The sequence below is a fragment of the Taudactylus pleione genome, unplaced genomic scaffold (genome assembly GCF_031769625.1).
Source record: "Taudactylus pleione unplaced genomic scaffold, aTauple2 ptg000256l, whole genome shotgun sequence".
In the NCBI taxonomy this organism is placed as follows: domain Eukaryota; kingdom Metazoa; phylum Chordata; class Amphibia; order Anura; family Myobatrachidae; genus Taudactylus; species Taudactylus pleione.
This window is the reverse complement of record NW_028284658.1, coordinates 3,275,895-3,420,073: the sequence shown is the minus strand read 5'-3', so window position 1 is coordinate 3,420,073 and position 144,179 is coordinate 3,275,895. Positions and strand designations below refer to the sequence as shown.

The following is a 144,179-nucleotide window of genomic DNA, read 5'->3' as shown; positions in this document are numbered from 1 at the left end:
TGGATTACATTACAATGCATGGTACAGAACTCTCAGTTATCAGCTGAATCTGCTGACATAGGAGAATAAATTCATCATGCTATGAAAAAACTAAATTTTTGGAGCTTGACAGAGGGACCCTTTAACATCTTCAGATGGTGCTAAATCTGAGACCCTGCTCCTTCCTTATGGGAATTAGTCCCGGGTTGCGAAGAGGGACCTTTTCGGAACTTTCTTCCCTTGTTGGGTTCCTTCCACCGGACGCTGGGTTCTTTGTGCCACGTTCATGCATGGGCACTAGCACTGCAGAGTCAAACTCGGCAGTGCTAAGTTTCAGATTGCAGGGACAGCTGAGCTTCGGATCAGCTATCTCAGCTGCGGAACAATGTTGAATTGCTCTGGTGATTTTGTAACCACTGCTGCTACTCTCAGCAAGTTGGATACTTCATTATCGGGGGCCACCGGCCTCTGATAATGAATAGGCTCCATAGAATGAAGGCAGGGTGTGATTTATCACCTCAATTGGATGGGACTGGTTTAAACAGCTTGGAATACATTATGTTTGCATGGTACAGAACTTTCAGTCATTAGCTGAATCTGCTGACATGACATCTCACACTGTAATGTAAGCTTATTTAAGATAAATGTTATATGAAAATAATGTTAGCTTATGGTCCTTGCAAAGCTGCATCAGATTTTTCCGGGGTGTTCGCACCTTTTTTGGAGTCAGAGTGGCAAATTTGGTTACTATATGCATATGTGATGGAACTGCCACTTGATATCAAAATATTGGGGCGAAGTCGCATCTCAGGCGTCTAGGGACTTGGGGCCTGATTAAGACCCGCCCGCGAGCGCACAGCACTCACAAACGGGTCGATGGTCCCTGACTGCGCATGCGCCGCCTCCGGTGTGCGCATGCGCGAGACCCATACTGCGACGGCAGCTCCGTCGCAACGGGTCTCGCTACAAGATGGGATGCTGTTGATGTTGATTGACAGCACGCCCCATTTTGTAGGCGGGGAGGGGGGGTGGCTGCACAAACGCAGGCTTTCCCTGGTGTTTGTGGGCGGCCCTACTGACATCACTCGTGATGTCAGTAGTGGACTTCCTGCTCTATTAGTGCACGATGTCCACTCGGGCTTGCGAGTGCTGAGACCCTACCACAAGGTCTCCTCGCAAGCCCGATTGTCGCGATAATCGCGACCATCGCCAGGCCGCTCACAAAAGCTGTGGGTGGTCACCCACAGCTTAGCGAGCAGCCTGGAGGCCAAAAAAAAAAATCCCCGCCCTGATTCAGAGCGAGCGCTCGCAAACAGCGAGCGGCTCTGAATCAGGCCTTTGGTGTTTCCCACCCTAAGGACCCTTTAAATATGCTTCTATGTAAACTCTCTAGATCTCTCTCTAAACCCCAGAACAAACATTGTGACCACATTTATAATGCAGCTAAACTTTTGATTGCCACGAATTGGAAGCAGAGGAGTAGAGTGCTACGGCGCCCCACCCCCCCCCCCTAAAGTTTTCCAGGGAGGAGGCGGGTCCATACAGGATTAAAGTAAAGAGAAGTAAAAATAGATATTAGGGGCAGCCCCCTGTAGTGGTGCCCATATGCAGTGCCCCCTTTAGTGGTGCCCATATGCAATGCCCTCTGTTTTTCTACCCATATGAAGTGCCCCCTGTAGTGGTGTCCATATGCAGTGCCCCCTGTAGTTGAGACCTTATGCAATGCCCCCTCTAGTGGTGCCCATATGCAGTGCCTCTTTTGCCCCTGGAGAGGTCCCCCTTATGCAGGTCCCCAGTAGTGTCCCCAGTAGTGATCCCCCCTATGCAGTGCCCCTTATACAGTACGCCCAATAGTGGTCCCCCCTGTGCAGTGCCCCTTGTGTCCCAGTAGTAAGCTCCTTATATAGTGCCCCCAGTAGTGGTACCCCCTATGCAGTGGCCCCAGTAGTGGTGCTCCCTATGCAGTGCCCCTTATATAGTGCCCCCAGTAGTAATCCCCCCATGCAGTGCCCCCAATAGTGGTAACTCTTATGCAGTGCCCCCAGTGGTAGCCCCCCCCTATGCAGTGCCCCTAGCAGTAGTCCCCTCCCCTTGTAGTGCCCTTAATAGTAGCTTATTTTAACATACATGATATATGAAAATAATATTGAGAGAACAAGAGAGAGATACAATGCAAACAGGTTGTGGTTTCTCATCTCAGTGGCATATCTCGTGAGTGGCATACATCATATACAAACTTTGTGATATATGTAGCTACTGTAGGAATACAAGTCATTGCGTGGTATAGAACTGTCCGTTATCAGCTGATTCTGTTAATATTACAATGTAAGGTAAGCTTGTAACCTAACTTTAAATGAAAATAGTGTTAGATGGATAAAGATAGATAGATGATAGACAGACAGACAGACAGACAGACAGACAGATAGATAGATAGATAGATAGATAGATAGATAGATAGATAGATAGATAGATAGATAGATAGATAGATAGATAGAATGCAGGCAGGTTGTGATTTATCACCTTTGTAGGATTATCATGTGACTGGCCTTTGTGATGTCACCAAGCTTGGAATACATTATATTGTATGGAATAGAACTAGGTTATAAGCTGAAGCTGTTGACGTGACATCTCATAGAGGGAGGATGTATAAAACCTTGGAGAGAGATAAACTGGAGAGAGATTAAGGGGAGAGATATAGAGGGGGAGATTTATCATAGCTTGGAGAGAGATAAGGTGGAGAGAGATTAAGGGGAGAGAGATAGAGAGGGAGATTTATCATAGCTTGGAGAGAGATAAAATCGAAAGAGATACGCAGGACCTTCTATGCCTCTTTAATTAAGCCACAGTAGTAAAGTGACTAGAATTCTGGCGCTAATCCCGCCAAAAAAAGATTCACTGTATGTCACATATAAGAAAATTAAATAGAGAAAATGCAATAAAAAAAATTAATAGAATAGAGACTTCCCTTAACTTGATGGTCTCTTTCTTGACTCGATGGGAAGTGTCAATTTATAGGTAATAGTTTCCCATATATGAAAAATATAAAGCGTGAAAACGCAACATAGTGTAATAAAATACAATTTAATAATCGAACAAAATCCACATTATATTAAACAATCACAATCTGATAAAATTCCTGTTATGTAAAAACACCATAACACAGGTAATCCAATGTCACTTTACTACTGTGCATTCTATGCCTCTGCCTGATTGATAGGCAGAGGCATTTAAGGGGCAGTGCGGGGGCAAGGGACAGCAGGGGGCGGCTCGTATTCCCAGAAACGGGGGCATGTCTGCCCTGTTTTCTGGGGGTGGCAAACCCAAGGACTGTGTTGACCAATGCAGTGTCCTGGGCTCGCAAGCCGGCCAGCCTGAGTAAGCTGAGGCTTACTCAGCTAGTTGGCGGCCCAGCGCCATCCACCATCGCGACCATCGACCACCGATGGTCGTGATGGTGATCCCAGCCTGCGACCTCCGTTGCAATGCTGGAATCGCAAATGCAGTAGGGGGTGTCATACACCTCCTGCCGCATTTGCTTAATAGCAAGGACGAAATCTCAAAGCTGCCTTCTTTGTAATTATGATCCTTGAAGAATCAGCCCCTTGGAGAGAGATAAAGTGGAGGGCGCCCTAACCACAGGTTTATAACACATTTTTGCTCGCATCCTCTGAGGATGCAAGCAGAAAGTCCGGTGCCCGCGGCTATCACATTCAGACGAGCAACAATTGAATTGCTCTGTCAGGAGCCTTAGAAAAAAAATAGCTGCCAGCTGAACAATTAACTCACACTGGAGAGAGATAAAGTTGAGAGAGAGTTAAATTACCAACCAATCAGCTCCTAACTGTCATTTTTCAAACATAGCCCGTAAACTGAGTTAGGAGCTGATTGGTTGATACTTTATCTCTCTCCACTTTGTCTCCCTCCAAGACTTAGAGAATAGACCCCTAAGTATCAACCAAACAGGTCCTAACTGTCACTTTTCAGGCTGTATTTGAAAAATGACAGGAGCTGGTTGGTTGTTATTTTATCTCTCCCCACTTTATCTCTCTTCAAGGTTTGGTGCATTTCCCCCATAGTAAGGTAAGCTTATTTTAATATAAATGTTGCATGGAAATAATGTTATATGGATAAAGATATATTGATGGTAGACCAACCGATAGATAAATAGATTGATAGCTATCAGTGGTGAAATGGAAGCAAGCTGTGATTTATCACCACAGTTGGCTTATCATGTCACTGGTTAACATCATAAAATGCTTTTGAATGTCATACAGCTTTGGTATCAAAGTCACTGATTGGTACAGAACAGCCAGTTAACATCTGTATCTGCTCATATGGCTTCTTACAGTTTAAGGTATACATATTTGACCTAAAGGTTATTGTAATAATGTTAGAGGATATAGATAAAAAGATACATACAGTAGATACAAATATGTCATCCTAAGCCAAAAGTGTTTTAGCAAAATGTATTAAATTAAATTAAATTGTGCTTATCTGTCATCCTTGGGTTCAATTATGTAGGTAGATCATGTTACAGAACTCTCAGTTATCAGCTGAGTCTGCTAAAAGTACTACTCACAGTTTAAGGTAAACTTATATTAACCCAAATGTTATGCAAATGTTAGATGGACAGATATATATATATAAATGTATAGAAATTTACAGTAGATCAAGATGATAGAAAGATATCAGTGGTAAACTGGTGGCAGGTTGTGTTTTGTCACCTCAGCAGGCTTATCATGTGACTGGTTTACATCATAAACAGCCTTTATGATGTCACACAGCTTTGAATGCAAGACATTGCATGTTACAGAACCCTTAGTTATCAGCTGAGTCTGCTAAAATTACTGCTCACGGTTTAAGGTAAACTTGTTTAAATATATGCTCAAAAAGAGAAAACAAGGAGGTGCACCATAGTGTAGTAATTTAAAAGTATAATGTTTTATTCAAAGGAATAAAAAAACTCACATAGGTGTACAGTATGTGATATTGTATAAAATATCACAACAAACGCTCAGTAACACAAACTGTTCCACAGCAACCGCCGGAGCCCCAGGCGTCCTTTCATGTTTCCAAGTTTCGTTCTGGACTATGACGTCATCACGTCCGCATCTGAGTTAGCTCCACCTAAATGCGTTTCATCACAGGTGGACTTCCTCAGTGAATACATCTCACAGTATGGAGAGAGAGAGAGAAGAGAGTGAGAGAAAAGAGAGAGAGCGAGAGAGAATAGAGAGAGAGAGAGATGGTTTAACCATCTGTTTGCAAATATATGCAGGGGCGCCGAGAGGGGGGGGAGCGGGTACAATTTACCCAGGCCCAGGCTTCCAGAGGAGCCCGGCGGGGGCCCAGGTCCTGCGCCGCCCCTCCCTCCCTCCTCACTATCTCGCAGCAGCCCAGCACACTTCGGAGCCCTATCACTGTATTTTCGCAAAAAATACTGTGACAAAGTGCCCGCGCATGCGCCGACCGGCCGCAGCTGCTACCCCCGTGCACTAAGCCCCGCCCCCCATGCCCCCCCTTCCCTTAATTACACTTACCTGCATGATCCGGGCCTCCGGTGATGTTCTCCATGCCTCCCGTCAGATGATCTCCCATACTGCACTGGGACCCAATCACCTGATGACCGGGCAGCAGTGCACTATGGGAGACCAGATGACCGGAGGGGAGACATCGCCGGAGGCCCGATCACCGGTCCCTGGAGTCAGGTAAATAAAAAAAATTTTACCAATTTTTTTTTCTTTTTATTACAGTAATCAGCTTGCGGTCTGTTTAGACCACACAGCTCATTACTGGGACCGGCTCCCGGCTCTGCTCTCCCCGTTAGAGCAGAGTAGGAGGCCGGTAATCGGGGGAGACCCTGGATAACGCCACCTCCAGGTGGCGTTATTATCACAGGGCTTTCCCCGATATTTTTTTCACATTTATTTTTAGTAACTCTGGTCGGATCACATTTCCCATTCCAATTATGGGAAATGAGATCTGATTACTAAAAATAAGTGATACTTAGGAGTTGGAGTAGAATTTTACGAATTCTACTCCAATTGCCCTGTAATAACTATAGGTGATACTAAAATAATGTGAAAAGGGTGTGAAAACACCCTTTTTCACTTTATTTTAGTCAAAATAATGTTAATAAATAGAGTCCATAGAGAGATAGGTAGATAATAGTTCCATAATAGATATGACACATATAGATAGATAGATAGATAGATAGATAGATAGATAGATAGATAGATAGATAGATAGATAGATAGATAGATAGATAGATAGATAGATAGAAATGTATATAAACAGAAATGTAGATATATATATATGTATATATAGTGGCAGTATCACCAAAGATGGCGACAGTGAGCCATGGATTCTGTGCAGGGCTGGAGGGATCCACCCACACAGGGAAGAAAAGACAGGTGTAATTGCTGCCCAGTGGATTAAGTCCGGCGATTACTGTGGCAGACCAGTCAGCCAGTCCAGGTGGGACTGCAATCGGAAGACCAGTCTGTGCTGGGAAGCCATTGGTGGCTATGAGCCAGTGTTTAGACCTACAGGAGGTAGGGAGAACCCTAAACCTCTAAAAGACTGTGTTGAGAATGCAACTGTGAGGCTGTGGTAGCCAGCCAGCTAAAGACCAGGCTGGAGACTGTGTGAGGACAGCTGATAATTGAGAAGCCAGAGGCCAAGCCAGGCCAGGGTAACTATCCCAGTGCTACTCTGCAGGAAGAGAGAGACTTTGGACTTTATTTGTAGACTAGCTGCCCAAGGTTAGTCAGGGGTGAAGAAGTGAGTCAGTGCCCGGAATGAGGGCTAGGCTTTGTTATTTTCTTTCTATGCTGACAGTAAAGCACTTCTCTTTTATTTATAACCTGAAAAGCTGTGTGTGGACCCTGATTCAAGCACCTAACATTGCACCACTGACACGCTACCAAGCTAATTGTGCCACAACTTCACTATATATATATATATATATATATATATATATATATATACACACACATATACAGGTCTATTCATTATCCCGTAATTTCTACAAAAGTAGGTGAAAATTAACATTGTCACATTCCACCATGGTGATCCATTATAAGGCTAGCGCAGGAGATATCATGGATATTTCCTGATTCCTTTCAGTCCCAATCTGGCCCACTGTCCCCATACAATAATATGATACCATAAATTCATCAAGCTCTGAAAATACTACATTTTCAGAGATTGACGGTGGGATCCTTTGGCATCTTCAAAAGGTGCTGACCAGACCAACTCCAAGTCCTGGGTTTGCGAAAAGGGGTCCTTTTGGATCCCTCTGCCCTTGTTCAGTTCCTTTTGCCAGACGCCAGGTTCTTTGTGCGCATGTGCACTAGTACTGCCGAGTCCGACTAGGCCGTGTTAAGTTTCACTGCTACTAAAAGTAGTGGTGACAATTATAGCAGGGACAGCTGATCATCGGATCAGCTATCACCACACTGGGCAACGTTGAATTGCTCCGGTGATTTTGTATCCAGCACTGCTGCTCATTCATAGGCTTATCATGCTTATCATAGCTTTACATTATAAACAGACATTGTGATGTCACTCAGCTTGTTATACAAAACATTGCATGGTATACAGTTATCAACTGAATCTGCTGTAATGACATCTCGCAGTGTAAAGTAAACTTATTTTTAATTTAATGTTATATGAAAATATTGTTAGATGAAGACAGATAAATAGACAGAATTCATGCCGGTTATGATTTATCACCTCAGCAGGCTTATAATGTGACTGGCTTACAACATAAACAGCCTTTGTGATGTCACTCAGCTTGGTATACAATTCAGTAAATTGTATATAATTGTCAGTTAACAGCTGTATCTGCTCATGACCTCTCACAGTGTTTATTTATGATGCATGCAGTAGATGGATAAATAGATAGAATGCATGCAGGTTGTGATTTATCACCTCCGTAGGCTTATCATGTGACTGGTTTACATCAAACAGCTTTTGTGGCATCACTCAGCTTGGTATACAATTCACTGCTTGTCTTCTGTCACCTGCTTCTCCATACATTTTTTTATTTCTTAAGTACATTTTCTAGGTTCCAGTGCCTTATTCATGGCTCACTTCCTTTGGTCTAGGTCAGGGGACAGTGAGTGCCAGAGCATTTGCTGCAAGCTCCCTAAACCCACATCAACTGTTCCACTGGACATCAGCCTGGAGCAACTTGACCACAGAGGGACTGAGTGCAACTAAAGTATATATGACACATTTTCACATCAGTCTCTCCTGTCTGTGCCAGCCTCTCTCCCTTTGGGCTCTATTGTCTTTACCAGTATCTCCTCTTTGTCTGTGACAGCCTCTCTCATTATCTGTGCCAGCCATCCTTCCCATGACTGAGCCAGCCTGTCTGCCTCTGTCAAAGCCACCCATCTGCAGAGAAAGGTCAAATATACCAGTGTTACTGCCATCGATAATACCCAGCAGAAGAAATGCCTAGTAATATGTCAGTAGTTATAATGGCCAGTAATATCAAGGAAGTCAAGTAATATGTATGCCTACTAGCATAGCCATCAGGAGATCAGTTGGGGCCCAGCTATAGGGATTTTGCCATGCAAGTGGGATTGTGGCCACACCCCTTTACAAATACTCTGGTTCTTTTTACATACTGCAAGGGTCATGGGCATAAGATACACAATGGTTACCAATAGTGGCCAATAATGTGACCATTAGTTGAGAGTAAAGATAGTAGGCCTAGCAATAGTATTAATAGTCAGAAGCCAAAGTACTCACCTTTCTGCCAATGTCTTCTCTTGCCCTGGCCTCTTGGAACAGATATCCAATTACACTGTTGCCCCAGCCTCACCCATATGCCTTTCCCATCAAGTATGATAGTCACCACTCACACCTACTCCAACCTTCCAGGAAATAATTTTGACAAGTTGAATGAAGGAAAGAAGTATAATAAATTGAAAAGTGTTAAATTAAACAATAAAAACAATGCCAGTACTCTAGCTGCAGAAGTCTGGGACTGGCCTCAAATATTTGGCAGCTAATGTATGCAAGTAAGTTTAGAAATTGAACACACTTAATTATGACCATGAGTAAATGTGTAAATGAGGTAAAACATAGGGAAGAAAACAGGGATCTTTCACATCAGCTGTACATATTTTAAATACACACATGACAGACAATATGATGTCACATACAAAATATATACATATGTCACAGCCGCATCTAAATGCACATATGTTGCAGCGCATACAGAGCTCTTATTCAGTCCAGGCTCAGTTATATCACACACATGCCGAGCACATGTTTACTGAAAGGTAACATTCATTTGTGATGGGAGGGGGAGAGCGATCCTTCAGGAAAAGGGTGAAATAGAGAAAAGGGGAAAGAGAGGAAGTGGAGAAAAGAGAATTGGAGAAGGAGGAGAGTGAAAGAAAACGAGCTGGGAACAGATAAAAAGAGAAGAAAAGGATGTTCCATATGGAATTATAGAATAGTATGTTAATAATAATATAACAACAATATTGAGAACTACAAAGGAGACAAAAAAAAACTGAGACCTCAGTGGGAGCCAAAGCCAGCTGGGGACACTTATCAGACTGAACAATTATGTCAGAAAAAAATGAAAAATGTGTAAAAAAAAAAAATGACACTCTTTCAAATCTGAAACCAGTTTATCAACCATATATTTTTCTGGACTTGTGATTGTCCTAAACCATGACTAAAGAAGAATGCCTTGGTGTGGTCATGCCCCCATTATTTGGCTATCCTTACCCATTGCTCTCTACGGCCCTGCCCTTGGGCCGCATTGGCCTATCATATAATGAAACGTGTGAGGATATTAAGTAGTAGAGAGTCAAGAGCACTATAATATAATATAATAATCTGATCTCAAGCAAGCACCTAGATCCTAATTATAATTCAAAGCAGTGCTTATTTTTTATGGTACTTACTTACTCTGAACTGGCAATTTTTTTGTGTTGCATAAATATTAATTCTTATAACTAGTTCCAGAACAGTAAGAAATCTGTAAAATAATTCAGAAATGAATAAAATAAGACTTGTCAAAAGTATGAAAATTACTATAAGGGGTACTATTAATCACGGCACTGCCACGATTATTATGTATCCATCTCGCCAGGAATATTTACATTTTTGATGAAAATATCCCTGCTATGTACCAAGGGGAACTCGCAGGGACAGCGGTTGCGGTAACTGATGTCCCTGCGCGGTATATCCCTGGCATTTAGGAGAAGTCTTTCACAGAAGTGAAAGACTTCTCCAGGGGAAGGTGACACTGCACATATGCACAGTGTCAGCTTCCGGGGCCAGCCAGGGGAGAAATCGAAAGCACCTGGAGCCTCCATAGGCTTACAGTAGTTTACACCATCTGAAGATGGTGTAAACTTCCGGGGCTAAACTCTGAAAAGCTTTGCTTTTTGCAGTTTAGTACATAGGAGTCAGATTGTAGTCCCCATTGACAATAATGGGGACTGTGGGCTCGATTCAGACACACTCGCTAGATGCGTTCGCACGCTAGAGGCGTATGCAAATTTCGGCAAGGCAATCGATCGCACGGCAAGGCATTAGCACGCCCACTATATCTTGGCGAGCGATCGCTCTGTGTATGCAGACACCCACCAGCCTGTCTTAAGACGCCCACTTGCGCACATCATCTCCAGGAAGTGTATGCAACCATTGGTACATCGAGTACCATCGGAAGCGCTCGCAGTGCTTGTGGCTGACCATACCCTGCCGCAAGCACTGCAAGTGATTCAGTGTGAAATACAACCAAGTGACATGTACTGTGACGCTGCCTCTTAATTATGCACGCCTCTGAAATGGCTTTGAGACGCTCAGGCACGCCTGCGTTCACACCTCCACTCTCCCATTTCTAGTGGCCAGCCCCTGTCGCCACCCACAAACGGCTTCTCCTGTTACTCATTCAGCGGGGCTGTCTCCCGATCACTCGCACTGGTTCGGGCACGCACATTGCGATGCGTACGCATGGGCAGAATACAATCGTCTGGCTGCGTGCGAACACTTCCTAGCGAGTGGGTCTGAATCATGCCCTGTGATCCATACTTGCCTACAGTCCTGTAAGGCTCCCAATTTTTCGGGTAGCCCCACGCACTCCGGGAAGTGTAGGCAGATCTCTCGCATCCTGCCCACTTCCTAGTGAAGCGGAAAGGAAGGGGAAATTTAATGGGGAATTTGCGGGTCCTCGAGGAGCTGACGGGGCTAAAGGGTGGGATTTCCCAGGAAAGAGACAGGGCCTAAATATGTCAACTGTCTGGACCTGCCCCCCGAACCGGTCTGCAGCAGCAGCTCTCTGGGCTGCTCCCAGAAAGGATTTATAGGAAGTCGGTAAGTATGTTGCGATCTGACGTACTAATTAGCACTTTGCTGGAGATTTCTGTGAACTTTCCTGCATTGTGCTATTAGTACATAGCAACAATAAAATGATGCAGAAACTGCAGTTTCTGCATCATTTTATGTAAAAATCAGCTTGATACATAGGCCCCTAAAGCTTTTATCAACTTGTAACTTCAGGAGAGTACTGCTACTTTTTTTCTTGAGCACGGGTACATCTTTCATACAAAACAAAGCTGTGATTCAAAGAATGTAAATGTTTAAAATAAATGCAAGAGTGTATAAATAAGTAAAGTGTTTTCTTAAAGAATGTAGAAAACAGAAGCAACATCTAAAGTGCTAGCAGGAGAGACCTTCTATGCCCTCTTGTGTTCATTCTGTAAGTAGCAGCAAATTAAAAAAGTCTATAAAGCTGCAATAGCAACTTTAACATGTTATTGACAGCCCTCTCTCTAAGCAAAGGCCTATAAGCTGTTATATATAACCTATTTATTTGGGCTCTGTCAGTTCTGTAGCAAATGAATGCTGTTCACCATTTTAAAATGGTGAAAGTGGAGACGGAGAGTGTTAGTGAGAGGATGGATCACAGGAGCTCATTCAGACCCGCTCGCTAGATGCGTTCGCCCGCACCCTGTATATGCATATCAAGCGCACTCCCAGCAAGGCAGGCGATCGTGCGGCAAGGCATCAGCACGCCCACTATGTCTTGGCGTGCAATCACTTTGATTATGCAGACACCCACCAGCGTGTTATAAGACTCCCACTTGAGCACGTCATCTCCTGGAAATACATGAAAACATTGGTACATCGAGCACCATCGGATGCGATCGCAGACATCATACTTGACTACTCTCCTGGCCGGGAGGCTCCGGAAAATCAAGTGGCGCTCCTGGCCGCCACCCCCCAGCACCACCCACACACTTCCATCACTTCCCTGGCAAAGGTTAGCGATGCGGATAGGGCTGATGACGTGATTCACGCTGAATCGCATCATCGTAGCCCCGTCACCTTTTTTACAATACTGATAGTCTCTGCATTGTAAAGCAGGGGTAGGGCCTGAAATGCGCAATCACACCACCACGTCCCTACACCGCCCACCGATGCTGCCGTCACACCCTCTGCTGCTCTGACCTGCCCAGAAAATCTGCAGCTATGTTTTACATCATTGTATGCTTTGCATCTGCATCAATAAAAACAAATTTGAAAGAAAAAATGTGGAATTAATTTCCTAACAATTTTACATGCTTCTGCAATACCTGCTTGAACATGGACCCACATATTAGGGAATAAGATACCCACCTACCACATACATAGGTGCTTTTCCACATCCCGTTTTGGGGCTGCCCCAGTACAATCAGTATGTGCCAAGTTTGCGGGATTGCGGCTTGCTGGGCATACAAGTGGTGGAAACAAGCAATAATAATAATAATATAAAAAAGTCTGGCCAACTAACCATTTAGGATCACCCTTTTCATTAAATCAAGCTTTTCAATTCTCCTCCTAAAATACTGCTTGTTCCAGCCTTCATTTGTAAGCATATTTCATTTCCTTTTCTTACATATACACAGATCTATACATTTCTGTGAATGGAAGAACTTAGGAACATACCAGGGAAAGGCTGGCAAATGAGACAGGGGAACATTAGCCCACAAGGTCGTTCTTCTCCCTTTGACATAGGTCTTCCACACCATGAAGCTGACTCTGCGATGGATGCAGCAGCGCCCATGTGTGTGTCTTTTGCCCCAGTCGCGTCTGCGACTTTATGCTAAATACTAGTAGAAGCCCTTTCCTGGTGTACATCTTTGCATCTGAATGTGCAAGGACTGAGACACCCTCTTTGTGTGTCTTTAGACGCTACAATCCCACTTGGTGCATTTTTAGAAGCAAACATCAGATATACCATTGTAATTTTCACCAGCCCCAATGCTAGGTGCAGCATCTCTCTCAGATTATGGCCTCCAATTAGGCCTCTAAGTTATCAACCAGTTGTGTGACACTCCCATAAGACAGTACATCTCCATGCGTATGAATAGCCACCTCTCAGTTAACACCCAGGAATGCCTAATACATTTCCAATACATTTAAGGGATTGTGTGTCTCAATTGGTGCTGCAACTCTACACTGTAGGACGCATATGCATTCTCTGCACATTTTGGGCCTGATTCAGAGTTGTACACATTACAGATGTCGGACATAGTGGAGCGATTTCTTGCAACTGCGCATGTGTCTAAGTCACATTGCGCATGCGTATTGATTATGGGCCTGATTCAGAGCCGGACACTATTTGCAGTCGTTCGTTCTGAAAAAAGGGGTGGCTATTCAAATGAACTGTTCGCTCTTTGCGGTCTGTTCACGCCTCTATGTCTGAACGAGCGAACAAAACTTGCGGTCGTTTTTTTGGAAACTACGCCCCCTGACCACTCGCATCCTACGTCATGTCCGCTATGTATTAGATTAATCGAGTACATCGACCAGCGTATGAACTGCTCGCTATTCATGTGGTTGGTTTTTCCTACCGCAATCTTGCGAGCAGTTCTGACTATAAAATAACCTAGTGATGTGGTCAATGACGCTGCTGTATTAATTATGCACACCCATTAAATGCCCATTTTGACCTTTAAGCACGCCTGCGTTCGGATCTCCACTCCCCGTTTTCAAGCACCTTACCCTGTTACCACCCACATACGCCTCCTCCTGTCACTCAAAATAGCAGGCATTCGCTATTTAGCGAACAAAAGATTTTCGGCCGCACTGAATGGTTCGCGCATGCGTATTACGATCCGTACGAATGCGCAGTTGGGCAAACATCGCTCGGAACGAACGAGCGGCCGCTTACGAGCGGCTCTGAATCAGGCCCTATGTCTGTATAAAGGGGCAGTTGCAATTTCAGCCACACACATGGAAAAGTGTAATGAAAATGTAGTAGGCATTTTTTTGGGCAGTAACAGGGAGGAGTCTTAGCGCAGGCACAGATAACTCTCCTACTAGCTTCTCCAGGCCCAGAATAATTATGTGTATTGTATGTTCTCTGAATGCATTTGTTTTACTCAATAAAAAGATATAATAAAAAACACATAACTTTCTGAAATGCTTCCTCTGTGTACATCTTCATTTTACCATTTAATACAAGAGATAGAATCAGTCAGTTATTAAATGTTGAATGTAAGATAAGTTAAAAAAAAAACAGCAACTACTGAATAACGATATTTAAATTTTCATATATTAACCATTAAGTTATACAAATTTTCTACCCCACTCTCACTACATAAAGCCATACCTGCCAACTCTCCCTGATTGTCAGGGAGACTCCCTGAAATAGTAGCAATCTCCCTGACTCCCTGAAGAGACCAACAATATCCCTAATTGCACCTAACTCCCATTATGGAGCTGTTATATAAAAGAAAATATACATTCAAATGGGATCATTAGTATCGTTTCCCTGCATTGGCTATAAGGCACAATGATCCCTATGGCTACATGCGCTTTCTGAAAAGCATCAGTGTTTTCATCAACAAGTAGATCTTACCAGGGCCAGCTCGAGGCATGTTTGACCAGTGCAGTTGAATAGGGGCGCCACCCCATAGAGGGTGCACCCCTCCCAACCATTCCCGATTTCAGCGGGACAGTCCAGTTTATCAGGCACTGCCCGCTGTTCCACCCACGGGGCAAAGTGTCCCGCGGGTGGACAGGTGGTTTAGCACATCCACTGCCATGGCGGTGCCGGCCCCGGGGAAGAGGAATGGATGCCGGCGGCATCCATTCACTGCAAGAAGAGGTTTAGGGGAAGCCCAGCTACTGACGTAGTGCTGGGTTGTCCCCAACCTGACGTTAACAGGAGGTGTGCCATACGGGCATGCACCCAAATAATGTCATTTTAAGGGGGTGTGGCCTATGTTAATTAGACCACACCCCCATTTTCAGTTGCGTGCAGCTAAGGGGTTACAGGTCCCAGTCCCGCACAGGACCCTGGAGCCAGCCCTGGATCTTACTAACTGCTTAGGGGGTGATTTACATTTGGTGGTAAATGAATTTTATGACACGCCTCTCAGATGTAGCTGTACACGCCCACTTTACCACCGCGCTCATGGGTGCTGCTTTCACAATCTCCCTGAAATGCTTTTTCAAAAGTAGGCAAGTACGCATAAAGCAGAAGCACCTTCCACATCTTTAGAATAGTGAAATATGACACAGTTCAAAAAGATGAGCAAAATGCATTCTGAATAAAGGTGCATCTTTCCTGGCCCACTGAGCTGGCTGCAAATGCGAGATGTGGCAGCTGTGGAGGCCTAGCATATGCACTTCCTTTGCTCCTGCAGACAACAAAAGCAAATGCGCTAGAGCTACGATAAGAAATGTGACTTAATAGCATACTTGCCTACCCTCCCGATACGGCCGGGAGCCTCCCGAAAATCAGGTGCCGCTCCCGGCCCCCCAGAAAGGCAGGCAAGCCTTCTAGCCCCCGGCGACCCATCTCTTTAAACCCCGGCAGCGGGGGGGGCGTGACATGATTCACGCTGAATCGCGTCATTGTGAAGAGGGGACGGGGCCACGATGACGCAATCGCGCTGTCACGACACGTAATATGCCAGGCCACGCCCCCTATTACCGCAACACGCCCCCCATGTGGAAGCCTGCTTAATAGTAAACAATTATGAAAATCAGTACACAATTCATAATAAATACAGTACATGACCAGAAAGTGTAATTAATAACTAATTAAGTCACAGGGAGAATAGAAAGTGAAATTAAAAAGAGAAGCAAATACAAATGTATCTTTTTTTTTTTTTAAATTACAACATTAAGGGCCTCATTTATCAACGAGTTTTATCACTCAAAACGTGTGATAAAACTTGTTGCATATGATAATGGTGCTCCAGCCAATCAGCTCCCAACTGTCATCTGTTTGAAAAATGACAGTTGGAAGCTGATTGGCTGGAGCACCATTTATCATACGGAATGAGTTTTATCACTCATATTGAGTGATAAAACTCGTTGATAAATGAGGCCCTAAGTCACTTATCAGTCGCCTTCCCCTTTAAAAGATAACTTGGAAATATGCTTTATTAATACAGCTCGATCTCTAATAACACTGTAACCATGTGCATAGACCACAGCAGCAATATTAATATAATATATTTATAAATGGAAGGGACGCATTCAGCCAATCAGATGCTGCCATTGGTCATCAAATCATCAGTTCGTATTTTGCCACGTGTCAAGCACTTGTAAATGATCCACCTCCAAAATAATGTATAGGCCTAATTCAGAATGGCAACACCATAATGTTGACAGGTGTTGAATGTCAACAACCGATATGTTAACATTCAAAAAAGGTCTACAAGGTTAAAATGATGACGTGCATAATGTCAACATTTGACAGTATAAAATAATAGATAACCTCCTCTCTTAGGTCATGCTTTAAGTGCACATATACAAAACTGTAAAATATAAAACCAGCAGGTGCCACTCATTACAGTGAAAGGTGCTAGGTCTGGGTAAAGGTATACTTGCACCTATCTGATCATTGTAGCCTCCTGAGAAAGATAAAAGTGCATCCTAATAAAGTTCCTCTACTATGGGAAGGCAACAAATTGCCGTATGAGTACAATCCAGTTACCAAAATTTTGTTTGGGTGCCAGGTAAACATGCCAAATAGCTATAAGTGATCATTCCACAATATATTTGTGGATCTATATTATTCTAATATTATTCCCTTTGAAACTATTTTTCAGAGCCTCATTGTGATCACTCAGACTTGGAAAAAAATTAAACTTTCGTGTGTTCTGTTTATTATTGCTGTTCCATGATGCATAATCTCCAGGTTCTGTGTCACGACCAGGGCTGACAGGCTGCCGAGATCGCAGTACTTACCGCTCCGGGCGCTTTGGCATGGCGTTTCCAGCGGGGTTGCAGGTTCCTGGAGAGCAGCGCTGGGTACTGTGAGCCTCCGCAGACCAAGGGATTCCATCCGGAGGCAGGTGAGAGGGGTTGAGACCAGCAGCGCTTCCGCGCGGTGACCACTAGGCGCGGCCATCTTGGATTTGGGTCACATGTTGATTTGGGCCAATCAGGTTCAGTCTGGGCTGGGAAGGCTAGCAGCCAATCCTGCACTACCTGAGGGTACTAAGGGGCTGTCAAGAGGCTCCTTAGTTGCCAGTGCAACGTCTATCACAGCGTATGCTGTGAGCTAGTTCTCTGTGCTCCCTTGCTCGTTTAAAGTGCCATTGCTCCAGTGTGTTTCTGCAGTGTCACCTTTCAGCCTTGGTGCGGTTCTGCTCCTGTTACTACCTGTCTCTTGACACCGACTACCTGCTAGTTACCCAGCCTACCCCGGGTCTCCGAGTGCCGCCAGTGTCTCCCAGCTTTGTCTCACCCCTTCGTGTAACCACTCCTTCATGAGTCATTCTCCCCTAAGGCCAGCTGCTTTCAAGTACCAGCAAACGAACCCTCACTCGTCATCCGACTACACCGTTCACCTGATTTGGATGTAATTACCCTCAAATTAAATCTGAAAGTCTGCAGTTAAAGCACATCTTGTTTGTTTCATTTCAAAGCCATTGTGTTGGTGAATAGAGGCCAAAATATGAAAATTCTGTCAATGTCCCAATATTTATGCACCTGACTGTATCTAAAGAATATCCAGTGCCTCAGTTCTCGTCTGGCTCGGTGGGCAATATTCTTTTCCCGTTTCAATTTTACTTTGACTTTTCGTCCAGGCTCACTGAATCAAAAAGCAGATGCTCTCTCTCGTTCTCTCTCCTCCAATGCATCTTCCGAAGGTCATAAGGAGACTCCAGTTCTAGACTCCAGAGTATTTGCTGTCACTCGCATTCAACCCCCTCTGGAGAAGACCTTTGTGACCTCAGACATGCGCAAACAGCTTTTGAAGTGGGCTCATACCTCTCGTTTCGCCGGACACCCGGGCATACGCAAGACTTTGGAATTCCTGCAACGATCATATTGGTGGCCTGCTATGAAATCGGAAATTGAAGCTTTTATTTCCTTCTGTCCACAGTGCGCTCAGCATAAAACATCCAGACAAGCTCCTGCCGGCAACACTACTACCCCTGTCGATACCAACTCATCCTTGGACACACTTATCCATGGACTTTGTAACGGATCTGCCAGTTTCTAACGGGTTTACCACCATCTGGGTTGTGGTGGATCGTTTCTCCAAAATGGTTCATTACGTTCCCCTCAAGAAGTTACCATCTGCTCCAGAGTTGGCCCAGTTGTTCGTTGACAACATCTTCCGTCTCCATGGACTTCCAACCGAGATTGTCTCTGATAGAGGGGTACAGTTTGTAGCAAGATTTTGGAGAGCTCTGTATTCTATCTTCCAAATTAAACTAAAATTTTCAACAGCTTACCACCCTCAGTCTAATTGATCTACAGAGAGGGTCAACCAGGACCTTGAGACCTTTCTACGAATCCACATGTCTTCATTACAAGACAACTGGGCGGACACTCTGCCCTGGGCTGAATTTGCCCATAACAGCTCTTATCATTCATCTACGGGGCAAACCCCATTTTTTGTAGTTTTTGGTCTTCATCCCAGAGTACCAGAGTTCCAAGAATTGCCAGTCTTCGATGTACCAGCAGTGACCTCCACACTACAGAAATTCTCTCAGATTTGTACTCAGGTTCATTCCTCCTTACGAAAAGCCTCTGTTCGATTTAAACTAGCAGCTGACAAGAAAAGGAGAGCAGTGCCCAACCTAAAAACGGGCGATTTAGTATGGCTGTCTACTCATAATCTTCACCTTAAAGTCCCGTCCATGAAGTTTGCTCCCTGCTTCATCGGTCCATTTCCCATCATTCAAGCGATCAATCTAGTGGCCTACAAATTGAAACTTCCGTCCTATCTCAAAATACCAAATTCCTTCCATATCTCCCTGCTGAAACCTCTCATCCTGAATTGCTTTCGCAAAATCCTACCACGCTCTCCCAAAGTCCTAACTGAGAGGGGTGTAGAGTTTGAGATCAAACAAGTCCTGGACTCTTGTTTTCGTTATGGTCAGCTTCAATATTTACTGGATTGGAAAGGTTATGGTCCTGAAGAGCGTTGTTGGGTGAAAGCTGAGGATGTCCATGCTCCTCGCCTAGTGCTTAAGTTTCATTCTGAATATCCTAGTAAACCCAAGAAGTGTCCAGAGGCCACCCCTAAAGGAGGGGGTACTGTCACAACCAGGGCTGACAGGCTGCCAAGATCGCGGTACTTACCGCTCCGGGCACTTTGGCATGGCGTATCCAGCAGGGGTGCAGGTTCCTGGAGAGCAGCGCTGGGTACTGTGAGCCTCCGCAGACCAAGGGCTTCCATCTGGAGGCAGGTGAGAGGGGTTGAGACCAGCAGCGTTTCCGTGCGGTGACCACTGGGCGTGGCCATCTTGGATTTGGGTCACATGTTGATTTGGGCCAATCAGGTTCAGTCTGGGCTGGGGAGGCTAGCAGCCAATCCTGCACTACCTGAGGGTACTAAGAGGCTGTCAAGAGGCTCCTTATTTGCCAGTGCAACGTCTATCACAGCGTATTCAAGCCTTTCTGTTGCTTTTTTTGTCGTGTGCTGGAGGGGAACTTTTTTTTTCTGTAGTCCATTTTAGGTAATTCAGATTGAAAAAGCTTTTCTTTGATTGATTAATTAGTCTCTGAATTCTTGTTAAGTGGTTGCCTTTGACAGTCCATTGTCATTCACAACAAATCAAGTGTCATCACAAAATTGTGATTTGATCTGCCAACTCCTTTAGAGGTCAGCCTCAACCTGGGACTTTTTAATACTTAAGCTGGGCATAGACGTCCAGATAAAATGCCTGTCAGACCGACAGACATTTTATCTGGCAGCCTGCCAGCCCGCAGATGTCCGCGACATACCCTGTGAGATATCTCACAGTGTATTAGCCCTGACATCTGCGCTCCACCCCCAGGGGAGGAGACATTTCCCTGTTCCTTCCATGGGAAGGAACACAGGAAATGACTGTCGGCTGCGGCTGGACACTGCCCGATGCGACCGACAGTTTAACTTATAAATATCGCATAGGACGGGCATGCTGGACAATCTGGCATGCCTGACCAAGTGATATTTAACCCTCGGTCGTCCGCACACACGCTACAATTATCAGGCGATCCGCGGATATCGGGCGGATCGCCCCGATAATTGTAGCGTGTATTGCCAGCATTAGAAACATGACAGCAGCAGCACGAGTTGTTTCTCAAGGCACCCTAATAGTCAAGGTTTTATGGCTATCCAAGCTGGGTGTAAAAGATCCATCTGAAACAGGCATCCAAGTTCTGCTTATACGTTACGATCAAGCACGGAAGTCATCTTACATCTACAACACTTCCACAAAATGGACCCGATTTGTGCGAATGCATGGTTGTGGGCCTGATTCAGCTTGGATCGCTATTGTGATCGGCGGATCGCAGCTCCGATTACGCACGCAGTTCAACTGTGATAGTATGCTAATCCATTGCGATCGCTATGCCCTTGCAGCATAACATAAGGACACCCACTTTACTTACCACACATCCGTAATGTTTAGCAAGCCTGCAAAACTATTGGTACAATCGAGTACCATCGCAGCCTCACGCACACTCGCAGAAGCCCTGACTCAGAAATTGCTCACTTCCATGCACGCTATCAGGCCTCAGGCTGCGTAGGCCATCGCAGTGGATAATATATGCACGCCCCTGCAATGCCGTTGAAACGCACTGGCACGCCTGCGTTCACCACCCACAAAGGGCACTTCTGGTCAGTCTCTCTGCGATGGGACTGCGTAGCCGCTGCGATCTCGGGCCGGATCGCAATAGCTAGTTCATGCACTGCGATGCATATGCATGCGCATAACGCAGCAATTGGCCGATTGTGTGCATATTAGCAACTGCGATCAGGCCCATGGACGGACAAATAAATCTATAAGCACAAGAAATCTCCGTCCGAGTGCGTATTCCTGATCTATCATATGCACAATTGCCGACCTCTTACTTTGGCGCATGCGCAGTATGCTGAAGTCTGTGAGATAATAATTAAGTAGGTAGTGTTCTCCATTATCCATAACATAGACTAACCTAGAGCGGCTATGAAAAATGATATTTCAGTTGTGGTTAGTCATACCTCAAATTATTGTCTGTACATATGTACTCCATATACTCCACTCAACTGTAGCAAAATATCAGAATCTTTTTCCAGTGAATTATTAAACAGAATCAAGCAAAATGCAGGAAGTGGAAAGGGCTGAAAATAGAATGAATGGAGCTAGTTGCCAAAAGAGAACATATGTAAAAAATAAAAAGGTTACCTAAGAAATGTGTGTCTCGGTTCAGATAGGAAGTGAGAAACACATCACAGAGTAAAGTTGCATACACAAACAACGATTTTTTGAACGATTATCGTTAAACAATATAGTTTTCCGATAATCGTTTGAAAAAATCGTTCACTCTCTGAGTCAAACGATGAACGATAATCGTTCATGTGCGTTCACGTTTGTAGTTTGTAGTTCAGTCAGACTTGTCAACTCAACGATTTTCATTAAGGGAATATGCTAAAATCATTTGTAGTTCAAACAAAATCGTTCATTACACTTTAAAAAATCTGACAGATAATCTGACATAAAATCGTTCATAAAATCGTTCATAAAATCGTTGGTAACAGAATCGTTGTGTGTGTATGCAGCTTATATATTAGCCAAGTAGTGTGTGCAATCTCTGAGTTCACAATGAACAGTTATTATTATTATTATTATCCTTTATTTATATGGCGCCACAAGTGTTCCGCAGCGCCTTACATAGTACATAGAACTAATAAGTGAACAAGAAACAAGTAACTTACAGTACATTACAGTGCAGGACAGGGACACAACTTATATACATTGCTGAAATAGTGATTAAAGCACTCACAATAAGCTGCCGGGAGTTGGCGGTCCCGTGTTAGGTGCCCTAATGGGGAGTAGAGAGTAGAAGAAAATGTAAAGAGAAGCACATGAGGGAAGAGGTCCCTGCTCATGAGAGCTTACATTCTAGTTAAAATATACTGAAAGAAAAATGTAAATTAACGGTTTCATTGTATAGGTGGTACAAGTGACAAAAGTGTATCCCTTGGGATCTTGCTGACGGTTTCACCTTTAGCAGCGAAATGAGGTTTATCACAATAAGGGCAGTCAAGTTGAATTAATTACCCAGAATGGCTTAAAGAATTTGGGGCCCACTGTCAAGACTGATTGCTCAACTTAAAGCAAGTTCTGAGCAACATGAAACGGAGTTTGGCTGCGTTTAAATTTACAAGACAGAGACTCACTACAGTGAATTTCTAAACACATGGACAAAATTATTACCTCATTTGTACAGAATTATAGAGTCAATCCCATAATTGAAGCAAATATTTTTTAAGTATGTGCCTATGATTCCCTGTACAGTAACTGTTAGTGATGACTAGTGGGTCTAAGGGCTTTGGAGGCAATAGACCTGGGACTGATATCCTTCTCTATTAAAACCACTGTGTCCAGGGCTCGGTGTAAAGCACCTCTAAAATGGGGGCCGCTGAAATCGGGATGCTGTCCCGCTGAAATCGGGATGTTGGGATGGGGTACGCCCTCTATGGGGTGGCGCCCCTATTCGATCACACTGGTCGAACAACCCAAGAGCCGGCCCTGATTGTGTCCATAAATACTTGACAAGAGAAAACAGAGGTCGAGTGAGTTGTTTGCAGCACTGTACACTGAAGTGGCAACAATCATTGTATAGTAGTATGTAAAGGTAATGGTAGGTAGCATCACCGTACTGTGATGTCTTGGAACTGCCCAGACCTGCATCGGTTGTAATCTGACAATTTGTGAGTCAGTTTGTACACTGGCTAGGCTGCTTATAGCAAGACAACGTTAAGTTATTGGAGTCCGAACGGGGCAAGATAGAGGGTGCCAGACAGATTAAACATTCCATTTCCAAAGCTCTACTGACATTCAACATTCTTCAATCTACATTACCACCCACCGTGGACAGCGCAGTGGCCGACCACAGGTGCTTATTGACCGAGACTAGCGGTTTCTGGCCAGAAGAAATACGTAAGTCACGCATGTGACTGGACGGACATTAAACCTCCAAGCCTGTACATCCGCACTCAGCATGGACACGCAAGGGTTAAGCTGTGTGGGGGAGGGATTTTTGTCCTAGTGGTGTGTTTTACAGGATTGGCTGGAGCCAATATGATGGGTGGGCTTGCTTTGATTTGGAGTTTAGTCTTTATGGTTCAGGTCTCTTTGTTCCTGTTGATTCGACCTCCCACCCTCCCAGTGGTTTTTCTTCTATAGGGGTTTTTAGTTTTCGGGTGTCAGCTTGTTTTTTTGGTGGCCAGTTCAGAACAGCTGTTATTTGCTGTTGTTTTTTATGGTTGTTTTTTACTGGAGGCAGGTACAATTACGGTGGAGCTTAGGTGTGGGTGTCAGTTCATTCAAGGGTTACCACTAGGCCTGTTGGGCCCTTTGTCTTCGCCGTGGTTGGTCTGCTCTCAGTTGGGTAAGGATGATGTGGGCATATGGCAAAAACAATGCTGGTATTGTCCCCGCAGTCGTTCAAGCATGGATGGAGGCAGAAGGCCGCATCCCTGCTTGAGTGGGCAGTTGGCCCAAAAGTTAGCATTAGCTAGGCCGTTCTTTACCCCGCCACCATACTTTAGTTAGATGAGTTTACATAAATAAATAAATAATAGGTGAAATCCCTTCAATTAAAAGCTGACCCATTTTCACCGCAATTTCAGTTGTCCGTGTTTTTATTTCTTTAGATAAGTGGTGTGAATGAGTGTGGATGTATCGGCCGATAGAGAGTTTATTGTTAGTGGTAACAGCATACCCTCCAACTATACTGTTTTAAACGGTACAGTAGCGTTTTTTAATGGTCTGTACCGGCAAACAGAGGTTGTACCATTTTGTGCCGGGTGGGTCCAATCACCAGATTTCTTAAGCAGCGCTGCTGGGACACAGGACTCCAGCAGCGCTGCTGAGTGACAGCCGGCTCTTCTCCGTCCTCTGTGCTTTTCTAAAGTCTGCCCTGACCGTCGCCAGCGCCGGTATACAGAACTTGCAGTATAACACTTATACTGCAAGTTCTAAACCAGCCAGCGCCAGCTGCCTCCAACCCCTGTGGACACACCCCTTTATCTGTGATCACGCCCCTTTATCTGTGGCCATGCCCCATGTACCAGGTTCTTACTGTAAAATGTTGGAGGGTATGGGTAACAGACAAGCGACACAGGCTGCAATCACATCCACATTCTGTGCAGGAGGTACCAAATGCATATCCAGCAGGTCAGTGCAGCATTCTTTATCTTCCATGGGATATGGGAGCAGAAGACCCACCAGAGTGCTCCTGTTAACACTACGACACCGAACACAGTGCCTCACCTGGGCTTGTGACGTCACTAATTAGACCCTGGAGGACTGGCAACATGTGGCATGGTTCGTAGAGTCACGGTTCCAGTTGTTTTGGGCTAATTGTAGGGTTCGGTGTGGCACAGACCCCATGAGGCCATGGACTGCAGTTGTCAACAAGGCACCATACAGCCTGGTGGTGGTTCCATAAAAGTGTGGAGTGTGTTCACGTGGCATGGGTTGGGTCTGCTGGTCCACCTGAACATGTAATTGACTGGTAGTTGCTACATTGCATTGCTTGATGATCATTTGCAACCCTTCATGGACTTCATGTACCCCCCCATAACAATGGAATATTCCAGCAGGATAATGCACCATGTCATCGGGTGCAAGCCGTCCAGAATTGGTTCAAGGAGTATTCTAGAGAGTTCTAACAAATAGTGTTACCACCGCGTTCGCATGACATGAACCTAATTGAGCATTTATGGGACGTGGTGACGAGGTCCATTCGCACCCAAGATCCTGCACCTACAAATATCAGGGAGCTGTGGGGAGCTATCCAGATGGCATGGGTCAGCATCTCTCCAGAAGTCTTCTGTCCACTTGTGGAATCGATGTCAAGTTGAGTTGCTGCACTTCGCCAGGGGGGTCCTACACGATACTAGGCATCTATCCCATGACTTTTGGCACTTCAGTGTATATTCCATACAGGCGTAGAATTTTTATGTGTTACAACAAAACAAAAGTAGAATACAAACTCATTGAAAACAATAGCCCTTAAATCTGGTTGTCATCGCTAACTGTTAAATTGTGCAGTCTTATGTCGGCTGCTTTATCAGGCCACCACGTGGGATATGTTTAATATCCTGACAGTGGGGATTCCAGCGGTCACAACGCTAGAATCCCAACAATTATTGCAATACAGTCGCCAGCATCCCGACCTCCGGAATCCCAAAGGTAAGTAGCTGGGTTGAGGGGAAGGTTAGTGTTAGGCACTAGGGGGGAGGTTAGGTTTAGGCACCGGTGAGGGGGTGTGAGGGTAGAGTTAGGTTAGGAAATACGATTTTTACTCACCGTAAAATCTCTTCCTTGGAGTCCATCTTGGGGATGCCATTATTTCTGGGTTATGCATAGTGAGCTGTGGAGTCAGGCACTAACTAATTAAGACTGGCTCCCACCCCCTATATAACCCCACTCCTTCCACTAGAACCTCAGTCTATGTTTAACAAAGCCAGAGAAAGGCCTACGGAAGAACTGAGAAACCAGAAACCAACAGGTCACTAATATGAAACCAAACAAGGTAGGGATCCCGGCATCCCCCAGATGGACTCCAAGGAAGAGAATTTACGGTGAGTAAAAAGCGTATTTCCTTTTTCATCTATCTGGGGGATGCCATTACTTCTGGGATATACCAAAACAAGCCAATTAAGTGGGGGGAGCATCAGAACCAACCGCTCAAATACATTCTCGTCCAACACTAGCGCCCCTTGCTCCAAATGTATGGAAGCGGTAACATTTTGTAAATGTATGTACGGATGACCAGGTGGCTGCTTTGTACAGCTGCTCAACCGAGGCACCATGCCGCACAGCCCAAGAAGCCTCAACAGCACGAGTCGAGTGGGCCGAATTGAAGCCAGAAGCTTCATATTTTAAGACAAATATGCCTGCCGAATGACAGAAGCGACCCATCTAGCAATGGATCCTTTAGAGGCTGGCCATCCTCTTTTTGGTGCATCAACCAACACCAGCAAAAAATCTGTACACATCAAAGACACAGTACGCTCCAAGTAAATGCGTAACGCACATGCCACATCCAATAGTGCTAAGGAAGAAGCTTCACTAGTCACTGAATCCTGGCCAAAGGCTGGAAGGACTATATTCTGGTTAATTTGGAAAGCCGATACCACCTTCTGAAGAAAGGAAGGTTTAATGCGTAGCTAACTCAGATACCCTTCAGGCCGTGGCAATGGCCAAAAGGAAAACAACCTTCAAACTGAGATATTGCAATTCTACAGATTCCAAAGGCTCAATCTACCTTTTGAAGTGCATCCAAAACTAAATTTAAGTCCCAAGGAGGAACCAACGGGACATAAAGTGGCTGAATGCGAAGAACCCCCTGCAAGAAGGTCTGAACTTCAGGAATGGAGGCCAATTTCCTCTGAAACAGGATCAATAGGGCCAAAATTTGTCCCTTAAGAGAGAACAATCTAAGACCCTTAACAAAACCCTCTTGCAGAAAAAAAACAAGAAACTAGTGACTCAGTACCTTTCAGGTTTGAACTTGTGTTGTTCACACCGAGAAATATATATCTTCCATATCCAATGATAACTCTGGGAAGTGACTGGTTTGCGAGTCTGTATCATGGTCTTCACAACAGATTCTGAAAACCCTTTTGTCCTCAAGATATTGGATTCAAGAACCATGCCATCAAAGCCAAGCAAGGCAAATCGGTGTGACAACATGGACCCTGCAGTAAAAGATCTGGACACAGGGGCAGACGATATGGAACATCTGCCAGCATGTTCCGAAGAAATGTGTACCAATGACGGCGTGGCAAGTCTGGAGCCACCAGAATGACCGGCCGTGCCGCTGACTGAATCCGCTGAATTATCTTTGGTAGCAGAATAGGAAAGATGGATCCCAACTGGAACACCCAAGGTGCTGTCATGGCATCCACCAGAGATGCCTGAGGAACTTGGGACCAAGATCTGTACCTTGGAAGTTTATTTTTTGAGATGAGAAGCCATTAGATCTATGTCTGGAGATCCCCATCTGGAAACTATTTCCGCAAACACCTCCTGGTGTTTTTTCCCATTCCCCTAGATGCACACTGTGGCGACTTAAGAAGTATTCCTCCCCTTTGTCCAACCCTGGAATGAAAATTGCCGAAATAGCTGGAACCCAATTATCTGCCCAATGAAGGATGTGAGAAATCTCCCTCATTGCTTGTCAGCTGCGTGTGCCACCCTGCTTGTTTATATAAGCAACTGCCGTGGTATTCTCTGATTAGATTCACACTGGTAAGCTACTTAGATGGAATTGAGCCTGAACCAATGCAATCGCCCTTAATTCTAGTATATTGATGGAAAGAGAAACTTCCTCGACAGACCAAATACCCTGTAGGTGCCTGTCCAGAACCACCGCCCCCCAGCCTGTTAGGCATCAGTGGTGACAATGGCTCAATTTATTACTGACAATTGGAAAACTCTGTTCAGATTTGCATCCTGTAGCCATCATAGAAGTGACTGACGGGTCTGCAGAGATTACTGAACATCTGCCAGTTTAATTGAGGGTCTGGCTTCACCCATCGATGAAGCAATTGGTTTTGCAGTGGTCGGGCATGAAATCTGTCGAAATGAACGGCTTTAAATGAAGCCACCATTTTTCCCAGTAGCTGCATAGCCCTGAGGACGGAGAGCCTGATTCAGAGACAGACGTTCTGAACAAGCGCTCGCTCTCAATCAGGGCGTTTTTTTTTTTTGTTCGGCCTGCTGGCCGCTCGCATAGCTGTGGGTGATTTTGGTTTTGGTGTTGTTACGGGAATGTAAGGACTTTTTTCTCCCATGACCTGAGAAATAAGTTTAATAAATTCTGGACCAAACAGATAACCTCTTTCAAAAGCCAATGCCTTTAAAGCATGCTTGGACTCTATGTCTGCCTTCCATGTTTCAAGCCATAGAGAATGTCTGGTGGAAATGGCTAAAGCAGAAATATGAAACTGTACCTGAATAGTATCTATTAAAGCATCACCTATATAGGTCAGAGCTTCCAAAATCTGATCAGCAAAAGAACTAGTTTCAGACATATCCCGATTGAAATACATCCAGCAATCTTGTTCATCCAGGAATTGATAGCATTTATCACCCAGGCGGTGGCCAGAACCGCAGCAAGACTCCTGATAAAGTGAATATAGATTTAAGTGCAGCCTCATTCTTTCTATCCATGGTTTTTAGTAGGGGTGTGCACCGGCCACTTTTCGTGTTTTGTGTTTTGGTTTTGGATCTGGATCTTTCTTCGTGTTTTGGATCTGGATTGGTTTTGCCAAAACCACCCTTCTGTGTTTTGGGTTCTGGGTTTTGTGTTTTGGATCTGTATTTTTTTTTTAAAAAAGCATAAAAACAGCTAAAATCACAGAATTTGTGGGTTTTTCTGCTCCTATGCTATTATTAACCTCAATAACCTTCATTTCCACTCATTTCCAGTCTATTCTGAACACCTCACACCTCACAATATTGTTTTTATGGCCAAAAGGTTGCACCGAGGTAGCTGGATGACTATGCTAAGTGACACGAGTGGGCGGCACAAACACGTGGCCCATCTAGGAGTGACACTGCAGTGGCAGACAGGATGGCAGTTTGAAAAACTAGGCCCCAAACAGTACATACTGCAAAGAAAAAAAAGAGGTGCAAGATGGAATTGTCCTTGGGCCCTCCCACCCACCCTTATGTTTTATAAATAGGACATGCACACTTAACAAACCAATCATTTCAGCGCCAGGGTCTGCCACATGACTGTGGCTGAAATGATTGGTTCGTTTGGGCCCCCACAAAACAAGCTGGCAATTAATGTGTCCCTGCACAAACTGGTTCTACGGAGGCAAGATGTCGTCCTCATCCTCCTCATCCACCGATTCCTTGGATAAAACAGGAAAAAGGGATTTAGGTGTCCCTGGACTGCTTACGGTCTTAGCCAAAGTTTCTGAACTTGGCAGTAACTTTTTATGAACGTGCTGCAGGTGCCGTATAAGGGAGGATGTTACTAGGTGGTTAACGTCCCTACTTATTTCACCTTTACATATGGTACATATGGCAAGACAGTTGTTGTCTGGATTTGCATAGAAATATTGCCAGACCAAAGTGGTGGAATGTTTGGTCTTCTGCCCAGGCATGACCGTGATGGGCTTTTTCATCCCACAGACAGCAACTGTCTCCCCCGGAGCCTGATTTAAACAAACCACATCACCATCAGAATCCTCCTCGCCATCTTCCTCCTCAGTGCCAGCTACACCAGTATCCTCATCCTGTTGTACTTCAACAGTGACATCTTCAATTTGCATATCAGCAAGTGGACTGTGGGTGCTCCTTTCAGCACTTGCAGGGGGCGTGCAAATGGTGGAAAGAGCCACCTCTTCCCGTCCAGTGCTGGGAAGGTCAGGCATCGCAACCGCCACCACACTTGGACTCTCCTTGGGGATTTGTGATATCTTCTTAGAACGCACAGTTCTTCGCTGTGCTTTTGCCAGCTTAACTCATTTGATTTTTTTAGTGGGAGGAGGGCTTCCATCGTTATGTGAAGCTGAACCACTAGTCATGAACATAGGGAAAGACCTTAGCCGTTTCTTGCCACCCCGTTTCGTAAATGGCATATTGGCAAGTTTACGTTTCTCTTCAGATCAGTGGTCGAAGTGGGGCGGTATACGGCGGTATGACATACCACCACTTCCCAACCCACACTTCATTTTAGCCGCAGAAAAGAATGCACCAGCGCTGGGATGCAGTATGGCAGCCCAGCGCTGGAACAGCGGCGGAAATGTGTAGAGATGTGTCCCACAGGGGACACATTTAGATTGGCGGCAGCGGACACGCTGGCATGTAGCCAGGACAAAGCATCCGGTCCTGGCTACAGTCAGCACACGCTGGCCGCCAGCCAATCGCAAGGCTCGCGGCTGCAAGCCAATCACGGGGCTCGCAGCCGCCAGCCAATCACAGGGCTCGCGGCAGCCAGCCAATCACAGGGCTCGTGGCTGCCAGCCAATGAGAAGCTGCCAAGTGGCAGCTTCTCATTGGCTCGCACAACTGCACCAGCAGTGCTCCTGAGTCCTGGCAGATCCGTTACAGCAGCCCACTGAGCGCAGGACAGAGGTAAGTAGTGAGAGGGAATAGAGAGAGGGGAGGATGTGAGAGGGAATAGAGAGAGGGGCAGACAGAGGGAGGCAGGCAGTTAGTATTGTAGGGGGTGACAGAGAGGGAATTAGTGAGAAGGGCAGGGTGTGAGAGAGGGGAGCAGGCAGGGAGAGTGGGAGGGGGGAATTTTACAATGGGGTGTTATGGAAGCAGGGGCCCAAAGAGAGGGGGGGAAGAGATTAATTCGCCATACCCCCACCTCTAAATTCCCACTTCGAGCACTGCTTCAGATGATTTAAATGTTTTTTTCAAGGTCATTTTCCTGAACTTTGTCATTTGGGATTGTATGTGCCCTCTACTATGACATTGGGCATCGGCCTTGGCAGACGATGTTGATGGCATGTTATCGTCTATGTCATGACTAGTGGCAGCAGCTTCAGCACTAGGAGGAAGTGGTTCTTGATCTTTCCCTATTTTAATTTTATCGGAGAAAGTTTGGTCCTCCATTTATGTTATATTGATATATACGTGCGGCTAAGGCGCACACAAACACAGAAAATAATTTTTTATTTTTGTTGGAAACTAGTGCACTTTGTGGAATACACCACCCTTTAAGAAATGAGCCAGCTGGCCCTTTACTTATTGGACACAGGCGCACGCTTGGCGCTGCTCCTTTGCTGATGCACGTGCAGCTACAGCCCACACAATTCACAAACACAGAAAATATTTTTTTATTTTGTTTGGAGTGCCCTTTGGGGGTTACAGCACCCTTTAACGGTCAAGCCAGCCGGCCCTTTACCTATGACACAGGCATATGCTTGGCACTACTTTGTTGATGCACGTACGGCTACTGCGCACACAATTCACAAACACAGAAAATATATATTTTTTTTGTTTGGAGTGTACTTTGGGGTTACAGCACCCTTTAACGGACAAGCCAGCCGGCCTTTTACTTATGGGACACAGGCGCACGCTTGGCGCTGCTCCTTTGTTGATGCACGTGCAGCCACAGTGCACACAATTCACAAACACAGAAAATATTTTTTTATTTTGTTTGGAGTGTACTTTGGGGGTTACAGCACCCTTTAATGGTCAAGCCAGCCGGCCCTTTACCTATGACACAGGCGCACGCTTGGCACTACTTTGTTGATGCACGTACAGCTACTGCGCACACAATTCACAAACACAAAAAAATATATTTTTTTATTTTGTTTGGAGTGCCCTTTGGGGGTTACAGCACCCTTTAGCGGTCAAGCCAGCCGGCCCTTTACCTATGGGACACAGGCGCACGCTTGGCGCTGCTCCTTTGTTGATGCACGTGCAGCCACAGTGCATACAATTCACAAACACAGAAAAAATATAATTTTTTTTTGCACTTGGGGGGAGCACCCCTGATGGACAGAGCACCCCCTGGACAACACTACAGCACCCCTTTAGGACTGGGACACTGCACAGGACTTTGGAGCCAGCCCCTATGGACTTTGAAGGAGTGGACACAGCCCCTATGGACAATAGCAGCACAGCGCAGCACAGCACAACACTACACTGCACTACACTACACAGCCCAGCCAGCCCTAACTCCTACCCTCCCTCTTCACTGTCCACAGCCGAGTGAGAAAATGGCGCCGACGTGGGTACCTTATATAGGATCCAAAACCCGTGAGACCCGGAAGGCGGGATTATGACATTTTGCCTCGATTTCAGATCCGAGTCAGGCGGGAAAAGTCGAGCCTGACTCGGATCGGCCTCGGATCGGGGGGGCTCGGGGGGGTTCGGATTTCAGAAATCCAAACCCGCTCACCCCTAGTTTTTAGGAGTTACAGACTGTGTTGTGGGAATTGTTGTGGTATTCCTGAAAAACCTAGCAGTAGGAGCATCCACCATGGGTGGAATTTCCCAAAGCTTGGGATCCTCTTCTGAAAAAGGATAAAGATACTTACATTTTTTCGGAATGTGAAATTTGGAATCAGGTTTTAACCAGGCTTCTTTTAATATTCCTTCAAAATGTGAAAATTCTGGGAAAACGGATACATGTTTCTTCTTACGTTTAAAATAAGAAACTGAACTACAGTAGTTACTGGAATAACTGCTTCCTGTAGATGTAAAGTCTCCCTGACTGCATCTATCAACATAGAAACTCCTGAATCAGAATGAGAATCAACCTCCCAGTTTGAGGTGTCTTCCCAGTCATAATCCAATTCCCCATCTTCCTGGAAAGAGGTAGCTGAAGCCTCTTCTCCAGGAAAATCCACTGACGAATGGTCTGAACGTATCTTAGAGGCTGTGGCCCCTGCTGACGTTACCATTTTATTTCGGGACATTGCCATCTGAGCGAAACATCGTCAAATATCCTGGGCCCATCTGGGCTCTAGCGTGGGATCAGGAAAAGTAGGAGCTTGAGCAAAAGGTAACATATAATTTGTCTTAAAGTGATGTAATTCACCTATGGCCTCAGCTATAGATCTGGCCCAAGAATGCATCACTGACTGTTCAGCCAAACATCCCGGTAATGAATCCCCGTTTTTTGGATCTGGCTTCTCCATACTAAGAGAGAACCAATACAGAAATTCCTTTGGAAAAAGTGTAGCACTGTTTGAATAGAAAAAAATCAACAGGTTTTTTTTTGTTAGAATAACAACCCTGTTTCTGAAATGACAGCAAAAGTGAAGAGGCTAATAAGAGTCTAAGGGGTAAATTTACTAAAATTCGTGTTGGTCCGAGATTGCAATCTCAGGTGAAAATATCACTTTTTTGCTTATCGGGAATTTACTATTATTAAACTTGGGTGATTTTTCATCTTTTGAGGCTGAAATCGGGTGTGTTATTTCCGCAAATTCGGCCATTTTTATCACTAGAAATGAATACACTATCGGCTCAAATCGTAAGTACTTTTCATTCACTTCAGCCTAAGACCCGTATTCAATTAGAGGTGAAAACTTGGAAAAGTTTCGCCTGTCCGATTTTCCGTCTTCTTCATCTGTTTCAGAGGCGAAAACTTTCCGTGCGTGCCCCTGCCTTTCGCCCTATTCAATTCCTAATCAGGCAAAAACGGAAAGCGGCGAATGTGGAACAGGCGGAAAGTACTGTTAGAGTTGGGGAAATCAGGTCCTGTTTCAGAGCCGGACGCTACAGCTACAGCGAGCGGCCGTGATGATGGTCGCGATGGTCAGATTTAAAATGTGCAGAGAAATTTAGATTTGGGAGGAGTGTTTCCAAACTGACATCTAAATTGTAGAGTAATAATAAATCTGTGCAGTATTTGTGGGCTACATGCAAAAGCAGCCAGTATTTTACAGTATTTGTAAAAAAAGTTTGTATTTACACCCCTTGCATTGCAATATGGTTTGTTCAGGTTCACAGTTGAGAGAGATATCTCACTCTGGGCTTGATTCAGAGCCGGACGCTCTTTGAGAGCATTCGCTCTGAATCAGGGCGTCCCTATTTTTTTTTAAAGACGGCCTCCTGGCCGCTCACTAAGCTGTGGTTGACCACCCACAGCTTTAGCGAGTGGCCAGGTGATGGTCACGATGGCCACGACCATCGGGGCTTGCGACGAGACCCTTGTGGTAGGGTCTCGTTCCCACAAGCCCCAGTGAGCTTTCGGCTCTTATAGAGCCGGAAGCTCACCCACTGACATTACTCGTTATGTCAGTGGGGCCGCCCCCAAACGGCAGGCGTTCGTTTGGGAACACCTCCGTTTGGCCAGCCTGCCCGCCTCCAAAACGGGGCAAGCTGTCAATCACAATCGACAGCTGCCCCGCTTTAGTGCGAGACCCGTAGCGACAGAGCGCCCGTCGCTGGCCGGGTCTCATGCATGCCAGTGCTGGCTCCGGCGTGCGCAGTGGGGGGCCGTCGACCTGCTTGCAAGCGCTGTGCGTTCGCGAGTGGGTCTGAATCAGGCCCTCTATTCCCAAGTCTGAATCAGGCCCTAATAGCCCTAATAAAAGTGTTTGGGGTACTTAAGTAGTTTAAGTTGCTTCTTATTAGAGTCTTTGTAAAAGTGGTGAAGAATGGCATAAAGCAGTATATTTTGGTGAAAATAAGTAGTCCTGTCAAATTTGGGGTACTTGAAAATGGGTGCTAGCATATTTGAATATCTCTATAGTGAACTTTTACAAAAATTCAAAAATGCACCTGCTACATTCACCTGCAATCCCAAAAATACCTGACCCATCCTTGCAGACCCCCAAGAAGTCTATTTTGCTAGTTTTTCTGCTTGTGCCCCCAATTTTTACTTTTTTGTCCCCAAAACGAAAGTACTTTTTTGGGGTGTTGAGGCAATTTTTTTGCTTATTTTTCCTTTGAGGGGCTGTCTCAAGGGTTCTGAGTAATTTCCCCACGTTTGTACCCCAAAATAAAGATTTTGCACTTTTTTTCATCTGCTATCCATAGGAGATACTTTTCCGCCTATTACACTGCATTGACTTTCCGCTTAGGCGAAATCGTCCTGGAATTGAATATGGAGATACTTTGAAAACAGGTGGAAAGTCCGAATCCGCGGAAACTTATCTCCAAACTGCACTTTTCGCCTCTAATTGAATCCAGCACTATATCGGGAATTTACCATTATTCGTTTTGCTGTATTCGGCCGTTTCTGCAGTCAAATTGCTGACTAAATAGAAGTTACAAATGCACCACCTCCTGAGCTGTGAGATTCCATCAAACATACACAAATCAGTGTGATTTGTGTATATTTAATAATGAAAAGTGTGTTTTAAGGGTTAATTGTTAAAAAAAATTACGTGGGGTCCCCCCCTAAAAGACATAACCAGCCCCGGACTGGTCAGCCAGTCCTGATTCCGAAAATTGCAGGGAACAAAACGTGAAGGGTTCCACTCTAATTTAGGAACCAGCACCTGGCTGCAGGGTCAGTCCTGGTTTTAAATATAGGGGGGGAATGCATAGGTGTCCCCCTATATTTAAAACCAGCACCAGACTCAAACTGACCTCGGTGTAATGCCACAGCCAGGAGACCCTATCACCGCATCTCCATAGCCAAAGCATTTACACCCCAAGCCGGTCAGGCCAAGCTGCGGATCTCAAGGGAGGTGGGGACCCCCCCAAGAAGGGGTCCCCCCTCTCCCGAAACTCCAGGCTTGGGCTGAAGCCCAATAATGTGTTAAATAGTTCCAAACTGTTGTATTTTACAGTGGAATTACAGGTGCCAGCATGCCTGCCCTTTGGCACTGGTGGAACTACAAGTGCCAGCAGGCGGCCGGCACCCGTACCCCCACTGTAAAATAAATAGTTAAAAAAAGATAGAACACAGGCACCGCTGGTTCCTAAATTAAGGGGGAACTATTGTGGGGGGACCCCAGGTCAATTTTTTTGTAACAATTAACCCATAACATTAAAAAAAGAACAAGCAGCCTGCACATAATTCTCTGATATGTGCAGGCTACTTGTTCGGGAGAGAAAGTCAGGCAGGGAACTTGGGTGTTCAACACGGACAGGATCGATCAAATACACCAGTAGTTCTCAAACTCGGTCCTCAGGACCCCACACAGGTCACGTATTCCAGGTCACCCAGCTGGTGCACAGGTGTAGTCATTACTCACTAAAACATTTTAAAAGATCCACAGATGGAGCAAATTATTTCACTTTTGATTCTGTGAGGAGACATGGAAAACATGCACTGTTTGAGGTCCTGAGGACCGAGTTTGTGAAATACACCATCAAACAACTCGATCCTGTTAAAACTGGGAGCTTGGTAAATTCCCGATTTTTTAAGTGAAAAAAACGAGCGATTTTGATCAATCCTATCAGAGTTTAAAAACAAGACAAATCGGAACCAAAACGAATCTTAGTAAATTTACCCCTAAATCACCTATCTGTGTAAATGCAAAAAAAAAACACCTGGACTCCTTGAAGTCTTTTGTACAACCATGTATGTTACTGCCTCGATTCCTGACAAACAGTGCAGTAAAGGTGCTTTATATACATAACAATGTTGTAAGAACAACATACAGTATATGTCACAACTTGATTAGAAGTTAGACACGGGGTGGAGTCAGGTGATGACCGTAGAACAGTTGTTTGGTATTGAATAGAAGCCGGCCTTAGAGCGGTGTTATTCATGCATAAAAAATGATGATGGAAGACACTCTGATTGTAGAAGACGGTAGAATACGAGGAGTTTGTCAGACTCAATGACTGCTACACTGGAGGGGATACTAGAACTCCGGGGATGGCAGGATCACCAGCAGGGTAGTGCTCTCAGTAGACAGGAATCTGAGGAGGTATAAGCAGGAACTGAACTGAGCGAATAGCTGACTAGAGATGGAACAAAACAAAGGGAGCACAGAGAACTAGCTCACATCTTGCGCTGTGAATGACGTTGCCCTGGCAACTAAAGGACTTCTAGACAGCCCTTACGTACCATAGGATAATGCAGGATTGGTTGCTAGAACTCCCAGGGAAATACTGTTACCGGTTTGGCTCAACTGGTCACATGTCTGAAAGCAAGATGGCAGCACCCAGTAGTCTGCAGCATGGCCGGTCTCAATCCTCAGCAAGCAGTCCTGCTGCCTACTCCCAGGAACTCACCTGCACCAGCTCCAGAAGCCAGCACCCCGCCGAAGGGACCCTGCCAGAGTGCCCGGACAGGTAAGTTCCACGATCTCCGATGCTGCACAGACCTGGTCGTGAAAATATATAACCAGGTTATTGCCCAAAAGTAATAATCACAGTTTAACTGCTTATCTGATAATAGACAGCCATCCCCCTATAATTTGCAGTGAGTCTCAGCCAAGCTGAACTCCAGCAGCACCCAACACAGTCCAAATATTGTTTGGGCATGGCTCTGAAGCCCCATGAGCCTGCAGCCACTGAAATACCTGGAGGGTGTGTGGCCAGTCTCGCCGTCGGCGTCCTTCATTCAGGACACCTGTCATCCTAGGCGTTTACCTAGCTGCCCGCGTTTCAGTTCAGAGAACCACAGAGCTCTGATGTTACCGTGGCTCATAGTGATGATGTAATAGACAGCGCGCCTATACGTGCTGCATTGCCACGTCCTGGGGGCGTTCTACAAGCTTACCTCCCACAAAAGCCGGCAGCAATTTCCACTCTGTAATCTTATCCGGCGGTCCCCCAGGAGGAATCGTAGGGGTCATCTAGCGATGTTTGAAAGTGGCGTGTGCTACGGAAACCCGGGGAGGTGGAGGTACATGCACCAACACCTACAGCTGCTGTCACGTGAGGAATAACATGCCTACCCGCTCTGCTTAAAAACGGCATGCCGGAAAGCAGACAATACAGCAACAAGGTATTTTACATATAAAATGTATCAAGCTTACCCTTTTTGCCAGCGGCCCCCTGGGACTGTGTATGTCACGAACAGGGTTTCGCGGCGTGGAGGTTTGGGTCCTTACCGGTTCGGGAGCTGTAGCGCGGTCCATCTGGCGGGGGAACTGGCGTGTGAAGACTGGCATTGCGTGTACGCAGAGGTCTGCCAGCGTTGGGCCATCCTGGCAAGGGTAAGTCTAGTGGAGTCTCTGCGTCACGGCTGTCTGGGTGCCACCATGTTGTCTTTGGCCATGTGACATAGCAGGCCAATTGTCTGCCCTCTCTGGCCTATCATGTTCTGGTACTGGGTACTTAACGGTGTTTGGAGCGCCCTGTAGTTGCCAGTGCAACGTGTTCACAGAGTCAGCTGTGAGAGAGTTCTCTGCACTCCTGAACCTTAAGCTGGCCACACATCTAAAGATTATCTGTGACACCAGCCAACTAGTTGATTGGTTGGAATGAAAATCTGGTAAGGTATGAAAGCAAAAAACAATCAGCAATGTGCTCCCAAACGTCAGAAAATGGACAAAAACTGTTGTTTGAACAAATTGTTTAGATCAAACATTTAACAAACTTGTCTGACGGCCATTTTCATGTTTTCTGGCATTTAGGAGCAAATTGCTGATCATCATTTACTCCCATACGGTACCAGATTTTCATTCCAATCAATCAACTAGTTGGCTGGTTGGACAGATAATCTTTAGATGTGTGGCCAGCACTTGTGCTCCAGTGCTTGCCCTAGCTCCTTGTCAGCCTCCGGCTCCCTGCATAGCCTGCACTCCTCTGCCTTGCCTTGCACTACGCTGGTATCAGCCTGCACCTTCCACCAGACCCACTCCTGCCTGAACCTGGCTCCTCAGTTAACCCATTCCTGCGCAACATCATCACAGCATTACCGGACTCTCCTATCAGCCACCATCACAGCATTACCGGACTCTCCTATCAGCCACCATCACAGCATTACTGGATTCTCCTTTCAGCCATCATCACAGCATTACCGGATTGTCCTTTCAGCCATCATCACAGCATTTCCGGATATCCCTCTCAGCCACTATTCAGCAAACCAGGATATCCACTTCACTCTTACAGTCTATCTGGATTCACTTCATTCATCTGTCAGTGATCTGGACATTCGTTTATTCCCACTCACTACAGTTCCCTCCTGCCACATATATTAGTTTGTTTATTACTGTACTTTAGTTTATCTTATTGTTCATGTCTACCAACATTCACATTAAACAACCACCTTTCAGTTTAAACATGTTCCGGTGTCTACTCCTGTTACCACCCCGGGTCCACAACAAACACAGCCTCTAACACTTGGACCAACACAAATCTTAGTAAATTTACCCCCTAGAGTGAACACTAGACCGCTGAGATAATAACCAAGTAGGTAATCTCCAGTGCCGCTCTTTAAGCAGTGGGCTCCGTGTGAAGTTAGTCTCCATAATGCCGAATAGTTGTATATAAAGGAATATTGAAAAAGTTAACCAAATTAATTCTCCAACCATGGAGTAGTAAATAAGACTTGATAATACGTAGTCAGTAAAAGTATAGGAAGCTTTGTTCCAGGTAAGTTCACCTTGTGTCCAGGTGGTGTGGTTCTCCAGTATCAGGTGGTTTATTTCCCAAGCAGTTCAGCAGCAGCGGCAGTGCCAGCAGCAATGTCTTGTGATGGCAGATGGTAAAGAGATTGTGGTGGCTGTTCGGACGTATGTAAACTGCAACTGGTATCAATGTGTTTCAGTGCTATAATAAACACATTTGTTGGAAGCTTAAGTTGCCAATACACTGTATAGTGTGCACAAGCAAAACAATAATAAAAGTCCAAACTACTTTACAACCAGCCACTTTATTATTATAACATTTCTAATTTTCTCCTAAAATACTGCTGGACTTACTGTAGCCTGGCTTATGCCTTAAATTAAAAAGATTGAGAAGACATTGGGACTGTCTTTATTAAAAATTACACATGCCATTATTGTGCTACAATTTTTCTTTTACAATACACCTAGAACTGCACTTTCTGCACAAAGGTGCAACTAGAAGGTAAAAAATGCATCTCATTGTTATTATAAGGATGAGGTTCGGTTCTGGCACTTGTGACCTACCAGAGAATTCAGATCCTTTTGCGGGGAAGCAACAGTATGTGCGCTTATCCCCTTAAATGCGCCTATTCATCCTTGCCATGTCATTTAAAAAAATCCTATCTCAGAGTGAAATCTAATTTTTCCAATAAAGTACACAACAAGGTACAAATTTGCACTTGAAGGGTCCACCCCTCCCTCCCCCTTATGTTCCCAATTCCTCCAACAGAATAGACCGCAGCCCTGGCAGCAGGGCCGCCGTCAGGGGGGGACTGCCGGACCTCGAGTCCCGGGCCCGGAGAGAGAGGGGGCCACGGGTGCAGTAAGTAGAATTGTTACAATGCCGGCGGATGATAATGGTGACTGCCGCATACCGGCAGCCAATCAGGAGTGTCCGCTCCTAATTGGCTGCCGGTCCGCGAGCTGTAATTGGCTCGCTGCAACGCCATATTTGAAATGCTACCAGTACAGCACGGTGCTGCTGCACTACTGCCAGTGCCGCAGCCAGGGTCCCCCTTTCTGCTCTCTCCATATTTCCTAGTCCAGCCAGCCTTGCCTGCCATGTCCCCCTCCCAGTCCAGCCAGCCTTCCCTAGCTTTGTATGTGGGTCTGGCGTTTTCAGTGTATTTTATGACTTTAGGTGGATCTGACCTTTTCGTATGTTCTGTGGTTCTGGCTTTTATTTATATATATATATATATATATTCAAATTGGTGTCCCACCCCCTGATGTAGCTCCACCCACTTCTATTCCCCCCAGGTTGGGGGGGGGCCCTGCCTGTTTTATCAGTACCGGGCCCCACAATTTCTGATGGCAGCCCTGCCTGGCAGTCCCCCTTGTGCACGACAGAGGCTCATCCGCGAAAGGGGTGTAGCATACCAAAAAAGGGGCATGGCTTCGTCTCACGCCCCCGTCTAACAGTATCCCCGGCTGAGCAGAGCGCCGGAAAACGGAGCTGCTCGGCTGGGGTTTGACACCTGTTTGGCCCATCTGGCATTTGCCAGGTGCCAGATGGGCAGTCCGGCCCTGGCATTAACAAGCGGTAAAGTTAAATAATTAAGTGTATATTCCACTTAACCTTGACATGTTATTTTGCAGTTTATCATAAAATACGCCATGGGGTCTTCCTCTGGGCAATGCAACCCACAAGGGATGAAACGCATTGGCGCTACACCTATTCACACTAACCAAGAGGAGATCTGGAGACCACCACAGACATCTCACACCTTGGTGGCACCAGACGGGCCGCGAACACGTGACTGACCCGGAAGCAACAGGAGGTGATATGCGAGACTACAAGCCGGTAAGGGGTGAGAGCGGAGCACTGTAGAGACCTGAGGAGGTAAGTCTCAATTTGGAGGAGGGTAATGGCGCCTGGTTCACCAAGCCACAACAGTTTTATCCCCCCCATAGACATCAGCGGTCCTTCCGGTGCGGAGTGCCTGTTTCTGTTGGTTTAGTCCAGGCGTTCTCAGGTGCACCGCCACACCTAGAACACTGTGACCACCCCCAGTAACTCCAGTACCGTACTCCTTACCCCTAGAATCATATCCCGGGCAACAACATCTGTGCACACCATTACTTAACTACAAATCATGAAATTGCGGGACGCTGCATTATCACTACACTGAGCTATCCTGGACATAACCCCCCCCCATGACTTTCTATTGTGGTCTCCATGCCCCCTCAACTTTACACCGACCAATCAGGTCTATTCCTTACAAGACCTAAATTCGGCAACAAGTTATTTCAGTTTTATCTTCCCCACTTTTTTTTTCTCTTTAACATTGTGGAGGATCTACCTTCCCCCCCTCCCCCCACACCTCATCCAGGTGTTCACCACCACTGTTACTGTTTTAGCTGTCTTTGCTACTTAGTATGGACATTGGCCCTGATTCAGACCCGGACGCAAGTGGCCGTTCGCTCATACGGCGTACGAGCGGGAAAATGTAAATTAAAGCGCTTGCTCGTATTTTCGTTCACAGCTAATCTTCCGCCCCATAGTCACCCAACGCCTCCTCTAGCTAGCGAACGTTCAAAATAGCGACCGTCCATCTCCTCTTTGGTTGCAGGGAACGCTCGCACAAGTCAAAACCGGAAGTGGGCCTGTCATTTATCGTTTGCCTGCAATTTCATTATGCCCACATACTTGAATCGATTAATAGCAATCAGTATATTCATTAGCTTAATTGGTATTCACATCATTGCAATCCGTTTTTTTTAACAATGTCAATAAACTTTATTATTGTTCGTGTGTGTCATTCCTTCCGCAGAATACGTACGTTTGTACCAAGAGGATGGTTTTTCAAATTTTAAAGTTTGTTTGAATGCTACTATTCTTTTGCGTTAGTTTATATTAGGGGTGTGCACCGGCCACTTTTCGTGTTTTGTGTTGTGGTTTTGGATCTGGATCTTTCTTCGTGTTTTGGATCTGGATTGGTTTTGCCAAAACCACCCTTCCGTGTTTTGGGTTCTGGGTTTTGTGTTTTGGATCTGTATTTTTTTTTTAAAAAGCATAAAAACAGCTTAAATCACAGAATTGGTGGTTTTTTCTGCTCCTATGCAATTATTAACCTCAATAACCTTCTTTTCCACTCATTTCCAGTCTATTCTGAACACCTCACACCTCACAATATTGTTTTCATGGCCAAAAGATTGCACCGAGGTAGCTGGATAACTATGCTAAGCGACACGAGTGGGCGGCACAAACACGTGGCCCATCTAGGAGTGACACTGCAGTGGCAGACAGGATGGCAGTTTGAAAAACTAGGCCCCAAACAGTACATACTGCAAAGAAAAAAAAGAGGTGCAAGATGGAATTGTCCTTGGGCCCTCCCACCCACCCTTATGTTGTATAAATAGGACATGCACACTTTAACAAACCAATCATTTCAGCGCCAGGGTCTGCCACATGACTGTGGCTGAAATGATTGGTTCGTTTGGGCCCCCACAAAACAAGCTGGCGATTAATGTGTCCCTGCACAAACTGGCTCTACGGAGACAAGATGTCGTCCTCATCCTCCTCATCCACCGATTCCTTGGATAAAACAGGAAAAAGGGATTTAGGTGTCCCTGGACTGCTTACGGTCTTAGCCAAAGTTTCTGAACTTGACAGTAACTTTTTATGAACGCGCTGCAGGTGCCGTATAAGGGAGGATGTTCCTAGGTGGTTAACGTCCCTACCCCTACTTATTTCACCTTTACATATGGTACATATGGCAAGACAGTTGTCCGGATTTGGATAGAAATATTGCCAGACCAAAGAGGTGGAATGTTTGGTCTTCGGCCCAGGCATGACCGTGGAGCCCCCCCGGAGCCTGATTTAAACAAACCACTTCACCATCAGAATCCTCCTCGCCAACTTCCTCCTCAGTGCCAGCTACACCAGTATCCTCATCCTGTTGTACTTCAACAGTGACATCTTCAATTTGCATATCAGCAAGTGGACTGTGGATGCTCCTTTCAGCACTTGCAGGGTGCGTGCAAATGCTGGAAAGAGTCACCTCTTCCTATCCAGTGCTGGGAAGGTCAGGCATCGCAACCGCCACCACACTTGGACTCTTCTTGGGGATTTGTGATATCTTCTTAGAACGCACAGTTCTTTGCTGTGCTTTTGCCAGCTTAACTCGTTTGATTTTTTTAGCGGAAGGAGGGCTTCCATCGTCATGTGAAGCTGAACCACTAGTCATGAACATAGGGAAAGACCTTAGCCGTTCCTTGCCACTCCGTGTCGTAAATGGCATATTGGCAAGTTTACGTTTCTCTTCAGATGATTTAAATGTTTTTTTCAAGGTCATTTTCCTGAACTTTGTCATTTGGAATTGTATGTGGCCTCTACTATGACATTGGGCATCGGCCTTGGCAGACGACGTTGATGGCATGTTATCGTCTATGTCATGACTAGTGGTAGCAGCTTCAGCACTAGGAGGAAGTAGTTCTTGATCTTTCCCTATTTTATTTTTATCGGAGAAAGTTTGGTCCTCCATTTATGTTATATTGATATATACGTGCGGCTAAGGCGCACACAAACACAGAAAATAATTTTTTATTTTTGTTGGAGACTAGTGCACTTTGTGGGTTACACCACCCTTTAAGAAACGAGCCAGCCGGCCCTTTACTTATGGGACACAGGCGCACGCTTGCCGCTGCTCCTTTGTTGATGCACGTGCAGCTACAGCCCACACAATTCACAAACACAGAAAAAAATTTTTTATTTTGTTTGGAGTGCCCTTTGGGGGTTACAGCACCCTTTAGCGGTCAATCCAGCTGGCCCTTTATTTATGGGACACAGGCGCACGCTTGGCACTACTTTGTTGATGCACGTGCGGCTACTGTGCACACAATTCACAAACACAGAAAATATTTTTTTATTTTGTTTGGAGTGTACTTTGGGGGTTACAGCACTCTTTAACGGACAAGCCAGCCCTTCCTTTATGACACAGGCGCACGCTTGGCACTACTTTGTTGATGCACGTGCGGCTACTGCGCACACAATTCACAAACACAGAAAATATTATTTTTTTTTTTGCACTTGGGGGGAGCACCCCTGATGGACAGAGCACCCCCTGGACAACACTACAGCACCCCTTTAGGACTGGGACTCTGCACAGGACTTTGGAGTGGACACAGCCCCTATGGACAACTGACTGCACAACACAGTCCAGCCAGCCCCTATGGACTTCGGAGGAGTGGACACAGCCCCTATGGACAACAGCAGCACAGCACAACACAGCCAGCCCCTATGGACTTTAGAGGAGTGGACACAGCCCCTATGGACAACAGCAGCACAGCACAACACAGCAAGCCCCTATGGACTTTGGAGGAGTGGACACAGCCCCTATGGACAACAGCAGCGCAGCACAGCACAGCACTACACTACACAGCCCAGCCAGCCCTAACTCCCACCCTCCCTCTTCACTGTCCACAGCCGAGTGAGAAAATGGCGCCGACGCGGGTACCTTATATAGGATCCAAAACCTGCGAGACCCGGAAGGCGGGATGATGACGTTTTGCCTCGATTTCAGATCCGAGTCAGGCGGGAAAAGTCGAGCCTGACTCGGATCTGCCTCGGATCGGGGGGACTCGAGGGGCTTCGGATTTCAGAAATCCGAACCCGCTCACCCCTAATTTATATGCTGATTTTTCATCTTTATTAATATTATTTAAATTAGCTTACGCATGTCACTGCATCAAGCCTATCAGAATTCACATTATATTTGTGAGGGTGTAGGTCACATGACTCATACAATAACCAATACAATGCGTTTTGTTATTTTTCAAAGTACATTAGCCAATCAAATTTTTTTCTGGGACCTTTATTAAAACTGTTTTTTTTGGAAAAACTCATTGCCATCATGAGAGCCGCAGCATTTACACGCAGAGAACTCCTGGTCCTCACAGATGTGGTCCTCACAGATGTGATGGACCGGAGAATCACTGATCATCCGTCCCCCATCACAAACCTCCGCAAGAGGCACGCCTATGCGGAGGTGCGGCGGCGGCTGCGTAATTTGGGCTTCCGCCGCAATATCGGCCAGCTTGAAAGGCGGTGGTCGGATCTCCACCGCAGGTCCCCACGCCTTTTGGGCAATTTGCGTCAGCAAATTAGCGAAAGTAAGTGTTTTTTTTAACATTTTAAATGTAAGCATACCTGCGTGTGCATGTTTTCCTTCTAGCCCTGTTTGTTTATTTAGGACATACCTGCGTGTGCATGTTTTCCTTCTAGCCCTGTTTGTTTATTTAGGACATACCTGCGTGTGCATGTTTTCCGTCTAGCCCTGTTTGTTTATTTAGGACATACCAGCGTGTGCATGTTTTCCGTCTAGCCCTGTTTGTTTATTTAGGACATACCTGCGTGTGCATGTTTTCCTTGTAGCCCTGTTTGTTTATTTAGGACATACCTGCGTATGCATGTTTTCCGTCTAGGCCTGTTTGTTTATTTAGGACATACCTGCGTGTGCATGTTTTCCTGTTTTGTTTTTTTTCAAATTAAAATTTGGGGTGTGTAAATTGTTAACAAAACCAAAAGAAAAATAAAACCGTAAACTTTTTATCCATCATTTAGGGGCTGAGCGCAGACTACGACGTCTAATACGACAACGTCGTCGGCCTCGTCCCCTATCCCCCACTCCCACCCAATCCTCCTCTCTCCAACCTTCCCCAAATTCCCCCTCCACCCCAGACCGGCCAGTCCGTGAGGCCCCTCCCTCTCCTAATATTCCCATCCCTCTAAATTCACCCTCCCCTCCACCACCCCCTCTTTTCATGACCCTCCCCTCCACCCCACCTCTCTTTTCTTCACCCTCCCCTCCATCCACCCCTCTCTTTTCCTCCCCCTCCACACCTAGTCAAATATCCCCTCCTCCATCGGACCAGCACTGGACCACCTCAGAGGAGGACAATGTCGGGGCTCCAGGACCAGGCCTCAATATGACCGGTATGTTTCCCTTATAAACTATGGTTGCTTTGGCATTTTTTTGTTTTTGGGTGATGTTGTCCTTTTGCCTGTGCATTTCCAATTTGTTAATTATTTATAATGTTTTGGATATATATCTTTGCAAATCAATGTCTAGGATGTTTTCGCCTTACACATATCACACATGTCCAAACACTCATACTTGTGTCTTTCTAGTTTACGGTACCAACAAATGTAGTGTTTTTGCGTACTTCGCCCTTTTTTTGGTTGTCTTTTTATGTGTAATTTTTATAGTTTGTATTTATACAATCTTTGCGTTTGCCATTACTTTGTTTTTTTTTATAATTTTATATCTTTTTTTAAAGTATAGAATGAATTTTAAGTTGTTTGGTAACATATAAATTAAGGTGTCAGTTTAGTAATCCACACTTTTTTTTTAACCCACAGAGGACCAGAGGTGGCTGCAAGCAATGCAGGAAGGCTTGCACACGGTGAGGGGCCATGTCGTAGGGATGCTTGTGGTCCTGGATCACATGTTTGCGGTCCTGCGGCACTAATTTTTATGTTTTTTCCCCCCTAAAAATGTTGTTAAAAATATTAAATATTTTGATTTATTAAAGTCTCATTCCTTGTCTGTAAATATTAGATTGTTTAACCTTACATAAGTCAACTATTGGAGCATGTTTTTTTAAGTAATGTAAATTTGATTGTAGAAAGCTCAAGTAAGTATGCAAGCTGGCACATTAAACACCTAACAATACCAATAGGTTTGTAGAATTACCAGCATTTTTTTTTTTTTTTGGTGGGTAGATTAGAAAGCATACTGATTCACCATAATACCTTTGGTGTTTGTTTTTAGCCACAAAGCATGGTAAAATACTTTACAATTTAATACATTACAGGATTAGCCAGTAAGAAAGTTTGCCTTTTTTGGACCAGGTTACACTTGCTTGTAATTTACCAAGCAAAAGTCTTTTTAACGTAAACCAAAAATGTAATCCACACAAATAATAAACACAAAGTGAATTGTGACAATCAATTCACGCAGTGAAAACACACTCCAAAAAACAACCAACACCAAAAAAAAAAAAACAACAACAATCAAGAACTGTTTGAAGAAGTAGCAGGCCAACATGAATCCACAAATGAGGCGAAGAAATAATTGTTCCAGAAGTTATATCCAATGTGGCCACATGAAGACAATTTTTGGGATCAGGTAGTAGGCATCTTTTTTTCGGGTAATTTTATGGAATAAAAGACACAAAAAAAAAAATTAAATTGGCCATTAAAATCTTACATGTCTACATTGTGTCAATTAACTACATTTTTAACAATAATTACCTAAAATATCTGGCCACCACATCATCGCGTATGGCCCCCCCACATACTGACCTCCGACCAACCTCGGGGGGGGCCATCCTCAGGCAAGGCATCCTCTGGCTGCATTGGGACACCACTCCTTATGGCGATGTTGTGAAATATCCCACACAGGACCATAAACTAAAATAAACTAATTTAGGAAAAACACGCAAATTTAAAATACATTTGTAAGCTAATTGATTGTATAACACAGAAATTAGCAGCTGAGTAGTTCACCTGCGTACGTTTTTTTGCTAAAAAAAAAAGGCTATTTGCTAAACACCTTTCAAGCATTTTTGCAATTCAAAACTGATTGTTTTTGTCTCCTCAATTGATAAATCGGAATACTATCGATGAGCCACGGAAAGGACGAAGAGACCATTGCGGTAGAGTATACCAGACCACAAGCTGAGCGAGCAGTTTGAATGGGAAGTGGATCAGACAGTGACGTATCACTTTTTCCGTTCACATTGGACATTCGCATCAGATAATTTATGTACGCCCAAAAAATGCCTCGCCACACCTGCGTTTTCCCATCTCCACCCCCGTCACCGCCCCAAAACGGACAGTTCTGTCAATCACATTTGACATGTCACTTCCTGTTCGCTATTCGGCGAACGACTGAAAAATGATCGTAATCAGCCGTACACACATGCGCAGTTACACCGACGCATGCGTGGTTTGACAACATTGGATGACTACGAGCGTACAGCCGCTTACGAGCGTCTCTGAATGAGGGCCATTGTTTTAGTTGCATCATTGACATTGATCAGAGCTACGTTTTGTTACTGTATACCATTTTTCTGTGCATGTTTACTTTCAGTTTCAAATAGTAAAGATTAGTTTAAACCTTTAGATACCTTGTTTTTTTTATTATTTCCATTTGCACACCAGAACAAAAGGGTTTTTTTGAGCGCATCTATACCATCATTATTTAATTCACATCTGTAATAGGACTGCTATTTATATGTAGGGCTTGCAAAAAACAAAAGTGAAGAGCATTTTGAGAACAACAAATATCTGCACACAAATGAATAGTAGAAAGTTACTGATTATTATATAACCCCGTAAGATAGCGTGATATGGGGTATTCTCACAGACGGGGGTGCAGCCTTAACAACCAGAATTAAACTTGAAATGTAGAAGAGAGTGGTTGTATATTAGGTGCACAAGAGCTCTTGTGCGCCTAATATATACAACCACTCTCTTTTCTTCTACATTTCAAAAAACTAAAGTGACCAGAAGTACATATAAATGTACTGGAAGTGTTAAAATGGGTAATCAAACATATAACGACTATGTTGACTCGAGGGCTCATGGCTTTAGCAACACCCAGTGACCATGGTTGTTGTACTACACCAACTGCAGTTTGTTACTTTGGGCCTGATTCAGAGGTGGATGCTAATGCATGTGTGGCTGCATTTTCTTTCTTATGCGCAGTTAATATGCAAATGTTAGTCTCAGACTTCCCCTTCACAACTGCAAGTGCAGTAGATTGCAGCCACATTCACTGACATGTCCTTGACACTGCCATAACACGCCCATGAGACAGCCTTTTTTGTGTTTACCTCTGGCCTCCTTCTAGGAACGCCCACATCTGTCCGCTACCATCTCAAATGAGAGCAATCACATGCGCAAGAGGAATATCTGCATACACTCAGTGGTGCGCAAGTGACGTAGCATTTTCCATGAATAAAAAACATTTATACAGTAACATTTTGTATCGACTTTGAAACGAAAATTATGTCCAACTCCTTCCCTCCCTCAAAGCGCAGAGAGGAGGGGTAGCAGGTACTAATTACCCGGGCTTGTTAGAGTACAGTCCCCCCTGTGCCGCCGCTGGTGCCCGCTACACAGCGATGAGAAGGAGGGGATGTGAGGGCGGGGGGCATGAGCACTGAGGAGGAATTTTCTCCTCATAGGTGCCGGTTGCTGTGGACGCGGCTATGTGATCTGCAGGCAGCAGCGTACTTCCTGCATCTGCAGGCGGCTGGGTGCCTCCTGCATATGACATAGCCCCGCCCACAACAGATGACACTTATAGGGAGAGATTTCCTCCTGAATGCACATGCAGCTGTTGAGGTGGACGGTCGTCCCTCTATGCTTCCGTCGGTACCCCGTGTGCGGTTGCCGGCGTCCCCCTGTAGAGAGCTTTGCAAGGCTGCACATACTCATTTTTTTTAAAGAGGGGCCGTGGCTATGCTCCATCTCAGTACCCGGGCCCGAGGCTGCTCTCTACGGCCCTGCTTTTCTTTCCCCCTCCACGATTCCCTTCCCATCACCACCCACCCTACATAATCGAATTAAAACTTTCAATTCTTTTTGTGATCGCTTATATTTGCTACCTCTGAAGTATACATATTACGCAAAAAATGTATGAGCTTTGGCCCTCATTCAGAGCCGTACGCTCTGAGCAGAGCGCACGCTCTGAATGAGGGCCACCCTCCATAAAAATGGAGCGTCCTCCTGGACGCTCGTATAGCTGTGGGTCACCACCCACAGCCTATACGAGCGTGCAGTTTGATGGCCGCGATGGTCGTGACCATCGCGACCGTCGAAACTGCGAGCCGGAGCCTGCGGTTGAGGTTTTCAACCGCAAGCCCCGGAGTGATTTTGGCTCTATCAGAGCCAAAATCACTCCCACTGACATCACTAGTGATGTTAGTGGGCCGGCTTCTGACGGGAGGTGTTCCCGTGGGAACGCCCCCGTCAGGGAGGCACGCCCACCAAAGGGGGCGTGCTGTCAATCAACATCGACAGCACGCCCCCTTTGATCAGACACAACGAGCGAAGGAAAGTCCTTCGCTCGTCGCGTCTGGCGCATGCGCACGACGGAGCTCCCGCCGTCGTGCGCATGCGCAGAGCACAACATCGACCCACTTGCGAGCGGACAGCCGCTTGCGAGTGGGTCTGAATCAGGCCCTTTGATATTAACATTTTTTACAATAATTTCAAATAGTTTTTAAAGGTCTAAAATTATTTAAACAAAAATAAAATGCTTGTGTTGTACTGTGTGCAAATATGTTATGCAGAAAATCTGATGCTTTGTTAATAAAATTGTTAGAAAAGTTTAAATACATGTTATTAACCACATTCATTCATAGAAAAAAAGTACACTTTCAAACAAAGGTTTTTTTTTTGTTTTTTTTTACAAATATTAGCCAGTTACTGTAAGTGGTTAATCACATCAGAATGGCTGGGCATCATCCTCTGTCTGCTTCTCAGTCACAGACGTGCTGGATAGAGCTGCAAGAGCATACTGACTGGATGATAGCACTGGTCATCCACCAATCAGAGTGCAGGAGGAGGTGGGGGCCCTGCACAATTGCCCCTCTATTTCCATCACCTACTGTACTTATCCCAAAGTGCATTTTTAGGTGCATTCCCACTTTATAGTGTTAATGCGCACATCCACTAGCCGATTTCTATTAGCGATTGAATGATAACGATATCGTTCAAATCGCTCATGAATCGGGCACATTAATGTCGGAAACGACCAGCGATGAGCGCTCTCGCTGGTCGTTTCCGACATCAATTATCGGCCAACATGACGTTATCGTCAGGTTGAGCATGTTAGGGGATGATTGATGTGCCTACACTGAACGACTGCTCGTTCAGTGTAGGCACAGCACAGACTTGAGAAACAACAGCATGATTACAATGTCGTAATCGTGCAGTCATTATTGGTCTGCTAGTGGATGTGCACCCAGAGGAAACAGCCTTGGCAAATGCATTCTGGTGGTAATTGGTGGATAAGCCTTAAAAGGGGCAAGGTGGGATTGTAGAACACCACATTAAAGTCTAAGCTACAACCACATTAATACCCCCTAATTTATTAATTTAAACCAATTAATTTTTCTTCTGTAATACTGCACAGTTTAGCCTCATTGATGACTAAGGGGGGTATTCAATTAGGCTGCGAAAAGCCGTTATCGGCAATAATTTATCATCGATTACATCATTTTCGCCTGTTTCACTTATCCCCATATTCGATTTCAAAGACTTTTCGCAGGTGCGAAAAGTCTTTGTTAAAAAACGGGGATAAGTTTTCACCATGTTATACATGGCGAAAATAAAGTGCAGAATTGGGGTTTAGGGGTGCAGGCTTAAAAAAAAAATAGACTGCAGCCTTTGTAATGTCCTCTTAAAGTATTATAAAAAAAAAATTAAAAAGTTTCCTAGGACACCCCAAAAAAGGTACTTTAATTTTTTTGGGGAAAGCAAAAATTTGGGAGACAAACTTCTAAACTAGCAAAATCGATCCTGGGGGGGTCCCATGTACGCAGCAGGTGTTTTTTAGACTGCAGCTGGAAGCGGCAGGTGCATTTTTAAAAATCATTTTAGGGACTTAAAAATATGCTTGCACCCATTTTCATGTACCCCATTTTTGATGGCCATAGTTATTTAAAAAAAAAAAAATGCCATTCTCCACCCCTTCTTCACAGGCGCAATTATGGACCTGCCCTGGCTATTTAAAAACCAGACTTACCTTCCGCAGGCCAAAACGTGGGTACCCATAGTGATCTCCCATGTCAGGACATGTTTAGGGGGGTCTCAGGATGATTTCCCGAAAATTGGCAGGACTTTTCGATACTTACCTTTCTGCCAGGTCCCGTTTTCGCCGGATCCTAATTGAATACTGGGATAAAGCGGGCACGCGCCCGATACTTTATCCCAGAAAAACTGGCGATGATGCCGAGGTCGGACTTTTCACCTCAAATTCACCTCAATATGGCCCTAAGGGGGGTATTCAATTAGGCTGCGAAAAGCCGTTATGACACCATTTTCGCCTGTTTCACTTATCCCCATATTCGATTTCAAAGACTTTTCGCAGATGCGAAAAGTCTTTGTTACAAAAAACAGGGATAAGTTTTCACCATGTACATGGCAAAAAAAAAGTGCAGAATTGGGGTTTAGGGGTGCAGGCTTTAAAAAAATAGCCTGCAGCCCTGGGAGTGTCCCCTAAAAGTAATATGTGTTAAAAAAAAAAAAAATTCCTTAGGACACCCCAAAAAATGTACTTTCATTTTGGGGCAAAAAAATAAAATATTGGGTAACAAAGGCCCTGATTCAGAGCCGGACGCTCTGACCAGAGCGCTCGCTCTGAATCAGGGCCCTCCTCCATTAATATGGAGCGTCCTCCTGGACGCTCGTATAGCTGTGGGTCACCACCCACAGCATATACGAGCGTGCAAAAAGATGGTCGCGATGGTCTTGACCATCGCGACCATCGGAATTGCGAGGGAAACCCTGCGGTCGGGTTTCCCAGCCGCAAGGACAGGAGTGATTTTGGCTATATCAGAGCCAAAATCACTCCCACTGACATCACTAGTGTACTGTGTAGCGTACTGCCGCTCACGAGTGGGTCTGAATGACCCCCAAAGTTTTAAACTCGCAAAATTAATTAAGGGGGGGGTTCCCATGTATGCGGCAGGTGTTTTCTAGAATTCGGGTGGTAGCGGCAGGTGCATTTTTGAAGAATTTTTTTTTATTATTTTAGGGACTTAAAAATATGCTTGCACCTATTATTATTATTATCCTTTATTTATATGGCGCCACAAGTGTTCCGCAGCGCCTTACATAGTACATAGAACTAATAGGTGAACAAGAAACAAGTAACATACAGTACATTACAGTACAGGACAAGGACACAACTTAAATACATTGCTGAAATAGTGATTAAAGCACTCACAATAAGCTGCCGGGAATTGGCGGTCCCGTGTTAGGTGCCCTAATGGGGAGTAGAGAGTAGAAGAAAATGTAAAGAGAAGCACATGAGGGAAGAGGTCCCTGCTCGTGAGAGCTTACATTCTATGTTCATGTACCTAATTTTGATGGTCATAGTTATTTAAAAAAAAAAAAAGATAAATGCTCTTCTTCACCCCTTCTTCACAGGAGCATTTATGCACCTGCCGCGGCTATTTAAAAACCAGACTTACCTTCCGCAGGCCAAAACGTGGGTACCCATAGTGATCCCCCATGTCAGGACATGTTTAGGGGGGTCCCAGGATGATTTCCCGAAAATTGGCAGGACTTTTCGATACTTACCTCTTCGCCGGATCCTAATTGAATACTGGGATAAAGCGGGCACGCGCCCGATACTTTATCCCTGAAAAAACGACGATGATGGCGAAAAGTCCGACATCGGACTTTTTGCCTCAAATTGAATATGGCCCCATGGGTCTGATTCAGAGATGGACGCTAATGCCACCGCAGCTGTGAATCTGTTTGCAATGGCTGTGCGGAAATGCGCCGCAGCTGCCGGGATCTGTATTGAGATGCTTGACTGGCGGATTCACAAATCCAAGCAACTATGTACAAAGTAGCACCGGACACAGAGCAGTCGATAATTTGCCTTCTGAGCAACCCTATGGTCGTGCAAAATGGCTGTGGGAACTGAGGGCCTCATTCAGAGATGGACGATATTGCACATCCGCAAAGGAAGCAGCTGTCCTGTACCATCCAAATCAAATGCAATAGGAGGTGTCTGTAGGAAATAGACTCCTCCTTGCTGCATCTGCAATCCGAGTGCAGCATCCATAGAAGCTGCCTCGGATCACCATAGCAACCATAGGTCGTGGTGGTTGCTCCTTTGGCCAGGCTGCGTAAGCTGAGAATTACTCATCCTGGCCAGTTCCTGGCAACTTGGGAGGCCAGAAGATCTGCGCCCACTGATGCAGTCCCTAGCCTCGTAACTACCGGAAAACGGGAATGACACCTCCCCTGTTTCCGGGAACGCTGGCCAGCCACACCCTTGCTCCACTTCCCAAACACTGCAGCATGTCAATCATGCTGTGACTTGGGGGATATGCGAGCGAGTTCGCGTTTTGCACATGCACAGGATGTGTCCCACACATGCACAGACCCCAAAATATCGGAAATGTACACAAACCATCGGGCTTGCATACAACTCTGAATCAGGCCCTGAGACACCAGTGCCATTTTTTACCGCGTCACAGTAGCATGCTGAGACACGCCCCAAAGACAGTCGCAATATGTTCTGTATTTGAATTACAACCATCCCATTGCCCCTAACATGTGGCATTTTATTATGCATACAAATGTGCTGTCCCACAAAAATGCAAATGGTTGGTATAAAATGTGACCCATATAATGATAGCGACATTAATAGCAATTAATATCCCGGCAAGGGATGAAATGCCGGGCATCTAGATGTAGATACCTGACATTTCCCCGACGCCGGGAGACTGGCGCCCGGCATCCCGATCGAACGGATGGCGGGCGCTGCGAGCGGACAGCCGCGGGGGGGGAGGGTTGGGGTTACGGCTCCCGGGGGGGGGCTTATGGTTAGGCACCCCCCCGGGAGGGTTAGGCTAGGGGGAGGGAGGGTTAGGCAGCCCCGGGGAGAACTTAGGGTTAGGCACCCCCCCGGGAGACTTAGGTTTAGGCAGCGGGGAAGGGGGTTTAGGCACTTAGAGGGGGGATTAGGGTTAGGCACTTGGGGGGGAGGTTAGGGGGTTAGGTTAGAGAATACTTACCTATCCACGATCGGGATTTCCAGCGCTGTCGGGCTTCCGCTGCCGGGAATTCTGCTGTTGACGGCCAGGCGCTGCCGGGAATCGGACCACCGGTCATGCGGCCGGCGGTATTTCATACCGATTCCCAATACCTGTTATGTTATGGCAAAATGCTAATGAGAAGGTAAATATTTTTTAAAATAAAACATAATGAAATAATATGTAAGGCCTTTGAAGGTTTCTGTAAATTCATAAATTCCAACAGTTATTTTAAGTATGCAGCAAAAGTCCCAGAAGCTGGCAGTTAGCTTTCCTCTCACTGACTAGATGTCAGTCTATCATATAATACAGTGGTTCCCAAACTCCGCCATTACAGTCCACATTTTAAGGATGGATAAGCACAGGTGTCTAAAGGCGCACATCCACTACCCGATTAAAATGAGCGATTGAACGATAACGGCATCGTTCATTAATCGGCCATAAAAATTTTGAAAACGACCAGCGATGCGTGCTCCCGCTGGTCGTTTTTGACATCTATCATCGCCTGAACATGCGGTCTATCTGCTGATAACAAGATTGCCCATATTCAGGGATGAAGGAGGGTACCTACACTGAACGACTGATCGTTCAGTGTAAGCACGGCGCAGACTGTGAAACGACTGCACGATTACAATGTCGTAATCATGCAGTCGTTTCACAGTCTGCTAGTGGATACACACCTTAAGGCTGCGTACACACCTATAGATATATCTAACCGGTGGGAGGGAAAATCTGGTCCGTTTTCCAGTGTTTGGGAGCAAATTTCTATTGTTATTTGCTCCCATTCATTACCAGGTTTTTCTTCCCACCAGATTGGACAGATATATCTATAGGTGTGTACCCAACCTTAATTAGTACCTCAGTCAATTTGATATAACTTTCTGGATTCCAGCATGGATATCCTTAAAATTTGGGCTGTAATGGCAGAGTTTATGAACCTCTATTATGTAGGCAGCAGCAGCAGCAGCAATAGTACAGGCTCATTCATCTCACACACACAGGTGGTGACGTCGTCACTCCAGGTTAGCTCCGCCTTACGCTGTGACTGGCAGCAGCCTCCGCCAATGGTTCACAGACACATGCGCGTCTCTCTCCGCCCTGCTTTGGATGGGACCATTCCTTGAGCTGTACAGGGGTAACTGTGCCTCATTTGCCCAGAATACAACCCATACCATGGCAACTAGGCGCTGAAGTCCATATGAGTGACTGAGAGCTGCTGATAGGTTGAGGCTGCTCCGGGTGAGGAGCCTGGCGGTGCTGTTACGTCGCCCCAGTTCACCGTATGTGCCTCGGTCCCCCCCCATCCTGCCCTTTCCACCTGCCTGGATGTCGACGCCGGAAATAGTGTCGGGTCTGTGTGGCCGGTGATGTTGTCAGGGGCGGGAGTGTGCAACATGGCAGCGGGTGAGTATCCCTACCCGGCCAGAAGACATACACCTGCAGTGCTACGGGGCCTTTGTGGTGTCTAAAATGTCTGATGGGGCCCGGATCCTGCGGGGACTCTCCTCCTCCCGCGCGGCTGGCAGAGTCTTGCATTATCTGGGGATGCTGGTAGGGAGCTCCCCCCATTGTACGGGGGAGCTGGCAGTGTAGCCCCCTCATGTTAAGTGGTGTGCTGGCAGGTAGTGTAACCCCATCTCATTATGGCCTACATCTGTCCTTTTCCTAATGGTGTTGCCATGTCCCTATCTCTCTGTATGGAGGCTGTTCGGTCCCCTCTCAAACCTCATGGGGGCACTATCATTTGAATTTTCAGGGCACATCAGTAGATTACATATGCTGGTTTTTGGTGTAATAAATATTGCTTTGTACATTATGCACAACCACAGAGGACAGTGCTTAATTCTAAATTGAGCAGCACAGTAGTTAGCATTGCTGCTTCACAGTACTGGAGTTTTGTCTGTTTTTTGATTGGGGCCTATCTGTGAGTTTGTATGGTTTCCCCTGTGTTTGAGTACGTTGTGTTCAACAGTGCAAAAACGTACTGGCATGTTAGTTATTGTCAAAATTAAGTGGTCTATACACTGTGATAAATCAGCCGATCCGACGGATTGGTACGATTTGGCTGCTATATCGCACCGTGTATGGGCATGATGTCGGACCATGTCGCACCGTGTATGGGCATGATGTCGGACCGTATCGCACCGTGTATGGGCATGATGTCGGACCGTATCGCACCGTGTATGGGCATGATGTCGGACCGTATCGCACCGTGTATGGGCATGATGTCGGACCGTGTCGCACCGTGTATGGGCATGATGTCGGACCGTGTCGCACCGTGTATGGGCATGATGTCGGACCGTGTCGCACCGTGTATGGGCATGATGTCGGACCGTGTCGCACCGTGTATGGGCATGATGTCGGACCGTGTCGCACCGTGTATGGGCATGATGTCGGACCGTGTCGCACCGTGTATGGGCATGATGTCGGACCGTGTCGCACCGTGTATGGGCATGATGTCGGACCGTGTATGGGCATGATGTCGGACCGTGTCGCACCGTGTATGGGCATGATGTCGGACCGTGTCGCACCGTGTATGGGCATGATGTCGGACCGTGTCGCACCGTGTATGGGCATGATGTCGGACCGTGTCGCACCGTGTATGGGCATGATGTCGGACCGTGTATGGGCATGATGTCGGACCATGTCGCACCGTGTATGGGCATGATGTCGGACCGTGTATGGGCATGATGTCGGACCGTGTCGCACCGTGTATGGGCATGATGTCGGACCGTGTATGGGCATGATGTCGGACCGTGTCGCACCGTGTATGGGCATGATGTCGGACCATGTCGCACCGTGTATGGGCATGATGTCGGACAGTGTCGCACCGTGTATGGGCATGATGTCGGACCGTGTATGGGCATGATGTCGGACCGTGTCGCACCGTGTATGGGCATGATGTCGGACCGTGTATGGGCATGATGTCGGACCGTGTCGCCCCGTGTATGGGCATGATGTCGGACCGTGTCGCCCCGTGTATGGGCATGATGTCGGACCGTGTCGCCCCGTGTATGGGCATGATGTCGGACCGTGTCGCCCCGTGTATGGGCATGATGTCGGACCGTGTCGCCCCGTGTATGGGCATGATGTCGGACCGTGTCGCCCCGTGTATGGGCATGATGTCGGACCGTGTCGCCCCGTGTATGGGCATGATGTCGGACCGTGTCGCCCCGTGTATGGGCATGATGTCGGACCGTGTCGCCCCGTGTATGGGCATGATGTCGGACCGTGTCGCACCGTGTATGGGCATGATGTCGGACCGTGTATGGGCATGATGTTGGACCGTATCGCACCGTGTATGGGCATGATGTCGGACCGTATCGCACCGTGTATGGGCATGATGTCGGACCGAGCGCGCACCCGTGGGGTCGTACATCGCACCCCCAGATCTTACTGCAGGTTCAGTCGATCAGGGGATGCAATGTGCGATCCAGTGCAGCGCTATGCAGGTGGGGGAGCCTGCATATCGGGCGGTCGGCCACCCGATCGCACCTTGTGTGATGACCGCCCGATATGTTGGATGTCTGATCCCTCGTCGTGTCGCATGGTGCCTGTCGCACCGTGTATGGGCATGATGTCGGACCGTGTATGGGCATGATGTCGGACCGTGTCGGACAGTGTATGGGCATGATGTCGGACCGTGTATGGGCATGATGTCGGACCGTGTCGCACCGTGTATGGGCATGATGTCGGACCGTGTCGCACCGTGTATGGGCATGATGTCGGACCGTGTCGCACCGTGTATGGGCATGATGTCGGACCGTGTCGCACCGTGTATGGGCATGATGTCGGACCGTGTCGCACCGTGTATGGGCATGATGTCGGACCGTGTCGCACCGTGTATGGGCATGATGTCGGACCGTGTCGCACCGTGTATGGGCATGATGTCGGACCGTGTCGCACCGTGTATGGGCATGATGTCGGACCGTGTCGCACCGTGTATGGGCATGATGTCGGACCGTGTATGGGCATGATGTTGGACCGTATCGCACCGTGTATGGGCATGATGTCGGACCATATCGCACCGTGTATGGGCATGATGTCGGACCGAGCGCGCACCCGTGGGGTCGTACATCGCACCCCCAGATCTTACTGCAGGTTCAGTCGATCAGGGGATGCAATGTGCGATCCAGTGCAGCGCTATGCAGGTGGGGGAGCCTGCATATCGGGCGGTCGGCCACCCGATCGCACCTTGTGTGATGACTGCCCGATATGTTGGATGTCTGATCCCTCGTCGTGTCGCATGGTGCCTGTCGCACTGTGTATTGGCCGCTATAGTGTTTCTGCTAGGCTGTTGTAGCGTGGCGCAGCGGCCTTCCTTATTTGAATTCTGTGAAATACCCTGCCCTTATGGTGACACTCCGCTGAAACAGCCATCCCCACCCTTGTGCTACTGTGTCCTGTGTTGAAGGGGGGGAGGAGTTCCAGTGAAACAATCACCAGCAAGTGAATAGATTAGTGAGTTTCAACCTTTTTCAACTCGCGGCACACCAAACAAGGGGAGAGATGTATGAAGCGGCATCAGCGCACTGATACCGCTTCTCCCCCATGTATGATTGGGTGGCTAGGTTGTAAATGACACAGGCGCTTTGTGCCCCTGTCATTGTCGGCGCTGCTATGTATGAACGTTCAGTTCACATGACCATTCCACCCGCTGCAGCTGTCGCTATCGACAGTTACAGCTTGGCGATTCCTTATCCCCACAGCAGGGACAGCGCTGTCCCTGCTCTGCTGTGGGGGCTGCCGGCTGCACGCGCGGGATCTTGAGATACTTGCGAGATCCCGCGCATGCTCAGTGGAGCTGACAGGGCCTGAGACACAGCGCATCTGTACTAGGCTGATGCGCTGTGTACTCGGGCAGGGATCGCCGGAGGGGGCAGTTATCACTCCCCCCGCTCCAGCCGATGATATGTTAATACATCTCATCGTTAGTGCTTCCTGCTTCGCCTTGATAAAGAGGAAAAGCAGGAAGCATTATAGCGGCACGATAAAGCATGTGCCTCAAGAATTTAGACACCATTAGTCCCTCACAGTAAGAAAACACACATTGGCTCCCATGGGAAAAACTTACAAATTGGTCCTCCACAGGAAACCGAACAGACATTGCCTCCCACAGAAAAAAAATATAACACAAAATGGTCCCCACAGAAAGAAATTGCTCCCCACAGAAAAAAAAAAAAATAACCAGCTGAGAAGGCTCACTGTTGTCCCTGTCCTGTCCGTCATCAGCTGGGGTAGCTCAGTCACACTCTGTGACTGAGCACACAGTACAGAGCTGGGAGCAGCGTGCAGTCGGGCGTCTCCAGAGGTCACGGCCTGAGCCTCCCTGAAGAGCCCAACACTGCCTGGGCCAGCAGTACAAGTAAAGTCTGACTGCACTGACCTCGCGGCACACTTGACAACCGCTCACGGCACACTAGTCTGCCACGGCACAGTGGTTGAGAACCACTGGTATTGATGCTCGATTCACACTGTGGGGAGAGCTTGGGTGCAGACCGGCATTTCTGTGAGTCTCAAGAACATGCCCCCTTTTCTAGTGACCACACCCCTTTCTACTTCAGGGTCCATAGGGTATCCACAGGTTACCTTGGGGGTATAGGTGTGACGTCAGTCATCCGGCACCATAGAGTTAAGCTTTCAGCCTCCCAGGATGCACTAGGGTCCCCCTCCTATACCCCGCCCCCGAGCCAAGGCACCTCAGTTTAGTTTGGTGCCCGGCCGGAGTCGGGTGCACCTGTTGGAGTGGGGGCTAGAAGAGCCCCTGAAGCTTTTCTGCATGCAGCTGTGGCTGCACATCTGGATGTACAGCATGGACAGTCAGTCCTGATGTCCATGCTGTCTTCCCTACACCCCCGCCGGTACCGATCCGGGGATGCTGGTGAGCATCTGGGGTCACAGCGGTGACCCCAGATGTTCCAGACCATGGCCGGATTCAAGGGGGACAGCAAGGTAAGCAGCGGAGTCCCGCGGTGGGTCCCCGCTGTTACATGGTCCAGAGTCCCCAGGCAGGGGGCTCCCTGGGGACTGGCTGCAGCGTGGAGCCAGGTATGTAACCTGCGCTTCCACTACCCCCCTGGGGCAGCAGAGCGGTAGCGCTGCGGCGTCCCGGGGGTAAAATGCATGCCGGGGGAGCGCGCCTTTCCTGTCTCACAGCCGGCACCTCCCCCGCTGCACACAGCCCTCTCTGCACACTGCCGACTGGTCCTGTGGCAGCGCTCCTCCCCCAGGCCAGCCTCCTCTCTGCTCCTCGGTGGGTTAACTCCCTGACTAGTTCTGTACAGCACTTGTCGGATGTGTTGCAAGGGGAGTCTGTGATGCGGCCACAAAAACGGCCGGTGACGTCTCTGTCGGCTCCTTATGAGGATGAAGAGGGGACGTCTGATGGGGAGATACTGGATCCTTACGATCAGGAACCTCTCCATACTAAGGACGCTGACGCTAGGTCCAAGGTATATATTCCTGGACTTATTCGGGCAGTCCGCACAGCCTTGGTGATTGAGGACGAAGTTCCCCCAGTGGCTAAATCCAAGTATGCCTTTTTTAAGGATGTGAAGGGTGACGCCACAGTCTTTCCTCTTTCGGGTCAGTTAGTAGACCATTTAGAGGAGGCGTGGAAACAGCCTGGCAAACGATACCAGCCGCAGAGGCGCCTGGCGGTGGCTTATCCGTTCGCGGATAATTATTTTGCTAAGTGGGAATCCCCTCCACAGGTGGATTCTCACGTGACCCGTCTTGTCCGTAGTGCCACATTGCCGACGCCATCCATGTCCTCCCTTAAGGATGCTACGGACCGCAAGGTGGAGATCTGCCTGGCTTATTCCCTTGCGGGGGGGGGGCAGCACGGCCGGCTATGGCCATTTGCTGGGTTGCCAGAGCGATGGAGCGCTGGGCGGATTCATTCGAGCCGTCTTTTGATTCTGACTGTCCGGCCGATCAGGCGGAGTTGATTGGTAATCTCCGTGATTCGGCCACTTATATCAACGAGGCGGCCTTAGACATTAGTACCCTGGTGTCTCGAATTTCTTCAGCAGCGGTGGCTGCTCGTCGCACCTTGTGGTTGCGATCCTGGAAGGCGGACGCTGATTCCAAAAAGGGTTTGGAGGCGTTGCCATTTAACGGAGAAGTTCTCTTCGGTCCGGATCTGGACAAGATTGTGGCCACGCTGGCGGCAGCCAAATCGGCATGTCTCCCGTCGGCCGCTGCTCCTTCTGGTTCTGGACCATCGTCCTTTCGGTCTTATAGGGCCCAGGGCAGGCCCAAACCACAGTCTTTTCCTCGACAGGCTGATCCTAAGAAATCGGCCAAGCCCCGGAAGCAGGCATGGAGTACCAGACGTCCGGCCCCTAAGCCAGATGACAAGCCTGCGGCCTGACGGTCCGGGCCTCCCTTTGGGGGATCCCAAAGTGGGAGGCCGCCTGCTGCAGTTCGCCCGGTGTTGGTCGGTTACCACGACAGACACTTGGGTTCTCGAGGTGGTCTCCCACGGGTACGCCCTCTCTTTCCGGCACAGACCCCCGGCTCGATTCTTCACCACGGGTCTACCATCAGACCGGAACAAGGCCACGGAGCTGCGGAATGTCTTGCACACTATGCTCCAGGCTGGAGTGATAGTGCCTGTTCCATTCTCCCAGAGGGGCCAGGGTTTCTATTCACATCTTTTTTTTGGTGCAGAAACCCAATGGGTCGTATTGTCCGATTCTAAACCTCAAAGCTCTCAACAAGTCTTTGCGGGTGCCGAAGTTTCGGATGGAGACCCTACGGAACATCATTATGGCGCTGGAACCTGGGGACTGCATGGTGTCATTGGACATACAGGACGCTTACCTGCATGTCCCTATTCTTTCGCGCCATCAACAGTTCCTCAGGTTTGCAATCCGCAGCGACCACTTCCAGTTTCGGGCGTTACCTTTTGGCCTGGCGACAGCACCGCGTGTGTTCACCAAGGTGATGGCGGTCATGGCGGCTTCTCTGCGGCTGCAGGGAGTCCGCATGTTGCCGTACTTGGACGACCTTTTATTAGTGGCAGGATCTCCAGAGCTCCTTCTACGCCACTTGGACCTGACCATTGCGCTACTGCAACGGCATGGCTGGTTAATAAACTGGCAGAAGTCCACTCTAATCCCGTCTCGGCGGATTCTGCACCTCGGAGCCTTATTGGACTCTGGACAGCAAAGGATCTTCGTGACGGAGGAAAAGATCTCTGCTTTACAGTCGAGGGTGCGCAGTTGTCTGCACAGCCGCCGGGTGTCTCTACACTCAGCGATGAGGTTACTGGGCTCCATGGTGTCGGTGTTCGACATGGTGGAATATGCCCAGTTTCACTCCAAACCTCTGCAGCACCTGATCCTTCCAAGTGGAACGGGCTGCCTCAGTATCTGAAGTCCCAGACGATTGTGCTCACCCCGGAGGTTCGCCTGTCCCTTGCCTGGTGGTTACAGATGACCCATCTCAGCAAGGGACGTCCGTTCTGGGTTCCAATTTGGGTCCTGTTGACAACGGACGCCAGTCTTCGGGGCTGGGGAGCAGTTTCGGGTCCACACTTGTTCCAGGGCAGGTGGACGCCGACCGAAGCGGAGCTTACAATAAATATCTTGGAACTCCGTGCGGTCTTCAATGCTTTAGGAAGTCGGACGCCTTGTTTGTCCTCTATGGCTTCCGTAAAAAGGGTTGGCCTGCTTCAAAGCAAACTTTGGCAGCCTGGATCCGTGTGGCAATTTCTGAAGCTTATCTTCATGAAGGCCTGCCGGTTCCTCCTTCTGTGAAGGCTCATTCCACTATGTCTGTGGGTCCTTCGTGGGCAGCTCGACGTGGTGCCTCTGCAGTCCAGATCTGCAAGGCTGCTACGTGGTACTCTGTCCATACCTTCGTGAGGTATTACAGGTTTGACACCTTCGCCTCTCAGGATGCTTCCTTCGGGCGGCGGATTCTCCTTTCAGCACAGGGGCGTCCCCACCCTTAAAGGATACTGCTTTGGGACATCCCCAAGGTATCCTGTGGATACCCTATGGACCCTGAAGTAGAAAATATGAGATATGGTAAGAACTTACCTTTGTTATCTCTATTTCTACGAAGTCCATAGGGTTCCACAGGACTCCCGCCCTGTCGCACCTGTGCTGCAGATGGGCTTTGCTCTGGTCACCGGTTTTTCCGTCTCTATCTGGTGAGAATGTGATTCTTGTGTGTGTCCAGATCTTTTTTCTCTCTCTTCCTTCTCCTCCTCCGGCCTATGGCTTGGTAACTAACTGAGGTGCCTTGGCTCGGGGGCGGGGTATAGGAGGGGGACCCTAGTGCATCCTGGGAGGCTGAAAGTTTAACTCTATGGTGCCCGATGACTGACATCACACCTATACCCCCAAGGTATCCTGTGGAACCCTATGGACTTCGTAGAAATAGAGATAACAAAGGTAAGTTCTTACCATATCTCATATTTTTTCCGGGTTGACATGTGCCAAAGTGCCCTTCAGCGACAGCCACCATGTTCGCCCTAGGAGGAATACTAATTAACTATAGCTTATGTGTTTGCTATTTTAGACTGTAAGCTCCAACGGGACAGGACTGATGTGAAACATATTGAGGGGATTTCAATTACTGTGTGGCTTCAGTTCCTGATGAAAGTGGCTAGAGCTATTCAGTTAGCGTTCCACGATTAGCCCTGAGACAGCACATAATGTGGATTTCTGTTCTCACTATCCACAGATGTGATCTAAAATTTGCATTTAAAGCTGCCTTGAGCTTATTGCCGGGCTGCTAATTGCATAGCTCCGGCCACTTTACTCAGGTGCTGAAGCCACGCAGTAATGCCAGCAGCTGATTGAATTTCCACATTTTTGTTTGTATCTCATCTTGATCAATATTCAGTAACACTCACTCTTTCTCTACAGTACCACTGTTCCTCTTGGCGCTTGTGCTCCTGGCAAGTGTCAATGCCTTGACCCCCAGCCATTATCTTAGCCGGGCAGATGTAGAGAGACTTAAAGAGAGTTTGCAACACCCTGTGTCTGAACTGGAGAATGCATATTATTACATTGTAGGATTTCAACATCTTGATGCTAGTGTGTCGGATGAACAGGTAAGCTTTATAAAGCCAGTAACTCACTACGTTCTATAATGATTAATCGTATGCTAAAACTTTTGACCCTATTTATTACTTGCATGAATTAGACAATTTTATTTTACCAAGGCCACTGCTGTTTCCTATTTAATTTTTCAGGAAACCTGTCCTGCTCAATATATAGCACTGTGAAAATGTTTCTATTATACTATAAGGGCCTGATTCAGCATGGATTGCAGTAACAGCCACGTTAGCAGATCGATGATTGTTGCGTCCTGCGCATGCACCGCAGTGCGCGGCGATCAGACTGCGAATACGGGCGCACTGGGGAATCTGTCGCAGAGTGAGTGATGGGCCATGAGCTTTGGGGGGTGGTGACGGGGGAGTGGTTGGAGAAACTAGGATGTCCCTGTCTGTTTGAACGCTGTTGCATGGGCGTACATAAATAAGCCACTCTATGCTGGCTGAGCGGTGGCAGACCTTAGCATATTTTCGCAGCTTGGTTGCGTGCATTTATGTAGCTGCGATCCGTGCTAAATCAGGCCCTAAGATACCACTTAAATGTTTCAGATGACTTCATTAGGTCACTAAATACGTTTGCATTAAAATGAGCATAATATACTTTAAAATTGCATACCATTACAGATTGGCAATTGTAAAGTATGTCACTACTTTGTGAAAAAGGCAGAAGTTGTTTGTTTTATCTTTACTAGAACTAATGTTTTAATGACTGTAATGTAGGTCCATAAAGTATTGGTGCATTTATTTTGGCTGAACCAGTGATATAATTGCAGCACCATTTGGTGTGTGTAATCACGAGGTATTGGTTCCTTATGAATTGATTAACTACATTCTGTATACAAGTGACAGGACCACTTTACAAAAAAAAAAATCAGACATGAAATGTAATTGCCTGTACGTTAAAGTACATACCAGTCACCTTTTAAATGTTTTTTTCTTCTGGTTTGACTTTGCTAATGATAGATGCTTTTCATATTGGATCGGAGAGGGTATTGAGGTCTTTTTTCATTCACATAAGAAAATTAAGTTTAATGGAGACCATAAAACTGCGAATTATACTGGTTTAACTGCATTAGAAAAACAATTCCAAGAAGTTATGCAGGTAGAACTGAATAGTAAAGCTGCACACACACAATTTTTTGAACGGTTATCATTAAACGATATCGTTTAACGATAATCGTTTGAAGTAATCGTTCACTTTGAGTCAAACGATGAACGATTGTTCATGTTTGTAGTTCAGTCAGACTTGTCAACTCAACGATTTTCATTAAGGGATTATGCAAAAATCGTTTGCAATTCAAAAAAATCGTTCATTACACTTTAAAAAATCGTTCAGAAAATCGTTGGTAACAAAATCGTTGTGTGTATGCAGCTTAACAATTTGTAATACATGAGAACCTTTATTTAACCAATACAGACATTTAGAGCTCAATCCAATTTGGTGTGAAGGGGACAAATTGCCCGTTGCAATGACTTAGAAATGCCGGCAATGGCACCGCAATTCACACCTCACGCTGCCTGATCTCACGTGTGACCTCCTACATTTTTATTCGCGTCCTTAGGAGGCTGTGGATAAAAATGTGCAGCCAATTGCATCGAGCCCTCAGGCTGAAGAAAGTACACACTTTGAAATATATTTCAATGTTTATTGCCGGAGTGTATGTCATTAGACATTCAGGGGAAAAAGATCTAATTGGGTAATCACAGACAGGCCCCCTTGTTGTCAATTGTTTCAAGGCTTTCTAGTGGATTAGGCTGTTTTACACATTGATTTTTGTTTTAACACTTGGATTTCTGCATTAGAGAAGAAAATAAAATCGCTATACATTTAGGATTGCAATAAAAATGTCAATAAAAGAATAGGTTATTGGTTATGGTAGGTTTTTTTTGAGCCTACAAGTAGCACTACATGTTCCAGTATGCTCCGTCATTCCTGGTTATACTGGCACTTCTAGTTCTAAAAGCGCCAGCATCCTAATGCAGTCAGTGGCTGACTAGGCTGTGCTAGTTTTCTGCTATGACTGTTTAAGCCTATGCTGCAGGTCTCTCTCTTGTAGTGGGACCAGAGCAGCTTGACCTAGCCTGGTGCTTGGTCACAGCTCTTGCAGGGTGGATTACATGCTGTTTGTATCCCGCATTAGTAAACTAGCATACGGTATAAGAGCACTAGTGCTGTTTCCTTTTTGGAGGGGACATATTTTATTTACACTTCTGAAGAAATATATCCTAATGTCATAATTATCACCACTTCTCTACTCTGAGATATGAGTAAACACACCATCCAACAGTCTTATCTTGAGATGTGACCTACTCAGAATTGCACAACCTTGATCCGCTTCTCCAGGCGTAGGATGCTGCTTAAAAAAAATTCCCTAAAATATTAGATCTATTGGATATTCCCATATGTTACTTCCAGGTGCTGCACTGCTACTGGCTAGGATTGCAACGACTGGTAAGAAAACCATCCCTTTACAGTGCATTAATCTCAAGGTACAGAGTCTCTTAGATGTTCCCTAGTATAAAACACCAATTTTAAATATTTCAAATTGAAATGTCTATAGATGCAAACAGAGGGCTGAAAAATATTCTATATGGCTTCCATATATCCGCACCCTTTCTCTCAGGGCAGTGTTTCTGAAACCCGGTCCTCATGGAACCCTAACAGTGCATGTTTTCCAGATAATTCTGCTGTGGAGCACGTGTATTAAATGACTAACGCAATAGATCTATGGGTGGTAAAACTATTCCTGGGGATATCTTGAAAACACGCACTGTAAGGGTTCTTTGGGGACCGAGTGTGAGAAACACTGTCCTAGGGTAAAAAAAAGTCTGTTAGGAAAATGGTTAACTTGGTATCATCTAAAGATACTTGGGACATGCCTGCCCATCTCCCCCCTTTTGGGATACTCCAATGCTTTTCTTGAACCCAAGATCATTATCGCATGAATGTTCTATGTATGTATAAGATGCCATTGAATTTTTCACTTTGCTTTTCTGTTTACTGGCTGTATATGCGATAAACTATGTGGCAGTGATTGTACTATGCTAATTTCTGACGTTATAATTTATTCAAAGGTTAGAGAATACATAAATTACATTTCGAAAAATACCTTTAAATTCCAAGTTGCTGTACTCTCCATGCCAATATTGTGGTCATTATTAACCTTTCCACATATCTTATCCAGTTACACTGCCTTGTTTTTATTAGGTTGTCTTATTTTATTATAATTCTTTGATGTTTTGGGCCAGCTAAAATCAGGTCACTGCATCATTTGGCTGCTTCTTATAGAGCTTTATAAGACAGTTTGATGTGAACATACCTCCCATAGGAATACTCATATTTGTTACTGAGCTAATATAAAACATGGTATAACTGCAGTGATTATACTGGACTATATAAGGCTGAAGAAGTTGCTCTTTCATCCCTCGTGTTATAATGGAGGTGCCTGTCTAACAGCTGATACATTTACTGACAGCCTGGCAGGCTTGTTGTGTATTGGAGGACTCATACAGAGGAGCAGTGATTATACAGCAACTCAAATGTCTTGTTTTTTTTGTCCTGCATCAGGACCCAACAGTACACTATCCTAATGATGTGGGAGGGACTTCAGTTGTTGCCCCGGCAGCTCTCCGATCAATATAGAGGGACGTTTCCAAAAATAAAGCTAAGGTCCTACATACTAGCAGATATATTGGCCGGGTTACAGTCGGTATCCTGGCGGACGCGATGCCGGCACTGATATTACCTGCGCCGAAATCCCGACGCCTATCACAATCCCTAGCGCCGGGATACCGAAGGTAAGTAGCGGGGTGGGTGGAGGGTTAGGCACTTAGGGGGGGAAGGTTAGGTTTAGGGTGCGGGGAGGTTAGGTTCAGGTACTAGGGTGGAGTTTAAAGTTAGGCACCAAAGAGGGAGGGTTAGCATAGCGAACAACAAGTGTAGGTATGCTAGCCCTGTCGGGATTCTGACAGCTGGGATCCCGACTGCCGGCATTCCATACCGATTCCTATTAGCCGTTCACAGACGTATCGCGTTGGCTGTGCTGCACAGCCAATGCCCAATATATCTGCAGATATATTGGTGCATCATGCTGTGTATACGGGCAGTTTGACAACTGCCCGTACATTTGCAGCAGAGGCCACGGGGAGGGACCCGCGGCCATAGAACAGATGATGGTTGCTCAGCATGTTTGAACAACAGTTATCTGCAGATATGTTAGGTGTGTACCAGCTAAGTGTCGGTGTGCAGTTCATGAAACACATTAAATAGTTTAGTATTAGTAGTTTACAATCGAATGACTGCCAAAACAAATGCTGCAATGCTTTCCATGAATGTAGATAATTTTTACTATGAAAACTCTGCTTTCATAAACACAGTTGTAAGGCCTTTGTTATATTCGGTCCCACCCATAGTTGTGCAGTCAGCATCAGTTAGGAACTAAAAATGCATTTTATAAGTATAATTCGAGTGGTGGGGGCTTGCGCTTTGCTATCCCATGCAAGGCATTAATAGACTCATGTCCTCTTAGATCTAATATATGATGTTGTATCTACTAATAGGTCCAGTCTGTTTTATATGTGTTAGACTTAGTCTTGCCTATTTTATTTACTGTATTTTAAAGATCTTCTGAGGTTAATAAAAATGAAAAATAAAGCAAAAAAGAATTACTGCATTGTGAAATGGTCCTAGGATTTTATACTACCTGCGGCCTTAAGCTGGGTACACACCAGACTGACGGGTTGGCTGTTTGGTAGAGCCGCCGACCTATCTAACGATTGTTAAGTACATACACACTTACCAATCGTTCGCCCGATGTGTCTGTGCTGACATCGCAACTGGGCGGGCATTTACATTTGTCCACCCAGTTGAGATGTCAGTCAACAGCCTTCCCTGCAGCAAGTGTACAGACGGTCAGTAGGTCGCCCGTGCACACAGCCAGATGTGCCGATATCTGGCAAAAAAAATATATCTGCATCATCTGTGCTGCAGAGCAGATGTGATATGTCTGTGAATGATTTCTACACTCTCGCCGGTGCACTACAGATATATCGTCCTTTCAATGAAACGAGCGATATATCTGTCAGTGTGTACCCAGCATTTATTAAGGTCAGCCATGATGTTTTCTTGCTATCAGTACACAATGTTATATATGCTTTGCTAGTGAACAGACCTCCATTTCTTCGGTTTACAAGTCTACACCATATGGCTAGTGAACAGAGCCTCGTGATCAGTACAGTGTTGCACAGAATTGACAAACGTGTAAAGCATAAGCCACTTTAGGCGCTAAACAAATAAATGATATCGGCTAGCTCATCTTTTCTGTAGGAGCAATGTACGTACTTTGCTGTTTCAGAGCTAATTTAGCAGAATGATGTTGCTATATAATGTTGGAACAAATACCGAACCAAAATCATTCTGGACCTTTCACATAGGATTTACAGTACAGTTCCTTTTATGTTTACCTATACTAATGCACTGCATGCTTACATTTTAGTCCTTTGTTGTCTGACTGTTTTACTGTGTGATTTTTAGTCCAAAGTGATGATTATGTATGTACTGAGTTTACTCGCCATTGTGTACTTTTGTGATTAATGCTGGACACCACATTTTGTGTTTGGTTCATTTAATAGTGTTTTATCAACACTTGCACTTCTTACTGTTCATAGGTGGCCTGTGATTTCATCCGCTCTAATGTAGACGCAAGTAGTGTGGATTCTCTGTTCTATGCTGCTCAGGCCAGCCAAGCCCTGTCCAAGTGTGAGGTAGGTAAATGGATATAATTGATTGTTCCGCTGATTAACACACACAGGATTGCAGATGAAGCTTACTGCTCTAATATGGTTCTCATTACAGGTGACTATCTCCAATGAAACTAAAGATATTCTGCTTGGTGCAATTAGTGAGGATTCCTCAGTCACCCAGATATATCATGCAGTGGGAGCACTCAGTGGCTTTGGCCTCCCCCTGGCCTCACAGGAAGTAGTAGGTGCCCTCACCACCAGACTCAGCAAGGAAGAGAATATCCTGGCGTAAGTTATTCTCTCTAACCTTTTGCAACAATGTTTTTGCCTGTCCATGTTTGGTATTATTTACACTCCTATGTGTTTTTCTTACAATATTGGATCTACAATGTTTTAAAATATAGTTTTCAAGCCAATCTAAGTTCGTTGTATATTCATAGGAGTGGGTAGCTGGTCATGATGTCCGAAGGAGTTTTGAAGTGGTAATTTAGCAAATTGCTTTGAACTCTATATGTAAATATTCAGATTATTATGCATGGCCATGCTGTTTCTTAAACAGACTAATTTACTTTTGACAAATGCCATATTCTGTGGCATCCTCATTCATATGTAAAGTGTTAATTTCCTCATGTTGGCAGCTTGTATGACTTAAATATGCAAGCTAATGCCTGCATGCTAAGTAACAATACATGCATAGTTTGAGGCGGTACTTTTATTTCTTAGTAACTAAGCCTTGCAGCTATCTTCAAAGTAGCGAAGAGTTAGTTGGAGAGCGTTTCTACATAACTGGGTTGTTAAACAGCACCATCTGTGCAGATGGATTTAAAGATATGTTCTAATACCTTTCTATTAAAGTCTAATTATGATTGCCATGGTGTATCTAGTGATTTTTTTTTTTAATCCAGCATTATCTTAATGTGGGCTTATCAATGTACTCATAACCTGGTGGGCCACATATTCCTATAGAAGATTTCTGTTAGCTCTTTTAGGTCCACAATAACTGCACCATTTAAAGTCCGCACATAATTATGCAGATTTTGCAAATTGCGTCCACTTTGAATATCTGCAGGTGCCATAGTAATACCTGAAAGGACAAGGAATGTTCAGATACGAAAAAGAATGGCAGATGGTTTACTACCCCAATAATGCCTGCTGCTACTGTCATAGTATAGTATATGCTCATGTGGTCCTCTCCAGAGGATGCATCATGTGAATCCGTTAATAGAATTGAGTCACCTAACATATCAGCTTGCCTTTAGGATATAATGTATAAAATCTACATATAAATGGGAAACAAACAATGTGTTTAATCCTGCGGAAGAATGCATTTACTAGATAGTGATAACTTTTTTTTAAATACACATGGTAAAGTGATAGTCCCTTGTGACAGGAGGAGAGAACTGTCATACCCAGAAGTGCTTTGCTTTCAGGACCAATCTGTCATCCAGTGTCTATGCAAAGTAATGGTTCTAATCATCTCTGGCCCCTCCACTTCCCACAGGAAACCCTGTGCATTTATCATGGAAATGAGGCTGTCATCTGTAGAATGGGAAGATTTTCCTTGTAGGTGGGGATCCTTCCCACATAAGAGATGCATGTTGTTGCCCTACTCCGCAATTGTTCTGTTGCGTTGAGCATCTCATATACATGAGAATGTGATCACGGCAACAGAGGGAATGAGTGATTGCCACTGATGGTTTCTGTCATCCATATACCTAGTAACCTCTTGCTTGCCAGATATTTGTATGTAGCAATCTATCAATGTTGTATCTCTTGTTGCAGAACCATTGAAGCTCTGTTAACTGCTTCAATGCTGTCCCAGCAAGCTGACCTGCGTGGGATTGTGGAAGAGATAGAGGTAGGGAGACCCTTCCCTGTTTGTCAAAACCTGTATTATATTCACTTCTGGTCTGTTGAAACACAGAAGACTAAATTTCTATGCAGCAATACAAGGTGACTCCTCATAACCTTGTAACCCACTTCCATGTGGCATTGACCTTTTGACTTCAGTGGATCTGCTGTTTTGTGATTTTTTTTTTTTTAGCTTTAATGTAAGAATCCTCGCTTTGTTCTTGCTCTACATAGTTCTTTTGACTTGTGTGACAAAATGGAGTTAATACACCACTTAACAGCGCTCTCCAAATATACAAGTTTACACTCCAAATAAATAAAATAATCACCGTATGGATAGTAATGTCCACATTAGTAAATTGATCTCTTTAGATAATCCTTGTGATAAGTCTCCTTAATAAATAATGACAGAATTGTTCCACCTCCGCTCGTACTTGCTAGGACAGCATCAGCATGGGAGGATACATAAGAACAGGGAAAGAGAATATATAGTGCAGATCAATCTTTTAAAAGATACTTTAATGACCTATTGCATTTACAATGTGTAGACAGCATTCAAACATTTAAAAATATCCACAGTAGCAAATCAGCAGCAACAGGAATGTAGGTCCAATGGATCCTGGATGGAATAGCTAAGATGGGTGACACCATAGATTTCCTGGTAGACGTTTCCCTGGAATCTAACCCAGCAGAGTGCACACACCCCGGGGAAACGTCTACCGGGAAAAAGATTGATCTGCACTATATATTCTGTTCTTATGTATCCTCCCATGCTGATGCTGTCCTAACAAGTACAAGCGGAGGTGGAACAATTCTGTCATTATTTATTAAGGAGACTTATTACAAGGATTATCTAAAGACATCCATTTACTAATGTGGACATTACTATGCATACGGTGATTATTTTATTTATTTGAGGTGTAAACTTGTATATTGGGAGGCCGCTGTTAAGTGGTGCATTCACTTAATTTTGTCATATGATTTTGGAGTACTGGGTGTTATACTCTGTTTTGCATCACCCATTCATTGCGCACCTGTTTCTGTCATCTTTTATTTCATTGCTTTTGAGTTGTGTGACCTATAGATGTAGTGTTATAATATGAGTGTAAATCCCACTAGGCCATGTAATGGAGTGGATAACCTGTAATGTCTGGCAGTCATGTCTGGACAGTTTTTAAACCCAATATAAATTATTTACTTAATACTGGGCAAGCAACTATAGTAATGCTGGCCATACACGCTGCAATTATCGGGACGATCCGCCCGATATCGGTGGATCGCCGCGATAATTGTAGCGTGGCGGGGGGCGACCGAGGGTTAAATATTGCTCGGTCGGGCATGCTGGATTGTCCAGCATCCCCGTCCGATGCGATATTTACTCGGTAACTGTCGGCCGCATCGGGCAGTGTATGCCCAGCGCAGCCGACAGACAGACATTTCCTGTGTTCCTTCCTACGGAAGGAACAGGGAAATGTCTCCTCCCCCGGGGGCGGAACGCGGATGTCGGGCTATACACTGTGAGATTTCTCTCACAGTGTATGCCGCGGACATCTGCGGCTGGCAGCCGGCCAGATAAAATGTCTGTCGGTCTGACAGACATTTTATCTGGCAGTGTGCCCAGCGTTAGGCATGGTAGCGCCTACTACAGGTTTGTTTTTTTTTCTATAGAAAGTTCCTTTTTAACATATACTGGATTCACTTTAAGGAAGCAATTGAATTGTTTTGGGTACTGCGATAATTAATAGGTGCCCGATGTAGCAATTCACTTGTTTGGGCGTCCATTAGAAGCTAAACCCGTCTAAGAGTCTAGAAGAAAAATGACTTTTACACATTTCTGCTCCCTTTTTTAGGAGTGTATAAGCAGAAATCCCAGCTCTAGCAGCTGTTCGCACTGACAGCCGCAGGCACTGACAATTGAATCTCCCCTTATATGTTCTGCAGGTTTTATTTTTTGTGTGGTGCGTCATGTTCAGGAACCGGACTGTCACTGATAGTGGTTGGCCTCTGTGTATTGGCTGGGAATTATCCTGCCCAGTGTGTCGCTTAGAAAGCGATGTCTCCCCTGGAATCCTCTGTGACATGATTACTATGCTCTTCTTCTGACTTGTTTTATTTTATTGCCAGGATCTGGTGGCTCGTCTGGATGACCTGGGTGGTCAGTACCTGCAATTTGAAGAAGGTCTAGAAGCGACTGCTCTGTTTGTGGCTGCTACTTACAGATTGTCAGACCACGTTGGTGTGGAGCCTGCACTGAAAGAGGTAAAAAGATCAATAATTGTCTTTGTCATGGTCTGAAAAGTAGCCTATTTTATCTTTTAGCCACCTTCAGCCAGTTGATACTAATATCTCAATATTCTCATGGTTTTTTTTTTAATGGAAGTTTTATAGAAGATGTGTGTTGCTTTCAACTGCTTGTTGACCACTATAAAGGTGCGTATCCACTACATGAGTGGAACGATTGTGCGATTACAACATTGTAATCGTTCATCATTCTGTGCAGTGGATAATGTGCCCACACTGAACGATATATCGTACAGTGCAGGCACCCTCCCACATCCCCGAACATACACAATCTGTCTATCGACAGGTTGTCCTGCATGTTCAGGCGATGACGACCAGCGGGAATGCACATCGCTGGTCGTTGCTGGCATATTCACTGCACGATTTACAAATCAGGTGTCACCTCGTCTTGTAGGTGTGCCGAGGCTAGGGTCTACGTCTTCCTTAGGCTTATTCAGATAACCAATGTCTGCGTGATGGTGATCCAATGCTGCAACTTTGGACGCAGCACTCGGATCAGCGTTGCTGACGGGAGGCGTATTTTGCCCTTTGACACCTCCTGCAGCATTAGCATATAAGCTGTATTGTATTTCACAGCTGCTGCATACAAAGACGCAAAGGCAGTGCAATACCGTACAATTATGAATCTGGCCCTATGGCCTCTTGTATTTTTTGTTGAACAATCCTTCCCCTTCTCATTTCACAGGACCAGATTGTACAGCTGGTGAATGCCATCTTTAGCAGGAAAAACTTTGATTCCCTCTCAGAAGCCTTCAGTGTGGCACTGGCAGCCTCTGCTCTGTCCCACAATCGCTATCACCTTCCCCTCATTGTGGTTCCTGACGGACCTGCTGCTGTGTCTCACAAACAGCCCCTCCTTAGGGTGAGTATGGTGACATCTTTAGCAGCCATGTGTTCCCTTTCTGGGAAAAGGATCTAGTTTCATGCATATGTTATGGATATAGGAGGGGCTAGCTAGTTGCTAACAGGTCTATATTCTATAATATGGGGCAGTGCAGCTTTGATTTGCTGAAGCACTATCCTAAAACATTTGTTTCTTTGTGTAGCTGCTTGTTACCAATGTCCTCTCCCAACCACTGACAAACGCCAAAGTGAAAGTCAATCAAGCCAAGTCCACCAGTACCAAAGCCACAGTTTTGCAGCAGACCGCATTCACAGCATCTGGGTAAGAGACTAACAATTATTGACAATTCCACTTTTTATGCTGTCAGAGTACTAAATTGTGTACATGAGGTGAAAATGTTATAGCTTGTAGTTCTTTGTTGCGCCTTCCTCTGTGTTATGGTGTGCATAGTGCAGAAAGTTTCCATATACACAGGTGGTGTCCTCTAGGGATCTGCACGCTCTCTTCACTGTTCTTTGTCATGCTCTTATGTACATGCTCTGTTTTCCTCTTAAATATGTGTTTTGTAAGACATTGTGCAAGCTAAAAGTAAATAGTGGTCAGTGATGGCAAATAAGCGCTATAGTCTGTTTTTTACCCGATCTAGAGGACCGGGGATGCCGGTCTGCGAGCTCTGATTGGCTCGCGAGCTGTGCTATATTTGAATGACAGCGGTGCTAGCCACTGCACAATGTGCCGGACTGGTGCGGCTGCCTGCCGTGGGGGCCCCAGCTAGCTGATTTAGGTGAGGGCTGCTAGAGGTACACAGCTAGGTAAGAGGCTACTGGGGTAAATGGGAGGGGGAGGGGAAAGCAGCATAATGTCTAAAGGCCATGCATTATTGTGTAGCATGATGTGTGAAGGATGGGCATTGCTGCTTGACAATGTGTGAAGGATGGGCACTGCTGCCTGGCAATAATGTGTAAAGGATGGGCGTTTTTGCGTGGCAATGTGTTAAAGGGGCACTTCTGTGGTGTCACGTGAATAAAAGGCACTACGTGACGTAACTCGAATAAGGGACACTATACAGTGAAAAGCTAAAACCGCTGTCCCCACCCATGGGCAGCAGTGACCGACATAGCACGGCATCAATTCACACTGCAGGGAGAGCTTGCGGGCAGCCCAGCATCTCCATGAGTGCTGGGCATGCCCCCTACAGTGATGAAAAGGGGACGCATCTCAAGAACACGCCCCCACTTCTAAATGCTTACACCCCTTTTTCGGGCGCGCCTTTGGCGAGTGGTGAAGTATCACTCTGTAAGGCGCTCTGCCCTAACGTGAAGAGTAGGGGATTGCAGCAGATATCTGGAATATCGGCTCTGGTCCCCTGTACATACATCCTGGTAGTTCTTAATATTTACTTACCACCTCTGAAAATGGAGTGAGTGTCTTATTCACTATGGCTTTTGTGTACAGACAAATCATAGCACCTGTAGGATCATGGAGGCAATAAACATGCAGTTAAGGGGCATGTTGGGAGGTCTGATGCTGTTGGGGATATGTCGGGATGTGTGGAGGCATGTGGGAAGCTCTAAAGCATGGGACCCAGAAATGGTCAGGTAGGACCCCATTTTGTCACTCAGCGCAATCACTGGTGGTACTTCAAACTAATTAGTAGTTATGTACTTCTGGGGGCCCCACAGGGGAGACAATTGGGTGTAGGTGGGACCTGGAGGACCAGACACAAACAGCAAGGCTTTTCAATCCCAGGATGCTCCAGTCCTAGCCCCCTATACCCCACCCATAGCCTGAGGACAATTTAGTTTTGTTGGTGTCTGGCAGGAGCTGGGTCACCATTTTTAACAGTGGAGCTGCTTTATACAGCCCACGCTAATTTTTATGATTTATATTTATCTTTACTATTGAGCAGTACCACGAGACAGTCCCTTGGATGTCTACACTGTTGCTCCATCACCCTTCCGCGGCGGCATGACACAAGCCCTCTGCTAGGTATTCCCGATGGGGCTCTGAAGAGGGACCTAGCTAGCAAGGCTCCCCCGGACCCCAGACTGCAGCCTAGAATCCAGGGGACTGGCAAGGCTGGATTCCCGCTTGCGGGGACCCGCGTCTTTATGCAGTCTTGTCTCAGGAGACAGACCGGAGGCGCTGATATGGACACTGGTGCACCCACGACTCCACCATACCACCGGGGCATATATTATACTAGTGCAGAGGCATATTCAGCAGGCCTGGGGGACCCGGTGGTTAACGTCAGCCGGGGGAAAAGGCGCTCTCCCTGCAGCCCCTCCCCCAGCTCAGGGCGCCATTCCACTTGCTGTGCCCTGAGCTGCTCCTCCCTCACCCTCCGCCCCCAAAGACGCGCAACAGCCATTTTCGGCAAACAGCTCTCCGGGAGCGCTGGGTCCAGTCTCCCTGTATACCTCTCCCAAGGGCCAGACTATACAGCGCTATATCCTACCAGCCAATGTAACTCGTCTAATCAAGAATGCTACCTTACCCATACATACTGCAACCTCCTTGAAGGAAACTACAGATAGACGGCTAGATGCTTGTCATAAATCTATATACACTTACAGGAGCTATAACTCGTCCTGCTAGTGCTACGGCCTGGGTGGCAAAAGCCATTGAGAGTTTGGGCAGAGGCCCTGGAAGAGCCATTTCCCTCTAATGCTTCGATGGAACAGCTGTCTAGAGATGTAGCCTCCTATTTAGGACAAGCCTACAGCCTGAAGGGGCGGGCCTCTCCCTGGGTGGGATGCCGAGTTCTCAATTCGCCCAGTTGTGGCATCAAACCACGTCAGATGCCTGGGTAAGAAAAATGATCTCCCACGGATACATATGGATACCCTTTGCTCTATTATCCTAGCTATGGAGCCTGGGGATTTTATGGTGTCTCTGGACATCCAAGACTCTTATCTACATGTACCTATAGCGCCCTCTCATCAACAATATCACAATATCTCCGGTTTGCTATACTACAGCAACGTTACCAATTTCAGGCTCTGCCGTTTTCCCTTTCTATGGTCCCTTGGGTCTTTACCAAAATCATGGCAATTATGGCGGCCTCTTTTCGTCGTCAAGGGATCAGACTACTCCCATACTTGGACGATCTCTTGCTGTTGGCCAGCTCCCCAGAGATTCTTCACTGCCATTTACAAGTAACCATTGCCTTTCTACAAATGCACGGTTGACTGATCAACTGGAAAAAGTCTTCACTGACACCCTCTCAAAAGTTGGAGCATTTAGGAGCCCTCCTGGACTCTCTGGTTCAGAGAATTTTCCTAACAGCAGACAATATTTCAGCAAGACTGCTCCACAAGCGCCAAGTATCAATTCACTCTGCAGTGCAGGCCTTGGGATCAATGGTGTCCACCTTCGACATGGTATATTTCGCCCAGTTTCACTCCAGGCCCCTGCAACACCTGATCCTCTCCACATGGAACGGGCTACCCCATCTGCTCAGATCCCAGATGATGAGCCTACCCCAGAGGTTCGCCTGTCACTAGCCTGGTGGCTACAGGCATCCCATTTGGACAAGGGTCGCCCCTTTTGGATCCCGGACTGGGCTCTCCTCACCACGGATGCAAGCCTCTGGGGGTGGGGTGCAGTAACCGGCCAGCACTATTTCCAGGGCCGATGGACCCCAGTCGAGGCAGTGTTGCCAATCAACGTCCTGGAACTTCGAGCCATCTACAGAGCTGTCACTTTGGCTCAGGCTATTTTGAAGAACAGGTCGACAACGCCACGGCAGTGGCCTACCTCAGTCACCAAGGGGGCACTCGAAGTCAGTTAGCAATGACAGAAGTGCCCTGTATTCTCACATGGGCCGAACGCATTCTCCCAGCTATCTCCGCAGTGTTCATCCCGGGGATTCTCAATTGGGAAGCGAAATTCAGCCGTCATGACATGCATGCAGGAGAATGGTCTCTACATCCAGAAGTCCTTCAGCTTCTGGTGGACAAATGAAGTCTACCGGATGTGCATTTTTATGGCCTCAAGACACAACAACAAACTTCCAGTTTATGGAGCCAGAGCTTCCTCGAGTGCTTCGAAAGTTCAGACAGGAGGGGGGCACAGTCCTGTTAATAGCTCCGGCTTGGCCCAGGCACCATTGGTACTCCGATCTTCGCAGTGTCTCCATAGATGTTCCTCTTCAACTTATTCTACGAGTAGACCAGTTGTCTAAGGGTCTATGTCTACATCCGGACCTAGCCTGTCTTTAATGGCTTGTCTCTTGAGATATCCCTCCTAACTGCTAAGGGTTTCTCCAGCTCTGTGATCCATACCATGCTCAGAGCACGTAAACCAGCCTCAGCTAGAATTTACCACAGAGTATGGCAAACATATTTCCAATGGTGTGCTCCAGGAAACTATGACCCTCGAATCTTTAAAGTTTCTAGAATTCTTGCCTTTCTTCAGGCTGGATTGGATCCTATGCCGGGTGTTCACACCTTCCTGCAAGGTGTTCTACGTATAGAGCCTCCCTTTGTCCCTCCTGTGGCTCCATGGGAGTTGTCAGTGGTGCTACAAGCACTTCAAGAACCTCCATTCGGAATTGGTGATGTTAAATGGCTCACTGCGAAGACTTTCTGCTTGCTATAGCATCTGCCCGTAGGGTATCGGATTTAGGGGTGCTTTCAAGTTGCTCCCCCTTTGATATTTCATCAGGATAGAGTTGTTCTTTGAACACTTCCCAGGCTTCCTTCCCAAAGTGGTTTCTCGTTTCCACCTAAATGAGGAAATTGTGGTTCCGGCCTGTCAATCACCAGACCTCTCGCAGGTGAGGCTGCTTTGGATGTGGTCCGTGCTTTAAAGATCTACGTGGATCTTACTACTCCCATCAGAAAATCGGACTCCCTCTTTGTCCTTTATGGATTCCACAAGAAGAGATTGATCGCTAACAAACATGGATTCGCATGACTATCTCACAGGCTTACACGCAGGCTGGCCTTCCTGTGCCGTCTACAGTCTCTGCTCATTCTACTTGCTCTGTGGGTCCCTCGTGGGCAGCCCAGCGTGGCGCCTCTGCTTAACAGCTATGCAAGCCGGCCACCTGGTCTTCTGTCCACACCTTTCTTAGGTTTTATGCCTTTGATACATTTGCCTCTCAGGATGCTTCCTTCGGGTGTAGGGTTCTCCTATCAGCCCCTATTTTGGAATAAAAATGTGGGGATTTCTTACAGAACCCTTTGGACAGCCCCCCTAATGATACTGTAGCAATATTTTTTTTTTTCCGGAAGTTGCGTACTTTGGCGAAAAACGACCGCTGAAATTTTGTTTTTTGTTTTTTTCCCAATGAAAAATACATTTAATGTATTGGGTCTGGTATTTTGGAGGGCCATAAGGATGCGCCAAATATTTCAAACATCGCACGTGGCTGGTGCAGGCGTTTTTTTAAAACCGCTGAAGAAAGGCTTGCGCCAGCTGCGTGCGATGTTTAAAGCACTTGCCGCATCTTTATGGCCCTCCGGAATACCAGATCCAATACGTTAAACGCATTTTTCCCGGGAAAAAAAAAATTAACCGAAATTTCAGCTGTCGTTTTTTCGCCACAGTACGCAACTTACAAAAAAAATTGGCGCTAAAGTATCAATTAGGGGGGCTGTCCAAAGGGTTCTGTAAGAAATCCCCACTTTTTTACCCAAAAATAGGGATTTTGCACATTTTTCTCCATTTCTCAAAATAGAGGTTTTCTCAATTTTTACATGGAAAATCGGAGATAAATCATCACCGATGTGATATATCGCTGAAAAATCGGCGATACTATCGCCGCTAATTGACTACCGCACTCTCTGTGAGTCTTCAGTGTACCAGTCTTCCTTCTCCTATCCTGCTCCTGCCTTGGGCTTGTTAACAAAACTGAGTTGCCCTCACGCTGTGGGCGGGGTATAAGGGGAAGGACCGGAGCATCCTGGGATTGAAAAGCTTTGCTGTTGTGTCCAGTCCTCCAGGTCCCACCTACACTCGATTGTCTCCCCTGTGGACTGTATGGACTTGGAAGAAAGAGAGTTAACAAGGGTAAGTTTTACCATAACTCTCCTTATCTGGCATGCTAATTGATGTAGGGGGTAAGAACAGTACAGGGAATTGGCACCCTTGTGTGTACCTGCTATTGCTGTAACTCTAAAATATGTAACTGTTCACTCGACAGCTCTTGTCTAATTTTGTAACTCCACTTCCCCCTACAGGGATACCTTTCAACTGAACTTCATGGATGCCAAACCGGCAAGTGGCTACTATGACTTCTCAGTCAGTGTGGAGGGTGACAGCCGTTTTCTGGCCAGCGAGTTGGAGGTGAGTGTGACCTAAAATTTCTAACTCAGGAACCTGTAATTAATAGTGTCAAGTTATCTAGTGAGTGAACAGCATAATGTGATGTAGAGCAATCCTAAGGTCCTTTCATTTGAAATGTGCAAGTCTAATTATCCTAATTACCCACTTAGACTGTCTGCATATGAAAGGCACGAGCGGAGAATAATGGCACAGCATCCCCGCTTTCCTTGTTTCTGAACCCCCTTGAGATGAGCAAGAGACTCTTGAATGAAATTGTGCAAAGCTGCAGGACATTGTGTCCTCATTCTTCTATCTGAAACACATCCAGTATGTAGATTGACACTGTGTGCCTTGCTTTACGACAGTGGTTGTACTTGGTTTTTTGTGCTACACAGACCCTGTAATGAGCAGTTAGGAACTTTTAACTTCAAATCAGCCATTAAGAAAGATGTGTGTCTGTGTATCAGGTTATCTCATAAAATTCTAAGGTAAATGGTACTCCCTAAAACCTATAGGCAAAATACTGGATCAGATAGCTGTTTTTGTTTTGAGAATGTATTTCTGGAAAATGTGTCATTTTTAAAAAATTTTATATTTTCTTCTATTGTCTGTTTTATTCACAGGTCAAGGTGAAGGTGTCCACCGAAGTGGGAATCAACAGTGTTGACCTCTCCATCGTAGACAAAGACCAGAGTATCTCTCCAAAAACTACCAGGTACATATAGCAACAAATAAGTGTTCATAACTAAAATTAAAAACTGGAAATGGCTAATAAGATGACCCTTCCGTGCAGGGTGGCGTTTCCTTCTAAAGCCAAAGGGCCTTTTGCTGCGGACAGTCACCAGAACTTTGCCCTGTCTTTCCAGCTCACTGATGTGAACACGGGGGCCAGCCTGACACCACATCAGGTATATTCTGTTCACCCATTATACCTACTGACAGTCCTGGCGCACAAACGTTTCGCTGACCTGTTTACCGCTGCACTATGTTCTTATGTGCAATGCTTGTGTTGCTCTTCAAATCTCACATTTTTACTTTGCATTTTCTCGCATCACATATGCACAGGTGCATTCACATTATGGGCGCTCCATTTAATCGTATGCAGACCCATAATTCATTATGTGAACTCTATGGACTTGAAGAAAGAATTTAAGATGTGGTGTTTTTTTTTTTTCTTTCTTTTTCCAAACCCCCAGACATTTGTTCGATTGCACAACCAAAAGACGGGCCAGGAGGTTGTGTTTGTGGCTGAGCCAGACACTAAGAGCACTTATAGATTTGAGCTAGACCCATCTGAAAGAAAGTCTGAGTTTGACTCTGCATCTGGTACTTACACACTCTACCTGATCGTTGGGGATGCTACTCTGGAGAACCCCATTCTATGGAATATGGTATGCTGCTTTTACTAAAGTGACTCCATTAGATTCAGATCTATTTTGGAGAAGGTGGGATAGTGATTGCCAGTAGCATTTTGAGGCTTATTCATTGCTACTTGTGTCTGAAAAATGAATCATGTTTGGACTTGTTTGGGGGGCAGAATTTTATTTTTTTTATTCCATTTATGTGAAGTTGACGCTGAAGGGGGGCAGATTAAATGTAAGGTAAAGGCTTCAAGGGTAAGTGGAATGCTTCTTTCAATAGATTTCAGGTTAGGTGGCAATTGCTATATTGCTGTGAGAATGGTTAGGTCTTAGCTTAAACTCAACCAGGGGATTTGTTAAAGACTAATGATTTTATCTCAAATACTGTCTCCAGGCTGATGTGGTCATTAAATTCCCTGAGGAGGACACTCCAACCCCCATCCAGAGCAAGAGCTTGTTTACTCCCAAACCGGACATTCAGGTAACTGGACCTGTAGGACAGTACACTCCAATGTGAGGTAGATCTTTTTCTCCGCTAACATGATTTATAAATAAATAGGCTACACCCTAGTTAGTATTGATTTGCTTTGCTATGTTAGTAATGACTATAAAGGGCAGGATAATGTGCTGGCTGGTTTGTCTCCCTGCCGCTAGTACTTCATCTACTTTGCAGGAATGAGTATTGTCACTTGGTGGACAGGGGACATACAGGCAGATACTGAATGAGGGATAAAATAAGCAGAGGTTGTCATTAAACCAATGGGAATATAATGAACACTCATTTTTAATTGCAGTCCAGGTATTTTTAATATCTTTATTTTGAACACAATGTGGCAAAATTTGCCTGATCTCGCATGTTGTTTATTTTTATCCAAAGCATTTATTCCGGGAGCCGGAGAAGAGACCACCCACAGTTGTATCAAACACCTTCACTGCACTGGTCATGGCTCCACTGCTTCTGCTCTTCATCCTTGTAAGTTTAGTTTTGCCCTTCCTGCTGTGTATAACATTACACTCCTCATTTACCTCTAATTCCTTTACTGTGACTCCGTATCACCTATACACACACTTGCACCCATTATACACGAGTAATGCTGACAATAGGTTTTATACTTTGTCACTAATTCATGTTTCTGCTATCAGTGGATAAAGATTGGTGTGAATGTCTCCAACTTCAGCTTCTCTCCAGGCACACTGGTGTTCCATCTGGGACATGCAGGTAGGTATCTGTGTACTGGGAAACGAAGGATACGTCTAGTGTATGAGAAGTGTTGGGCTGTCTGGTAGGAATACAGAAAATTTACGTTTTACTATATAACATCTTGTGTTCTAGCTATGCTCGGCCTGATGTATGTTTACTGGACGCAGCTGGACATGTTTCAGACTCTGAAATACTTGGCTATACTGGGGATTATTACCTTCCTGGCTGGAAACCGCATGCTTGCCCAAAAAGCAGTCAAGAGGTAACCTGATCAGAGACTTCCCACCCACAGTATGAAATGATCCAACCGTATACAGGCTGAAGAATTTAACACTCATAATACTGAAAAACAAATATTGTATATTTCTATTGAAAGAACATGTTGTAGATTTTGCCCTAATGTTACTTCTATTACAGCTTTTCAGACTTGGAAAGCATATGCTGATTCTGAGCATAGCAGCCAGCGAGTTGTATCTGTAAAGCCTTATTTTAGGTCCAAAGCACCTTTTGCAATAATCTGATTTCTGTACAGTTCTTATCCATGGAGCGTCTGTACTCTAACCCAGTGGTGGGCAACCTCCGTCATTCCAGCTACTGTGGAACTATACATCCCAGCATGCGTTGCAACAGTTTAAGCATGCCTTAACAGCAAAACTGTGGCAGGGCATGCTGGGATGTGTAGTACCACAGCTAGAGTGCCTCACGTTGCTACCCCTGCTCTAATCTCTCTCTAGAACTCCCAGCCTTCATCTTCTCTTGGAGCTCTCACTGCCCCGCTTCTTTCTCCTCCCTCTCTCAGGACTGCAGCTGAACAAAGCAGTAGGTTGGCAAAGTATAGAACACTTCGGTAATCTGGGAGTGTCCCATGAAGTAAGGCTGCCTTTCCAAATCATTCTTCCACCTGTCCAGCATGCTTGCTACTCTCCCTCCATTCCACCATACCCTTGTTTCCTGTCTTACATCTATGTCCACCTCACGGGCCGTGACTATTGTACAGGCACATAATGTTCCATTAGGGATATGCTTAGCAATGAAGGGTTTAATGCTTGTGTTCAGAAAAAGGTCTTGTGTATGTCTGTAATCTCTCCTGATGTAGGAAGAATTCTCTGTGTGGCTTTTTGCTCTGTTAAGAGAGCAGCACCAATAACCCCATCTACTAACCAATATGCCACCTGCATTTCTAGTACATGCCGTGTGCCATTAATATCTATAAGTGAATCCATTTCAAACTGTTTAGAGGACATTGTTCTTGTTTTTACACGCACAAACTGTGCAGGTTTAGTTCAGTATGTGGCTGCAACCAAATGCACCTTCTAAACTGGCCGCACAAATTGTATGTTGTGATCATTAGATTATCATTGTTCCAAAATATATTAACGTGTAATGTAAAGATATGTTTAATAGTGATCAGCAGATTCTAATCTTAATCTGAAATTCCTTCTATTTCATTGGAAATCTGTGCTGTGAACTTTTATTTATCTGGTGCTACAAAGTGTACACAGTGCTGTACAGGGTAATCGGAAAACCTGTCACAATATCAGCATATCAGAGCAATAAGTGCACTGCGTTCGGTGTATAACATTGTGAACATCAGTGGTTATGCGTTTACTGTTAAGGTCTATGCTTTACATTCCCAAGAGCAATGCACTTATCCTGATATGTTTTTCTTTGATATTGGTGGATCTACAGTAATATTATAGGAACAAGAGCTTGCTGATTATGGTAGTAGTCAGTGTAGGCAAGTTTTAAGCATTCGATAATGTTTATTATAACCTTTTTTTAACATGTATCCCTTCTTTTTATTCCATTAGGACAGAGAAGTGAAAGCATCAGGATACAGACACAACACCTAAAGATGGCAGAGTTGGTTAATTTGTACAAGTTGAAACTGCAGTATATTTTTATTTCTGTACCCCAAATTTGTCTTGTGCACTGATTATAATGTAACAGTCCCTCCACCACTGCTGTTGCCTCTCATCATTGAAACCACTGTGAATTTCATTCCATACACTGACATGCTCTTCTATCGGGGGAGGCTGTGACCCATCTGAGCAGCTTCACACATCATGACAATTGGCTTGTCCGGGGATCGGTGCCATTTTATTTTTGTTTGAGAAGTGGAATTGGGAAGAGAAAAATGGGACTTGGGGGTTTTGTATTTTTTTTTTTTTCCTCCAGAAATAAAATTAAAGGTGAGCGGGTCTGGTTTCTGTTTTATTCCTTCACAACCACTGTACCAAGGTTGGAGCTTTGATTTACAGAAATCTGTTTCCAGGTAAAATGATTTCACCCCAGTTTGTTTTGAAGTATTGCCAATTATAAAGCAAGATTTCTATTGAAAGAGGTTTTAACCACTTAACTGACTATTTTTCCGGCAAAACCAGTCAGAAATTGCCTTGTGCGCAGAAGAGTCCGGGGGGGGGGGGGGGTGGGTTGTGTCAGAGGAGATCCATTTCTGCACATGTGTAGAACAAATGTCTTCTTCAAAAATACAGCGGGACAGGTGGCTGCGTTCGCATCCCATACGACCACGTTAGTTAGGTGGTTAACAGGATTTTCAGACTTGTATATTTGAATGCTAACTTCTCATTGCTAATTAAATTAACACGTTTATTTAGGAGTTTTTTTTGTTGCTCCCACCAGTTCTGGGCACATGTTTAAGAAAGTAACATGAGAAATTTAGGGTTCAGAGACATGCTACCTTATTAAAGAAATAGGTTAAATAATAGAGTTCACAAACTATGGCTTGTTTTGGGGGAAAGCGTGTGCCTAAAGCTGGCCATACACGCTACAATTATCGGGGTGAGTTGCCTGATATCCGCGGATCGTCCCGATAATTGTACCGTGTGTGCGGGCGAGCGATTGTTAAATATTGCTCGATCGGGCATGCCGCATAATCCAGCATGCCCGTCCAATAAGATATTTAGGGGTTAAACTGTCGGCCGCATCGGGCAGTGTATGCCCAGCGGTGGCCAACAGACCGACATTACCTGTGTTCCTTCCCATGGAAGGAACAGGGAAATGTCTCCTCCTCGGGGGCGGAGCGCAGATGTCGGGCTGATACACTGTGAAAAATCTCAATGTATGCCGCAGACATCTGTGGCTGGCAGGCTGCCAGATAAAATGTCTGTCGGTCTGACAGGCATTTTATCTGCACGTGTATGCCCAGCTTTAGTAATGTATTTATAGATATTTATACTTCAGGGTCCATAGGGGGTCCACAGGGTTGACCTTGGGGTATAGCTGGATCTGGATCCACGGGCACCACGCAGTTAAAGCTTTGCTGCTCCCAGGATGCACTTGGGCCGTCCTCCTCTATACCTCGCCCCCGAGCCACAGGCACCTCAGTTTTAGTTGGTGCCCGGCCGGAGTCGGGTCACCCTGTGCAGTGGGGCTGCATAAGCAGCCCCTAAGCTTTATTTTTATTTATTTTTTTAAAGATTTTATTCTTTATTTTTACTATCTTCAGAGCGGCAGCAATGGACTGTCCATCTGGACGTCCACGATGCCGCTCCAACAGCCCCGCTGGCGCTGAGACGCCAGTACTGATCTGGGGATCGCAGCGGAACCCCGGACTCAGTACTAGTGTGGCTCCGGGACCTCCCAAGGACTGCTGCCAGATTCCACGGGGCCAGGTAAGCCGCGTGCAGCGCTTCGCGCGGGGAACAAATGCAGTCTTTCCCCCACTCTGGTATACCCCGCGTATCTGCAGGCCTCCAGGGTGTAAGTACACTGGCGAGGAACCGTCTTCCCTGGGGGTTTAATACTAGCAGGGGCGGCAGCCTTCACTGCTTTAGCGCTCCTCCCCTCAGCCCAGCGCGCCTTCTCTCATGTGTGCTGGCGTCGCTGGGCTGTTATCTCCTGGCCACTCCTCTTCAGTGCTCTCCGGCGGCCATCTTCAGGCAGCATCGCAGAGCTCCCGGGCGGTATACAGTGGACCAGTCCCCCTGCGTACCTCTCCCCCTGCAAAGGACAGTGTTCGCAGCGCTATAGCCCTCCCAGACACTGAATCTGGGAGGTTGATTGTAGCTGAAGGTGCAGTGAGTATAACTTCCTGCCTGGTATGTGACTTTTGCTAGTGCTGCTGTTTGCTTTTTTCTACTTACTGTCAGCTTTTACTTATCCCTTTCCTTCTCCTACGGCCCGCAGGTGCGTGGGGGAGGGGGTGTTCTTTCTGTGTACCTCACTTATATAGATCTACGTATTTGTGAGGTCCGTCACATAATGAGGTGTACGACTCAGTACCAGATTGTGGGCTGTTTGTGTTGCATACTTGGGAGCGCGTAGGTGTTATACGCCTTACCTCTTTTCGGTGATACATTTTTTTTTTATTGCAAAAGTTTTGTCATGTCTGATGAGGAGAATGAGCGCTCTGTCGCTCCTGTGTTGTTTTCCTTCCGACGCTGTTCGGCAGGGGTTGACGGTGCGGATTTGTCTCAGGACGCTCTGTGCGGACGGTGCCAGCTGGTACCCGGTCCCTCTAAACCCCCTGTGGCGCAGGATCATCCGTGGGCGATGTTTGCACAAGTGCTGGCGTCGATCGCGGACCGGCTGGCGGTCCTGACTGCAGTCCCTTTTAGGGCGTTGCCCCAGCCTACCATCCCCCGTTCCCCGGGCGTGACGCGTCTGGTGCAGTCTCCTCCCGGGTCTCAGACTGTGGGTCCTTATGCGGGTTTGCCTGTATACGTGCAATCTCCCACGGTACCGCAGCAGTCGATGGTACCATTTCAGGGATATCCTCAAACTGTACCCCCTCCCTGGGTGGATGTCCTCTCCAGCTCTGTTCAGAGCCTGGTGGCTTCGTCATCGGCCTTTCAAACTATGTTGCACAGTGATTTGCCACCAAGGGCGTCCTAGCGACCCGTTCCGGCTTCATTGGCGGGATGTGTCTTCGGATGACGGGGAGATCCATGAAGACTCTGACTCGGATGCCGGGGCCCAGGAGGTGAAGGCCAAGTCCTCCATTAATGTGCCGGCATTGGTTAATGCGGTGCGGGCCATCCTTCATATAGAGGAGGATGCGCCGGCTCCCAGGTCGAAGTACCCTAATTTTAAGAAGGCCAAAGTAGCTTCAACGGTTTTTCCCATGTCCGACCAGTTAGCGGATCATATGGCAGTTGCCCAGCAAGAGGTTCCAACCGCAGAAATGGTAGGCTTCAAACTATCCTTTTCCTGAGGCTCATTGCAGGAAGTGGGAAACTCCGCCTTCGGTGGATTCCCACGTTACCCGCTTAATTAAAAGCGCTACGCTGCCTTTGCCGTCGATCTCCTCCCTGAAAGATCCCACGGACAGGAAAGTGGAGGCTTGTTTAAAGTCTATCTACTCTCTCTCGGCGGCGGTGGCCCGTCCGTCCATGGCCAACTCTTTGGAGGATACCTTTCCGGAAGATGCTCCGGGGATCCAGAGAGCGTTGATAGGACAAATGAGGGATGCAGCTTCCTACATTTGGGAAGCATCGTTAGATGCAAGCCTGCTGACCTCTCAGGTGTCTGCTGCAGCTGTGTCGACGTGTCGGTCCTTGTGGCTGAGGTCTTGGAGAGCTGACGCAGACTCCAAAAAGGGACTGGAGGCCTTACCTTTTAATGGGGAGTTGCTTTTTGGTCCAGACTTGGACAAAATTGTGGATACTCTGGCTAAGTCTAAATCAGCCTTCCTACCTTCAGCTTCTGCACCTACCAAGGTGCGGAGCTCTGCCTTTCGGTCCTTTCGGGCTCAGGGCAAGGCCAAAGGTCAGTCCTTCCCGAGGCAGTCGGTGACCAAGGCCATTTCTAAGCCCAAGAAGCAGGCCTGGAGTGCCAGGCGCCCTTCTTCCAAGCAGGAGGATAAACCTTCTGTCTGATGGGACGGGCCTCCCTCTGGGGGACCCCAGGGTGGGAGGCCGACTACTTCTATTTGCCCAGTGCTGGCACAATACCACCACGGATGCCTGGGTTCGAGAAGTGGTCTCCCAGGGGTACGCCCTGTCTTTTCAGCACAGACCGCCCCACCAGTTTTTCTGCACGAGTCCTTCTCAGGTTACGACCAAGACTTTATAGATTCAGGAAGCTATAGAGTCCTTGCTGAAAGCAGGGGTCATTGTTCCCGTTCCTCAATTACGAGGGACGGGGTACTATTCTTCTCTGTTTCTGGTGCGGAAACCCAATGGTTCTCATCGCCCTATCCTCAACTTGAAGTCTCTGAACAAATTCCTCAGAGTTCCCAAGTTCAGGATGGAAACGTTACGTTCCATCATTCTGGCGATGGAACCGGGAGATTATATGGTGTCCCTGGATATCCAGGACGCCTACCTCCATGTTCCGATAGCACCTTTGCACCAGCGGTATCTGAGGTTAGCTATCCTTCAACATCATTTTCAGTTCCGGGCGCTACCCTTTGGCCTCTCCACGGCACCGAGGGTGTTCACGAAGATTATGGCGGTCATGGCCGCACATCTTTGGAACTAGAATGTACGGCTGCTGTCGTATCTGGATGACCTCCTGTTGCTGGCGAGCTCCCCGGAGGTACCGCTTCAACATCTCCACCTGACGATCGCTTGCCTACAAGCGCACGGATGGCTGATAAGTTGGAAAAAGTCCTCCCTGATTCCATCACAGCGGATGGTTCATTTGGGAGCCCTGCTGGATTCTCGTCAACAACGGATTTTCCTGACTCCGGAGTAGGTCTTCTCCCTGCAGCTGCGGATACACAGTTGCCTGAGCAGTTCCCGCCTGTCGGTCCATTCGGCTATGAGAGTTCTGGGGTCCATGGTGTCGACATTCGACATGGTGGAATTTGCCCAGTTCCATTCCCGGCCCCTGCAGAGGCTGATTCTATCGGAATGGAACGGGTTACCTCACCGGATCCGCTCTCAGATGCTGGTGTTGTCCCCGGAGGTTCGGCAGTCTTTGGCTTGGTGGCTTCAGACAGCGCAACTGGTCGAGGGGCGCCCCTTTTGGTTCCCGGAGTGGGTCCTGCTCACGACTGATGCCAGTCTCCGGGGTTGGGGGGCAGTGACCGGCTCATTATCACTTCAGGGTTGTTGGTCCGCGGAAGAAGCACTTCTCCCCATCAACATCCTGGGACTGCGGGCAGTATACAGGGCCCTGCAGTTGTCCGGCCCCGCTCTTCACGGAAGGGTGGTTCAGGTGCAGTCCGACAACGCCACCACGGTGGCGTACATCAACCACCAAGGAGGAACTCTCAGTCGGGCAGCGATGTCGGAGATGTCTCGCATTCTTGCTTGGGCAGAGTGTCACATTCCAGCAATCTCGGCAGTCTTCATTCCCGGAGTCCTCAATTGGGAGGCGGACTTCCTCAGCCGGCACGACATGCATCCCGGGGAATGGTCGCTTCACCCAGAGGTGTTTCAGCTACTCGTGGACAGGTGGGGGCTGCCGGAGCTGGACTTGATGGGCTCCTGTCACAATCACAAGTTGCCCGTTTACGGGTCAAGGACAAGAGACGCAGGCGCCTGTCTGGTAGACGCACTGTCGTGAAATGGACGTTTCTCCTGGCGTATCTGTTTCCTCCGATAACCCTGCTTCCTCGGGTTCTGCGGAAATTCAAGCAGGACGGCGGCACGCTCGTGCTGGTAGCTCCGGCGTGGCCCAGACGTCCTTGGTAGTCCGATCTGCAGTGCCTCTCCATCGACGCTCCGTACCTTCTCCCTCAGCGTCGGGACCTGTTGTCTCAAAGGCCCTGCCTTTACCCGGATCTGGGTCGGCTGTCTTTGATGACGTGGCTCTTGAGACAGCCGTCTTGAGGTCTAGGGGTTTCTCCAATTCGGTTATTGGTACCATGCTTAGGGCACGCAAGCCTGCTTCCGCACGGATTTACCACAGGGTGTGGTGCACTTATATTCAGTGGTGTGAATCCAGAAACTGTGATCCGCAGGTGTTCTGGGTTTCCAGAATCTTGGAGTTTCTTCAATCGGGTTTGGACCTCTGCTTACGCCTGGCCTCTCTGAAGGTTCATGTGTCTGCTTTGTCCGTGTGGTTTCAGCGACGGATTGCTACACTACCAGATGTTCACACCTTTTTCCAGGGTGTTCTCAGGATCCAGCCTCCCTTCGTGCCTCCGGTGGCTCCTTGGGACTTGGCGGTGGTGCTACGGGTCTTGCAGGGTCCTCCTTTTTTAAGCCGCTTGAGTCGGTGGAACTCAAGTGGCTGACGTTTAAGACCGTTTTTCTCCTGGCAATTGCTTTTGCCAGGAGGGTGTCAGAATTGGGGGCGCTTTCCTGTCGCCCTCCTTTTCTGATTTTTCACCAGGACAGAGCGGTGCTCCGCACTCGTCCTGAGTTTTTGCCCAAAGTGGTCTCAAAGTTCCACATTAATCAGGAACTTGTTGTGCCAGCTTTTCAGTCACCTGATCTTTCAGCTGGTGAGGCTTCCTTAGATGTAGTCCGGGCACTTAGAATCGATGTGGACCGGACTGCTTTGGTTAGGAAGTCGGATTCATTGTTTGTCCTCTTCGGTTTTCACAAGAGGGGTTGGCCTGTCAACAAGCAAACGTTAGCCCGTTGGCTTCGTTCAGTTATTTGTGAGGCTTATGCACAGGAGGGTTTACTTGTGCCAGCCTCTGTTAAGGCTCTACTCGTTCTGTGGGGTCCCTCTTGGGCTGCTAGACGTGGCGCCTCTGCTGTTCAGCTGTGTAAGGCGGCCACTTGGTCTTGGACCCCCTATGGACCCTGAAGTAGAAAACAAGAGATATGGTAAGAACTTACCTTTGTTATCTCTGTTTCTACGAAGTCCATAGGGTCCACAGGCCGCCCGCCCTGACGAACCTGGCGTCACATTGGCTGGTCACCGGTTTTCCGTCTCCCATTTCTGTGAGTATGGTTTCTTGTGTGTTCCAGTCTTCCTTCTCTCTGTTTAGTCTCCTCCTCCGGCCTTGGCTGCTTACCAACTGAGGTGCCTGTGGCTCGGGGGCGGGGTATAGAGGAGGACGGACCCAAGTGCATCCTGGGAGCAGCAAAGCTTTAACTGCGTGGTGCCCGTGGATCCAGATCCAGCTATACCCCAAGGTCAACCCTGTGGACCCTATGGACTTTGTAGAAACAGAGCTAACAAAGGTAAGTTCTTACCATAGCTCTTGTTATTTAAGGATTTGTCTGGCAAGCTTCTTACCAGGACATTAGAAGGCAGCCACTGCCGTGACGCTAGTTGGATAGCTGCTAATGCCAGAATAACTGGATGGATAGAATATGGATGAGAGTGTCTTTGTATCACTATTTATTGGGAGCAGATAAAGCAGTCATGCTGGCTGATTCAGGTAACTATTCTGATTGTCATCTATATTGTTATGAAGGACAACTTATTGGCAAATGCCGAACTTGGTGGATTTGCAGTTAGCTACCCCCAATTAAATATCTTTAACCGTGCTGCAATGCGCTTCACCGTATTCCGCTGGTCTTTGTACATCTAGGAGACCAGCCTAAAAGGTCTGATCTTCATTCTAAAACCATGACTGTCAAAAGATGTCACGTAGCTTCTATACTTGCATGCTAATTTGTGACATCCCAACTGTACAGCAAAGAGTTGCATCTAGTACAAATGGTGTCACAGTGCTCCCGGTCTTAACTGGTAAAGGAGAGCTGCACATAGTGGTTACATGGATATGATAGAGCAGGATTTTTGTAGATCAACGGTTATGTGAAGCATCATTCAGGACATATACCAACATAATGTCAGCAATCCTTTTACCAGTGCTATGCCCCTGCAGGGAGCTAGAAACAGACTGCTTCATAAAACTTTTTTTTAATTTAACAAATACACTAATTTACATGTTAAACAGAACTTGATGGCAGAAGTAAATATAGAGTGTAATATATTTGCATATGTATGGTATATCTGTATTCACCATGGTAAAGACCCAGTTTCTTTTTTTCAGCAGATGTTTTACTTTTTAGCCTCCCCATTGTGAACCAAAAGGGATCTTGGGCACCAAGAAAGAAATCTGTCAATGCCTGTTATAGCCGATGCTGGACTGCTCTCCAGTTTGGGACCTTCCTGTAAATATAATATTGTGTTAAGTAGTCCAAATTGTCATCCATGTAGGAGAGGTTACAGGAGATGAAATGTGTACACCGATATGTGCATGTGCCACAATAATGATTAGACTGATGAGAAGCACATTCTTGTACAAACTCAAACTGAATCAAAGTTGAAACATTTAAATTGATTACATTTTAGCTTCGATATTTATAACTGTGCAGTTCCCTATATGTGTCATGGCTGAAATTACTCAGTGATTTTATGTTTTTGGATTCCAGGTTGGGAGTTATAGCAGATAAATGCTGTAAGTATTACGTTACTAGTTATGCGGCGGCGATGGAAAGTCTTGTTTTTAACAAAACAGAAGAAAATGTAGTCCCTTGGCAGTTCACACATTTGCAGTGGTTGGAAGCCAGGACTTAGTTTTCCAATAGCAATAAAAGGGTTGCTTTGGTACATATACTACTACAATCCTCCTTAAATAAGCTTTCTTGTGTTGATAAAGGAGACAGTCCTGTTTGTGGGCTGAACTGATATTTATTACAGTTCAGCCTATTAATTCTGTAGGAGCCAATTACATTACAGTGGCAATGTGTGAAGACAGTGGCTCTATTTCATTAGGACACGCTTCAGTTACATCACTAGACCCTTTCTTAAAGATCTGGCTTCAGTCTATGAAATGGCTTCTCCCGCAGTGTGCAGATGTCAGGTGCATTGTGTTTTCTATAGTATAATAGAAAACAAGTTTTTTTTTTTAATTAATATTAGTTAAAATGTACAATTATTGGTAAACCTTAAACACACTTACATGTTCGTTAGCACCAGTACAAGTTTGTCTCTTAAGGATCTGTCACGTCGCCCACTGGCACTTGGGTGTTGTCCTGGCATTTCAGCTTGCCTGCAATTATAGATTGGTGTTAAAAAGACTAGACATTCTACAATAAATCTTTTAAAACAAACTTATTACACTTACCCCAGTCGTTTCCCTATCATGTTCTGCAAGTACCGTCTGGCTGAAATTTGTCCCAGGAATTTTCGATAGGTGTTGGTGAATATAGCATCTACATGTCTCTCCATCCTAAAGTAATGACCCCAAATTACAGCTTTAACACAGATCATTACTATGAGCTGGTCACAGTTCTACCAGACCAGTAAAGCTATTTCTAAGACACTCACCTTTTTTCTGAAAGACCTTGAACTAATCCCCGCTCCAAATCAAGTGACCAGTCTAGACTCTGCATGGGGTTCCTCATTATCGCTGGGAAATTTTCATTTCTGACGGATTTAGATGTCTGGTCATAACTGCAGAACAGAGAATCAATAAAAGGACTATTGTTCTGTACAGCCTTAGCATGCATGTGCATCTATATATTAGAGGATGAGGCTTTCTTCCTGCTGTACTAAAATAAATTGAAATTCCCATAGACCACAGGGGAACATGACCAATTTATAAAAAATCTTGTAATTGCTTATTGCCAATAAATAAACAATGCACCAGGAGCATGTAGGAGGAGCAGCACAAGGAAGTATCCTTGTTTTGGGTATCAACAAGAACGGTACAGATGTGTCCACATATATCTATGCCGTGCGCTACAATTCGCGTTACATGACGCACCAAGCGTTGTTTTGTGCAACTTTTTATCTTCAAATGCGTCTTATTTGCACAGTGATGCGAATGCACAAGCAGCTTCTGATGATTGAAATTATATGCGGCATGTCTATATTCTGTGTGCATGCGAAACGCCATGTTACAGTGTCAGTGGCTGTGACACTGTAATGTAGCATTTCTTCAGGGTCCACAGGGATATTATGGTTGGAGACCAGGCACCAAACAGTTCAGCTCCCAGGATGCACTGGGTCCTCAATATATACCCGGCCCTAGCCATAGAATTTCAGTTGCTCGTTTGGTGCGGCAGGATCAAGACAAGACGCACCTTTGTAACTGGACTGCTCTGGCAGTCCTAAGCTTTTATTTTATGTTATGTTTTTTGGGTTGGCAGTACTAAGCGTCTGCATTAGGACGCATACACTGTGACTCCATCTACCTACTCCGGGCCGCAACACCAGTAACTGGGCTGGTGATTTCGGCGGGTCGCGGTTAGCTTGCTAGCCGCTATGCTGCGACCTGGACTGCAACCGGTTGTACGGAGATGTCCGGTAAGACGATTCCCCGCTTATGGCGAATCGTGCGCGGCAGTCCTTGCTTCTGGTGTCAGAGACGCACTAGAAGCCGCTGCTGTCAGGGCCCGGGATTGTCCACGTCCTAACTACACCACCGGGGCCTTATCGTCTGATGCGGGGGGTCGGCAGCAGACGCTTTTGCTGCCACGAGGCCAGCGTACCCGGCTGATTAACGCAGCCTAGGGGAGGTAGGTGCTCCGACCCAGACGCAGTCCCTATGAAGGGTTTCATATGTCTGGGTTGCCCCGCCTACCCTCCACGTGTATATGAGACGCTCACAGTCCACGCCCTGTAGCTGTTGGTCTTAGGAGGGTTTGGGTCAGTCTCCCTGTATACCTCTCCCTTGGTTAAGGTATATAGTGCTCTATATCCTACCATTCCTTTGTGTCTGTGTAGTTAATTTAGAGTAGATTGTAAATATATTACATATACATTGAATGTGACTGTTTGCTAGCTGCTTTATTGACACTGTCTTTTATTTCTGTCTGTCAATTATAACTATCTGAGTACTTCACATTTATTAAGATTTTGTGAAGGCTGTCACATAACATTGCGATTATTGCCTTTATTTTGAACATGTCAAAAGATAAAGGTATACAGGAGGGGGGAGCCCTCTCTGCTGGTTTCATGTAAGTCATGTACGGCTTTTTTGTCCCCTCAGGACATTAAGGATGGTTTGTGTGTTGGCTGTCGTAAAGTGCCACCAAACAAGTCCAGTTTACCTGTCCCTGGACAAGAGCCTTCTTTGGTATCCTTTGTCCCAGGTAATAAACAATTTGTGGATTGTATGGCTGCTCCCACTATGCCTCCTTGGATGGGGTGTCCACAGCATGCTATGTTTGCACCTCCTATGCACACTTCCTGGAAGGATGTTTATTGCCATTCTAGTCAGGGTATGGCACCGTCTAATGTTGATAACAGACGGGTAATTACTAAGACTCCTAAGCGCAAGTTAGCTTTTTATCAGTCTGCTCAACATATGGATTCAGATGATGTGCTAGGTTCTTCTCCAGGGTCTAGCGCGGGGGAGTAGGATCATCCATCCACAGTGGATGTTCCTCCTTTGGTGAGGGTGGTTAAATCATTCGTAGACATTCAGGATTATGAACCAGCTCATAGTAAGTAGGCTCCAGTGTTTAAACACCATCGGAAGGTGGTCAAAACTGAGCTCCCTGAATCTGAACAGTTCACTGAGCTTATGGTTGAGACATGGGGTAACCCTGACAAACGTTTTTATTCGAATAAGAGAATAACATTGTTATATCCTTTCCCGGCTGCTGTATGTGCTAATCGGGAAGGTACCTCCCTACTGTGGATGCTCATGTAACGCATTTGATAAAAAATGCTACATTGCCTATTCCGTCTGCATCTTCCCTGAAGGATTCCACGGATAAAAAGATTGAGGCGTGTCTTAAAATGATTTTTTTCATAATCTGGAGAGGTCACTCGTCCAGCTATGTCTGGAGCCTGGGTAGCCAAAGCGGTTGAAAAATGGATGGGAGCATTGGAAAATTCTTTACCAAATACTACCAGAGAACAGAGGATGTATATCATATACAGGAAGTGGCTTCCTAGCTGGGAGGAGCTGCTGTACAGCCATGGCCAAAAGTTTTGAGAATTACACAAGTATTGCTTTTCACAAAGTCTGCTGCTTCAGTTTTTATGATGGCAATTTGCATGTATGCCAGAATGTCATGAAGAGTGATCAGATGAATTGCAATTAATTGCAAAGTCCCTCTTTGCCATGACAATGAACTTAATCCCAAAAACAACCTTTCCACTGCATTTCAGCCCTGCCACAAAAGGACCAGCTGACGACATGTCAGTGATTCTCTCGTTAACACAGGTGAGAGTGTTGACGAGGAAAAGGCTGGAGATCACTCTGTCATGCTGATTGAATTAAAATAACAGACTGGAAGCTTTAAAAGGTGGATGAAGCTTGAAATCATTGTTCTTCCTCTGTTAACCATAGTTACCTGCAAGGAAACACGTGCAATCATCATTGCTTTGCACAAAAAGGGTTTTACAGGTAAGGATATTGCTGCTAGTAAGATTGCACCTAAATCAACCATTTCTCGCATCATCAAGAACTTGGTTCAATAGTTGTGAAGAAGGCTTCATGGCTCCCAAGAACGTCCAGCAAGCTCCAGGACCGTCTCCTGAAGTTGATTCAGCTACGGGATCTGGGAACCATCAGTGCAGAGCTTGCTCAGGAATGGCAGCAGGCAGGTGTGAGTGCATCTTCACGCAAAGTGAGGCGAAGACTTTTGGAGGATGGCCTGGTGTCAAGAAGTGCAGCAAAGAAGCCACTTCTGGCCAGCAAAAACATAAGGGACAGACTGACATTCTGCAAAAGGTACAGGGTTTGGACTGCTGAGGACTGGGGTAAAGTTATTTTCTCTGATGAATCTCTTTTCAGATTGTTTGAGGTATCTGGAAAAACGCTTGTCCGGAGAAAAAAAGGTGAGCGCTACCATTTGTCCTGTGTCATGCTAACAGTAAAGCATCCTGAGACCATTCATGTGTGGGGTTGCTTCTCAGCCAAGGGAGTGGGCTCACTTACAATTTTGCCTAAGAACACTGCCATGAATAAAGAATGGTACCAAAACATCCTCAAAGAGCAACTTCTCCCAACCATCCAAGAACAGTTTGGTGATGAACAATGCCTTATTCAGCATGATGGAGCACCTTGCCATAAGGCAAAAGTGATAACTAAGTGGCTCGGGGAACAAAACATCGAAAGTTTGTGTCCATGGCCAGGAAACTCCCCAGACCTTAATCCCATTGAGAATTTGTGGTCAATCCTCAAGAGGCGTGTGGACAAACAAAAACCCACAAATTCTGACAAACTCCAAGCATTGATTAGGCAAGAATGGGCGGCCCTCAGTCAGTATATGACCCAGAAGTTGATTGACAGCATGCCACGGCGAATTGTAGAGGTCTTGAAAAAGATGGGTCAACACTGCAAATATTGACTCTTTGCATAAACAATAATTGTCAAAAGCCTTTGACACTTATGAAATTCTTGTAATTTTACTGCAGTATACCATAGTAACATCTGACAAAAAGGTCTAAAAAACTGAAGCAGCAAGCTTTGTGAAAACCAATACTTGTGTCATTCTCAAAACTTTTGGACATGGCTATAGATGCTAGAATTTTAGCTTCTAAAGCATCAGCGGCTTCAATAGTGGCATGCAGGGCCCTTTGGTTAAGATCCTGGAAAGCTGATACAGGATCAAAGAGGGCACTAGAGGTTTTTCCTTTTCTATGGAAAAGTACTTTTTGGAGCAGAGTTGGATAAATGTTAGCTACTCTGGCGGCTTCAAAATCAGCAAGTCATTTACAGCAACTATAAAGTCTAGACAGGTTTCTTTTTGGTTCTCTAGGGCCAAGCAAGGGAACAGCCTTCCTCTAAGGCGTCTGGTTTTTGCAAAATATCAAGGCGACAAACTAAGAGGTCTGGGCTGGCAAGACGTCCAGCTTCTAAGCCGGCTAACAAACATTCTGCCTGATGGGGCGGGCCTCCTCCTGGGGGATCCTGGGTGGCAGGCAGACTTCTTCAGTTTATGGATTGCTGGCATCAAACAACAGATGCCTGGGTCCGAGAAGTGGTCTCACGGGTATGCCCTCACTTTCAAGAGGCATCCTCCCCAGAAGTTTTTGTTTTGCACAGTTCTCCCATCAGATGCGGTCAAGGCCTTTGCTTTTAAGGAAGTCATTCACTCCCTGCTGCAGACGGGGGTAATGGTCCCGGTTCCTGTGTCGCAACAGAGAAGGGGTTATTATTCCAATCTATTTCTGGTTCAGAAACCAAATGGGGCTTATCGCCCTATACTAAATCTGAAAACCCTCAACAGGTTTATCCATGTTTCCAAGTTTCATATGGAAACTCTCCAATCAATTATTTTGGCAACGGAGCCGGGGGATTACATGGTTTCCCTGGACATTAAGGATGCATATCTGCATGTTCCTATTATTCCATCCCACCAGCAATTTTTGCGGTTTGCTGTCCATCAGCAGCATTACCAATTTCAGGCACTGCCCTTTGGCCTATCTACGGCCATCAGGTATTGACCAAAATAATGGCAGTCATGATGGCCTATCTCAGGCGTCACGTGAGAATTTTGCCATATCTGGACGACCATCTGATAATGGCACAGACTGGTTGTTTTACAAAACCATCTTCAACTGACCATAACCTGCTTAGAAAAGCACGGCTGGGTCATCAATTGGAAGAAATCATCACTTTCTCCGACACAGCAGATGGTACATCTGGGAGCTCGTCTGGATTCTCCGGCACAGAAGGTGTTTTTGCCAGAGAACAAGAATGTGGCCATATCATTGCGAATACGCAAGCTACTTCGGAAGCGAAGGGTATTCATTCTACTAGCAATGCAGGTCCTGTGATCAATGGTATCCACGTTCGACATGGTGCGGTATGCTCAGTTCCATTCCAGGCCTCTGCAAAGATTGATTCTCTCCAAGTGGAATGGAGAGTATCATTGAATAAAGTTCCAGAGGATCCTTCTTACTCCAGAGGTTCGTCACTCCATCCTGTGGTGGCCGAGAAAGGATCATCTGAACAAAGGGCGCCCATTCTGGATTCCAAATTGGGTACTGCTCACCACAGACGCCAGTGTTCGCGGATGGGGAGCAGTGACCGGTCATTACACCTTTCAGGGAAAATGGACAAATCAGGAAAGTCATCTGCCAATAAACATTCTAGAACTGCGAGCAGTATACAAAGCACTTATCAGGGCACAGGACCTGCTTCAGGGCAAGCCAGTCCAGATCCAGTCCAACAGAAAAAAAAAGGGATTTTCCCTCCAGCGCACTGTAGCAAAAACAAAAATACTTGAATCCTACATGATAATAGAAATTCAGAGGTATTGGTTTACATACATTTGCAAATATATGAATAAGCGCTGGGCCAAACGTCAAGGCTCCTCTGTACCAGCGTCCCTAACATTATGGGGTTCATGTCCGAGACGCAGGGAACCCCAAAAGAATCCAGCCAAGGACCATCCCCAGGGCATCACACGAATAATGGAAAAAAGGGTGAAAGTGAAGTGTAAAGTATAGTTGTGTAAAGATAAATCAATAAGTGTTAATGGTAAGGGGTTAAAATGACATAAATAATAGACAAACAAATAGAAAGGTGATAAAAAAATATCTATGTGAATTAAGTGGTGATGCCCTGAAAAAAGGCCCAGCCAGAGCAACCTTGAGGGCCCCACGCCCAAACGCTCACCCCAAAATAATCAAACAGATCCAGTCCAATAATGCAACAACAGTGGCCTATCTGAATCATCAGGGAGGCACAAGAAGTTACACAGCCATGAAAGAGGTGACAAGGGTTCTGATTTGGGCAGAATATCATCTTCTTGCCATTTTGGCAATATTCATACCGGGAGTTTTCAATTGGGAAGTGGACTTCCTAAGTTGCCAGGACATACACGCCGGGGAGTGGTCTCTCCATCCGGGAGTGTTTCAGCTTCTGCTAAACAAATGGAGTGACGCCATGAGATCTATTTATGGCAGTTGTCACAACCACAAGGTCCCCAGGTACGGGTCCAGGTCCAGAGACCCATCAGCCGCATTTGTGGACACACTGGCAGTAAGATGGGACTTCAAGCTGGAGTATCTTAAGAGCAGTACTATATAAAAGGGGGAGCAAGGGGGAAAAAAAAACACAATTGCACATGAGTAAAAATTCACCGATGGGTATCAAAAATAGGGTTATAAGGAAATCAGGGGGTGCTCCCTGAAGTGTATATATAGTAGTGTGAAGAAAAGTAGAGAGAAAGAACTCCTTGTATGAGGCACACCCCGGATAATAGAAGAAAAAGGTAGAAAAGAATGTATATTAAAAAAAAAAACCTGTATTCAATTATGAAAAATTAAAACCTAACCTGAACCAACAGGCAGTTATCAATCAACAGACAAATAGAATTAAGACAGTATTAAACCAACAGATATATATCTGTACTATAAATATCTGAATTCATGTACCAAAACCAACCTACTATTATCAGGCTAATAATATTAATCGTTAGTCAAAACAACAATGGTCATGCAAATAAATATTGGTGTATCAATTCCCTTGTGTAGTACCAATATAAGAAATTGTAATATAGTACCAAATCGGCTGTGATAGATGGTATAGCATATAAAAGACAATAGGTCAAAAAATATATTTAAATGATCAACATCTGAGAACATATATATGAGTCAGCCATCTAATTCCAGTTGATTAGATATAGTGGGCATTCATGTTATAAGTATACATATAAAGATTGTATAAATGTCCACTTCTAATCAATGAAATGCAAAAGCCCAGTGTTGTAACCACTGTGACGGGGTTAAGGCATGAATTATAGACATAGAAATAACATCTAATGTTCAATATTCATAGAGGATTAAATCCTCATACGACCAGGCGAAAATATAAAACACATAATATTAAAAAGCTGTACACCATATCCACATAATCTGATAACTCTTATGAATTGAGTAATTAGAGGCGTCCCTCTATTTGTATATTGTAGAGTATATATATTGATATCTAGATAGATATGAAAGGCAGAGTGTGTGTTCTTATAGGTCAGATTCTGCTGTGCCACGTCTTATAGAGGACGTGGAATGGGTTATACTGGCACATGGCACACATAGAAACAGTGCAGCCCGCTTCTGCTGTTAGTGTCAATATTGTTGTGAAAACCCTGTTGCTCAAGGCAGCGCAGGGACTCACAACACAGACAACTACTGAGAGAGCAGGGAAAGAGAATTATAGCAGTACCTGTCAAGAATACTCCAAATGGGTATAAGGTGAAGGGGTCCTCAGTGCGCACTGGGATCCCCCAGCTGACAAGCCGATGCGCATTTTGCCAGAAGCGGGATTTCTCAAGGTGTCTTAAGAGCAAAAGGTTTTTCCAGTTCTGTAATTCAGACAATGCTTAAGGCACGAAAGCCTGCTTCTGCCCTCCATTAATTACAGGGTTTGGCATTCTTTTGGTCACAGGTGTGCCCACAGAAAGTATGATCCTAAGGTGTTCAGGATTTCCAGGATACTGGCTTTTCTCCGGGTGGGTTTAGACCGTCAGTCTGGTTCCAGTGGAACGTAAAGACTAATATATCTACTGCACAGGAAATGATCATATAATTATTTCATGTATATCATAAGCCTCTAAGTAAATAATATCCAGTTCTTAATCATCAATATTTATGCGGAATAGGGGGTGCTGCCACAGATATATGATTATAACTTAACAAAGGAGAGAAGGAAAGATCTGTATATGGCGCACTGTAATTTTAAAACATAACTTTTATTAAATCCTATTTAAAATATATTAGTTATTTCGCTATTTTAAATTTAATTTATTATACATACACTGGTGGCCAAAATTGCGGACACGTTTTGAAATTTGAATGTTTTTCAACTTTGAATGCTTATAAAAACTGTTTCACTTCACGCAGTGCAATAATTCATATATCAAATGAAAGGAAATTTACTGCTGAATTCAACACAATAAATAGAGGTCAAATATTTGCATTAGAAGGGAAGTTATGCTACTTTCAGTCAGACAAAGAAGCACAGATGCGTGAGATTCAAGAAGCTACTACCAGCCAATCGGAATCGTTGTTCTGAGGACCAATCAGCTGTCGTTTATGAGCAGGTGCGAGGTCATGTTCAAATGTGGGAAAGGTCAGTTTGGCTGTTTCATTTTGCAGAATAAAGTTGGTTACTGAAGTGCAATTATGGTTGGATGTTTGTGTGTATTGTTTAGTGCTAACGACGGTGTAAAAAATAAATACAACGATGTCGTCCAGGCAAAGTGGTGACTGGTCACCCAGGAAGAGATCCAGGATTGTGGTGTTACGTGAAAATGGTCTTTCGTATACAGCAATTGCAAGAGAAGTTGGTGTGAATGTGACAACATCAGGAATATGAAAGTTTTGTTTACGCTATCAGGAAACACAATCTATACAAAACAAAGAAGGAAAAGGCCGGAAAAAGTGCACAACAGCTGTTGATGATAGGAGAATAAAACGAATTTGCGTCAGGGACAGATGGATGTCATCTGCGGCCATTAGCAGTGAACTGAGTGCAACTAGTGTTTTTGTCAGTGCAAGAACGGTACGGAGAAGACTAACGGAGGTTGGCCTAAAAGGTAGGATTCCACGAAAAAAGACATTGTTGAATAAAAAACAGTGGCAGAAATGAATACAGTGGGCAAAAGAACACATTGCATGGACAGAAGGTCAGTGGAAACAAGTGATATGGAGTGACGAAACTAAGATATCGAAATTTGGTAGTGATGGGAGAAAATATGTGAGACGTCGCATCGGGGAAGAGGTACATCCAGATTGCATTGAAGCGACAACAAAGAATCCTACAAGTGTTATGATCTTGGCATGTTTGACAGCAGATGCTGTAGGCCGCCGTTATGTCATAGATGGCACACTGAACAGCAGAAAGTACATTGACACCATCCTACAACCAAAACTTCTACCTTCTATCAGGGATCTTTTCCCAGATAATGCCCCATTTTTTTTCCAGCAGGATTCAGCTCCCTACCACACTGCACGGCTATGCAAACAGTGGTTCACGGAGAATGACATGCAGATGCTGGGATGGCCAGGAAACAGCCCAGACCTGAACCCCATAGAACATTTGTGGTTTTGTTTGAAAAAACGGGTACATATGAGGCGTCCATCCAATAAAAGACAATTAATTGAGATTATAATTGTCTCATGGCACCACATAATAAAGAAAGAACAGCTCCAAACATTGGTCGGCTCAATGCCACGTCGCTGTTCTGCTGTCTTGAAAAATAAAGGATACCCAACGAAATACTGATAGGACAGTAACATCATAAGTACACAGGGATTTTCACCCTAAGTGTTGTTTTCACTGCATAACTTCCCTTGTAATGCAAATATTTGACCTCAGTTTATTGTGTTGAATTCAGCATTAAATTTCCTTTCATTTGATAAATGAATCAGTGCACTGCATGAAGTGTAACAGTTTTTATAAGCATTCGAAGTTGACAAACATTAAAATTTCAAAAAGTGTCCGCAATTTTGGCCACCACTGTATGTGTGTGTATATATATATATATATATATATATATTTGTAAAGTTGTTCCAGAGGAAGATTGACTCATTACCAGATACTAGAACTTTTGTTCAGGGAGTTCTGCGAGTTCAGACGCCTTTTGTTCCACCGGTAGCACCGCAGGATTTTTCTTTGGTTCTTAAGGGACTACAAGCTCCCCCATTTGAACCCTTCGACTTTGTAGATTTTATATGATTGATAGAAAAGACACTTTTTCTCCTCGCTATCTTCTGCACGCATAGTCTCTGATTTGGCAGCGCTTTCTAGTCGCGCATCATTTTTTATTTTTCACCAGGATAAAGCTGGTCTTTGTACAAGGGAGGGTTTGTTACCTTCTTCCCATTTTCATGTGAATTTAAAAAAATGTTGTTCCAGCTTTTCAGGCTCCAGATCTTTCTTTAGGTGAAGCCTCCCTGAATGTAGTTCGTGCTCCATGTGGAGTGTACAAACTCTGTTAGAAAATTAGATGCTCTTTTTGTATTATATGGTTTTACAAACGAGGATGAGCAGCTAATAATCAGACTCTGGCAAGATCATTACGCATGACTCTCAGGTGTACACACAGGCTGATCTCCCTGTCCCAAGAACGGTGACAGCACATGCTACTCGGTCTGTAGGGCCATCGTGGGCATTTAGCTGTGGTGCCTCTGCTGAACAATTGTGCAAGGTAGCCACTTGGTCTTCTGTCCACACTTTTCTTAGGTTTTATGCCTTTGATACTTTTGCCTCTCAGGATGCTTCCTTTGGGCGATGAGTTCTCCTTTCTACTAAGGAGCGTCCCCCACCCTAGAGGAACTGCTTTAGGACATCCCCATGATATCTCTATGGACCCTGAAGAAGAAAATAAGAGTTATGGTAGACTTACCTAGATAACTCCTTTTCTTCGAGGTTTATAGGGTCCCCATAGCACCCACCCTGACGTACCTGGCTGCATGGGTAAATTTTTTCTTTCGTGCACAGATTCCCTCATTTTGTGTAAGAGTGCTTCTGGTGTAAGATTGCTCTTCTCTTTCCTTCTCCTGCTTCGAGGCTTGTTAACTAAAGTCCTATGGCTAGGGGCGGGGTATATATGGAGGAGGACCCAGTTCATCCTGAGGGCTGAAGCTTTAACTGTGTGGTGCCTGGTCTCCAACCATAATATCCCCATGGTATCCCTGTGGACCCTATGGACCTCGAAGAAAGGGAGTTATCTAGGTAAGTCTACCATAACTCTTATTTTCGCATACAGATACACCCGCAGTTCTACACAGAACATAGGCATGCCACATATAATTTTAAGCAGCAGAAACTGCTTGTGTGTCCTATTTGCATCACTGGGTGAGTAAGACACATTTGAAAGTAAAAAGTTGCGCGAAAAGCCTCTCAGCGCTACCGAGCCACAACGCGACTAGAAGGCCTTTTTAACGCACACGGAGGCTAGATGTATGAGGACACATCAGGGATGGGCAATAAGCGGTCCTCCAGCTGTTATTGAACTGCAAATCCCAGCATGCCTTGCAACGGTTTTAGCATAGCCAAATAGCAAAACTGTGGCAGGGCATGCTGGGATGTGTAGTTCTACAACAGATGGTGGGGCCGCTTATTGCCTACTCATAATTTAGATGAACTATATGTGGATAGAAACACCCCCATTCGATATTTGGTGCAAAGCTTTATGCAAATACGTGGAGTCCTGATAAAAAAAAAGTACTTTTAAATGTATTTTTCTGTCTCCTAAAGATGTGCACAGTCAATTTGTCGATATGAGCTGAAGTTAATACATTCAGATTGCTGCATGATAGGGCCACAGTACATGAAATTATTTTAATTGTCCCCTTCTCAACTAATACAGGTCAGCAAAATCTAGTTATAAAACAGTTTAGAGGCTGATATTTGTACTATCTGCGCGGTATATACTTTATTCTTTTCACATGGTGGATAGTTAGTTCCATAGGGTTGGCAATCCCACAACCAAAATCGCAAATGCCGGGGTACCTGTCAAACAAATGCATGGTAGACTGCAGAAGGCATTCCTTTTATTTTGTTCAAAAGGACTCAACACAAAATGACCATTATTTTAAAGTTTTGGGTTTTTATTAACCCGTTTTCATGGTCCCTTACTTAGATCTTCTGAATAAGCCCATACGGTCTCAGACAGAGTGACTCTACTAATACACTGGGGCCTCTTGATCTACGAACAATTTTTGCAGAGGTTCACTATAGCACGCCTAGAGAAAGGTCCCGACACGACTTTCTAACCACCTCCCCAAACGCTGACTATCACTCCTCTCTGCGACCGCCATCGCTAATCCATTCACACGCAGTGTGGCTGTGACAAAAAGTCGCTCCACTGCATCCAACTACAACATTGCGTGTGTCTCTGAATCAGACCCAGAGTCACCATCACTGTTTTCCTTGCCTTCACTCCCCTGCAGTTCTTTGAAAGAAGCTAAATTTACTTACTTTAGTAACTACAGCCAGGTAAAGGCCATCTTCAGCTCCTCTCATATGGAAGACAGCATTGCAGCATCATGACATTGCATATATGACGCTTAAAAAGGAGATAAGACAAGTGCCTCTGCATTTTTTTAATTCACTACAGAATTACTAGTAAACCATCTGGTCTAAAGGTTGGCACTGAACCCATCACTACAGTGTATAGCGGGCTACAGCAATGTTGTAACAAAGTTATGTATTTAGGTATATTTTGTTAATAGTCATTCTTAATAGATTCAGTAGCCCGTAATGCTACTATTATGGGGGGGAATATAATAGTTTTGGCACTTGTTAAAGTATATCGGTGTCATATCCACGATAACAGCAACTATTAAGTAACCCTGAGATCTAACATGGAGAGACCTCACCAGATATCCCCTACTATCGTCAGCGGTTCCCCCATTTACAACATTTATTTATTACCAGTTAATTATATAGCGCACACATATTCTTCAGCGCTTTACAGAGAAGATTTTGACCACTCACATCAGTCCCTGCCCCAGTGGAGCTTACAATCTATATTCCCTATCACATGCTCACACACATACATACTAGGGTTAATTTGTGTTAGGAGCCAATTAACCTACCAGTATATTTTTGGAGTGTGGGAGGAAACCGGAGTACCCGGAGGAAACCCACACAAGCACAGGGAGAATATACAAACTCCGCACAGTTAGGGCCGTGGTGGGAATCGAACCCATGACCTCAGTACTGTGAGGCAGTAATGCTAACCATTACACCGTCATCTAGACTCAAGCATGGATATCCTTAAAATATGGACTGTAATGGAGTATGGGAAACTCTGCTTTATCCTATGCATAGGTGCTAAAATTTAAGATGATTAGGGGTGCTCGCTTAACCCACCTCCATATGACTTAAATATACTGTGGGTAGTGGCTCTGGCATTACAAATATTAATATAAAGCTCACATAGAGCTGGCTCCTATTATCCTATGTATCAACTACCCTTTCTGTAAAGCATTTTTGCAACTAGGCTGTACCTCTGTGTTCTAATACTATTCTCTGAAAATTGCATTCTCCTTATTGGTGTGTCTGGCTCACCATCACATGCATTTGGTGCACAATGCTGGGGTTATAAAGGGGAGAATGGGAAGGGGTTGGAACAGTGCTTCAAAAGTGCTGGACACGCTCCATTTGTAATGTGGCTACACTACCTTTATGTCTGCGGTAGGAATGGACATCGAATAGTTTACCATCACTGGTGCCATCAATGCCTTCCATCAATGGCAGGAGTCCATCGACAAAAAACCATAGGTGGATAGCACAAGTGCGGATATGTGTGGCCATGGCGAGCCATTCTGAAGCAGGCCGGTATATTGGATGGCTGATGGGGGGGTGGGGCTAAGCGACAAGCAAAAGAAAAACATAATTGCGTTACCATTGGAACTCCACCCCGTCACCACCCACAAATGGTACTTCCTGTCAATCACTCCGCGATGGGTCTGCATAGTCACTACGATCGCAGTCCTGATCGCAGTGGCCGGTTCGCGCACTGCGATGCATATACATGCGCAGACGGCACCAATCAACCAATTGTGTGCGTAATTGCAGTTGCAAACGGTTTTGAATCAGGCCCACTATCTCAAAGTGGAGTTAGCTGCTATCGCCTACGGACTACAGGTCGCAAAAAGTACCCGCAGAGGTATCTGTACAGGAGCGTATTTATAATGGGTGCAAGGTGTGCGGTGCAGGGGAACCCGCACACCCTGCGCCCAATTAAATATACTTACCTCTCCGTCGGCCAATTGCACGCTGATTCGCATGCGCAGTAGAGATGTCCCGGGAATGTGGCGTGGGTGCCATGTTCCCGGAGACCTCTGCAAGTGCCGTAGACTCTGGCATAATGCCAGAGTCTACTGCACCGCCGAAAAGGAGGGGGCCCGATCGGAGCCTGCACATGGGCCCGCTCCTCTCTTAAAGCACCTCTGGATCCGTAGCAACCCTCCCTGGCACTATCGACTCAGACCACGCATGGACAGCAGTGTATATATATACTGTATATATACATACATACATTTATACATACAGATACTGATCTGTGGGAAGTTAACTTGGACCTGCTGGGCTGCCTTCCCTCCTGATTCCTGAGCTAGGCGACAGAATGGTGGACACATCTTTAGAGCAAGAAGGTCAGGGGCGGAGCTTTGGCTGAGGGGAAGAGGGTTTGGGATAGGGCTAAACTTAGCTACGGACGGCCGTGGGGAAGCGTTAGCTGGGCTGGTGGTGACAGAAAAAAAGTCTTTCTTTTCCTGTCTGCACCGCAGTCAGTGTATGTGGAGCTGTAGCTCCACCCGCCCCATTGTTAATCCGGCCCTGCAGCCCTGGGGTGACTGAGGAGTATATACAGCTATGTGTTAGTCACAGATAAGATAGAAACCTGTATAGTGCAATCAGCATGAGGCTCAGAGTCTTCCTGATGGAGGCGAAAGCCAACTGATGTGGGGTGGGGAGCCCTCCTGATACCCCAGATAGAGGGGGAAACCAACTGATGTGGGGGATTTGAGGACTGAGTTTAAGTCAAGATATTGTGAGAACTACAAATCACAAAATGCCCAGTCTACTGCCGACTGCTTCACATGCCGGGAAGTTGCTCCACCAAAGATCTGCCCCCAGACTTAGTAGCTGGTGCCCCAGGCCACCGTCTCCCATGCCCTCTTACCTGCAGCTCCGTCTGGTGCATCTGAGTTGACATCCAGCTCCTGGAAGATCTGCAGCCGCGCTTATGCTCGGGCACGCCGCACAGATCCGCAGCTAGAGCTGACGCCAGGGAGGAGTGGGACAGGGTGTTGTGGGTGAGGGCGGGTGCAGACGTGTCTCACTGGCATGAGAAGCTGCTGAGGAGCAGCGACATCAATGGGCGGGGACAGACTATATATAGACGGAAGCGGCATCTAATGGTCTGACACGGAGCCCTGCACTAGTATATGGTCATGTTAGCTTCTCAGGTGCCGGGAAGAGGTGCAATGTATTGGGCGGCCATGACAGTACACTCTGGGTACATATTTACAGCCCTAAGTGGGGTGAATACATTCTGAGCAATGGAGGAGGTGCCCCTTCAGTGCTGGCGTCCCCGGCAGCAGGCGCCTCCATTGTCTCCCACAGTACTGCCCCTGTTGGGAGGTACATCTCACAATAGGGCATTGTTCAAAAAGAAGAGACTTGATCCATGGACAGCTGTGGATGGGGAACACACAAAACTATGACTGTACAATCGAGTTGCTGCTAGTGTTCAGGGCAGCAACAAAGTCACCTTTGACTAGCTGTTCCTAGGATACAGAAGCATCTTCGCAGTAAACCAGAATTACTTTGGCTGAGATTTTTAACTGAATTCTAACAAGTGTAATCCTGATACATTTTGCCTTTTGTTCCAGATGACCTCTTTCTATAGTTTCTCTTATTGCTCTATATAAATGCCATAAGGTTTTGATCATATAACCCTTTCATGCAATTGTTCATAGCTATACATAATAATATTTGATGGACTTGCCTTTCTGCAGCAGGTGGGTTAATAATGTAATATAGATGATGAAAGGAAGCAACAGTGGTCAGAGAAATGAACTTGAGAGAAGAAAGGAATAAAGTCTGGACATTCTGACCTCATTGGGAAGAGTACACTTAGCTTACAGGCTACCATCAAAAACATATTACAGCAGTCTGGAGTCTGCACAGTAATTCATCACTTCCCAATCTACTTCTCTATCTATTCATTCTACACATTATCTGCTGTGACATCTTGTATCTTCCATGCTGAGGCATTTCATAGTGTAGTGATATTCTGCTCTTGATATTATTGACCATTATTTAGTGCCAACATATTACACAATACTGTACAATTAGAAGTTTATTCATTCAACCTGCCCCTACGGAACTTCAATTGTTCCTTCCACAAACACACAAATGTCCTTACACAATAAAATCAATCTATTTATTTCTTTACAACAGCAAAAGCGTGGACTGATTTAATTCATTCATTCATTTTTTATTTTTTTATATTATTTAGATCTGCACAGATTAAAATTGGATTTTTAAAAAAACAAACAAAGCTGAATATTGTAAAACTATGAAATGGATCAAGTTTGCATGTATGCATGCATCTTTGATAATAATTCAAATTGAATTGCAGTCTCCTTTATCATGCTGTCATCTCCTAGTATGGACCCGTTCAGATAAGTGTTTGGTCATCATTGAGTCAGAATTTTCTCAGAAGGAATACAACATAAGTAAATTGCTTTGAATATTGCACAAGCATCGGGATCAGTGATCCTGGTCCCTGTGTTGCTCTACTGTTTAAATGAATAACAATGAAAACCATGGCCAGCCCAAAAGTTTAAAACCCAAAATTTATACAATGGTTGTTTTAGCAGCAGAAGGAAGCAAGCACTAGGATCAATAATTTCTATGCGATAGAGCAGAGCTCATATTCTGACCAAATGACCATATGAACGAGAGCTCTTAAACCCTCAAGGACTAAGTATGAGCCTGACTTATCTTCAGCAGGTTCATAAAAAATACTGAAGACAAGTCCAATTTGTTTTCAACACTGCAGGGCTGTAAGTGAAAAAAAAACAAATTAACACAAGTGATTATGTTGAACTTTTTTTGTCCACTTTTATTTGCAGTGTTGGAAAAAGTAAGCAGACTAATGTTTTTTTAACTGACAATACAAATTATTCTGAAAAAATGTACGTGGTTACTGCATACAGGTCTCATATTGATGTTTGAATGTGACCAGTTCAAAATAATGTTAAAATAGAGCTGGTAGAGGTGTGAGAAAACCAGGACGTGCAGTCAGGGGAGGCGAGCCTCCCCTGTCATACTCCCTGTCAGACTGCAGAGTTTTAACTATAAAAATTATTAGAATAATACAAAGAAGATATTTATAACTTATAAATATTTTCTCTGCATTATTCTGATCGCTTTATAGGCAAAACTCACTTTAATTGCAGCACTCCAGGAAATACAGGGAGAGATGAGGCAGTAAGAGCACACCTCTGATAGCTCAGACACTGCCTGGAGCTAGGGGCTGGGCCACAAAGCAGCCAATAAAATGCAGAAGAAACAGCTAATAGAGGCATGCCTCACTGTGAGGGGGCTTGCCTTGAGCTCTGATGGACACCTCTGAAGATCAGGTGACCAGTCCAGGAAGTACTCAGGCATCGGAACTCAGCAGCAGCACTGAGGAGGAAGGAAACACACAAACGAGAAAAAGGTGAGGATGGTCCGCTGCTAGGGGAGATCTGTGTGCGTGTGGGGGAAATCTTCTGTGCTAGGGGGGATCTGTGCCAGAAGCAAATGCAGGCTTTATCAGGGGGGGTTCTATATAATATATATATATATGCACACACACAAGCATATATAGCAAAATGCACACACATACATTACACACACACTTACCTGGCAGCAGCTGTGGGTTGTAGAGATGTGGACGGGACCTGGCACTGTCATTAGGCCCCTCCCCCTAGCGGCAAAATGCCAAGATTCACGGGTCTGTCAGGGGGTGTTCTGGGTACTCAGAACCCCCCCTGCGTGCGCTACTGTGTGCTATGGGCAATCTGTGTGTGGGGGGAGGTGTGTAAATCTGGCTCTGATACTAGCCAGCACCTCCCCATCCATTGACCTCACCGAACGTCCCTGGAGAAAACAGTTAAAGGTCTAAAGGGGATCCAGGCATTAGATCACAGGTTTTCAAACTTGGTCCTCAGGACCCCAAACAGTGCATGTTTTCCAGGTCTCCTCGCATAATCAAGTTAAATAATTAGCTCCACTTTTGGATCTTTTAAAATGTGTCAGTGAGTAATGAATACACCTGTGCAGCCGCTCGGTGACCTGGAAAACATGAGCTGTGTGGCAGAGCCGGCCCGAGGCATTTTTGACCAGTGCAGTCGAACAGGGATGCCACCCCGTAGAGTAGAGGGTGCACCCCTCCCAACCATCCCGATTTCAGTGGGACAGCAAAGTTTTTCTTGCACTGCCCCATTGTTCCACCCGCGGGGCAAAGTGTCCTGTGGGTGATCGGGTGGCTGGAAACCTCCACCACCGCAGCGGTGCCGGCCCCGGGGAAGAGGAATGGATGCTGCGTGCATGCGTGCAGCATCCATTCACTGCAGGAAGAGGGCTGGGAGAAGCCCAGCTACTGATGTAGTGCTGGGCTTGCCCCCAGCCTGACATTATCGGGAGGCGTGCCGTACAGACACGTCCCCAAATAATAACATTTAGGGGCATGGGCTATGGTAATTAGGACACACCCCCATTTTCGGTCGCACGTGGCTAAGGAGCGCCAAGTCCCGCACAGGCGCGGCTAACCCTGGAGCCGGCCCTGCTGTGTGGGGTCCTGAGGACAGAGGGCCTGATTCAGACCCGCTCGCAAGCGGGTCGATGTTGCTCAAGTGCGCATGCGCACGACGGAGGTGGCTCCATCGTGCGCATGCGCGAGACCCGAATAACGACGGCCAAGCCGTCGTTATGGGTCTCGCACCAAAGGGGGCATCTGGGGCCGGCCCCACTGACATCCCTAGTCATGTCAGTGGGAGTGCTTTTGGCTCTAATAGACCCAAAAGCACTCCAGGGCTTGCGGCAGCGAGACCCTACCGCAAGGGTCTCGTCGCAAGCCCGATGGTCACGATGGTCTTGACCATCATTTTGGCCGCTCGCTATAGCTGTGGGTGGTCACCCACAGCTATGCGAGCGGCCAGGAGGCCACTCCAAAAATAAAGAGGGACGGCCCTGATTCAGAGCGAGCGCTCTGTCAGAGCGTCCGGCTCTGAATCAGGGCCAGAGTTTGAGAACTTCTGCATTAGATCATTTGTAGTATAGAATCTTTTTTTCTCCAGGTAGCAGAACCATTAGTGCCCAAGACATGAATTTATTAAAATGCTAACTCCAACTGGCACCTGTAACAGTTCAATATTGAATGAAGCATTTTAAACAGCAATTGTGCTATTCCAGTTACAGTAAAATGGTATGTTCATGCTTGCTCTACTTATTTTTTCATTGTTATAACCTGAACTAAGATAAATTATATTTTATGAACTATTTTAACTCCAGTAAATTAAATCCAGGGAAAAATAAGTAGGAAAAGCAGAGGAGGCTATTTTCAAAAGGTGAAATGAAGTCAGGTTGGAACTTGGAAGGTATAGATTTGTGGGGTTGGGGGTTCCCTCTGGAGCCTTACAATTTCAAAACAACCTTTATTTTTCAGTGGTAAGATAGAAAAATAAATATCTGATAGCTACCTGTGTAGTTCATGAGTTCCAAATTAAGGGATGATCTGGCAAGCCTACTGACAGCCCACCTCACTTCCTGTTTTGTCTTATTTCAGGAAAACTTCCACCAACATTTTACTAAAATGTAGGCCGGTTTTGCCTCCTGGTATGCCTTGTTAGGAATATTGCTGTCAAACTGAATATCCTCCTAAAATGGCTCTATCTTTTCCAATGGTAGTCCCCTTTTTCTTTTATACAATTTTCAAAAGGCACTTTCCCGCTTTTTATATAGGTATACAAAGGCCTTTGAGAATCTTACAGGAATCATTCAAAATCCTATTCTTAAAGATGAAAGAGCCCTGACCTACATCACAGTAGATTCACATTTCTCTCAAATAGCTGCATCATATGCCCCCTAGGGCACAACCTCTTGGTTCTGTATAAAATTTGACTTTGGATTGACCGGACCTGAATCCCTTGTGGGATTTATCCAGAAAACAAAGACCACCTATAACCAGACAAACTACTCCTAACACTGAGGTTGGCGACCAGGTTCTGAAATTTATATAGTAGCTGAGATTGAAGATTGCCTCTTCCATTTGCCACCTAACGCCCACTCTTGGCTCTAGTTTGGGCTGAATTATTTTATGACCAGTGTTGTAGACAGCTATACTGGGAGGAACTGCAGAATAGATTCCCCCTCCCAAGTACTTAGGCTGTGATTCAGAGCCGGATGCTCTGAAAGAGCGCTCGCTCTGAATTTTTTTTTTTTGGAGCGGCCTCCTGGCCAATCGCATAGCTGTGGGTTGCCACCCACAGCTATTGCGAGCGGCCAGGATGATGATCACGATGGTCTTGACCATCGCGACCATCGGGCTTGCAACGAGACCCTTGTGGTAGGGTCTCATTCATCGAAAGCCCCAGAGAGCTTTCGGCTCTAACAGAGCCGGAAGCTCTCCACTGACATCACTGGTGTCAGTGGATGTCCACATCACTGCAACCCACAGCTGCTGCCAGGTAAGTGTGTGTGTGTAATGTATGTGTGACACATGTATGTGTGTGCATTTTGCTGTATATGCATGTGTATAATTTATATATGCTTGTGTGTATATATATATATATATATATATATATATATTATATAGAACCCCCCCTGAAAAAGCCTGCATTTGCCCCTGGCACAGATCCCCCCTAGCACAGAAATTTCCCCCACACGCACACAGATCTCCCCTAGCAGCGAACCATCCTCACCTTTTTCTCCTTTGTGTGTTTCCTCCCTCCTCAGTGCTGCTGCTGAGCTCCGATGCCTGAGTACTTCCTGGACTGGTCACCTGATCTTCAGAGGTGTCCATCAGAACTCAAGGCAAGCCCCCTCACTCCTGATGTCAGTGAGGCCGCCCTCAAACGGCAAGCATTCCCTCGGGAACGCCTCCGTTTGGGCAGCCACCCCCCGGCCCGCCCACCAACTGGGGCGAGCTCCCACTCAACATCAACAGCTCGCCCCTTTTTTGTGCGAGACCCGGAGTGACGGATTGCCCGTCGCTAGCCAGGTCTCGCGCATGCGCACAACAGAGCCGGTTCCATTGTGCGCATGCGCTGTGGGCCACCATCAGTGCTTGCGACCGGGTCTGAATCAGGCCCTTAGCCCCAATTAATTTTAAATACAGCAGTTCTTGCGGTCTCTGCCCTTGCTTCATACAATCCAAGTACTTACCCCATTTAAGCATTTTAGCAGATATCATCCATCAACTAAGGGTATTACTTCCCAAATTATGGTATTCTAGATGCTGTTTTCCCTTTGCAAAACCTTTATAAGAGAGGACCCCTTGTTGCCTTTCCTAATGAGGCTTGGGAAAGCATGACATAGGAGTTACTACATCCAAAACCAAGTAGAATTGAGGAAAACTCTTACAAAATCTATTATTGGTGGTATTATGTTATTATACCCCAGTGATGCTTAATAGAATGTTTTCCTCTTCTTCATCTGACTGTTGGAGGCTCTACAACCATAGGGGCAGTATTGTTCACATTGTGATCATATCCTGTATTGACCCCTTTATGGAACATAGGGCCTGATTTAGAGATTTACGCAATCCCGATATTTATGCAGATCGAGTGATTGTTTGCCATTCCGCATGCGCAGCGATGGCATTGCAATTACTCTCTCCCAGAGAAAGCACTCACAAGTTGAGTAACAGGTAGCCAGCGTTTGGGAGTGGTAACGGGGGTGGTTAGAAGACTAAAGCCTCTAAAGACTTAGGGCCTGATTCAGAGGCGCACGCTATTTGCGTGCGCTCACTCTGAATTGGTGTTTTTTTTTTTTTTCGTTTCGGCCTCCACGCCGCTCGCAAAGCTGTGGATGACCACCCACAGCTAGTGCGAGCGGCCTGGCGATGGTCGCGATTATCCTGATCTTCGTGCTTGCGTGATGCGAGACCCTGCGGGAGGGTCTCGGTTCCCGCAAGCCCGAGTGGACTTCCTGCTCTAATAGAGCAGGAAGTTCACTACTGACATCACGAGTTATATCAGTAGGGCCACCCACAAACGGCAGGCATTCCTAAGGGAACGGATGCGTTTGTGCAGCCACCCCCCCTCCCCGCCTACAAAACGGGGCGAGCTGTCAATCGACATCAACAGCCGTCCCATCTTGTAGTGAGCCACGGAGCGCTGGAGACATCAACATCCAGCGCATGCTGGAGACATCAACAGCCGCCCCGTCTTGTAGTGAGCCCCGAAGCCGCTGGAGACGGCGCATGCGCAGGGGCCAAACATCAACCCGCTTGCGAGCGCTATGCATTCGCGAGCGGGTCTGAATCAGGCCCTTACTCCCTTACTTAGTTACATTGATTCAATGAGACACTGTCTCTTTCTTTTCGCTCTGAACCCCTACCCCTTCTCCACCAACACACTTTCTATCTATTTCTTTTCTGTCTTCAAAATCTGATTATGTATATTACCCTGGGCATCTGTTAGTGGACCAGCAAAGACTTTCTATGTATGCCAATGTTATTCTTGACTTTATACATGTCTCCTATTTTGGTGTTCTGTTGTACTAAAGTATTGCACATGCCATTGTCTACTCTAGACCATTTTGAAAAAAAGAATGATATAGTAATAATAAGTTACCAGTAATAGAGACATGCTCAGGGTATCGGCTCCAGGATCCCGACTGCTGACATGCCAAAGGTAAGTACTAGGGTGAGGCTTGAGGATGGTTAGGTTTAGGCTGAGGGGGGGAGGGGGTTAGGGGTTAGGTCAGAAGTAGGTTTAAAGGTGTCGGTATTTAAAATTTGTCAGGGTTCTGGCATCAGGATTCTGAGCACCAGTATTGTGTGCGCTGGGATCCCGTACCCAGACCCTGGGAAAGTGGGTCAATCACTGAAATTTGTTCATCTCTGGACATTAAAGGAGAGTAGACAAGTATTCTTTGTGTGCCAGTTCACTGTACGAGTAGTTTGATAAAAGCAGTTATGACATCTCTTTCTCCATGCACTCATGTAGCAGGACCTAAACTTAGGCTTCCTACGTTATAGACAACATGGGGTTTGATTCAGCAGTGCACGCAAGTGCACTGCTGATCGCAGATTCCTGATTATCGGGAATCTGCACGTGCGCAGGACCCATTCTGCGAGTGTGCATAATGGGTACTGCGTAGTCGCACGCAAACTCTTGAAGGCATGAAGGCTCGGAGCCCTCCACCATCGCGACCATCGATCACCAATGGTCGTGATGGTGATCCCAGCTTGCGACCTCCAGCACAGTGCTAGGATCGCAAATGCAGCAGGGTGTGTCATACAATATATATATATATATATATATATAGTCATTTGCATAAATATTGGGACATTGACAGAATTTTCATATTTTGGCCTCTATTCACCACCACAATGGCTTTGAAACAAACAAGATGTGCTTTAACTGCAGACTTTCAGATTTAATTTGAGGGCAACTACATCCAAATCAGGTGAACGGTGTAGGAATTACAACGTTTTTTCTATATGTGCCTCCCACTTTTTAAGGGGCCAAAAGTAATGGGACTATCAACTCAAAAGCTATTTCATGGACAGGTGTGGGCTATTCCCTCGTTATTTCATTATCAATTAAGCAGGTAAAAGGTCTGGAGTTGATTCTAGGTGTGACATTTGCATTTGGAATCAGTTGCTGTCGACTCTCAATATGAGATCCAAAGAGCTGTCACTATCAGTGAAGCAAGCCATCATTAGGCTGAAAAATCAAAACAAACCCATCAGAGAGATAGCAAAAACATTAGGTGTGGCCAAATCAACTGTTTGGAACATTCTTAAAAAGAAAACGCACCGGAGAGCTCAGCAACACCAAAAAGACCCGGAAGACCACGGAAAACAACTGTGGTGGATGACAGAATAATTATTTCCCTGGTGAAGAAAAACCCCTTCACAACAGTTGGCCAAATCAAGAACACTTGCCAGGAGGTGTGTTTATATGTGTCAAAGTTAACAATCAAGACAAGACTTCACAAGAGTGAATATAGAGGGTTCACCACAAGATGTAAACCATTGGTGAGCCACAAAAACAGGAAGACCAGATTAGAGTTTGCCAAACAACATCTAAAAATGCCATTACAGTTCTGGAACAACATCCTATGGACAGATGAGACAAAGATCAACTTGTACCAGAGTGATGGGAAGAGAAGAGTATGGAGTAGGAAAGGAACTGCTCATGATCCAAAACATACCACCTCATCAGTGAATCATGGTGGTGGTAGTGTCATGACGTGGGCATGTATGGCTGCCAATGGAACTGGTTCCCTTGTATTTATTGATAATGTGACTGCGTACAAAAGCAGCAGAAAGAATTCTGAAGTGTTTCGGGCAATATTATATGCTCATATTCAGTCAAATGCTTCAGAATTCATTGGACGGCCCTTCACAGTGCAGATGGACAATGACCCGAAGCATACTGCAAAAGCAACCAAAGAGATTTTTAAGGCTAAAAAGTGGAATGTTCTGCATTGGCCAAGTCAATCCCCTGATCTGAATCCAATTGAGCATGCATTTCACTTGATGAAGACAAAACTGAAGGGAAAATGCCCCAAGAACAAGCAGGAACTGAAGACATTTGCAGTAGAGGCCTGGCAGAGCATCACCAGGGATGAAACCCAGCGTCTGGTGATGTCTATGCATTCCAGACTTCAGGCTGTAATTGCCTGCAAAGGATTTGCAACAAAGTATTAAAAAGTGAAAGTTAGAATTAGGATTGTTTAGTTTGTCCCATTACTTTTGGCCCCTTAAAAAGTGGGAGGCACATATAGAAACCGTTGTAATTGTTTGTTTCATTTCAAAGCCATTGTGGTGAATAGAGGCCAAAATATGAAAATTCTGTCAATGTACCAATATTTATGAACCTGACTGTATATATATATATATATATCTATATATATATATATATATATATATATATATATATATATATATGATAGCAAGGATCGCAATTGCAAAGCTGCCTGCATGCAGCTTTTGCTATTGCGATCCTTGTTGAATCAGGCCCATAGTCAAGTCAGTACCTATTGTTTGCACTACAATGAAAGTCATTAGACAGTTAGTGAATCACAACTGCAAGGAAACTACTGCATATTCTATGTTGTGTGCAGAATGACACTCAGACCTTATGTCACATACGGCTAATTGTTCTCGAATGGTAGACAGGGAACTAAGGAACTCACACTGCAAGAAAATGTTTTTATGGAAACCTCATCATAACACCTTCCGCCACATTAAAAAAGATATATTATTTTTCACATTTTCCACTCCGTTTGTTATTGCAGTTACATCTACTCAATAGATTAGTGGGGTTTAAAAAAAATAAAATAAATAATAATAATAAAAAAAAGAACACTCTTCTTACCAATTATGTACAGCTGCCTGTGATAACAACGTAAATGACAAATTCAGAATCAGAGAATTTTAATTATGAATGGGACGATGCTGGAGGGTTAGTGTCAGAGCGGCAATGAAATGTGGGGGACTCATTTGGTCAGTTTTGGTTTGACACTTTTTTCGAATGCGTGGAGTCTAACAGGGCTTTAGTCTTCGCCAGGGCCCTCCGCAAGGAGGTTCAGACTCCGCTGCAGATACCATACATGTCGCAGCCCCCATGGCGAGCACCAGATGTAACGTTAGAGAGATTAGAAGAGAGACAACAGAGAGGTATGAGGTACTAAGGAATGGCTGGATAGACTGAATATGCAGAGCCGCCATCAGGGGGGGAACTGCCGGGACTCCAGTCCCGGACACTGAAAGAACAGGGGGGACCCAGCCGGCTCTTACCACCGCTGCACAGTCTGCAGTCACGCACTACCCCCTTGAGCAAAGAGGGGGGCTCGTTAGCTGCTACCGCCCGCCGCCGCTGACCCAATTCCCATTAAGTAAAAGGAGGCGCGCTGAGCTGATGCCGAGGCCTGCCGGCCCCTATGTTCAATGAAGTTTATTTTGGATTCGGCGCGCGTGACGTCATGACATCACACTGCACCGCTGGAGGGAGAGGTCGGAAGAGCTGCGGCACCGTGAGGAGTAGCGTCTGCCGGTGGAGAGGAAGAGGGGAATCGAAGAAGCCAGAACTCAGTCAGTGAGATAAGGTAAGTAAGGTAAATAACTAAAAACACTGGGCAGGGCACCAAGGTTGCCAGATTCGTCCCTGGTCCCTTTAATAAACAACACATTTCTGGTCAGGAGAAAAATACTCTGAAGTCAGGTAAGATTACCTTTTCAGCTCTGTTTTTTTCCCCACTGTACTTAATTTTGCTTGCTCTTATGTTATGTATTTACAAAGGCACTTTAAGTACAAATTTTTACCAGGAAAAGCAGGTGGATTTGAAAATGGCAGGTGTTGAGGGGGGGGGGCACAATTTCTGACTGCAGCCCTGTGAGTAGGCAGCACATGATTTTCAAGCACAGCACACCTATGTACCGTGGAATAGTGGAGTGGAATACATAGTGACACTGCAGAAATGCTGGAGCATAAAACAGGTTTTTGATTAGCACAGTACACAGGAGTGTAATGAATGTAATACAGCACACAGTGGTATTCAAACCATTGGAGTACAGCACACAGGAGTGTGAAGTATCCAATGCAGTCATAGGGGCATATTCAATAGGGCGCGAGGTTTAGCGAGGAAAAAAAAGTGGTTGCGGGGTTTTCAGCTCTGAAAACCCTGCGCCACGTAAAAAAAAAAATCCCCCCAAAAATCTGGACTTACATACCCGGCGGTCTCCGGTGGTCTCCACGGCTCCCTGCTGGGAGTCCCGGGCTGCTGGGTGGGGCAAGGGCTGCTGGGAGATGTAGTTCTCCCAACACTCATTCTGGGGTGCACATAGAAACTGGGGGGCTACACACACCGGGGGTCACACACACAACACTTATACACACACACTCACTCATACACACTTACAAACACTTACACACACTGACATACTCACCCTGCTGCAGAAGACCCGGCTTCCAACGCTGGATGCAGAAGACAGCGCTGCAGAAGGTAAATAATTATGGACTAATTAAGCTAATTGGATACTTCCAATTGCTTAATTAGTCCTCAGAGGGGTGCCGCCAGGGTCCCAGAGCAAGTCCTGCTGATTTTGCCTAAAATTAACGATTTTAGGAAAAATCACACTTGCTCTGGAAGTGGGGGAAGAAAAAACTCCCGGAGCACAAAAATAAGGAAAATTCCGCACCTAATGAAATAGCAAAAATCCCGCAACTGCAGGAAAACCTTGCAGGTGCGGGATTTTTACTTATCTCGCCCCCAATTGAATATGCGCCTCAACAGCCCAAGATGGTGAGACGAAGATCTGACAGCTAAGCAGGGTTAAATAGCCCACCTGCTAGAGTGAGAATATGTCATTGGCTGGGCCGATCTTGTTAGAGAGCATTGAGCTCTGACACTGTCTCCTCTCTTTGCTATACATGCTGACTACTCGATGCTTGGTACTAGGACACAGAGGGAGGCATGACCTCCTACCTGATGATGTCACCCCTGGGCTACTAGCTCATGTGCAGCTGACACATCTTTATTGTGTAGAGTGTCACAGTACAACACTAAATACAGCTGTTAACACCTGCAATACCACTATTCTGCTTACTGCTGTGTTACCACTGCTACCCTGTTAATATCAATAAACCCAACATACTGGTTAAGGAATCTCTGAGTGGCTTAACAGTCACTTTCACATTATGCCTGTCATCTTGTGACCACCACCCCAATAGGTTGTTTCTATAGGTTTCGGGCTGAGACACAGTGCAGCTGTGAATTTCAGAGAACTATGACACGTGGAAGCTCACTATGGAGATGCAGCTGAAGCTGGAAAAGCTGTGGAAATCACAAATGACCAGTGGTGGCTTCAGAGGTGGGGCTGCCGCACAGCCCAAAATTCAAATAGGGGAGCCACACCAACTGCCATTATGAATGCTGCCAAACATCGCTGGCTGGGACTCGCTGGCAGTTGGTGGGGCTCCTCTATTTGAATTTTGGACTGCAGCCCCACCTCTGGAGCCGCCACTGCAAATGACCCAGGTGACAATCCAAAGCCTGATGAAGTGGATAGGCCCATGGGGACCATAGGCCTAGACGTGTATTCCATAATTCATGGGAAAGTGTTAGCACATGACATGTGGATAGCACTGCAGGCAGTGTATTAATATAAGAGAATAAACCTGAGGCTTGGTACCAAACTGAATGCATGCAAAGACATTGATAAGATGTTATCCATATCTCAGCAATTTAAATCTCTAGGAGTCCAAGTTTACGAAAAGGAGGTTGCAATGGCAATGCTGCAGAATTTAGTCCCTGAATTCGACTTTTTAGTGGTGGCTTTAGAATCCACTGCAAGTAAGCTATCAATGGCAATTGTGAGGGCTAAACTGCTGCAATTTCAAGAACGCATACCGGTTGAGACCAATGCTGATAGTTCTGCATTACTCACAAAGGGGACAGTCTAAAAAGCCTACGTACAAGTGTTTCATATGTCACAAGGTGGAACATAAAACCTCTGAATGCAGACAGGGATGCAAGTGGTGTGTAGCAAAAGAAGCAAGTCCACTTTAAATGTAACAGACAGTAGCAGGAAGGATTGCTGGTACATGGACTCGGCAACCACAAGGCATTTCAGTTACAAAGAACCTATGATCCTATAACAATCAGAGGGTGTTCAGACAAAGTCCTTACAACTACAAAAGTTGGGACAATAATTGTGTGCCTGAAAACCATAATCATAGACATCTAAGATGTGTTATATTTACCAGATTTGGGGACAAACCTCATTGCCATAAGTGTCTAGAAAATAAAAGCTTCAAGGTCAAGTTCGCAGAGTGTGTTGTGCAAAGTAAACGAGGGACTGTGAGAGCAACCTGTGCTAACAACTATGTGTCCTAGACACAGAGGAGTGTTGTGCGATGATGGCCACCGAGACAAGTGAGTCTGTGGAACTGTGGTACAGGTGGCTAGGCCACCTGGGGTTTGATAACACCCAAAAGCTTCTTGATGGAATGGTGATGAGAATAGTCATGAGTAATACTGAGAGACTGGCATGTGAGAGCTGTGTGATGGGTAAGTAGACCAGATGCCCCTTCCCAAATTCAGCAACAAGAGTTGATTCACCATTAGCATTGCTGCATACAGACATGTGCGGCCCAAAAAGAAGTAAAATCGATAAGTGGATACCAATATTACTCTACGTTCATCGATGATTTCAAGAGAATGACACGTATTTACGTCATTAAAACCAATAGTGAAGTAATTAATAAAATAGCATACTACAATGGACTATTGGAGACTCAAACGGGTCATAAATTAAAAAATCTTAAGATCCGACAATGTTGGGGAATACAAAAACAAGAATGTATCCATCTTCCTAAAAAAAAAAAAATATGGCATTGAGAATCAGTTAACCATTGCATACATGCCGCAACAAAATGTTGTCAGCGAGCATGCAAACTGTACAGTTGCAAAGAAAGCGCAGATTATACTGAGTGACATGGGCCTGGCAAAGTGTTTTTTTGGCAGAAGCAGTGTCTACAGCGCACTGCAAAGTTACTGTAAAAGGCAAGACACTGCTGGAGGCATGGTCTGGAAACAAACCAAGGCCCTCATTCAGAGCCACTCACTATCGGCAGTACGCTCGTTCCGAGCGATGTTCGCACATCTGCGCATGCGTACGGTTTTTAGTACGCATGCGCGAACCAGTCAGTGCGGCCGAAAATCATTTGTACGCAATATAGCGAGTGCCTGCTATTTTGAGTGACAGAATGAGGCGTATGTGGGTGGTAACAGGGGAAGGTGCTTGAAAACGGGGAGTGGAGATCCGATCGCAGGCGTGCTTAAAGGTCAAAACGGGCGTTTTATGGGTGCGCATAATTAATATAGCAGCGTCAATGACCACGTCACTTGTTTTTTTTTAACTCAGAACTCCTCGCAAAATAGCGGTTGAAAAAACCAACCACAAGAATAGCGAGCAGTTCATATCCTGTTCGATGTACTCGATTAATCTAATAAATAGCGGACATGACGTATTGTGCGAGCAGCCAGGGGGCGTTTTTAAGAAATAAAAGAGCGTATGTTTTGCTCGCTCGTTCAGACTTAGAGGTGTGAACAGACTGCAATGTGCGAACGGATCATTTGCATAGCCACCCCTTGTTTTTGAACGAACGAACGCAAATAGCGAATGGCTCTGAATGAGGGCCCAAATGTCAATCATCTCAGAGTGTTTGAGTGAAAAGCTTATGCGCACATTCCAAAAGAAAAGAGAAGCAAGCTGGATCCCAAGTCAGTGGAGTGTATATTGCTTAGATACTGAAAGCAAGGGATACAAAATATGGGGCATTACAAATAAAAACCATATAAAGTCCAGGGATGTAGTGTTCTGTGAAACAGTGCCACCTAATGTAAGACTGGAACAAGAATCATAGCACAAGTTTGTTTCATTGGATATGCTTACAGCTGGAAGCGTGTCTGAGTCAGAAATTACCAGTGTATATTGCAGAACAGGAGTTCTGTAAGAACAAAGGAAAGCCACCCCAAGAGATATCATAAGGAGTTTGTAGATATCGCTTTCTATGAACCCCAAAATATCTTAGGGGCAAAATCAAGCAATGACTGGGAAAAATGGCATCATTGCTTGACAATAATACGTGGACTCTTGTAAACAGGCTGAGTCACCACAAGACAATCAACAACAAGTGTGTCTTCTGTAATAAGTTGCATGTATATTAAACTGCTGCCTGTTACAAAACAGTCTTGTCACTAAGGCTATACACAAAAGTCCACAAATGACTACAGTGAAGCCTTCTCATCTGTGGCAAGGTATAGAACACTGTGTTTAATCATAGCCGTATCTGCCATGTATGATTTATTGTTTTACCAGTTGGATTTTGATTCAGCTTTCCTGAATGGAAATTTAGATGAAGAGATTTATATGGAATCTCCTGAACATTATAATGACATGTTCCAAGAAGAAAAAGTCTTATTATTAAAGAAAGCATTGTGTGGTCTGAAGCAGAGCGCCCACTACTGGCACCTTCAGTTAGACGCAGTACTTTAGGAAATGGACTTTGTATGCTCAGAGACTGATCACTGTCTATACCACAAAACAATAGATAAGAGACTGTTTATCATTGTTGTGTATGTGGATGACTTATTACTAGCATGTCACGAAGTGCATATGGCCAGTGTCTAGCATCCATTAGAGCAGGAGTTCAAGTTGAAAGACCTAGGGTCTGCACATCACCTATTTGACTTAAGAATCTTGCAAAACTTGACTAGGAACTGTCACTGGGCCTGATTCAGAACCGGACGCTATTTGCGCTCGCTCGGTCAGAAAAAGGGGCCGGCTATTTAAATTGAGCGCTCGCTCTTTGCGGTCTGTTGACGCCTCTATGTCTGAGCGAGCGAACGAAACATGCGCTCACTATTTTGTAAAGACGCCCCCTGGCCGCTCGCATCCTACGTCATCTCCGCTATTTATTTGATTAATCGAGTACATCGAAAGGCATCTGAACTGCTCGCAGTGCTTGTGGTAACCAAGTGACGTGGTCGATGACGCTGCTTTGTTAATTATGCACACCCTTAAAATGCCCGTTTTGACCGTTTGGCACGCCTGCGTTCGGATCTCCACTCTCCGTTTTCAAGCACCTTCCCCTGTTACCACCCACAAACGCCTCATCCTGTCACTCAAATTAGCAGGCACTCGCTATTTGGCGAGCGCTCGATTTCTGATCGCACTGACTGGTTGGCGCATGTGCATTACGACCCATACGCATGCGCAGTTGTGCGAACATCGCTCGGAGCGAACGAGCGGCGGCTTACGAGCGGCTCTGAATCAGGCCCACAGTTCATGAACAAGGATATATAGATGCAGTACTTTATGAAATAGAAGCAAAGCCAGTAAATACTCCCATTGACAAAGGCACAAAATTAATAAAAAAAAATTCAAAAATAAGTGAGGAAGAAATGAATATAATTCCTTATCAGTGCTGGTGGGAGCTTACTGTATGCAAGCATTAGAATTTGAGCTGACACACATGCCGTAAACCGAGTGAGTCAGTTTGCTATTAATCCTGGGAAACAACACTGGATTGAAGTTAAAATAATCCTGTATCTAAAGGGTTAAAATTCCTTTAAATTAGAGTTTTCAAAATATGAACATTCTAAGTTGAAACCCTTCTGTGATGCTGAATGGAGAGCAGATGAGAATAACCATCATTCCTACACATAATATATGTTTGTACTGGCAGGCATAGTCATCAACTGATCAAGCAGGAAGCTAGCCACTGTTGCCCTATCTACCACTGAGGTGGAGTATATGGCACTTACAGAGTCAGCCAAGGAAGCCTTGTAACTAAAGGAGACTTTATGTGAATTGGGTCTTCTGGAACAGGATGAAACCATAAACATAAAGTGTGACAATAGAGGTGCAATAGACTTGACCTACAGCACAAAGCACCACAGACAGTCTAAGTACATACCTATCAGAAATCACTTCATCAGATAGTTAGTGGGAAGGAAGTCTATCAGCGTCACCTTTGTGGCAAGTGAAGATAATGTCGCTGATATGATGACAAAGGGACACAAGTTCTGACTGTGGGCCTGATTCAGAGCCGGACGCTCTGACAGAGCGCTCGCTCTGAATCAGGGCCGGCCATCTGATTTTTTAGAGCGGCCTCCTGGCCGCTCGCATTGCTGTGGGTTACCACCCACAGCTATAGCGAGCAGCCAGGAAGATGGTCGCGATGGTCAAGACCATCGGGCTTGCGACGAGACCCTTGTGGTAGGGTCTCGTTGCCAAAAGCCCTAGAGTGCTCTAACAGGGGCCGAAAGCACTTCCACTGACATCACTTGTTATGTCAGTGGGGCCGGCCCCAGACGGTAGGCGTTCCCATGGGAACGCCTCCGTTTGGGCAGCCACTCCCCTGGCCCGCCCACCAAAGGGGGCGTGCTGTCACTCAACATCGATAGCACACCCCCTTTGGTTCGAGACCCGGAGCGACTGTTTGCCCATCGCTATACGGGTCTCGCGCATGCGCACGACGGAGCAGGCTCTGTTGTGCGCATGCGCACTGGGCCACCATCGACCCGCTTGCGAGTGCACAGCGCTCGCGAGCGGGTCTGAATCAGGCCCTGTGTTCCTGAAAGCATGTGGACTGGAATACATTTGATATGTTTCATTGTTTTTTGATGCATAATCCAAATGTTTTTGGTTACAGGATGGACGTTGCCAAATAATTATTGAGTAAAGTATGATATATGTTTTAATTTAACAGGAAACAGTCCAGAGCAAGGAGGGGTGTTAGAAACGAGTGCACTCCAGCACTATCTCCTCTCTCTGCTATATATGCTGTGTACTCAAACTCGGAGTCAGAGGCCAGTATGATCTCCGACCCAATGATGTCACTGCTGGGGTACTACTGGCACCATCTTTATTGTGTAGAGTGTCACAGAACTCTTGCATGAGACACCTAAATACCACTGTTAACCCATTCAATACTGCTATTCTGCTTACTGCTATCACTGTGTTGCCGCTGTTACCCTGTTGTCAACAATAAACCCAGCATCATGGGTTTATTGCTGTAAACTCTCTGTGTGGCCTAACAGTCACTTTCACATTCCACCTGACCACAGCCGGATTAAGGGGGGAACAAGGTGCCCTGGGTCCCCGTCTTCAGAGCCCCTTAGAGCCAGACCACACTGCTGCATGCACTGTGCAGTCCTGTAATGGTGGTAGGCCAAATGATGAGTGGGGGTGGGCATGCTGATTTCCTGAGTGTGGGGCAGGGAGAGAGGTGGACTGTTCGCACTTTGACCAATCAGGGGAGCGGACACCTGAGTGCGGACCAATGAGAATGGACGGTACATCTGTTTGTGTTGTGTGAGTGGCGTGGCGATTACTGAGTAAGTCTCGGCTGGACGTGAGGGCATGATGAGTGGAGGCGGTGCTGACAAGAGATGGAGGGCTGGAGGAGTGTGGTTGGGCCCCATGTCTTAAGTGCCTCAAGACCCCGAAGGCTTAACCTGGCACCACCCCAACATGCTATATCAATAGATCAGCTGACTGGAATTTACAAAAGGGAGACCTGGTAAGTGCAGACCCTTCAACATGACCACTTCCACCAGGTACAAAATGCTCTGCTCCTGGACTTCCTACTTAATTTATGATTGCAGGTGATGGCAATCATAAATTAGGTGGGAAGTCCACGACCAGAGCATTTTGTACCTGGTGGAAGGGGTCATGTTGGAGGGTCTGGGTAATTGTATCCTGTGGCCCGATTCCTGATAGTCATCTGTTTTTGTGGAATTTTCTTATGGTGAACTTCCATTAGAGTTTTCTTTATTTGCATAATCTGAGACAATCTCAGTTATGAGCCATCAGGACATTAAGCATTTTAACTACATCACAGATGCTGAAAGCCTGAAACATCACTGTGTGTGCACCAAGTCTTAAAAGGCAGTCTATACACTTACACATAACACTTTGCAGATGTAAATTGAAATCATACAATTTATTATTAATACCTGCTGACTTTTCATTTCTCCTCTCCAGGAGAAGCCCAGAGAGGAAATGCAGATGGCCAGTACAGAGGAGGGCCAGCTCTTCACGTCATTAGGCTCTAACCCAATTGTGTCAAAATTCCAATAATCATGTGTCCGTGGGGAGGGGCAGGGCTAAACTTATGCGATTCTTCTAGAATTGCATCATAATGGCCCAACACCTCCGTAAGGACCTGCGATTCTCTGTATTATCAAGTGGGATGCGGTAATTCCACCCACTCTTCCGAAAAATCTTGGGTCTCTCGGACCTTCCTGGAGAGTAGGTGAGTGTGCATTTATGGAATGACACTACAGGATGTTAGCAATGCCAGCATTTAATAGAGGATCATTACATACCTGTAGTTTGGATGCAGGATATAGCAGTGAACACACAGCACGAAATGCAGCACCACAAGGTAAAGGGATCTGTGCAACACCCTGACAGATATAAGCAGACATGTGGAAGATTTGTAAGTGATCACTTCCATACTTCAAGGTGAGAATATATATATATTTTTTTAAATGAGTAAGATTATCAGGTTGGTGTAGTGCTCCCTTAGGGAACCCTAACAGCGCTTGTTTTATAGGTCTTCTCAGAGAATCACAAGTGAAATAATTAGTACCACACATGGATCTTTTAAAATGTGTCAGTCAATAACTGTGCTCTGGCAAAAGATACGGGAAACATTCACTGCTTTCATGAGTAGTGAAGTTTGAAGACAGTGGGTGAGCGATATCAACAATGGATGGTCATAAACGCTAATGTGAATCTCATGTAGCTGATGTGAGCCACTGAATGCAAATCCATAACGATCTCGTCTACTACAATTTGAGATCAGAGAGATTAGAGTTAAAAGCTTAGATTTCTGTAAGCTCAATACTGAAAGGGCCCATTCAGATGAGCAGTTAATGAGCATTTTGCACATGCGGTGTTTCAGACAAACCAGGACATGAGAAATCACTGAATTTCTAGCAGACACAGAGATTATTGACTTTGGTGCCCAGACGCCTCTATGTACGATTCAGTTGTACAGCGAGAAGTCACGGTACACTTGAATATCAGGCATGCTTGATATTTTGGTGTGATCCCCTATTTTCAGCGCTGTTTGTCTGAAAAGAAGCATGCACGGTATTTACAGTGATTTGCTTTAGTGTTTCCCAAACATGTCCCTCATGGAACCCTAATAACAGTGCATGATTTCCAGATCATCTAGCTGGAGAAGAGGTGTGCACTGCTAACTGACTAACAGAATAGATCTACAGGTGGTGCTCATTATTCTTGTGGATACCTTGAAAACATGCACATTTAGGGTTCTATGGGGACCGAGTTTGAGAACCTGTACTTTAGAGTGATTTGCTCAATGTTCTGTCTGGAATACCACCTGAACAAATTCTTACTGAATACTGATTAACCTCTTATCTAAAGGTTCTCAGAAAGCTGCATTATGTATAATTTTACACACATTAATTTCTGGAAGGCTATGCTTGCGGTAACATTACATCCATAGTGTCAACCTGTCATTCGTTTCAAGATTTGATGCATAATTTGGAATTACTTCTTGTGCAGTTTTTTGGGGTGAGAGGGGGGGGGGGTTAATACACACATTAAATGATAAGATATGAACATTTACAACATATACGGTATATCCTCATGGTTACATATAAGGCCAGTGTTCTATTTTTTTATCTGTACTAATATTATATAATTATTACTAGTTTATTAGGAATCTTTACACCAGTCATTTATTAAGAATCTAGCTTAGTACTTCTTTTGTGTGGGTTATTGTTATGTCGATACCAGAATGTTGACATTCTGAATGGATACCTTTTTTCCCCTCAGTCTATCTTGGTCATTCCCCTTTACATCACTATATCTACTGTGACAGCCAGCAAAATGCCCATCTCAACTTATTGGGTGATCTATATACAGACTATGATGTTGTATTGAAATGTTATCACTATCATCATTTCATCAGGGGTGACAGCATTATTAGAGTCCAGAATGAGATGGGACCATTGCAGTGATTAGAACCTGGTAGATATGTGACATGGTATGTCATGAAGTCACTCCAAATGAAGAGTTATTAACTTACTATTGGTAAGTTTCAGAACTCCACCCAGCAGATCCACTAAAGAAGTGGTTGTGCAAGCATTAGGATTATATATCAGTAACCACTATAAACGTAGTATTAGCCAACATTGGATAAAGTCTTAAAAGTTACTTACATTCTCAGCAGCACTGATTTCTTCTCTTCTTTCCTAGTATTTAAGATGTTTATTCACTGCACTAGAAGTATATTGCAGCAGATGTGACTGAGTACATCCTATTTAAAACCCACATTCTTATATACCTGATCTCCCCTGGTGGGAGGAGAATGGGGTGCTCGGGAGAGGCATATCACACTGAGGGGGTGACGTCTATAGGGCTATTATCCACTTACAAACACATCTCTCTCATATCAGTATCAGATGTGACAGTGAAGGCTGATAGAAACAGCTCAGTGTGTTCAGTGTCCACCACCAATACTCCTCACTATATCCTATGGCATATTCATGAAAACACTCAGTATTATTATTTTACAATGTGCATTTTCATTAAATGTATAGACAGTAAATGCTGTGTATTATCAGACTATACATTTTCAGAGCTTATTAGTTATTCACCTATAGGAATTCATACAGAGCACAGTGTTCATGAAAAGGGCATAAATAGTCTGTTATTATTATTATTATTATTATTATTATTATTATTAGTGCACCATATTCATTATTAATACTTAGTTATACATACTTCACAGTGCTATGGAATATGAATGTGCTACTTAAAGAGGTGACATCATAATTGGCATATTTTGTCTTCATTCTCTGCCCACTACCCCCTACCCCCTGCTGGCTGTATGTTACACTATAAGCCTACCCCTGTATGTTATACTGTGTGGTATAGTGCGCTCACCATCAATACTTAGGGCCTGATTCAGACCCTTCGCTAGGATGCGTTCACAGGCAGCCATCAGCAGCCTTAGTATGCATATCCCGCAATCGCTAGCAAGACATTAGCACGCCCACTATGTCTTGCCGTGCAATCGCGGTATGTATTTAGACGCCCACTAGCCTGACACAAAATGCCCACTTTCCCTTAGTAATACACGTCATCTCCAGGAAGTGTATTAAACAATCGGTAACATCGAGTAACATCGGACCCATACGCAGCACTTGTGGCTGACCATACCCTACTGCAAGTACTACGAGCAGTGGCGTAACTATGGAGGGTGCAGGGGGTGCGGTTGCTATGGGGCCCGGCGGCTTAAGGGGCCCGCCGGCCCAGCGATCGCACCCCCTGCACTTTCCATATGCCGGGCGCCCACTGAGATTGTGTTACCAGCGGACGCCCGACTCCCACTCAAACCCCCGGCGGCAGCCGGAGGACGGAGCTCACTCCGTCTTCCGGGTCCCGCAATGCACTATGGGAGTGACGTCATGACGTCACTCCCATAGTGCCGAGGAGCGGACGCCGGGGACGGAGCTCAGGAATGAGCTCCGTCTTCCGGGTCCCGCAGTGCACTCTCACAGTGCCGAGGAGCGGGCGACGGGGCGGTCGGCGGCTTCACAGGAGCGGGGATAAGGTAAGTTTTTTTGTTTGTTTGTTTTGTGTGTGCGCACGCGTCCGCGCGCGTGGGGGGAAGTTACTGGGATCTCACTACTGGGGGCATTACAGAGGGCTCACTACAGGGGGCAGCTACAAGGGCTCGCTACTGGGGGCTCACTATTGGGGGAAGCTACAGGGGGTCACTACTGGGGTCTCACTACTGGGGGCAGCTACAGGGGGGCGCTACTGGGGGCTCACTACTGGGGGCAGCTACAGGGGCTCACTACTGGGGGCAGCTACAGGGGCTCACTATTGGGGGCATTACAGGGGGCTCACTACTGGGGGCAACTACAGGGGGCTCACTACTGGGGGCAGCTACAGGGGGTCACTACAGGGGGCTCACTACTGGGGCAGTTACTGGGGTCTCACTACTGAGGGCAGCTACTGGGGGCTCACTACTGGGGGCAGCTACAGGGGGTCACTACTGGGGGCAGCTACAGGAGGTCACTACTGGGGGCAGCTACAGGATATCACTACAGGGGGCTCACTACTGGGGGCAGCTACACAGGGCTCACTACTGGGGGCAGCTACAAGGGGCTCACTATTGGGGGCATTACAGGGGGCTCACTACTGGGGGCAATTACAAGGGGCTCTCTACTGGGGGCATTACAGGGGGCTCACTACTGGGGGCATTACAGGGGGCTCATTACTGGGGGCAACTACAGGGGGCTCACTACTGGGGGCACTGCGTAAGGGGCACCATTACAGTGGGCATTGCATAAGGGGCACCATTACAGTGGGCATTTAATGTTTTAGGGGAACTACTGTGGTTATTGTGTAAGACCTAAGTTAGGGGGGGCCCTTAAAAATGTTGCTATGGGGCCCAAAAAGTTCTAGTTACGCCCCTGACTACGAGTGCTGCTGTGTGTAATTCAGCCATGTGATGTGTATGCTGACTCTGCGTCTTAATTATGTACGCCCATGAAACGGCGTTCAGACGCACAGACACGTCTGCGTTCGCACCACCATACCCCCGTTACCATCGACCACCCCCTGTCACCACCCACAAACAGCACGACCTGTTACTCATCCTAGCGGAGCTTCTGTGTACAGGGTGCGAACGCTTCCTGATCGCATGGACTAGTTCGCGCACACGCACTGCGTCTTGTACGCATGCGCAGATTGCAAACATCGGCATACTACATGCGAACGCAGCTCTTAGTGCCAATGTTCACAAATAACACTTTATTAAGTACACCTCCAGTTCCCATGTATCTTAGTGCTCAATGATATATGTGCAGACAATGGGCCTGATTCAGAGATTTACGGAAATGCGATAGTTACGTAAATCTACGATATTTAATGAGCAGCACAAGTGCAGGAGCCGCACTGCGCATGTCAGTCGCAGTGCCCCAAAAACTTCAGCATGATTGACAGGCTGCTGGCCTTTGGAGGTGGCGACGGGGAGCACTCCAGAAAATGGGGGAGCTTCACTGGTCCCGGTAGCGTTATTTTGCCGGTCATCCTTGGTAACCTGGTTACTCAGATATGCAATGTTCATGCAGTTGATCTGATGCTGGGTCTTCTGATGCAGTAACAGATCAGAGAAGCCTGGCGGTGGGCATCTTTTTACTTAAGACACCTCCTGCGACTTTTGCATAAATTCAAACAGCCACTGCGTACAAAGACGCAGCAGCGGCAAAATTAGCGTACATCTCTAAATCAGGCCCAATATTGTATAGGACACAGGGCCTGATTCAGAGCCGGACGCTCTGGCCAGAGCGCTCGCTCTGAATCAGGGCCCTCCTACCTAAACTTGGAGCGGCCTCTTGGACGCTCGCATAGCTGTGGGTTACCACCCACAACTTATGCGAGCGTCCATGATGATGGTCGCGATGGTCAAGACCATCGCGACCATCGGGCTTGCGACGAGACCCTGTAGTAGGGTCTCGGTGACCGCAAGCCCTGGAGTGATTTTGGCTCTATCAGAGCCAAAATCACTCCCATTGACATCACTAGTGATGTCAGTGGGGCCGGACCCAGACGGTAGGCGTTCCCATGGGAACGCCTCCGTCTGGCAGCTACACCCCCGGCACGCCCACCAAAGGGAGCGTGCTGTCAATCAACATCGACAGCACGCCCCCTTTGGTGCGAGACCTGGAGCGACGGCTTCCCCGTCGCTCCTCGGGTCTCGCGCATGCGCACGACGGAGCTCCCTCCGTCGTGCGCATGCGCACTAGGGCACCATCGAGCGCTCGCGAGCGGGTCTGAATCAAGCCCACAGTTAGAGCAATGGGGGGGATAAGTTGAAAAATCAACCATATTGATATACATACCTCCATCCCCTTTCTCAGATACCTGTGACTATCTTAGTGCTTAAACCAGTTTTGTGCTGAACATTTGTGAGACCTAAAACCACACAGACTCTACATTTACATATAAATGTACAAAGGGCCTGATTCAGCAAGGATCGCAATTGCAAAGCTGCAGGCAGGTAGCTTTGCAATTGCGATCCTTGCAATAATGCAAATACAGCAGGAGGGGTATGACACCCCCTGCTGCATTTGCAATCCCAGCACTGCGACAGAGGTCGCAGGCTGGGATCACCATTGCGTGGTCGATGGTCGCGATGGTGGCCAGCGCCGGGCAGCTGGCCAGCTGAGGTTGCCTCAGCTTACTTAGGCTGGCCGGCTTGCGAGCCCAGCAGACAGCGTACGTACATGCCTGGGCTGGCTACTCCTGTTTCCGGGAACGCCGTCCGCCCTTGCCTCTTAAATGCCTCTGCTTGTCAATCAGGCAGAGGCATTCAAGGGCTTGCGTGCATCTTAGCAGGACCCATTCTGCACACTCCCAGAATGGGTCATGCGCACGCGCTTCCCGATAATCTGACTCAGGCCCAGAATCTTTCCATACACTCTCACATCATGAGCACATGCTTACGCAGTCAAGTAATAGATTGATGACTGGGTCTGGCCCAGAAACCTAATTAATAAATGATATCACACAAGACTTAGGGCCTGATTCAGAGCCGCTCGTAAGCGGCCGCTCGCTCACTCCGAGCGATGTTTGCCCAACTGCGCATGCGTACGGATCGTTATACGCATGCGCGAACCAGTCAGTGCGGTCGAAATTCATGTGCTCGCAAAATAGCGAATGCCTGATAATTTGAGTGACAGATTGAGGCGTATGTGGGTGGTAACAGGGGAAGGTGTTTGAAAACGGGGAGTGGAGATCAGAACGCAGGCGTGCTTAAAGGTCAAAATGGGAGTTTTATGGGTGTGCATAATTAAAACAGCAGCGTTATTGACCACGTCACTGGGTTATTTTATAGCCAGAACTGCTCGCAAAATTGTGGTAGCAAAAACCAACCACAAGAATAGCGAGCAGTTCATACCCTGTTCGATGTACTCGATTAATCTAATAAATAGCGGACATGACGTAGGATGCGAGCGGCCAGGGGGCGTAGTTTCCCAAAAAACGACCGCAAGTTTTGTTCGCTCGTTCAGACCTAGAGGCGTGAACAGACCGCAAAGAGCGAACGGTTCATTTGAATAGCCACCCCTATTTTCTGGACGAGCGAGCACTAATTGCGTCCGGCTCTGAATCAGGCCCTTAGATCAGTGTTGGCTAACCTTGACACTCCAGCTGTTATGGAACTACATAACCCAGCATGCACTGCTACAGTTTTGCTATTAGGGCATGCTAAAACTGTGGCAGGGCATGCTGGGATATATAGTTCCACAACAGCTGGAGTGCCAAGGTTAGCCAACACTGACTTAGATGCAGATTTATCAAGCTTGGAGAGAGACAAAGTAGATGGAGATAAAGGGGCCTATTCATCAAGCTGTGAAAAGTCCTGTTTAGCTGAAAACAGGGATTTTCACTGCTTTCGGCGATTCATATAGGGAGTTACTTCCCTGCTGTCAGCCCGGCACTCGGCGCTGGCTCCGCCCCCTTTTCCCAGCATCCAATGCAGCAGGTTTGACCTGACCTGCTGCTCCCGATATGTCTGTATTCTCACTGCATCCAGGGATCGCGGAGGGGCCGGACAGCGCCCAAAGAAGCCAAGCAGGTAAGTGTACATGAATGGCTCCTAAACATCACTATATATTGCATCGATGTGATGCAATATACAGTGATGTTTATCGTGAGCCACTTCATGTTCTTTATGAGTAGACCCCAATGTACCAACCAATCAGCTCCTGTCATTTTTTCAAACACAACTGTAAAGTGACAGTTAAAAGCTGATTGGTTGATACATCATCTCTCTCCACTTTATCTCTCTCCAAGCTTTGTTAAATTTGCCCCTTAAACTTCCCCCTTGGTACCTGGATCTGAATAAAAGCATCCTCACACTACCTCATGGATTAAACAATGAGTTTTATAGTCCTCAGATATGCAGGAATGGCTGAGTAACATACATCCTGTCTGCAACACAGTGTGAGACACAGCAAAGGATATAGGGGTCTATATACTAAACCTTGGATAGAGATAAAGTGAACAGATATAAATTACAAACCAACCAACTCCTAACTGTCATTTTTTAAACACAGCCTCTGACATGGCAGTTAGGAATTGATTGGGTGGTAATTTATCTCCGTTCACTTTATTGCAATGCAAACCAAGGCTTAGTAAATAGACCCCTTGATCTATTACCATGTGTATTATGCCATCCGTGCTACTGTTGTATATTATATTGTATGAAATGCTTAAAAAAAAGATCTGTTATCAGAACTGATCATGAAGAGGCAAATAGCAAATCTGGTTCCCATTGAACGCCATATGTTCGCTGGTACTTGGCCGTCCCAAGGACTTAATCAGGTGCAGTATCACTAGAAGATACCAGACTAGTAGATACAAACAACTAGCCTGCAAATACCTCTCCAGGGTACCAAAAGAGAGATGCAGAATATAGCGTTCAGACAGAGCTACCAGCTGGCATAGATAAGTAGTAGAGTACAATGATGCCAGGTCACAGGTCAACAAGCAGTATGGGTTGTATGTAGTTTGTGATACCCTAGGTAACCAACAACACAGTTCAGCAGTAGAGAGCAGAATGCACATGTCATTACTAGTAACAGGTAATAGCTGGCAGCAGATAAGTAAGCAAAAGGAAAAGCAGAGTAGTGGCCAAGCAGAGTACTATCTGATAAAAAGGACAGCTACAAAGAAAATCTGGGCAGTGTATAAGCAGAATCGGAGTAACAAAGACGGGTAGAAGTTAGGGCAGGCAGTGTTCAGTGCATAATCAGAGTCACAAGGCAGAAGGTTGGTCTGAGTGGCAAGTAAGGAGAGTTAGGGTCACAAACTAAGCAGTGATCAATGTAGGATTGAAGTCACTAGGCAGTTTGTCAGTCCAGGCAGCATGCAGAGCAGAATATGGGTCATAAAGCCAGGTCCGAAACAAGGATTTTTATCACCCGGTGCAAGGCAGTAATTTCCTAATTTCCCCCTCCCCTGGTGTCTCTGCAGCAGTATGTGCCCCTTCCCATACCTGGATATACTCCTTGCTTGTCCTTAAGGCAGCAGTGGTTGTAGGCTCCTCACACACTGTTCTTCAGCTTGCGTAACGTCACCTTCCTCAGCCAGCCCACAGCCTCTCACTATGTAGCCAGCCTCAGCACGGATGGGAATGATATACGGTGATGTGACCTATGATTTCATGCCGTCGCGTCACTGCCGAGTTGCGACTGAGCCTACAAGAACACAGTACAGTGGGCCTGATTCTGAGACGCTCACAAAAAGCTCTGAATCAGGGCGGGCACTGTTTTTCTAGGAGCGGCCCCCTGGCCACTCGCATAGCTGTGGGTGACCACAGCATCCATTCACCGCTGCTCTGCTATTATTATTACTACCAGTTATTTATACACATATTCCGCAGCGCTTTACAGAGAATATTTGGCCATTCACATCTGTCCCTGCCCCAGTGGAGCTTACAATCTATGTCCCCTATCACATACATACACATTATGGTCAATTATGTGGGGAGCCAATAAACCTACCAGTATATTTTTTAGAGTGTGGGAGGAAACCCACGCAAGCACAGGGAGATAATACAAACTCCACACAGTTAGGGCCATAGCAGGAATCGAACCTATGACCTCAGTGCTGTGAGGCAGTAATGCTAACCATTACACCATCTGTGCTGCTATGCATATATTCCCTCAATTCCTGTGCACGCTAATGCAGTATTAGTCTATAAATCTCTGAATCTCATCTAATTTCAGTAGGGAAGAATTTTTCATTATTTGGTAAGCATATGAATTATATTGTGTATGAAAAGAGTAGATCTGTCATTTTTTTCACTTTCAGTATGTCTTTTCTCTGTCAAAGGTTTAGGCTTCAGAAGAGTTTCTATTTTTTTCCCACTTCTTCAATTGCTATATCACATTTTTGGGGGTATCCTTGTTGAGGAAATGCCTGATATAATAAGCACACCTGTTTCTCATATGCATCCACAAAGGAACAGTTCTGCTTATTTCTCAAAAAATGCCCCTTGTAATTTAAGTATTTATTCTGGTTCACTTTTTTCACATAGGTTTCTGTTGTATGTGAATCATCCTAGACTGTAAATGCAATATCCCCCAAAAAATAATTTTATGTAAATCAAATGTACTAGTACATTTTACCTCAAAGTGTTCTGTTGAAGACTATCAATAAAGCACTAAAGAGAAGCCAAATCTTCATCCCAAATAATAAATAAATAATGTATAAAACAACTGTAGAGAACCAGGTTTGCCTTGAATTGTTCATCCTATACATGTTCCTCCTCAAATCTACCAGTATATCGTTTTGCAAAACTTGGGGAAAACTTGGTCCCCCTTGAGGTAACCTGTGACTGTAAATAATATTGTGAATCAAATAAAAATGAATTATGTTGGAATTAACACTTTTGCATACTAACACTAACTATTGCTGGCTTTAAGTGGATCATTTGAAGTAAGGAAATTGTGCTGGACTGAGAGACATTTGTTTAATGTTTGGAACGAACATCTTGGTTTATTAACATCAGAGTGCTTGCTATAAGCAGAAAAAGGTGGTTGTGCTGGAACCAGGCATATATAAGCTAATACAAGTTTATATCTGCACTAACCATCATAGACTAACACTGGCAGTATAGGTGGCAATGGTGTGTGATGAAGCTCAGTCCATATGATATATAACTTAACCAGATCTTTGGTTTATTAACTAGGCAGCACAGGTTTACATGGTGTCAGAGGGTTAATGCAGCAGGTATGTAGAATGGGTACATATAGGGAAGCACACTTGGGGCCTGATTCAGACCCACTCGCGAGCGGCTGTCTGCTCGCAAGTGGGTCGATGTCGTGCACTGCGCATGCGCACGACGGCGGGAGCTCCGTCGTGTGCATGCGCCAGACGCGACGAGCGAAGGACTTTCCTTCGCTCGTTGTGTCTGATCAAAGGGGGCGTGCTGTCGATGTTGATTGACAGCACGCCCCCTTTGGTGGGCGTGCCGGGGCGTGCCTCCCTGACGGGGGCGTTCCCAAGGGAACGCCTACCGTCAGAAGCCGGCCCACTGACATCACTAGTGATGTCAGTGGGAGTGATTTTGGCTCTGATAGAGCCAAAATCACTCCAGGCCTTGCGGTTGAAAACCTCAACCGCAGGCTCCGGCTCGCAGTGGCGATGGTCGCGATGGTCAAGACCATCGCGGCCATCAAACTGCATGCTCGTATAGGCTGTGGGTGGTGACCCACAGCTATACGAGCGTCCAGGAGGACGCTCCATAATTATGGAGGCCGGCCCTCATTCAGAGCGTGCGCTCTGCTCAGAGCGTACGGCTCTGAATGAGGGCCTTGGTGTGCAGACAAACTGGAGCCCACACCTGTGTCATACTTGCCTATTTTCCTGGGCAGTTGCAGGAGGTCCCCAATATTTTTGGGCATACCCCCGCACTCCAGAACAGTGTCCATATCTCCTGTATCCCATCCACTTCCTAGTGAAGTGGGCAGAATAGTGAGATAATACCAGGAATTGCCAGACTGTATGGAGGGATGGGGCTAAAATTACGCAAGTAGCAGCATTTTGTGTGGTGGTGACGGGGCCTAATGATGTGAAAATCCGTCCTCGTTCCCCAAAGTGGATGACAGCCTCTTCTCTCTGGGCTTCTCCTGGAGAGGTAACTTTAAAAGTTTGCAAGTATGACCTGTGTGTATACATAAGTGGTGGCAGTGGAGTATGCACACACTGGCTCATATACAGCGGTATAGCGGTGGTGGTTCAGTTGACCTTGAAGGGTCACTGGCCTCTGTAATGCATACTTACCTACTTTGGAGATTTTTTTCTCTGAGAGAAGCCTGGAGAGGAGATGCTGCTGGGCCCCCTTGCTGCAAAATGGCACAAACCAATCATATGTGAATTGGGGCAGGGCCAAATGGCACTATTATCATAGAATTGCATCATCCCTTCCTCTCAGGCTGCAGATTCCCTGTATTATTCTCCCCATTATATCCACTTCTCTAGAAAGTGGCCGTGATACGGGAGAAGTGCCTACTCTTCCGGGGGTGCAGGGGGCAACCTCCCGCAGGTCCTGGAAGAGTAGGTAATTGTGCTGTAACACTGTCGCTCTCTGCTATGGAGGACGGTGTTGATGACACATGGTATGGTCGCGCATGCACGGTAGCACACAAAGTCGGAGGTCGCACCTCCAGCCGTCTAGGGTCCTAGTGCCGCCTAGACAGAGACAGTGGAAAGCGCTGTCTCTCAACACTGCTGAGCAGCAATTAAGCTTAACACACCAGCAGGAGAAAGTAATCAAAGCTGCAAGTATAGCAACCTGCCAAATATTCAGATTTTTTGGGGGGGCAGTGCTGATTTTGGGATATTGTCCTGCATTGTCAGAGGTTGGGCTGGATTGTAGGAACAGTTTGTAATTATAGCTTGCTTGTGAAAGGGGGAGCTGCATGCACCTAGTGGTGTGCAGCAATGCTGGTGGGATCCAAAGAGAAGGAGAGTGTTTGGGGTCTTGGGTGTAACTATCATAGGTGTAAGGGGTGCAGCTGCTATGGGGCCCAGAGCTGAGGGGGGCCCCTCTTCCTTGTCAAATTGACATGTGTTATAAACATTTTTCACCGTTGCATGGTTCATAGGGGCCCTTACAAACTTTTGCTATGGGGCCTTCAAATACTTAGTTACGCTCCTGTTTAGGGAGAATCCTAATACTGTCTGAAGATAAAGCCACGTCCCTTTCATCCTGGAAGTGTCCATTCAGGTGGCCCTGCCTTACACCAGCAGCATGCCCCATGACTCCACAACATGACATTTTGCTCATACCTGCACTGCTGACAACTTGGCTCTACCTAAAACATCAGACCGCTTTCACAATATTTTATATGAACATTTTAAGATCCCAATCTGCACCTGAACAATACTTGCCAATGTTTTGTATATATAATGGTGTTGTACAGAAAGGGAATTGATGTATAATGGGGTCATGGTTAATATCTGTGGCTTACTAACTGGCGGTTACATTATTTGTGGTAAAGAAGTGCTTTAAAAAAAATCATTCATGATTATTACTCAAAGCTTAATTTATGTTTTTTTTGTTATAATTTCCTACTTTGTGCAGTGGACAACTAAGTAGTGTGTGAGTAGTAGGAGACACAGGCTTTCCTAAGTATCCTAACTTGGCTGTATGACCTGTGTAGGTGACTGCATATGGGTGCCATTCTCCACTACAAGGTATTTTGTATTTGTGTTAACTGTAATTATTAT

The 144,179-nt window shown here is 45.9% G+C and overlaps 2 protein-coding genes across 3 annotated transcripts; one reads left to right on the top strand and one right to left on the bottom strand.

The window, feature by feature from the left end:
* Window positions 1-56,371: 56,371 nt before the first annotated feature.
* RPN2 (ribophorin II) lies at window positions 56,372-87,041 on the top strand. 2 transcript variants are annotated; one of them, XM_088480570.1, is made up of 18 exons: window positions 56,372-56,596; window positions 65,077-65,264; window positions 70,935-71,030; window positions 71,122-71,297; window positions 72,792-72,867; window positions 74,985-75,119; window positions 75,847-76,023; window positions 76,208-76,326; window positions 82,194-82,299; window positions 82,902-82,993; window positions 83,072-83,186; window positions 83,475-83,669; window positions 84,034-84,120; window positions 84,517-84,612; window positions 84,783-84,858; window positions 84,973-85,102; window positions 85,640-85,710; window positions 86,652-87,041. In XM_088480570.1, the coding sequence occupies exons 1-17, from the start codon at window positions 56,560-56,562 to the stop codon at window positions 85,689-85,691; spliced, it is 1,953 nt and encodes a 650-aa protein (XP_088336696.1). In that variant the 5' UTR covers window positions 56,372-56,559; the 3' UTR covers window positions 85,692-85,710; window positions 86,652-87,041. The 2 variants fall into 2 exon arrangements, with proteins under 2 accessions (XP_088336696.1, XP_088336697.1); XM_088480571.1 differs by lacking the exon at window positions 85,640-85,710 and having other exon boundaries at window positions 56,375-56,596.
* Window positions 87,042-94,776: 7,735 nt separating this feature from the next.
* On the bottom strand, window positions 94,777-133,167 carry GHRH (growth hormone releasing hormone). Its single transcript, XM_088480786.1, has 6 exons — window positions 133,085-133,167; window positions 131,216-131,296; window positions 95,989-96,114; window positions 95,786-95,890; window positions 95,621-95,710; window positions 94,777-94,827 (listed from the first exon to the last, which is right to left on the bottom strand). Coding segments are annotated over exons 1-6 (444 nt in total). The 5' UTR covers window positions 133,087-133,167; the 3' UTR covers window positions 94,777-94,787.
* Between the last annotated feature and the right edge of the window lie 11,012 nt (window positions 133,168-144,179).

What these genes read in the sequence shown, in the direction of transcription:
- GHRH (XM_088480786.1), bottom strand. An exon ending in ATCCTGCATCCAAACTACAG is followed by an intron (nt 96,115 to 131,215) that starts GTATGTAATGAT and finishes TCTGTTCTGCAG; the next exon opens with TTATGACCAGACATCTAAAT. An exon ending in GTACTGGTGCTAACGAACAT is followed by an intron (nt 94,828 to 95,620) that starts GTAAGTGTGTTT and finishes TTATATTTACAG; the next exon opens with GAAGGTCCCAAACTGGAGAG.
- RPN2 (XM_088480570.1), top strand. Translation starts at nt 56,560, where the DNA reads ATGTTGTCAGGGGCGGGAGTGTGCAACATGGCAGCGG. An exon ending in ACCGCATTCACAGCATCTGG is followed by an intron (nt 76,327 to 82,193) that starts GTAAGAGACTAA and finishes TTCCCCCTACAG; the next exon opens with GGATACCTTTCAACTGAACT. An exon ending in ATCTCTCCAAAAACTACCAG is followed by an intron (nt 82,994 to 83,071) that starts GTACATATAGCA and finishes CCTTCCGTGCAG; the next exon opens with GGTGGCGTTTCCTTCTAAAG.